The 140,877-nt window shown below is 50.1% G+C and overlaps 4 protein-coding genes and 1 long non-coding RNA gene across 5 annotated transcripts; 1 reads left to right on the top strand and 4 right to left on the bottom strand.

The window, feature by feature from the left end:
• Positions 1 to 42,824: 42,824 nt before the first annotated feature.
• Positions 42,825 to 44,321, bottom strand: LOC131407365 (uncharacterized). The gene is made up of 3 exons (XR_009220483.1): positions 44,176 to 44,321; positions 43,914 to 44,092; positions 42,825 to 43,210 (listed from the first exon to the last, which is right to left on the bottom strand). It is a non-coding gene; the product is annotated as an uncharacterized LOC131407365 (long non-coding RNA).
• A 13,111-nt stretch (positions 44,322 to 57,432) lies between these two features.
• Positions 57,433 to 61,784, top strand: IL17B (interleukin 17B). Its single transcript, XM_058543776.1, has 3 exons — positions 57,433 to 57,453; positions 59,524 to 59,813; positions 61,553 to 61,784. Exons 1-3 carry the CDS (start codon positions 57,433 to 57,435, stop codon positions 61,782 to 61,784), a joined length of 543 nt encoding a protein of 180 aa, XP_058399759.1.
• A 4,525-nt stretch (positions 61,785 to 66,309) lies between these two features.
• PCYOX1L (prenylcysteine oxidase 1 like) lies at positions 66,310 to 77,827 on the bottom strand. The gene is made up of 6 exons (XM_058543688.1): positions 77,709 to 77,827; positions 73,904 to 74,110; positions 72,250 to 72,424; positions 70,280 to 70,491; positions 67,722 to 67,862; positions 66,310 to 67,268 (listed from the first exon to the last, which is right to left on the bottom strand). Exons 1-6 carry the CDS (start codon positions 77,794 to 77,796, stop codon positions 66,607 to 66,609), a joined length of 1,485 nt encoding a protein of 494 aa, XP_058399671.1. The 5' UTR covers positions 77,797 to 77,827; the 3' UTR covers positions 66,310 to 66,606.
• A 2,432-nt stretch (positions 77,828 to 80,259) lies between these two features.
• Positions 80,260 to 90,159, bottom strand: GRPEL2 (GrpE like 2, mitochondrial). The gene is made up of 4 exons (XM_058543763.1): positions 89,610 to 90,159; positions 87,148 to 87,301; positions 86,164 to 86,245; positions 80,260 to 83,487 (listed from the first exon to the last, which is right to left on the bottom strand). Exons 1-4 carry the CDS (start codon positions 89,684 to 89,686, stop codon positions 83,123 to 83,125), a joined length of 678 nt encoding a protein of 225 aa, XP_058399746.1. The 5' UTR covers positions 89,687 to 90,159; the 3' UTR covers positions 80,260 to 83,122.
• Positions 90,160 to 91,701: 1,542 nt separating this feature from the next.
• AFAP1L1 (actin filament associated protein 1 like 1) lies at positions 91,702 to 129,280 on the bottom strand. Its single transcript, XM_058549810.1, has 18 exons — positions 129,127 to 129,280; positions 127,662 to 127,745; positions 126,793 to 126,890; positions 125,542 to 125,650; positions 121,282 to 121,407; positions 120,642 to 120,853; positions 118,523 to 118,702; positions 116,495 to 116,587; positions 113,379 to 113,472; positions 112,983 to 113,138; positions 111,754 to 111,965; positions 109,970 to 110,115; positions 109,241 to 109,313; positions 106,978 to 107,089; positions 100,091 to 100,255; positions 97,910 to 98,088; positions 95,746 to 95,874; positions 91,702 to 93,718 (listed from the first exon to the last, which is right to left on the bottom strand). Exons 1-18 carry the CDS (start codon positions 129,278 to 129,280, stop codon positions 93,695 to 93,697), a joined length of 2,346 nt encoding a protein of 781 aa, XP_058405793.1. The 3' UTR covers positions 91,702 to 93,694.
• Between the last annotated feature and the right edge of the window lie 11,597 nt (positions 129,281 to 140,877).

The following is a 140,877-nucleotide window of genomic DNA, read 5'->3' as shown; positions in this document are numbered from 1 at the left end:
CCACAAGTCCTGGGCTCTGGTCTCGGCTTAGTCACGATCTTGCTGTGGCACCTGGTGCAAGCAAGTCCCTGCCCTTCTGGGCCTCGGTTTCCCGATCTGTAGAGTAGGGAGCAGGGCCGAGTACTCACTACAGGCCATTCCTGCCTTGTCAGGGGTCCCCAGTGCCCTCCCGCTCCCCATCCTGGCCAATGGAGGGGTCCAGTGCTGATCCCTGGAGAGGCCCTGCCTGGCTGGGAGCTGGCCCAGCTGTCTCCGGACTCGGCACGGCCCAGCCCAGGACTAGGGGGGAGAGACTGTGTCCTGCTCACCTCTGTTCACTGGGGCAGGAGGCAGCCTGGCAAAGGGTACCAGGCACACACTGCTCTGCCCCCGGGTGAGTCGTGTGCCCCCTCTGGGCCCTTCGCTCAGTAGTGCAACAGGACTCTTGGCCCCGGGAGTAGGCGGGCCAGCTGGAGCGGGGGTGCGGGAGGGGGTGGAGAGTGGGGGATGCCTGCAGAGCCGAGGAATGTGTTTACTTCCCCTTGTGCTGGAAGGAAACTGAGCAAGGCCCCAGCTGGATTTCTTCCCAACCAGGCCAGCAGGTCTCTCCACCTCCTCCCCAGACTGGCCACACTGTTCTAGGAAGCCCCTCCCACCAGCCACATTTCGGGGTGTTCTCCCTCGCTTTATCCCTCCGCAGGTATAAACGGGAGCCAATCGGGGCCGTCCACTGATGTCAGACTCTCTGCCTGGAACCAGGACCTTGCTCTCCCCCTAGCTCTGTGTTTATTCACTGTGGGGCCCTGACAAGTCACTTGCCCTCTCCAGCCTCAGTTTCCCCTTTCTATTACGCAGGGATGGGATGAGGTGAGCTCCAAGGGACCCTTCAGTCCCAGGAGTGAGGGCCTGAAACCTCCCGGGAAGGCAGGGTGATCTGATGGCTCTGAGCACAGGCTGTCACTCACTCACCAGGGTTTCAGCACCTGAATGTGCCAGGCTCTGGGTTCTAGGTGCCGCGGAGCCAGTGGCCAACAAGACAGAGGCAATCCCAGCCTCTGTGAGGGAGACGACGGCGTGGAACAAACGCCTCTTCATAAACTGTGGTGTGTGCTGAGGAGGAGAAGATTCATTATGAATGAAGCATCAGAGAGGGAAGAGATGGGGGACCAGGGAAGGCCTCGCCCAGGAGGTGACATTTAAGCTGAGATGTGGAGGAGCAGATGGTGTCACTGTCATTAAGAAAGGAGCAGAAGAGCATTCCAGGTTGTGGGGCGAGTCTGTCTGAAGGAGAGAGGAGGAAAGGCTAGGTAGACGGCGTGGGGATCAAGGAGCTGATTCCACCTTGATCGGCCCTTAACCTCCCCCAGGCTCACTGGCATCATCTGTAAATTAGCGATAATATCTAACTTGCAGGATACTCATGAAGATTTAATTACATAGTGCTGCCTGCTGATTTCAGGGCCTTGCCAAGAATAAGCACTCAATAAATGGCAGCAAAGTATCTAGTTATGCACTGTGCGTACATGATTTATATCTCTTGGTCTGGTTATATTTTATAATCCACTCCTCTTGTAAATCTTTATTTTTCTGGTCCTATTTTTAATTTACATTTTCCTGTTACATTTTATGTATTCCTTCAAATTTCTGTAAAGGGGACATTATTATTATTACTATTACTATTGCTATAGTAATAAAATGAAATTGTGGGAGAATGCTTTCAAGTGCAAATGTGAGGAATTCTTATCACCTGTTCCCAGGGGCTCAGGGTGCATTGATATATAACATATGGCGTCACAGAATCAAAAGCTCCTTGCACAGCTGACGCCTCACGCATGTGCGGGGAGCTGTGGACACTGGGCGTCTTTCCCACGGGACTTTGGGAAATGACATGGGGGAAGCCCTGAAAGCAGGCAGGCCTGTAAGGAGAGGGAACCAGCGAAGAGAAGTCCTGGGAGCCTGTGAGCAGCGTCAGCAGGACTCTAGTCAGCCCTCCTGAGGGAGAGAACTCTGCTGTACGCAGACTGAACGAATGAAGATGAGGAAGAATTTTCTAACACGTTCCCAACAATTCTATTCCAAAGATGAAATGACGATAAGAGACAGTAGTTGTGTGAGCTGTACAATTACCTAAGCGATGTTTTGGAGAGGATTCTGTGTGTTTGGGGGGTGGTAGTGAAAGATATGAGAAAGTTGCAAGAGATGATGTCCTCAATTAGGATTTGATTTGACTATAGGAAACAGAAGTCCAAAACACTGGCTTATAAAACAACATGGATGCTTATTTCTCCCTCCCAAAAAAGTATAAAGGTGGGTGGTCCAGGGCTGGTGTGCTGGCTCTGCTCTACCTAATCCTTCTGGTTCACATCCACCTTTCCTACGGTGTGGCCCTCATCCTCATGGTACAAAATGGTAGCCATCATATCTACATTTCAGGAAGGAAGATGAAAGAAGGGACAGAATCAGAATGGTGAAGGGACAAAGATGGAAAGGGCAAAGGAAGATTCTCGGAAGCTGCCAGGTGACGTTTATGGTCACATACCATTGGCCAGAACTAAGTCACATGGCTGTGCCTAGTGGCAAAGGAGGATGGGAAATGTAGTCTTTATTCTGGGTAGCCATGGTTCCAGTTAATAAGTCCATCTTTGTGGAAGGGGAGAATGGATGGTGAGGAACAACCAGCTTAATATTTCTGATCTCTTTTAGCACCAAAAGTCCATGAGTTTGTGATTCTCGACCCTCTATCACTATAGGCAAGGTCTGAACCCTGCTCTTGACCCAAAGTGGGTATCTGAGTGGAATAGGACCTCCTGAGACTGCAAGGGGAGGCAGGGAAGGCTCAAAGAGATGCCTGATATTAGAGAGAGGACAGCCTCTTTGTTCTTCATGCTGACTGAGCGCCATCCTGATGTTTAGAAGCAGCCTACAAAATTGCCTTTCCTTGGGGCAATGAAATATTCCATCCTTGGCTTTCAAAGGTGGGCAATTTATGAAATGCACACTTGAAGAATGTTTCCATAGCTATGCAAAAATGGAGGTGAAACTGTTGTCCACTATGTCAGGAAATGCCCTCGATTTACTTGCTTGTGCGAAAAGGATCCATTCTGGAATTCAGAATCAGGAAAATACTTATCTCCAGCTGAGCTCTTATGATTTCCTTTCTCTGTTTACACATCAGATAATGCAGTGGCCCTCTGCTGTGTTTGCCCTCTTAGCATTATGACTCCTCCTCCTCCTTTTGGTGATATCACCTTCTTTTCTTTTGGGAACCTCCGCCCCCCACCCCCGGCTTTCAGTCCACCTGGTTCTGTTGCGGCTAATTCTACCCTTTCTTCTCCTCCAGGGAGTGGGCACAATACCCAGGCCTGGCTAACCGGTGTCATGGTGATTGGTTCCTGGACTGGATCATGGTCCAGTCTGGGCCATGAAATGACACCCTGGAACTTTTCCTGAAATACCTGAGGAATGGGAGGAGACACATCCTTTCTATTGGGGGTGCTAAGCTGATAAGACGCAAATCTGAAGTTGCTGGTGGCCATCTTTGCACCTTGTAGAAAGAGCTCACTTGAGAATGAGGCCAACACAGAAGACAGCAGAGCAGAGAACAGAAAGTATGACACATGCCTAATGACATTACTTGAACCTTTGGATCTAGCCATGCCTGAAACCACTCCATCTCTGAATTTCCCAGTATATCTCTGCCCTGAATTTCCCAGTATATGAGTCAATTCGTTCTCTTTTTTGCTTAAGCCAGTTTGCACAGGGTTCCCATCACTTGCAAATGAAATAGTCCCCAACAATACGCTAACCAAAGTGCAATTCTTCCTAGAAGTAGAGATAAGAATTTTGTGATTCAGAATGCTAAATTATCCCAGGTGCCCGGTATACCTGCTGCTCAGCTTCTTTCACAGGAAACATGTTGGGAGCTCAATGAACGTGCCCGCTGTGGCAGAGCACCAGCAGAAGTGGTTTGCACTGATTCCCCTCACCCCTGTGCATGTGTGCCACTCTTCCCACTGGGGGTGAAGTCCGTTTTCCTCCCCCTAAATCATGACGCTGGGCTTGTTCTATGACTTGCTTTGACCAATAGATTGTGGCTTCAGTGATGCTGTGCTAGTTCCAGGCTTAGTCTTGAGAGGCCTGGCGGCTTTTGCTTTTGCTCTTAGAGCCCTGAGCTGCCATGTAAACAAGTCTGGCCACCCTGCTGGAGAAACCAAGCGAGAGAGGAGGCCTGGGCAGTGCCCAGATGTTCCAGTCACCACAGCAGAGCGCTAAACCTGTGAGGGAAGACATCTTGGACATTCTAGTCCCAGCCAAGCTTCCCACTGAACGCAGCTGCCTGAGTGGTCCCAGCGAACACCATGTGGTGGAAAAGAACAACTCTGGTGAGCCCAGCCAACCACAAAATCATAAGAAATAATAAACTTCTGTTTTAAGCCACTAAGTTTTGGGTTGGTTTGTTACGCAGCAAGAGCTGACTGAAACTAGCAACTTTGGAATATCAGGATGTGTCCCTCGTGTCTTATTTGAATGAGGACCTCACTGAGAAATGGTGGTGGGAAGTGTTGGGACTGAGGGTCAGATGAGCGGAGCATCAGGGCTGAGACTCTTGAACAATGAGGAGAGGAAGTCCCCTTCAGCGCCGGGAGGGTCCTGGGTGGCTGGGAACTCCCCTTGAGGAAGAGAGAGGCCAAAGCCGAGGTTTCAGCTCAGGAGCCTGACTGACGGTGGATGGGAAATACTGTTTGGAAGGTAGTGGTTCAAATGTCCTTCAGCCCAGCCACCTTCAGGGAGTGAGGGGCGGGGGGAGGCAGAGCCTGGCTGCCCGAATACCCCAGGCAGACATGGACGTGCTGGCAGGGAGTGAGCCCTTCCACAGCTCCCCTCAGGACATGTAGGGAGGAGGGAGGGGCCCCTAAGGGCCAGAGTGTAGTGGGATGGCCGGGAAGCAGCAGGGTGGGCCAGGGGCTCTGCAATCACAGACCACGGGGTCCTCCCAGGGCTAGAAGGCCCCGGGTCCGAGAAACAAGGCTTATGCTTTTCATGCTTCTACCCTCCTGTTTTCCTTTTTCATTATCCTGTTTTATTGGGGATTTAACCTTCTAAATCATCTCAAATCCCTTCTGGAAGTGAGCGGGAGGCAGTAGGTCACAGATGCCTGCGAGCTGGGATTCTCTCTGGAACAGCAGGAGGAGGGAGCAGAGCTGACAGACCCCCTCTGGCTCCACCCGCTCCTCTCTGGGGAGGCCCCCACGTGCGCGAATGTGTGAGTGCCTGAGTGCATGAGGATAGCGAAGTGTGAGGGTGTGACTGAATATATGGAAGAGTTGTGTATATGAGTACTTGTGAGAGTTGTGTGCAAAGATATAAATGTGTGAGTTATGTGTATGCAAGTGTGAGTGTGCGAGTTGTGTGAAAATAGGTCTGCATTCATGTGTATGGGTGTGTTAGTGTGAAAGTGTGTATGAGTGTGATCATGAAATGTGTATATGAATGTGTTAGTGTGTGAGAGTGTGTATCTGAGTGTGAGTCGGGTGTGATTCGTGTAAAAATGTGTTTGTGTCTGACAGTGTACACGTGAGAATGAGAACACGAATGTGTGTCTGAGTGTGTGCGTGAGTCTCTTCCCACAGCGCCAGCATGATCTTTAGAAAACACACAGGGATTGCGTCATGACCTAGTCAAAGACCCTGCAGGGTGCCCACTGGGACAAGGCCACGCCTATGACACGGTGACCTCACCCGGATGATCCCGGGCTGCCCTCCCCGGCGTTCCTCTACCCTTAGTGCCCCGCCCGCGCTGGTCACAGATGGTCATTCCTGCCTCGCCCCTGCACTGCCCCAAGGCTGCCCTGGGGCGGCTCCTCCCCGGACTGGAGAGTGTGGGGGTGTCGCCGCCCGGGGCCCGGGGCCGAGAGAATGCTGACGTCCTAGAGGCGCTGTGAAAGTCTTTCCTGACAGCAGTGAGGCTGAAAATCCCCAGGCCTCCCCCTTCGGGAACTGCCAAGGTCACGGGCGCCTCCCTCTCGGATTCTGCTCTCTGCCGCCCTCTTCTGGGGGGCTGCCGCCGGCGGACGCAGACGGAGCCCGCTGCTTCCCCCCAGCTTTCCTGCGACACGGAGCCGCAGGGTTGCAGGCAGGACACTCCCAAGGCTTAGGATCGAGTTCACTGTCTCCTTGATGCTTATTGACTGTCTCCTTGATGCTTATTGCAGGTCTGACACTCAGTAGATGCCCCACGAAGGGAAAATGAATGCATGGATTGGTTCGGTAGTCAAAGGGGAAACTGAGGCCCAGAGAGAGGAACTCAGTGAGCTGGTTGCACATGCAGGACTCATACGGAGCTCACCAAGTGCCCAGGGCTTGCGTTGCCATGACTTCATCCAGAGTGAGTCCTGGCCTTTTCCTGCTCAGCGTGAGCCAGACTTTCTCATTTGACTGGGCTGCCCCAGGAGAAATAGGCTGTCCCCAAACTGGGGCAACTGGGCCAGCTGGGGAGGCAGCCAGTGAGGGGCCGGAACCCAGCCTGCATCTGCGGGGCGCCCAGGCTGGTCCTGGTGGTTTGTGATGAGCTGGCCCACGCCTGGGCGGAAGACGACGCAGAAACAGACACGCCTGGGAGCCGGAGGGTGTGTATGGGGTTCCCAGATGCCTCCTCTCCACCCACTGCCTAGCCAAGGTGTCGTTATCCTCCCGGACAGATGAAGACACCGAGGTTCAGAGGGGCTGGAGTTGCCCAAGGCCACGGCTCATGTCCCAGCCTCTCCCCCTCGACCCTGGAGCTCACCCAGGAGCCCTGCGCGCCCTCTCCAGCTACCCGGAAGCTGCTCCCGTGCCCCTGGGGGAGACAGGGCCACCTGATTCCCACCCCAGGGCTCTCAAACAGTGATAGCTTGCCCCCCTCTCTTCTGGTTACTCAGTGTGGAAAGAGGGAAAACACAGAAAAGCACAAAGAAAGCAGAATCACCTGAGACACCATCCCAGTGATCAGCCCCGCCCCCCACCCAGACCTGTTAACTCGGCCTTTGCTAGAGTCTCATGGATTCCTCCCCTGCTCTCTCCGGGACTGAAGCCCCTCCCTGACCTCTCTGAGTGGCCTCACCCAGTCCACCTACAACCTTCACTCCAGCCAAGATTGTCCCCACCCCAGGGGAAGGCCTCCTGCCTACTCTCCCATGCTGCCCCTTCCCCCACTGTGCCTGCCTCAATGACGCTCAGGAGCCCCCAGAGCCTCAGGTACCAAGATTCCATTTCTAAGTGAGATGACTGGGTCAGCCACTCCCTTCCTCTAAGACCTTCCATGGCTCCCTTAGTCTGGCATTCGAGGCCCCACACCGTCCTGCCCAAAGCCATCCCGGCCGTTATTCCTCGACACTGTAGGCCTACAGGAATAGCTGGCTTCCTCCTGGGCCAGCCTCCCCTGATAGCTTGAGAGCTAAATGAGAGCAGAAGCTGCATCCAGTGTATCTCTATATCCCCAGTGCTTAGCCCAGGCCTGGCACGGAGTGGGCTCTCAGTAAATGTTCACCAAAAGGAACCGAACTGGTTTGAGCAAACCAGTTTACTCCTGTTCATAACAATAAGAAGCATTTAGTCAGCATAATGTCCAGGCATTGTGCTGACTGCACTATAATGCCCATTTTCCAGATGAGGGAACTGAGGCCCAGAGCTACTAAGCTGTTTGATCAAAGTCATGTGCAGGATTCTGCCCCAGCCCATGCCCTCCCCTCTGCCCTAGACTGTAGGGTTTGCCTGCTCCTGCTTTGCAAGCATGCTGGTGGTCTGCCCCCTTTCCTGTCTCTTTTCCCCACCCTCCTCCGTCTGGTCCCAAGGGCCGTTGCATTCTGCTCTCCCTCCAGGCTCAGCCCCAGGGCCTGGGCAGTGCAGGGCGAGGCTCAGGCAAGGCTCCATGCCTGGCTGTGGCCGAGCATGCTGGGAAGGCTGCAGGGCCGCGTTCTTCAGAGAACAGGAAGACAGCTGCTCTTTTACATGGCTAAACAAGATTCAACAGGTCGATTTTAGGTATGGAAACTCAGGTTCCTGACATGAGCTTGAACTGATGCAGCATTAGAGAGGCCTGATCTGGGAATGTGGGCCCGGGCACAATCACAGACTGGCTGTGTGACCTTGGGCAAGGAACTTAGCTTCGCTGAGCCTCAGCTTCCGCATCTGTACAATGGGCACGACAATATCCACTTCCCAGTGTCGCTGGGAGGATGAAGCGTGAGCTGGCCTGGGAAGGCATTCGGCAAACTACCAAGTCGCTAACGGAGGGCGAGGGGATGTGGTTGCCCTGTGGGATCGGATCAGCGGTGGCCTAGTTCAGAGGCTGGGAGGAGGGAGGGGCACGACAGATGCTGCCGAGGCCGGCACTGGTTTTTCTGGTTAGGTTGTGTGTAAGGGGGCAGAGGGGGAGAAGTGGAAACGGTGGATCGTGAAGGTACGCGGGGACTGTCGGGAGCTGCTGGGGATCCCAGAAAACATGCTGAGTCATCCTCCTCCTCTGTCCTTCTTTTTTTTTTCCCTGAATCTTTATTACTTTTTTCTGCTTACAAAAGCAGTGTATGCTCACTGTATAAAGTTCAAACCACACCAAACTATGTAGTGTAGAAGGTAGACAGTTTCCCACGTTCATGCTCCCGGATGTAACTGCTGGTACATTTTGGTGTACGTTCTTTCAGATTTTTCTTTTGATGAATAGATGCGTATTTTTTATTAAAGAAGTATGTTTCTTGAAGACAATTCAAAGCAAAGCAGAACTATATAAGGTGTACTCCCTCCCACACCCCTCTCAGAACCAACCACTATTAACAGCTTTGTAGGTTTCTCCTTGAACTTTTAATATGCATTTATATCCACATATGGGTGTCAATGAGGAGGGGACAGTAATGATTATAGACACAGAAGCCAAGATTGCCAGGGTACAAGTCCCCGTCCCAGTGATTACTAGCTGGGTGACTGTGGGCAAGTTACTTAACCTCTCTGAGCCTCATTTTCTTCCTCTGTAAGATGGGAATAATGATAGTACCTATTTCGAAGTGTGATAGAGAGAATTAAACGAAATCAAGTATGCAGCACTCAGCTTAATGCCTCAGTGAGAATTACTTACCATTATATATACACATAAAGAGAATTTTCTCCCCCAGAAAAATGGGATCATACTATGCATACTGTCCTGTTTGCTTTGGAGGCAGAATTATGTGGAAAGATTAGTCATAGGGATCCTGAAATTTACATTGGAGATGAGAAATCTTGCATTTAGATTCAAAGAATTGGTTGCATAAGTGTAGGATGGGAGAAACCTACACTTCCCAAGCTGAGTCACAGCCACCTCTGATGCAGCTGCAGCCCAGGCTTGCATCAATGGACGCTGAGCTTCCAAAACGAGGGATGGCGTTTCTGTAGCCTGGGCCTGTCGCCCACCTGAGGCTTCCATTCCCGTAAAGGCTTTTACAGGCTTCACCACGGGTACACCCAACTACCTCCATGGTACTTTCTACCCTGAAATGTCTAAAACTTCTCCCTCCCATGTCTCACTTCCCCGCTCCCCTGGGCCCCTCGTCCTCCAATCTTCCCAGCCTCAGTGAAGGCACCGAAATCTGCCCATTTGCTCAGGCCGGACCCCGGTGGGGGGGGCGGGGGGGATGCAGCTTTCTGACTTTCCCTCCCCTCCTACATCAGATCCCTCTGGAGTCCTATGGGCCTTTGCTCCCGCACATTCCCACCTCCCCCCACCTCCCTCCTCTCCTGCTGCCTCCATCCTGCCGCCCTACCGTCCATTTGCTGCCCCAGAGCTAGAACCAAGTTTCAAAGTTTACTTTGATTTTTTTGAATAGGTACTGTGATAGGTTGAATGGTGGCACCCCAAAAGATATATCCACATCCTAATTCCCAGAACCTGTGAATCTGACCTTATTTGGAAAAAAGGTCTTTGCAGATGTGATTAAGAATCTTGAGATGGAAGAGATCCTGTATTTTCCAGGTGGGCCCTAGTTCAATGGTAAGTGTCCTTATAAGAGACACACAGGGAGATTTGGCACACAAAGGAGGAGGGGGCAACACCAGGCAGAGACTGGAATGATGCAGCCACTAGCCAAGGATCTCTCGGAGCCACCAGGAGACGGAAGAGGCATGGAGCAGAAGCTCCCCTAGCGCCTTCAGAGGGAGCGTGGCCCTGCCAACTCCTTGATTTCGGATTTCTGGTCTCCGGAACTGTGGGAGAATAAATTTTTGTCGTTTTAGGCCACCTAGTTTGTGCTAATTTGTTATGGCAGCCACAAGAAACTAATACAGGTAATACACACATGTGGCTCAAATGTCAAAACAATATAAAATGTAAATATCTGTGTCACTCACTGCTCTTAGATGCAGTGGCCCACAGGGCACCACTCAGCCTGGCGCCTGTGCCCCCCAACCCTGTCTCACGCCCCGCCCCCCCTCCACTCCAGGCTGCAGTTCCCCTGGTCTCCTTGCATGAAGATCCCACGCTCCTTCTGCCTCAGGGTCTTGACACCCATCCTTGCTCCTGCCTGACCCCAAGACCCTTAGTCTCCACCGTCTTCCTGTCGTGAGATCTCTACTCAAATGTCACCTCCCCCGAGACGCCCTCCCTGATCTCCCAATTTAAAATAGCACTCCTAATCCTGCCGCTTATTACACAACTCTATTTCATTTTCATTCTTGAGTTTGTCACAATATGAAATCGTCTTGACGATGTGTAGGTTTCTGTAGCAGGGTCAATCCTGGTGGATGAAGTCTCCCTTCTTCCCAGCCCGAGGTGGCTGGGGGAGCTTCTGGGAGCTGGAGGACCAGATTGGACACTTCTCTGTCCCAGCTTATATGGGAGATGGTTGACCTGCGTGTGGGGCTGACGCTGAGTTATCCTGGGTTTGCTTCCCCACGTGGCTACTCACCAGTTATGGGGCCCCAGACACATGTCTAATGCTCTGAACCTGTTCTCCATCTATACCATAAGGACCATGATGAAACTCACGAATGAGGTAATATGTATAAAATAAATTCACAGTGTCAGGCACAGAGTAAGGGCTCAATAAATTATAGGTACTGTTATTATTATTATAATTTTAATAAGTATTGCTTAACCTCTCTGGGCCTCTGTAAAAGTGTGATGATAATATGTATCTCATAGCAAGGATGAAACGAGGTCATGGGATAGAAAGTGCATTTTGAGACGCAAAATCCTATGCAAATATGTGACAATGGTCATTCATAACATAAATAATGATGGAAAGTCCTTCTAAGCCAGGAAACCTGTCCTTCCAGGGTAGGCCACAAGAGGGCACTGTTCTCCCCTGCCGGTGTCATGCTCCCTGGGCCATCCCTCCTGGAGGGACCTGGTCCAGGCTCCCTGTCTGTAAAAGAAGGTGTAGACCCTCACTGCCAGAAGAGCCTGGGACTGGTCCTTGGGATCTGTCACTGGACTTGTCACCGGGGGTGCCAATTCCTTCTCCCCACAGGACGGAGGCCCATGGCGTGGCATTTAGGGATGTGTTTGAATCCTGCAAGGGGAGTGCAGAATCTCATATTTACGTGTGTGATGGACCTGTGAGGTCTCTGGCTGTCTTGTTCACTGCTGCAGCCCCGGCACCAGGCCCATGTGGGCACCCAGTGAGGCTGGTGGAGTTGCACTGAGGCGAATAACGAGGGCCCTCCCTTTGTTGGATATTTGCCACTATTCCTGTCTACCCACAACCCCCGGGGATCTCAAACCACAGCATGGAACCCACCTGTGGGAGTCAGGAAGCCCCATCTTAGCTGGCGATAATTCCTCAGGGGCGTGGAATGGGAGTTCTAGAAGGAACGGCAGCAAGGACAAGGCCTGTGAGCTTCAAGAAGGCCCCAGTGTCTGGCTGGGTCCTGTTTCAAAGCTGCACGAGAACGGGGTGGTCACAGGGCGGGTGGAGTGCAGTGGACAGCGGCTTCTACTCCCTCCCCGTGGCTCCCCTCGGGGGCAGGACCATGGGCTCCTTGCAGTGAAGGGCAGGCCCGCAGGCCTTCCTCTCAGCTGGTTCTGGGGTGCAGAAAAGAGATGTGGGGAGGCCCTGTGCATCTGGGAATGGTCGTGTAAGAGGTTGTTTGTCAGGTTGTAGGGTTTTTTTTCCTCAAAACGTAGCAGAGCTTGGAGGATCATGCCAAAGGTGGGCCAATTGTGTTCAAAATGTCCCCATGTGTTGGCCCTGATGCCTATGGGACAGCTGAAGTCCAGAGCTCACTCTGAACCCTGACACCTGTGTGAGGGGTGATTTCAGCTTGTCTTTCCTGTTTGACCTGGTCCATCACACCTTTGGGACTGAAGGGGAGAGGCTGCCTCGTGGCCAGGCTCCTTGGCCTGTGCCTTGGTCCCACCCCAGTGGGCCTTACCGCATGGGACTCTTTCCGTCCCCTAACCCTCACAGCGGGGTGTTCCCAGACATGGCATGGCATCTTCCTGGGGCTTCTGACTGCCCTGATGTGGGTGCTGATTGCTATCTGTGCTGGCCTCTGGAAATGTCTGGCAACGTGAAGGCATGTGGGAGTCACCTCAGGTGGGCTGTTCTATGGGCTGAATTGTGTCCTCCCAAATTCATGTTGAAGTCCTAACCCCCAGCACCTCAGAAGGTGACTGTATTTGGAGACAGGGCCTTTAAAGAGGTAATTAAGGTTAAATGAGGTCATTAGGGTGGGCCTTGATCCAATATGACTGGTGTCCTTATAAGAAAGGGAGATTAAGATGCAGACATGCAGAGTGAAGACACAAGAAGACAGCCATCTACGAGACGGAGTGACCCCAGAAGAAACCAACCCTGCCGACACCTTGATCTTAGACGTCTAGCTGCCAGAAATATGAGAAAATAGATTTCTATTGTTTTATCTGTCTAGTCCGTGGTACTTTGTTATGACAGCCCTAGCAAACTAATATAGGTTCTTTCTTTGCCTTCTCCTCCCTCTCCTCCCGCATTCCCAGGAAGAAACAGGACACAAATCAAGGGTCTAGCATTTTATTATAGTCACAGAGCAAAGAAGGGACCACTTTGGGTCTTACCAAAGGCTCATTTTACCTCCCACCCCTCGAGGAGAAGCCACAGGGAGACAGCCCCACCTGCCAGGTCAGGCTGGGCCTAATGGGAGGGAGGGGGCAAGGGCAGGTTAAAAGCGTAAACCCAGACTTAATTTGATCCCAGCTTCACGACTTATTCGCTGTGTGGCCTTAGGCAAGTCTCTTAACCTCTCTGAGCCTTGGCTTCATTGTCTGTGAAATGGAGTAAATGATAGAACCTGTCTCGCTGGGTTGTTGTTAGGATTGAATAAGACAATGCCTGTGAAAGTGTTTAGCACTGTGCCTGGCAAATTGTAAATTCTCAATGAGTAGAAGCTACTATTATTATTATTAGGAGCAAATCAGATTTCTCCATGGTCAGGCCAGCTCCAGCCCCTGTGTATGAGGGGAGGGGATCTCATGATTCATAAATGTCTTCCATGTGGCCTGTTGGGAAGACAGCCAGGTGTGGGAGCCATCTGGTCCCTGGGATTATGGAGATCAGACCCCCGAAGTGAGGATTCTGGGGCACCCACTGTCTCTACCAACTCCATGAAAAGCACCTGGAAGAGTTTGTGAAAAGTTCAAGTTTTGCACCTGGACCACTTCAGGTCTTCAGCATTCAGTCAGTTAGCATTCCCACCTCTATTCAGAAGGAGTCTTTCTGTTTTATTTTGTAGCTTTTGCTATTAGCTAAGGAATTGCCATAGACCACTGAACATGGATGGGATCAATCCTGGCTCTGCCTTTTGCTATCTGGGTGACCTTGGCCTGGTCAGTCCACCCACCAACCACACTCGCCTTCTGGGAGCTTTGAGGAAGAAGCCAGGCTCCTGCGGCTGCGTGTGCGCGCGTGTGTGTTGTGTGTGTGTGTGTGCGCATGTGTGTTGTGTGTTCGTTCGAGGGAGACGTCACCACAAGAGGGCGCTCTCAGCTTTTTTGTCTTTACCTCGATGAAAAAATTTTTGTTTTTCTGTGGCTGTATTCCAAATCGAACTAAGACTTGGAGTTTTTAGTTTACCTAACTGATTTAATAAGCTGTTAAAATAAATTCGTGTGTGTTTATTAATTTATCAGTAATGTGGATACGGCCTTGTGGCCCCCACCATCCGGCACGCTGGGAAGACGGGTGAGGGTGGCTGGAGACGGGGAGAAACACGTGCTTTGCGGCGTCCTGGTTCAGCCGCTGCTCAGCTGAGCGCCTGGACAGATTTCCCCAGAGTCCGGCAGTGGTGAAGTTCCCACATCCAGCCTCACAGGGATGTTACGAAATGGACAAAATGGAAAGAAAAGCACCTTAAAGCTCAAGAACACGTCTGCAAGCCCTCTTACCTCCAGCGCACGGCCTTCTGCTTGACCCTGAACCGGCGCTTGAGCCAAGGCCCCCCGGGGCCAACTCTGCGGTGGGAAGGAGGCGAATCCAGCTGTTAGACCACGACCTCAAGAACAGTATTTCCAGGAATCCCCGTCTTAGCATCTAAGGGATTCCTGGGAAAACTGGACCGTGAGGACGAGGTGAGAGGGCGGCCTGCAGCCCCAGGCCCTGCTGCGTCCCGAAGGACCAGCTGGGGTTTCTTCTGCACCGGCCCCGTCTGCAGAAGCCGGCGTGGGCGCCACGTGTGGCAGGATGTGGCTGAGCGCTCGGGAGGAGCAGTAACGGGAACTTCGAGTGCCCTGGAAAGTACCTTCCCTGTAGTCAGGGGCCACGTTGTCGACTAGAAGCCATCTGGCATCCCAAACCCCCTCCCTCCCCGTGACTGCCACGGGTCGTGTGTATTCCTGAGCCTCCTGCCAGAGGGAGGCAGATCCGGTTCCCAGTCTCTGGCAGCTCCCTCGCTGGTGACCTCCGGCGAATCATTTAACCTCTGCTTTCCTCAGCTCTAAAATGGGACGGTATAGGACCTACTGGATAAGGTGAGATAAATACAATTGTGGGGGGCCGCTAGAAGGAAGGGAGTCCATGGGATTAATGGAGAGTGTCTGGGTCTGTCTTTGCTAAAAGTGACCTGACATGTAGGGACAAGACCAGAGCGGGATTTATGTTCTCCTCCTGCTCCCCACTCCCAGGTTCCAAAATCATGTGCAGTGGGTGAGAACAGGAATCTGAAAGCAGAGGGATTAGGCTACAGCCCCAACTCAGCACAATTAATGAGTGTCATTGGGTGAGTGGCTTAATGGAGCCTCGGTTTTCTCATCTGTCAAATGGGTCAATAACATTGCCCACCTCCCAAGCTTGTTGGGAGGTTAAATTAAGTTGTGCTTGGCTCCACGATTCTCCTCTGCTGGTCCCTGCTTGTCTGACGCCTCTGAGAGAGGTCAGACATTTGTGATGCCTGGACTGGGTTAGGCAATAGCCCAGAGCCAAAGCTAGGAGCTCAAAGTGTGAAGAGTCTGACTCAAAGCCCAGGACTTTGTCTTTAGGGATGAAAGGGTTTTAGAAACTGTCCAGGGTCGGTCCCATGGCTTAGCGGTTAAGTGCACGCGCTCCGCTACTGGAGGCCCGGGTTCGGATCCTGGGTACGCACCAATGCACCGCTTCTCCGGCCATGCTGAGGCCGCGTCCCACATACAGCAACTAGAAGAATGTGCAAATATGACATACAACTATCTACTGGGGCTTTGGGGGGAAAAAAAGGAGGAGGATTGGCAATAGATGTTAGCTCAGAGCAGGTCTTCCTCACCAAAAAGAGGAGGATTAGCATGGATGTTAGCTCAGGGCTGATCTTCCTCACACACACACAAAAAAAACTGTCCAATCCACAAGTAATGAGTGGGTTTTAGCTCTGAATCATTAATAGTAGCTATGCAGGACTCAGTGTTGAGAAGGATTCTGAAGCTGCATCTGAACACTTCCAGGATGGACGTCTTGACTGGTTAGCAGTGTCTGTCAAGGGCTCAGAAAGAGAAAGCAGAGGCGGGGTGCTGTCTAATGGCTGCCACTGGAGGGTCCAACACCTCGTTTTACAGATGGACAAACCTGGGGTACACAGAAGAGTCAGGGCTTGCCCAGAATCACAGAGCAGATAGTGACACAGGCTGCACTTGAGTTCAGGAGCTTCCTCTGCGCAAGCAGCCGACAGTATGGAGACTGGAAACACTCCCGTCCTTCCTGGTGCCCCCAGCACCACCACCACTTACCGTGTCCAGGCTGACGGCCGCAGAACAACTTCTCCCTTCCTGAGCTACAGTGCTTCATCTCAGACTCCCAACTGACCAGAGATGCAGCACTGCACCTCAGGCTGGGAGACAGGCGCCGCTGCTCTGTGCGGGGCTGACGGCAGGGTCCGTCCTAGGAGGAGAAGGGGCATTAGGGGGGCTCGGCCCCACCCTCCAGCTCTAGCCCGAGAGACTCTGTAACACCCCCGCTGTGTTCCTGTCCTCAGCCTGGCATTGGAGCTCTCTGGGACTAAGCCTCAACTTTCCTTTTCTTTTTTTTTAAAAACAGCTTTATTGAGATATAATCTCCCTATTTAAAGTGTACAATGAAATGGTTTTTAATACATTCACACAGTTGTGCAACCATCACCACAATCAATTTTAGAACATTTCATCACTCCAAAAAGAAACCTCTCACCCTTAGCCCCTCTGAGGCCCCCATCACCCCCAGCCCTGGGGAGACCACTTTCTGTCTCCATGGAGCTGCCTATTCTAGACATTTCAGTAAGTGGAATCACCCGCTACATTGACCCCACACCCCACCCTTATGCTCGATGCATCCTAGCCAAACAGCACATTCGTGGTACTTGACGTTTTATATCATCAGATGTTTGCCTGGCCTCCTACTGGTCTCCCGGCTTCCTCTCCTCCCACTTGCCACCCATCCTCCCCAGCCATTCTCCCAGAGTGATTTTAAAAAATGCAAATATGGTCATATCTCTCCCCTGCTTAAAATCTTGAAAGGGCTCCCACTGCCTTCCAGCTAAATTCTGAAACTCTCTCCAAAGGCTACGCCCCTGCCCCATCTGGCCCCAGCCGGCCTCTTCCTCTTGGGCCACTGCCCCATCCTTCCACTCCTCCAGGGAACCCTGTGCCTACTACCTCGGGGCCTCCCAGGGGCCATGCTGCTCCTCCCCGCCCATCTCCTCTTTGAGTGTTTAGTCTCTACTCAAATGGCCACTTCTTCTGAGAAGCCCTCACCGACTTCCTCGGACATCAGGACGCCCTGGTCCATGTCGTCATGCATCCTGTGCCTTATTTCTAATCCTTTACCGCACTTGTGATGTCGTTTTTGTTTATGACCACCTCCACTCATGGACTGCATGGCCCACAGTGAGGGAAGGGACCCTGTCGACTGTACTCCCCCCCGAAAGCAGGGCTAGGCAGTGTGGATGCCCAATGAGCATTGGTTGAATGGCTGGATGGTACTTCTCAATCATTCTCTCCAGTGGCAGAGCTTTTTTTGCATCTGGGTCTGACTGGGCTAGGTCTCCAGTTCCCTGAGGACAGCGCCCACATTTGTTAATTTAGGGCAGTCCCTTGCTGAGGGCTTTGTATGTGATGATGGGCCCAGGAATGCCATTTGGTGGATGATTGAATGGCCATGTAGATAATTCATTTTCCTCTCTAGACCTGGCTTGGGTGGGGACCTCAGAGTGAGCAGGCAGAGCCACCCACCCCAACTTCTCCTGCCCTGCCAAGATCTCAGGGCGCCCCCAGAGGACCTCCTGCTGTGCTGGCTGCCCACTGTGGTGGCCTTGATGCTGGATGACGTATCCTTTCAAGGATGTCTGAAGGGCAAAGGCAGGTGGGCAGCCTTTCCTCAGGGCTGGGAGAGAGCAGAAGAAACACATACCTCCTTAAAAAAATAGTGTCTTCTGTGCCTCTAGCAGAAATCTGAAATCAGGCCCAGATCCGAAGTGTTTTCCTCTGGTCTGCCACTTATGGCAGGTCAGTCTGGATGCCCTGCTGAGGGGTACTGCCCCTTCCCGAGGTATTTCCAGCCAAAGGACTGCCTTCCTCTAATATGGAATTCTCTTATAGGAACTCTTTCCAAATTGCCTTTGGCTGGGAAGTGAGTCCAACCTAGGGACCCACCTTGGGGGCCTGGACAGCCCACAGCCTGTCTCCTCCACTCTCAGATGGCTCCTACCAGCCCTGCGAGAGAGAACGCGTGGTCTGACCAACGTGGAGCTTTCAGTGAGGAGCAGGGACAGCTGTCCTGAAAGAGTGATCGTTTGCTGCCAGGAACGAAGCCCCCTGCATCCTTGGTGCCTGTTTCGGAAGGTGCCTGTGCCCTTCACCTAGTCACTCTTGTCTTCCCAGATACAGTGCAGGGAGTGACGTGGCCTCAGCACTCGCTAACTTTGGAAGACAGAGTGACTGAAGTTATTCCCTGTCCGTTTGCTTTCAGTCCTTCTGTTCACCAGTGGGGAGAAAGCCTCGGTTAGGTACTATCCTGTCTCTGACACGTCTCTGCTCCTGTTTGTCTCCTTATTTATATTTAGGTATTAACAATGACTCATCTTAAATTTAAAAATATTATAATTGTTTGCAGATATGGCAAAAATAAAAACGGGGGCATCTGAGTGACTGCAGTTTGGGAAACTGTACCCTATCACGTTTAATCTTCAGAGCAGCTGGTGAGGCTAGCAGGGGGAAGTTATCACCTCCACAGGGAGGACCAGGAAGGGGAGGAGGTGGCGCCAGGGTCAGGTGGGCTTGAACCAGGGGAGTTGAGGGCTATTTCCAGCACATCCCATTGGGCTCAGAATATTTGCCACAAAGTTCGCAGCTCTCCTGGGTGTAGGAACAGGAAGTAGACGAGAGGCGGGCCCACGCTCCTGCGGGAGAAACTCTGACACAGGGACCGGGTCGAGACTTGGCCTTTGACCGCGGGAACGTGTTTGCCTCCATCTCCTCTGTGGCTACAGCCTGCCTAGTTCTGTTCCTTTGTATCTAGAAAAATCATGGTGATGCTGACGGTAGTAAGAATGGCCATTTATTGGATGTTTTAACTGTGCTCATCCCCAAGGCTCAGCGGGAAGGGAATTTTCCGAGGGCGTGGAGCTGGGAGCTGCGCTGGGATTCCTAACTCAGAACAGCCGATCCAGGACCCTAATTTTTTTTTTTTTTTTTTGGAGGAAGATCAGCCCTGAGCTACCATCCGTTGCCGATCATCCTCTTTTTGCTGAGGAAGATTGGCCCTGGGCTAACATCCATACCCATCTTCCTCTACTTTATATGGGACTCCGCCACAGCGTGGCTTGATGAGCGGTGTGTCATTCTGTGTCCGGGATCCGAACCTGTGTACCCCGGGCTGCCGAAGCGGAGCGCATGAACTTAACCGCTACACCACCAGGCCGGCCCCGCCAGGACCCTCATTTTTAACATCTATGCTGGATGTCTCATCCCCTGACCAATTTACTGAGCCTTTGGGTTTGGGACAGGGTCTAACCATTTCACCTGTCCCTTCAGCAAACCTAGTGGGTCTTCTGTATGCCAGGGGGAGAAAGGACCAGACTTCGCCCTGGGGGAACAGGTCAGGCTGAGGTGGAGGGAATATGCCCCTGGCAAGGTGAATAGGGGGCAGACCTAAGTGGCACAAGAGAGTGCGCCAGAAAGGGCTGTCAGTCAAGGGCTTATAGGACAAAGAGGTTCCTGCCCTGGGGGTAGCTGGGAGAGCTTCCTGGTGGAGGAGGTGGGCGGCTGGGCTGGGAGGAGGGGCAGAGGAGCAGGAAGAGTGTCCTTCTTTCGGCTCTCTGGCCCCGGGAACTCTTCCCTGAGTTTTGTGTACTCGCCGGACAGGCAGACAGTGCTGGCCCCGACCCCTGGTCTCCTCCAAATGAGGGCCTCTCTGGAAAGGGGACGGATAGCCCTCCTATTCCACTTACCCACGAGAGGCTCCTTCTCTCTCTGGGTCCCAGTCAGGAGACAGGGGCCACCTAGGTTCTATCACCAACTGGCGTGGACCCTCCTCACATGCGCCCTCCTCCCTGTGGCTCCGTTTCCCCTTCTGCGAAAGGAGGCAGCTGCACAGGTGGCCTCCGCCTCACCTGGCAGAACCTTACCTGGTGCTGGCTGTCCGCGGTCTGGGGGCTGCTCCCAGAGGAGTGGCTGCTTTCCCCTCCCTGCTCCCCACTGTCTTCAGGAAATGTCGCTGATCGAGGAACCTCTGTGTTCTGTCGGGAAGCTCTGGGGAGGCTGGGAAGGAGAAAATAAACACTGGCTGTCTGGGTTTTCTCGCCAGGCCTGAGCGAGGAGGCCTCCCGCTCCTTCCCTTATATGGCCAGGCTGCTCTGGGCTGGGAGCGAGCCGCTGCGCTCCCCCACCCTCCACCGCCACTGAGGGCTGGGGGCCACCACTGGTCACCTGGGACTCTGGTGCTGCAGAGGCGGGCAGGGCTGAAGGTGGAGGGTGGGACCCAGGACACGTCCCTGAAGTCGCCTATACAGCCTGGCCGCCTGTTGTGGCCTCTGGGCTGCTTGGGGTAGAGCGAGTGGGGAGGATTTATACTGAGATAAGGGGCGGGGGAGGAGGGTGTCCACCTGGTCCTGACTTAACCCTCAAGTCACGTTGTGACCCTGCCCGGGCCCTTCTCTTCTCCTGGCCTCTGTTTCTCCCTGTGTCATGAGGGTATGGAAAATACTAATTAACCCTCACAGTCAGCCCCATGAGGTGGGAGCTTTTGTACCCCCATTTCACAGAAGGAAAAACAGGGTTGGAGAGGCTAACTGGACCACAGCTATCCACTAAAAAGGGAGCAAGGCGGGATTTGAACCTGGGGCTGTCTGACTTCAGGGTCTGTGTTCTGAATGGGCTGATTGCCAAGGCTCCTCTTGGTGATAATGTTCAACCACTCACATGTGCCATATGGAAAAGGGAAGACCAGGGAGGCCCCAGTGCCCAAGGACCCAGCCCAAGGGAGACCGTTCCATAAAGCAGTGGGGGCAGAGGCTGTAAGTCATTCATCTAGGTGTCTCCATCACCCCCCACGGGGCTTGGTGCAGACTCAGGGCTCAGGAAAGGAGAGTTGTGGAGTCACAGAATAAATGAACCTCAGTAGTCACATCTGTATCATGGGCCCACTCTCCTAACTCTGTGGCACATTCTGAGGATTAGATAAACAATGGATGAGAAAGTACTGAGATATCTCCTTACTATGGATTGTCTTTCTGTTCACAATTTCCTTTTTCCCTCTACAGTGCCTGCCTGTGTCTCGTCCCCAGGCCCTCGTCTCCTGAGCTGACCAGTCCCTGCTCAGCCCAGCTGTGGGCCTGAGAGTTGAAGGTGGATCTGCTCGGGGCCAGGGCTCTGGGCTCTGGCAGCAGTGACCGTGGGAGAGGCTGCAGGAGGGGAGGGCGGGAGGAGGTGGGGGTGGGTTTCTGGGAACAGCTCAGAAGTGAGCCTCGCACAAGCACGAACATCCTGTGTGCTCTTGAGCTAGTGCGGGAACCTCCGTCAGCCCATCCATCATCGTGGCATCCTCTCAGACCCCAGCCCTTTTCCTGGGGCCTGGGGGCGGGTCGAGGGGGCCCAGGACTGTCTGTCAGCGTGGCCGAGAGACTGCAGCTGGCAGCTCCGCAGGTCTGCTCAATGTCGGAGGAGGACAGTCGGAGCGGAGGAAGCGCCTGCAGCCCTCCTAATCCAATTTGTTTAGACCCCATCTCCGAGGCTCATTGGCTAGCGAGTGAGGGCCGGGTGTGTGCGCTGTGCTGGGGTGCACGTTTGCACACACGTGTGGGGCATGCAAAGGTGAACAGGTGTGCTGCGTTATGTAAGCCAGGCCTGGGCCTCATCACACGTCCCCAGAGTGTCAGCTCCTTGCCTGAGCCCTGCCTCCTCTGGTCACCCCCAAATCTTCCTCCACGTTTTCCGTCGTGATGAGATCTGGTGCCAGGACGCCCCTCTGCAAACGACGGTCCAGGCAACTCGGAGTGAGTTCCTTCACCTCCCTGGGCCTCAGTTTCTCCACCTGTCCTATGGAGCCCGTACCTCACCCTGCCTGCTCCACATGCAGGGAACTGAACCCTGCACGTGTGGGAAGAACGTGACAGAAGGTGAAAACAACTGTTAGGGTTACTTGAGCTTCACTGAGTGCCAAGCACTGTGCACTGGGCACCCGCCTGCCCTCACAGAGCCTCTTGAAGCCCCATGAGCCAGTTCTGTCACCATCAGGCTCGCACAACCCCGGGTCTGCCTGTTCCTAGAGCCCGACCCTGCTTGCTCCTTTCCAGGGAAGATGACCACCATTCTCCACATTCCCTGTCTTTTACTCTCCGGGAAGGCAGGCTTGGCGTCGCTAGTTTGTAGGCAGCATGGGGTGGGGTGGAGTCTTGGCTCCTGCTTGGTTTTCCTTTCTTTGGTTCCCTTTCTTTTCACATACAACCCAGACCCAACAGCCCTGAATTGCCTGCACCCCGTCAATCGGCAGGGGCCTTCCTTCAACTCTTCCCATTCTGAAGCCTGGTTGCCTGATCATTCTGAAGGTCGGGATGGGGAGTTTATTCCAAGGGGCCAGGGTTACTGCAGGCGCCGCCAGCAGGGTGGGTGCTGGATGAGTGGACGTGGAGGCACTCACAGTTCTGCTTCCAGGGCCCCTGCTGCCTGCCTTCCTCTGGTCCTCAGGAGGCCCCTTTCTGGGGTGTTTGCTCCTCCAATGTCAGGGTTGTAGGGGTGGTTCCCACCAGCCAGTGCTGTAGCCTGAAAGGAACAAAGATACCACCTGTTAGGGAGATCTGTGGTGCCCCCTGGCCAGAGCCCTGGCCTTTGTGGGTCCAGACCGGGCTGCCAGGCTCCGAGGGATTGAGGATGGACCTGAGCTGCTGCTGGGTCCTCGGAAGCCTCAGGCTGAACCTGCTGAGATTTTCCAGGCCTCAGAGAGCCTGGACCTCAGGCCCTAGGCAGCCATTATCCCTGCTCTGCCTGCCTGGCTTTCAAAGGGGGTCTTCTGAGCAGCTCCAAGCTCCAGGAGCAGAAGGGGCTTCCCTCCCTTCCCAGCATACCCAGGCCCGATCAGCAAAAGAACGGGTCTGGAGGGAAATTTCCCAGAGGCCCCTCTAACCAATGGCCCCCACCTCTGGCCTCACACATGGGAAAGGAGCCATTTAGGGGTAGATCAAAACCTGAGGTTAACACAGTGGCCAAGATGGAAGGGACAGCCTGGAGTCACTTGTGACCGCTTCCAGCTACACAAGACTTTCAGCCTGCAAAATGCCCTTTCCCATAACTCAAGGAACACTCACACCCACCGCCCAGGGTAGGAATAACTTCCCTGCCTCCGGAGGTTCAAAGCAGCTCTGAGACGTGCCCAGGGTTATCAGCAGGCGAGTACCAGAGGCAAGCTCGGACCCAGGGCTGCTCACACTCCATCCAGTTGTCTCCTGGGCTTGGGCAGTGGCCGCTGGATGACCACAAAACAAAGCTCACATCGTCATGGTCATCGCAAAAGCCCCTGTGCCCTCTCCTGTCCTTGATCATTTCCAAGAAACGCGAGGGACTGGGAACAGGCCCATCTGCAAGCCAGATGGCACCGCGGTGCGAGAGGGCTGAGGTTGGCACTCCACGCAAGCACACGCACCCACACCCACACCTGGGTCTTTCTGGAGGGCTTCTCCCACACCTGTGCATACGCCACAGCCTGTGTTCTCCTCGGGCTCCGGGGCCCTAGAGTTTCCACCACATGTTTGGAAAGAATAGAGAAGACACAGGCCCTGCGGCCAGGCCACCTGCATTTGAACCTCACCCCCAGCCCTTTCTAGCTCTGTCATCTGGAGCTGGTGGCTTCACCTCTCTGAACCTTGGCTTCCGACCTCAAAGCTTGTTCGTGAAGGTCAAATGAGGCAGACGTCAAGGGCAAGCACGGTTGCTGGCACGTAGTAAGCCCACAATAAATGGCTGCAATTTCCATTATGAGCACAGGGCTGGGCGCACAGTGAGGCCCAGGCATGGGAGGAAGAGCAGCAGGAAGGATGAGGGCAAAGGTCCAGAGAGGCATCCCGAGAGGATGCGGAAGCTGGGGTGGGAGCCACCACGTGGGGCCCCTTTCCACGTCCCCGTTGCGCAGCTTCTCCGGGCCTCTGTTCCCAGAGCGCCCTCCACCCCCTTGACACCCCGGCTGAGTTCACCAGCCTCACACGCTCCCCACTTCCTCCCTGGGGAAGGTCGCTGCCGGGGACTTTTGAGCAAGCCTTGGGAACGCAGTTTGAGGCTGAAACAGAGTGATGCAGGGGAAAGGGAAGGGAGGGAGAGAAAAGGGGCCCAGACTTGCCTGGTCCAGAAGCCCAAGCCCTGCCTTGAGTAGCTTGGACTCTGGGAGGGTGGGAGGTGGAGACCGGATCCCCATGGCTCCCCATCACCCTGACCTTCCAATGAGAACAAAAACTGGGAAAACAGTGACAATGATAATAGCTATCACCTCTCCATGGGACATGCTGTAATCCTAACAATAGCTAATGTAAGGCTGTTATAGCTGACGCATCGGGGCTTTCGATGTGCTCCATACTTGCTAAGTGCTTTATTTTACGTAGATTTTCTCATCTGATCCTCACAATCACGTATGACTTGGGTACCATTCGAACCCCCATTTTACAGATGAGGAAACTGAGGCTTCCCATGGTTACAGCCCTCCCTCAGGGTCACACAGCTAGTAAGTGTCAGGATCAGGACGGGCTCCAGGCAACCTGACACGCATTTGGGTCTTCCCAAACCCTGGAAGACCAGACTATTCACGGCACCATTTTTACAGAGTGACAACCCGAGTCTGTATCTCATGGTGTTTTGTCAAGCGTGTGTTAGTCTGTACGGAAAGGGGGCTGTGAACAGAGAAAGCGTTTTCAGTGTAAGGAGGCCACACGGGACCTGGCTAGGGCCGCATGACTCCAGAAGCAAGGGGACTTCTTAGTTGGGTGGTTGTTATGTCTCTTTCCCACAGGATTTCTCCCTTGCATGCTGTCTGTCTGCTTAAAAAAATACCACAATCAAGGAATTAGTTCTCCCTTCTGTCCTGCCCACTTTGCAAAGGACTGGGACCTCCAAGGTCCCAGTTTGCTGGGACTGATGATGCTTTCTGAGTAATACAAATGTTGGTTTCTTCTGGAATGTGTTGGATGGGAAGAGCAGCGGGTTAGGCCCTAGGTCTCCTGTGGACATGCTGTGTGATTGTAGACAAGTGCCTTCCCCTCTCTGGGCCTCATCAGGATGTGGTAGGGAGAGGACTGGACTCCATGGTGTTCAGAGACCTCCTGGGGTCAGATAAGGGGGGATGGTTCGACCTCACCCCACCCCGCTGGCGTGAGGGTCAGTGTAAAGAAAGTGAATGGTCTGCGTTGCTCTCCATGGGGAGAGAGAGATGGGGCATCAAGGGTGGAGGCTGGGGCTCTCCCAGCTGCCTCTCACGCCCTGTGCCCCCATCCTACCCCTCCTGCTCAGCCCAAAGCAGGCCCCAGGGACCAGGACCAGGTGGATTTTCTGCAGCAGGACTTGGAGCCTCAGAGCGTTAGTGCTGGAGGCACCCCAATTGCATGCCCATTGTTCAGATGAGGAAACTGAGGCATGGAGAGGAGAAGCAACAAGCTCACAGTGATGCAGTCCATCAGAGGCCCAGCTGGGACTGAGCCCTTCTACTCAGTGAGGGATCTCAATCAGGCAGATCTTAACAAAGGGGCCCCAGGGGGAAGGCGGGAGTGAGGAGGGCCTTTAAGTTCCTTTGGCTTTGAAGACGGAATAATCACGACTTCCTTTTCTAAATATCTTTTGGCCCTTCCTCGAACCAGATGGCGGATGTTTGGAATTTATGTTGTAAATAGTATTTAAGAAGGAGTGGGGGTGAGGATGTGTTACTTTCTCCAAGCACCAAAAACAAGCTCTGAGGGAGGGAAGTGGGGGAGGGGAGCTGACCATGAGAAGATTTGGGGGAAAGAGAGAGGTGAGGGGGAAGGAAGAGAGATGAGAGGAGAGGGAGAGACAAAAGGAAGAGAGATTGATGGCGTGAGAGTGAGAGCAAGACAGAGAGAGGGAAGGAAGAAAGGGCCATGGGCAAAGACAGAGGAAGAGAGAGAGGGTGGGCGAGGGAGATGGGGAGGGGGCTCCTGGGTGCAGGCTCAGGCAAGCTCCATCTTGAGTTCAGGAGCAAACCCTTGAGTTTTCTAAAAATAGCTCAGCCTTTCCCCCAGCGGGGCTGGCAGCAGGGACCGAGAGAGGCACGCTTGCCCTTTTATGGTAAGAAAAATCCAGATCCTCCGAGGGGGAGCTGGGCCAGAGCCTGTAGTTCTGGATGAAGCCCAGCCCTAGGGTCTGGGGGGACAGGGCTGGATGGGGGTTGTGACTTGGTGGGATTTCCTGGCTTGGGTAGCCCCACTGTCTGTGAAGAAAGGGCTGAGGTGGCCTCACTGGAAAGCCCTGGATTCCTGATAGAGCCCCAGGGGTGGGGTGGAAGGGCTCCTAGAGACATCTGGTCTACCCCATCTCCCTGTTTTATAGAAGAAGAAACTGAGTCTCAGAGAGGGGGAGAGATTGTAGGCTCCCTATGTGGGGGTTTGAGGTGTCAAGGTTAATCGGTGTCCAGATCCACATGAGGATGGCATACGTGCCCATTATTCTGGAGGGCAGTGTGGTCAGTTGAGAGAGCACTGGTCTGGGCGTCAGGAGACCCAAGGCCCACTCCCAGTTTGCAATTGCTATGTGACCTTGAGCAATCTGCTGAACCTCTCTAGTCTCAGATTCCCTCACCGGGGGGATCTTAAGGGCCATCCCAGCTTTTTGCCTCTCTGGGATTTCCAAGGCTGGAAAGCAAAGCTTGGGCGTTGAGGATGCTGCTCCCAGGCAGAGGGGAATCTGCGGGCTGCTGTTTTCTTCCCGTGCCTGGCCTTCTTCCTGTGCTGAGGCAAAAGCCAAGACGGACCAAGACAGAGAGAGAGGAGGCCCCACAGGAGACTGAGGCAGATTGTGGATGGAATCTCTGCCTGTCCAAGCTAGTTGTGTCCTGCCCCTCACTGGACACACAGAGGCCAGAGACGACCTGATGCTCAAGGTCATCTGGTGAGTTAGGACACAGCCAAGGGACTTCCTCCCCAGGCTTGGGCTCTTTCCCCTGTAGGAGGACTCCCATCTGCAGCAGCCAACAGTATTGGGGACTATCTCTGGCCAGAAGAAAGGCCTTCCTGGGCAGAGCAACCAGAACTCAAGATAGGTCGTTATCTTCTTTTTTTTTTTTACTGAGGAAGATTCGCCCTGAGCTAACATCTGTTGCAAATCTTCCTCTATTTTGTATGTGGTTGCCACCACAGCATGGCCACTGACTAGTGGTGCAGGTCCGCACCCAGGAACCAATCCTGGGTCTCTGAAGCAGAGTGCACTGAACTTAACCACTAGGCCATGGGGGCTGGCCCTAGGCCGTTATCTTCTGACTACCTCTTGGAGACAGTTATATGCTGGCAAGGCACCCGTGTCTCCTCTGTCCCCGACCCTTGGCTGCAAGGACCATACCATGGTCTTCATCTCTGGCTAGAAGACAGGGAAGAGGCAAAGAAGGACGCACAGGGCTGGGTGGCCATTCTGGCAATGTGATCTTGGGCAAGTCTCTCCCTGTCATTGACCCAGGTTCTATAACATTAGGAGATGGCCTTGATGCTCTTGAAGTTCCCTTTCAGCTCTAAGAGGACTATGACTCTGTGAGTTTAGGATTCAACACCAGGAATGTTTGCTAAGCATCTACCAGGATCACCAGGGTGAATGAGATGGATCTAGTAGAACTCTGTAGCTTTGCAGTCAGTGTGGGTGGGACCCAGTACCCAAGGATCCTGGAAGCCCCAATCCTGAGATCCTCTGTGTGTTCTGGTACCTGGGCTGACTCTCTGACCCCGGAGCTCAGGTAGCTCCGACCTTGAGCGTCCAGGAATGCCTATTGGCCTGGTCAACGTTCGTGCCCGCCGTCCAGGACCCTGCCCAGGCCTGGCTGTCCCTTGACTTTGCCCTTCCCTCCACCCTCTCCCACGCACTGTCCACCTCCCCAGGCCCTGTCTTGTTCCCCTCCCCATCTGCCCCGCACCCTCATCTCTCCCCACTTGGTCTTTCTGTGACTCAGCCCCAGGAGGAGACTTGCTTTCCAGCCTCCTGTGACACCCCTGCCACCATGGGGGGAATGGAGGGACTGGAAAGAAAGGGAGACAAAAGTAAAGCGTCTTGGTCTGAATTGGAAGCTTCCCTGTGACCCTCCTGGAATTTCCATGCAGACTCTGGGGCGTGTGAACAGGGCTCCCAGGGACACTGGCCCCTCTGCCTCATTCCTGCTGGGCGGAAGGCCATCGACTGAATGTTCCCCGGGGACCCAGTCTCACACCCGGGCTCCAGGTCTCTCTGGTCAAGCCCAGTGCTCCCTGGGAAGGGAAGGCAGCAGTGGGTGAAAGGAAGTGGGAGGGAGGAGGGTCCCTAGAGGCCCCTGGGTGAAGTCAGGGCAGAACTGATGTCATGCCTAGCTGGGAATCTCACATCCAGGCAGCGGGGGGGCTCAGCCCCGTAAGATTGTCCCAACGCAACCAGGGCTGTGAGGTGAAGTCCCAGGCTGGTGGTGGGAAAGGCCATGATTCCCAACCTCCTCTAATGTTTGACGTCTCTCCCCAGTGTCCCTGCTAAGCTTGCATACCTCTGGTGATGGGGAGCTCACTGCTTCTCCATCACCTCATCTCTCTTTGGACAGACTGTTGGAGACTCCTTTCTAGTATCCCACTGACATCTGCCTCTCTGGGGCTGCACACCCTGCCCCTTGGGGCTACAAAGAGCAAGTTCCTGTTCCTCAGAAAGCTCTTCAGAGGTTTGAAGATGGTGACTGCAGCCCTCGGGCTTCCCATCCCTCCTAACCCCACCCGAGGTCTCCTGTCCCATTGCTTGCCATCTCAGAGTCGCCAATGCCCAAATTCCCAAGTCTCTCCCCTGCAGTGGGGCTCTTGGCCTGATGGCATTTTGGGGAAAGGGACAAACAGGCTAAAGAAAGGGACCCTCTCCCAGAGATGGATCCCAAGCGGGACTTCTCCCACCTTCTGGGGCTCTGGTTTCTGGCCATCAAAGCCACTCCACGAGCAGGTCTTCCCCCCTCTGCCAGCCTCAAACCTCACCCAGCTTCTAGACCTACCCTCGGTTCCAGCCAAATGGGCTTGTTTGCTGTTCTCCTGAAAATGTCTTTCCAGTCCTGCCTCCACAGCTTTGTACAGAGAGCTCTCCACCTGGACTGCCTTCTCCTTCTTCTCCATCTGTCCACAGCGTGCCCCCTGCTACTCTGACCACCCTGACCCCAGACTTTACCTCCCTGAGAGTCTGGGCCTCCACCGTCATCCATAGGATAACCTGAGCTGTCCCCCTTCCATCCCAAATCGCGGGACGTCACAGCCTGAAGGTCCCGGAGGGACGGAGAAACTTACCCAAGTGTGTTGGCTGTAGAGCCAGGGCCTGAGTCAGCCTGTTTCTTTCCCTTTCTCCCCGTCTTGTTCAGCTTATCTCAGCAGATAGCTTCAGACTCAGTAGGGTTGTCGGGTCATGTTCTTGAGGTCTGGCAGCCTCTGGGCACACTGACCAGTGGTCTCTGAGCCCAGCGGCCCAGCCAGAGATGATGTCATGGCCACTATGGATACCACCCCGAGGCGGCGGCCTCCCTCTGGACACTTCACGCCCATCTCTATTTCCCTGAAGGAAGAGGAGGAGGGTATAGGGTGAAAGCTAGTGGCAACTGAGCAGTGTCCCTATTAAGCTTGCAGATTCCAGTGTGTTTTCCAGTTTTGGGCTTTTCCATCTCCCTCAGAGCACGGCTTGGGTTGGAGGAGGGTCTCTGAGAAGGGGACCTAGGCTTGTGGCTGGTATGGGCTCTTGGGGAGAAGCAGGTGTCGGGGAGGCGGGGGGGCTCTGTTTATCCCCTTACCATAACAATGCCTAATCTAGAAGGAGGCATCCGGCTTCAGATGGTCCCCTCCCCAAATGCCAAGAGTTGGTCCTATTAGGCAGAGCAGAACCAGAACTAGCTCTTGCTCACACACTCGTTGGGGTGGTGCTGGAGCATCAGCGCATGGGTTCTGGAGTCAGCTGGACCTGGGTTTGAGCCCCAGTTTGGCCTCTTACAAGCTGTGTGACTTTAGGCAAATGACTAAACCTCTCTGATTTCCCAGAGGGATAGTGGTACTTACTTCAGAGAGTGCTGGGTAAAGGGCTGGCATTTGGGAAGACTTGATATGTGGCAATTGTTATTATTGAAGGAACAAGGGCAGCTTAGGCCCCTAGGTGGAAAGAAGAGTTGGAGCCCAGTATGGCACCTCCTTCCCTCTGAAGAAGGTGCCTTTAGTAATCACATCTCAGCAGTTATTTATTTATTTACTTTTTTGTGAGGAGATCAGCCCTGAGCTAACATCTGCCAATCCTCCTTTTTTTTTTTTTTTGCTGAGGAAGACTGGCCCTGGGAGAACATCCGTGCCCATCTTCCTCCACTTTATGTGGGACGCCGCCACAGCATGGCTTGCCAAGCAGTGCGTTGGTGTGCGCCCGGGATCGGAACCGGCAAACCCCGGGCCGCCGCAGCAGAGTGTGTGCACTTAACCGCTTGTGCCACCAGGCTGGCCCCTCAGCAGTTATTTTTTATTGAGTACTTACTATGTGCCAGTCACTGTTCTGAGGGCTTCGTGAATTTTAACTCATTTAATCCAGACAACTCTATAACCTGATGAGACAGGTGTTCTTATCATGCCTGAGGTCAGATAGTTGCTATGAGGCAGAGCTGGGATTCAAACCCAGGCAGCATGACTTCCATCTGGCACCTTTTTTTTTTTTTTTCTGTTCCTTGCCTCCTCCTCCTCCTCCTTGCCCTCCTCATCTGGCATCTTTGACCTCCAGCCTACAGCCTCTTAGCCCCTTTCTAGCAGCACTCTGACCCCCACCTGGTCCCCTCATCACCTAGGCACAGGGATTCACCCCACATCTGAAAGCCCCCTGACTCCAGAATCTGCCTCCATTTCCTCAACCAAACAGACAGGGGCCTCCATTGGTAGTGTCCACGGCCCATGAGAGTGGGTGACTCGTGCTGTGCGTTAAGGCATGTTTTGAATTGGAGAAAAGGTTTCTGGTGGTGAAGCAGTGCCGTCAACAAGTCTCTTTTGCAAGAGAGGAGGGGGCGGCCTCCATGGGCTCGCGCAATGTGTGGGGAAGCCCCTTGGGGCCTGTCTAGATAGGCCGTTAGGAGGTAGCAACCGCCATGGGCTCTTTCCCCCAAATTCCTGCAGATTGCCCCGCAGGCAACCTCTGATTGGACCGTGGCCACTGCATCCTGCTGGGCTGGGGGAGGGCCACGTGGGTAGTGCCCACTCCCGCCCCAGGGCCTTCAGGGTCCTCTGCAACTTGGTGCATATAGGGCCCATTTCTAGATACCCATGTGGACAGGAGCATGGTTGCATTTTTGTTTCTTCCTTAGATTTTTTATTATACAAATTCCATAGATACAAAATAAAGTGTGTAACATGTATACTTCAAGAAATCTGATAATTTCAAGTGTTGTCAAGGGGGAATGCTCATACATTGCTGGTGTGAGTGTAACTTGGTTCGGCCACTTTGGAAAATAACCTGGTGCTCTCCTGTAAAGTCGACAGGCAGGCAATCCCTCTCTATGAACCCTGGAGAAACTCTGGCTCATGTGCACCACAAAAATGGCCATAACAAGAGTGAGAAAAAGCCTTGATCATGGTTCTTTACATGACCCCATGGCCCTGTGCCACGGGCACTGTTTAGTTGGAAAATTTCAGTTGAGACAGGGCCCGGGCATAGCCCAGAGGCGAGGACCCCAGAGACCATCTCCTCCAACCCCTCGAGACTCACATGGGGAATCAGATGAGGGTCAGTGGTGGCCCTGGGCCTGGAACTTTCTATTCCTCAGGGCTATGTGTGTCAGCTCTTCCCTAGAACTGGCCAGGCTGGGAAGGGGTGACTTTGCCCAGAGAGCTGCAGTGTGGCTCCTGGGGACCAGTGACAAGCAAACTCCTTCCCGTCCTGGGGTAGTGGCTGAGCTAAAGGGAAAGCAGTGGCCTTGGACCTGGAAGACTTGGGTTCAAGCTCTGGCTTGGCCACCCTCCTAGTCTCAGTCTCCTCCACCAAGTGGGAGTCCTTGTCACTGGTCTTGGAGGTGCTGTGGTGGGCAGGCTAAGAGCATGCGTTTTGGAGTTGCAAACTGGGTTCAAATCCCCTCTGCCGCTTTCCAGTTGTGTGACTTTGGGGAAGTTCCAATGGTTTCCTACCCTATAAATTGGGGATGATGGAATGATGCTGCTTCCTGCCTCACGGTAATCCTGGGAGGACTAAATGATAACGCAACAAATTCAACCCAGGACCTGGCTCCTGGGGAAATCCCCCATACACATTCATGGGGTACACTGGAGGGTCCCCATTCTGGGGTGGGGTGGCCGGGGTGCAGGGTAGGAGGTGGGAGACCCCTAGGGAGAGAGCAGCTGGGGCAGCTGGCACATGGACAGTGAGTGACCTTAGCAAGCTATTAACCTCTCTGTGTCTCAGTTTCCTCGACTGTACAATGGGGATAATCGTTGCACCCACCTCACAGGGTTTTTGTGAGGACTAAATGAATTAATTCTTGGAAAGGCCTTAGGTAGTGCCTGGACCATCATAATCCTAATATAATTCTCCTACCTACCTTACGGAGCCCCAGGCTGGACTGAGAGGCTGATTCTGCTCCAGCTCTGCCGTCAGCTCTCTGTGTGATCTAGAGCAGTGCTCTTTTGTGGGTTCAGTTGCCTCAGCTGTGTTTGCGAGGGTCCCGGGCTGCATGACAGCACAGCATTCTCAAAACTCTGTGTGCGTGGGAATTCCCCGGGGGCTTGTAATGCAGATTCCTGGGCCCCACCCAGGGTGGTCAGTAGGTGTCAGTAGATGAGTGGGCAGTGGTTCAGACCCCACACTTTGTGGCACATTGCCGGCACAATGCCCTATAAATGCAGGAAAGGAGACCTCACCTAGCTCTTTAGGCATCTCAAGCGGATCCCTCCTCTGTGCCCTTAACCTCCGACCTCTACACTCTCCCCTCCCTGTTCTCTCTTCAGCAACTCTGGGTGCTCCCTGGCTGGGTCTCCTTCCCACTTCTCTCTAAACGTGGTTAAACTCATCTTGCCCCACAAGAGGAGTAGGGTCTGACCGTAATGTAACACCAGCCCCATTTGTCCTGCTCTCGTGTGCAGACGTCCCTCCTCATGACAACCGAGTGAGGTCAGGACCAAGACCATACCCATTTTGTAGAAGAGAAGCTACGGCTCAGACATGGCAAGGGACTTGCCCAAGGTCACGTGTCTAGTAAGTAAACAAGCCAGAATTGGACCCAGGCAGCTGGATTTCAGAGTCTCCTTTGGGACCATGATGGCCTCGGGTCTTGTGTGACCAGAAGTGGGGAGGTAAGGGTGCTGGGCAGTCTAGTGCTGGAGGACTGTGTCCATTCTGGGCCCCAGATGTGGCCAGAGTATGTTCAGAAGGTCAGTGTTGCCTGCAGGTCTTCCAGCCCTGATCCCAGGCTTCTGCCTCCATCCAGCCCTGCTCCCGCGCCTCCTATCACAAGTCTCCTGCCTTCCTCTGCATTCTCTGGCCCTGCTGCTTCAGCTCCCTGAAACCCTCTGCTGTCTTTCCTGTCCCCATCCCACTCGGAGGTCCTGCACCTCCTGATCCAGAGATCAGCCTCTTCCCCACCAGGGGCCGCCTCGGGGGCCAGGCTCAGCCTGAGGCGTCAGGGCTGTGAGCTGGCCCTCTCCCTGGCCAAGCCTGCAGTCAGAGACTCTTTGGCTTCTTTCCATCACTTGAGGCGCAACCTCCAAAAGCTCCCAAGGGCTTCGCACATCTGTTTGGACTCTCAGTCCTTGGTCAAAGGGCAGACTCAGTCAGGGACACCTGGGGGAACTTCCCGACACTGGCTGCCCTTTAGGCTCAGATGGGGCTCAGGAGCCACATCCTGCATGGAGACCATGTCATCCAATGGCCTCATGGTACAGACGGGACTGCAGCCCAGAGAGGGTAGGGTGCCTACCCAAGGCCGTAGGGCCAGGCAGCAAGAGGCAAGGCCCGCGCCCCCATCCTCCAGCAAGTGTGCCCTTCCCACTGCTGCGTCCTGGCCTTCCTGCCTCTCTGCCTGTCTGCCCGAGCCCGAGCTGACATCTCTTCTCCTCTAGCTTTGCTTCTTGAAACCATTATTCGAAAACAGTTTTCCTTGCCAGCAGCTCCAGGCTCTTGGAGCTGTGAAATCAAACGTCATAGAACAAGGAAGGAGCACTGTCTACAAAGAAGCCGGGGAGATGGGCCCAGACTCAGGCATGGCGGTGAAGCTCCAGCCAGCAGGATCTTAATACTGTCCACTCCTCTTCCCCCTCCCCCCACTTAACCACAGCCACAAGGAGTCCTAGAAGCCAACAGGACCACATCCGGTTAAAGCAGAATAGGTGCTTAGAGATCGTCCAGTCCAGCCCCTGTCCAGATGGGGAAACCGAGGCCCAGAGAGGTGGAAGGCACAGAGCATGTTAGGAAGAGAGCAAGGACCAGACCCCTGGATGCAACATTCCCCCGGGAGGATGCCACAGAGGCCCCCCCACTCGCAGACCCCACGTCTGCCGCAGTTCTTACCTCTCATGGAGTCTGGTCCACGTATGGCTTCTTGCGGCCGGATACGGGGGCCAGCCCATTTGGGGACTGGTTGGGGGTGTCACTGCTTCTCAACTAGACCGGTCCTCTGGCACCCTTCACTGCCACAGGGGCATTTTTAAACGGCTGGCACCAGTCCCCCCTCCCCTTAGCCCCTTGCCCGCCGCTCCCTGGCCGCAGAGGCCCCTCTGCCTTTTACCTTATATGAGCTGAAGAGGCCAGCCCGGTGTTGGGGCGAGGCGGGTGCCGAGTCCTCCCGGGGCCCCCATTGGCCCGGGCGCCCGCCACGTGACCGCCTCGCCTTGACCTGCCCCCGGTGCCGAATGTTGCTTTTACCCCCTAAGGAAGGAGTGGTTGACAATTTTCATATTTCTTCTAAATTTGGAGATTTCAGACAATGCTGGGAGGCTTGGCTCCAGCTGCCAGAGGCCCATGTGGAAGTCATTAAGCCTGATCAGGGGGGCTGGGGGAGAGAGGGAAGCAGGGAGAGGAGGAGGAGGAGGAGGAAGGAGGTGGGGGCCGGAGTTCTGAGGGTTGCCAGTTGTCAGCCTGGGAACAGGAGCAAACTCCCTGGGAGCAAGCTGTGTGTGAGAATTTCCTTCCTCTTCCCCGGGCCCTGTCCCAGGACTGGAGTGGCAGTTCTGAGATTTTCTGGGAACCCCCAATGGGGAAGATGCCAGTCCTAGCTCCTGGGTGCAGGGGATGATTGGAACGGCAGGGGACAAGGGACCACGGGAAAGTAAATCCTGTAAAGCTGGGACCCTGGGAGGCCAACCCCATCATTGTGCAAAGGAGGCCCCGGGGCCCCAGGGGTAAGGGCCTGCCCCAGTCACGTGGGAGGCTGTGGCAGGGCAGGAGGCTGGATCCTGGGACGCCCGCTGGGGCTCCCCTTCCCCTGCAGTCCCAGTACTGAGACATTCCCATCTCTTGCTATGCTCCCCCTTTCTCTTTATGCTCTGCCTGCATTGGCCTCTTGTAGATCCCTTAGCGTTTCTCATGCCTCAGGGCCTTTGTACTTGCAGTTCTCTCTGCCTCAGAGCTTCCCATAGCTGCTCCTTCTGCTTCTTGTCTCAGCTCAAAAGTCGCCTGTGGGAGAGGCCATGCCTGGCCACCGCATTATTCTCTACCTGGAGGACAAGCTCCCCAGCTCGTTGCCCTCCAGGACCTGCCAAGCACTGGGCTTATTTTACACCTTTACTGGGTTAGTGGCTTGTTGTTTGGCTCCTCCAGGAGAGCGGACTCCCCTGGCCCGGGTCTGTGTCCCCAGGCGTCCCACAGTGCCAGTGAAGACTGGCCAGAAAGACGTGTCTGCTGAGGGGCAGCCTCCAGCATGGGAGCGGTCACTCTGAGGCCTGCAGAGGGCTCCTCCCAGTGGCCAGCCAAGCCCTGCGCCGAGGGCTGCCACCGCAGCCCTGCCCTTTGATGCTCAGAGCTTCCCTTCTGCGTCCAGCCTGGCTGGACCCCATCTACCTCTGTTCACGTTCTCCTTCACGGTCCCCCAGGCCCCTGGCCCGCGCAGGACTGCTGCACCCTCCCTTTCCTCCCTCGGGGCCGGGATTCGCTCCAGCACGTGCCTCATGCCGTCCTGTGTGCTGTGTGGGGCCGGCTGGGTGGCCCCGAGGGGTGTGGGGTACTGAACTCGACACTGTCCCTGACCTTAAGAGGCTCCCAGTCTAACAGGAGAAGCTTCACCCAGCTTGTTCCTTTTGAGGAAAGAATTCTCTTGATGTCGGGAGGCCTGTGCATGGTTCCTGCCTTTGCCACTTCCTAGCTGTGGGGTCTGGGCAAGTGCTCTACCACATCTCTGAGCCTCAATTGCCTCCTCTGTGGAATGGGGACAGTGAGGCCTGCCCTGCAGTGTTGCCTTGAGGGTGAGGTGGGATGGCAGCTACAATCTGGGGGTCAGATTTAGCAGGGGCTCTGGGGTCAGAGCGGGCTCAGCTCCACCTCCACTATTTCCCATGGAGGGGGAGGCTTGGGGAAATTACTTGACATCTGTAGAGTGAGTGAGAAACAGCACCCAGCCCCCAGGATTGCTGCGAGGACGAAGGGAGATGAGGCTTATGAAGGGTTACCCGGTGCTGGCTTCAGAGTAAGTGCTGAACAAATGTTAGATATTGTTAAGGGTTATGACACCAGACCTGACACACTGCAGACTCCCCATTCATGTCATCCTCTTCCTTCCTGAACCAGGAAGATGGATTCCATTCACAATCCCACCCCTGGGCTCTAAGATGGGGAGCAGGGAAGCCTCGTGACCCCCACTCCTCACCCCTGCTCAGTGTTCCAGCTTAACACTCTGCAGCACCACCGAAAGGCCCCAGGCAAAGGTCAAGCCAGCCCAACAGGACCATCAAAATTATGGAAAATCTACCCTGGAGATTGCGAAACCTAAGTTTTGCTTCTGTTAGTTCTGCTACTGTATAAGCATGAGAGATTTTTCATCAAGACAGAAAAGAAAAACAGAGAAAAACTACCAGTGCAAGTTGTGGAGAGACCCAGCTTTTCAATATCTGAGAAAGAGCTCTGCCCGGCCCAGCACTCGTGTCAGCCACATCTCTGAGCCAACAGGCTCGGTGTCAGAAAGTCCATTACTAGAGGTCAAGACAAGGAGCTAAAGTGACCTGCAGACAGGTCCTAGGACATCCTAGGAGAGGAGGTGTCCTGGCAGCAAAATATCTCAAAAGGCTAACTAAATTGTAGCCATTTGTGACTCAGTCTCCATAAATCTGTCTCAAACATTTTCAAAGCCATTTCTGTTTCCTCCCGTACCCTCTCTTGGGACTTATGAGTGCTTTGTGCTTATTAACCACTGTGTGAAGTGGCTTTTCTTTCCAGACTGTGGTGAAGCAGCCTTGAAATCCCTCCACTCCCAGAAGAAACAGGTCAATGTGACTCTGGCTAGTATGTGTGAGTAAGGCATCTCGGGAGGCGGAGGGAGGATTCTTGTTAGGGGCTGGGTCTGAGAGTGTGTTTGACGAGTTCTGTGTCCTCAGAGGGTGTGTGCAGTCAGGGGCAAGGGGAACCCCAACCAGGAGGGTGAGGGGCCGGGAGAACAGGGGACCCATGGGGCCTGGGATAGCTGCCTCACTTCTACTGGTGATCAAGGAAGAGGTTGAGTTGGTACAATTGGGACCTTTAGAAAGATGGAGTTTAGATCTGCATAAGAAGGACTTTGTAAGTCAGTGGAGCTACTCAAGGATGAAATGGGCTAATGGGCTGTCATGGTAAAGTGATGAGCACTCCGTCACCAGAGGAAGGCAAGCAGAGGCTGGATGACAACTTGGCAAGTCCCTTCTAGCCCCGAGATCCTATGAACTTCATTTCATGCTTCATGTTCTCACCCCCCACGTGCCCCTAAACCCTAGCCCTGACTTTATACTGATTTGACCCAAAAGGCACAGCTCAGAGGTGATCAGTTGGGAGAAAATTAAATATTGGAAAGGGCCACAGCCCCTGAGTTAGAAATCAAGCTCCATATGTTTTCTTTGATGAGCATAAGTTTTTTGTTTCATTGATCGAGTCTGATTCTGGAAGGTAAGTAATAGACAATTAGTGAAGAAATTCTTATAATTGTAACCAAATCAATTTCTGAAAAACATCATTCCATAGAAAGCTGTCCACAACGTATTACTGAGGTTAAAAATCACAGTACAGAAGAAGATATATAGCATAATCCACTTTTTTTTTCAGAAAAGCAGGGAGGCAAGAAAGGAGCTGCTGTCAACGTTGATGGTTTTTTTTTTGCAGGGAAAGACTTGCCCTTAGCTAACATCTGTTGCCAATCTTCCTCTTTTTTCCCTCCCCAAAGCCCTGGTGCATGGTTGTACATCCTAGTTGTAAGTCCTTCTATGTGCCACTGCCACGACATGGCAAGTGACAGACGGGTGGTGTGGTTCTGCGACCAGGAAACAGACCTGGGCTGCCGAAGCAATGAGAGGGACGAACTTTAACCACTAGACCATCAGCACCGGCTCTGGCATAATCCTATTTAAGCAAAATGATGTGTCTGCAAAAACTACAATGAGATACCACTTCACACCCATTAGGATGGCAATAATGATAATAATAACAAAAAAACCCTAGATACTTAGATACTTGTATACCAATGTTCATGGTAGCATTATTCACAATAGCCAAAATGTAAAAACAACCCAAGGTTCATCAATGGATGAATGGATAAAGAAAATGTGGTATATCCATACAATGGAATATTATTTGGCCATAAAAAAGAATGAAATTCTGATACATGCTACAACATAGATGAACCTTGAAAACATTATGCTAAGTGAAAGAAGTCAGACACAGAAGGACAAATACTGTATGATTCCATTTATAAGGTGTCTAGACTAGACAAATGCATAGAGCCAGAAAGTCAAATGGTGGTTGCCAGGAGCTGGGGGAAAGGGAATGGGGAGTTATTATTTAATTGGTACAGAATTTTTGTTTGGGGAGATGAAAAAGTTCTGGAAACGGATAGTGGTGATGGTTGCACAACACCGTGTATGTACTTAATGCCACTTAGCTGCATACTTAAAAATGGTTAAAATGGCCACTTTTATGTTACGTATATTTTACCATAATAAAAAAAAAGGATGTGTCTGTGTGTGGGGGTGAGTGTGGATGTACGAGGTGCCCTGCTGGAGGGTAAGTCTGTGTTCTGTCTGTCCCTTAGTCTGCTGCACAGACAGCCCAGGCCAGGTGAGTGTGGAGGGCCTGGAGGGAGTGTCTCTGGGAAAGGCAGGGAGCACGAGTTTCCCATTGTCCCAGGACGAGGATGTAATAAACCCTTATGCTGATCACCAGGGAAGAATGGTTGTGGAAGAGGAACGATGGTGTAGCACAGTCTTCGCAAAGCTCCGTGACCCTCTGGCACGCGAATGCTGATAGGCAGTGGGACAGGCTTGCACTGAAGGGCCTTGGGTGGTTGGCTTGCAGCCCTTCCCTGGTCGAGGGAGAATATTAGCCTCCACTCCTGTGGCAGCTTTGGGAGCTGTGGACTTGACCCACAACTCGGGATATGACTCACCAAGACCAGCTTCTGCTCGGACATTCGTGTCCTTCCCCCAAGTCAGAGCATTGATACAGCACCAGCTGGGACTGGACACTGCCCCCACCCAAGACGCCTGGATGCTGGAGAGGGAGGTGGTGAGAACCTTGGAGAGAGCTGCAGCCTGGCGTGTCCGACCTCCTGCTGATGCCAGCACGTGGGCCTCCAACATCTGAACTCTCAGGGCCAACTGGGCCCACTAATCGCACCCTGAACTGTGCAAAGGAACACCCCAGTAACACACGTGCGTGTGATTACACACGTGTGTGAAAATGCGCTGTTAGATGTTTGAAAGAATGGGGGAATGTGGGTGATTTTTGCTTATTTCATTAAAGGTTTCTGTATTTGATTTTTTCCTGATTTACATTGAGCATTTATTGTTTTTCACTATCAGCAAAAAAAGGCAATTATCATTTTAAAAAAGGCTTACAACAGGGGACGGCCTAGCGGCCTAGTGGTTAAGTTCACATGCTCCCCTTCAGTGGCCCGGGGTTTGCAGGTTTGGATTCCCGGCAGGGACCTAAGTACTGCTCATCAAGCCACACTGTGGCAGGCGTCCCACATATAAAATAGAGGGAGATGGGCAGGGATGTTAGCCCAGGGCCAATCTTCCTCAAGAAAAAGAAGAGGATTGGCAATGGATGTTAGCTCAGGGCTAGTCTTCCTCACCAAAAAAAAAAAAGGCTTACGACAAGTCTTGACAATTTACTTGGTGTTAGAACTTATGAATGCCAAGTATGCAAAATAGACAATTTGACATGGTGTTAAATGTCCAGTGAGGTGGGATTGGTCAAGGTTCAGTTGTAGGAAAGCATTCGTGCTGTTTTAAGCAGAAAGGGATTTACTATGGGGAATTAGGTGCTTAGACAATTGTTAGGAATGCAGAAGAAGGCCTAGGCAGGGCTCTGGAAATGACTCGGTTGACAACACCACAGAGCTGAACCTCCAGAAGTGCTGCTTTCAGAGGTGCTGGAATCCGAAAAGGCAGTTCCACTGCTGAGGTTGAGAACACACTGCCGTAGCTGAGAGCAGGGGTCAGAAACTACTCTCACCTCTGCCGCAAATGCCCCTCAACACATGCAAAGCCAGCAGCAGCTCTAAATTAGTCTCTTAGGGCTGCCGTAACAGGGTAACCTCAGACTGCGTGGCTTAAACAACAGCAGTGTGTTGTCTCCAGTTCTGGAGGCTAGAAGTCCAAGATGAAGGTGTTGGCAGGGTTGTTTCTTCTGAGGACTCTGAAGGAGGCTCTGTTTTCGGCCTCTCTCCCAGCTTCTGGGGCTGTGCTGGCATCTTTGGTGTTCCCTGGCTTGTAGATGCATCAGCCTGATGTCTGTCTTCATGTTCACATGGCGTTGCCCCTGTGTATCTGTGTCCAGATTTCTCCTTTCTATAAGGACACCAGTCCTGTTGGATTAGGGTCCACCCTACTCCAGTATGACCTCATCTTAACTAATTACATCTGCAAAGACTGTATTTCCAAATAAGGTCAAATTCTGAGATATTGGGGGTTAGAACTTCAACATATGAATTTTGAGGGGATATAGCTCAGCCCGTAACATGAGTAATGGAACATTGCTGTGGAAAAACCCATATGGTGGAGCTTGCCGTCAGCTACAATAAAGAAGCGGGGATATGAGCTTCATCCAGAAGCCCAGGAGGTCTGGGAAATACAGTTTTAGCTTATTAGCCTCTGCAGGAATGAAGGCACTCGAGGAACAGGCTGAAATGGATGCCCTGCTAATTCACCTAAACCCCCACCTAGGTCTAACACCCTCTACCACCACCCCAGCCCTGGTCATTTTGCAGCTGGCAAAAATTCATACCACAGAGCACATGACGTTGGGATACTAGAAACAGCACCGTCCTCAGAAACCAGGAGATGGGAGTTGGAGCCCTGGCCCTCTCATTAACTCATAGGGTGACAGCCACAGCCCATCAAAACCCCCCAACAGCAAGTCCCGCCATCCACAATTCACTCAACACACACTGTGGTGCTCACCATCCTTACCACATTCTAGAACCTTGTGCCACACGCTGGAACTAAACTTCATAAATTTGTTCCACGCGGCTGTCCCATCCAAATTTGTTTCTTTATTCTTTCTTGCTATCCTGGGATTTTGGAAAGGATGATTATGTTATCCCAACCATGACCAATTTCCTGCCACCACCCTTTTCCCTCTTTGTGTCCCGAGTATCGTGTGCATATGCAATGCCAACCCAACACACTCCTTTGATGGTAGGAAAATGATTTGGCAGGGAACTGAACCAGGAGGCCGAGCTCTCCACCAAGCTGTGCCACTGACTTGTGGGGTGACTGAGATCCCTGATTCTCCACCTGTCAGCAGGGTCGTTACGATCTGCCCACCTGGCAGAACTTGAGCAGGGCCCTGGAGAACTTTAGGGGAGAGATAGTGTAGCGTGGGTCTGCTCTCCTCCATCACCAGCCTCAAGGGCGGGGGCTATGTCTGCTGCTCTCTTTTCTCAAACAAATACGTGTGAGGGTCTATTATATACAAAGCGCTATAGAAAGGCAAATCATACCATTTCTAATACAATTAAGGGTGTTTTCGTACAACACTCTTTTTTGGAAAGGAATGGGAACTCAACTCTTTTTTTTTTTAATTTTATTTATTTATTTTTTCCCCCAAAGCCCCAGTAGATAGTTGTATGTCACAGCTGCACATCCTTCCAGTTGCTGCAGGTGGGACGCGGCCCCAGCATGGCCAGAGAAGCGGCGCGTCGGTGCACGACCAGGATCAGAACCCAGGCCGCCAGCAGCGGAGCATGAGCACCTAACGGCTAAGCCACGGGGTGGTCCCGGAACTCAACTCTTAATGGCTTCAAAACAAAAGGGCATTTGTTGGCTTATGTGACTGAAAAGTCCGTAGGTGGATTCAGCTTTAGGCATGGCTGGATCCAGGGACTCAAACAACATTCCCAGAATCTTTCTCTCTCTGAGGACAGATCCTGGGGAATGGAAGGAAGGAAGGCAGAGAAAGAGAGAGAGGGAAGAGGGAAGGTGGGAGGGAGAAAGATGTGCTCTGCAAATGTGCTCAGAAATAATTACACTATAAGAAAGACAGTGCTAAGTGATATAAGCGAGGTCTCAGTGACACACAAGAGGATTTCAGAGGAGGGAGAAATTAACGCAATCATTCCTTTATTTATTCAGGTCTTGAACATTAAACTCCTGTTCTTGGCTTCACACCAAGCTAGGCCTCGGGCTCCAGAGAAGAAGGCCAAGTCTCTCCTCAGAGAGCTCCCAGCAGCTATTGGAGAAGGCAGGAATTTGCACAGTGCTGCAGGGATGTGCTAGGCATGCTGAGAGGTCATTTCCACCGGGAGGTCTGGGAAGCTTCTTGGAAGCAGTGCACTCAGACTGGAAGAGTGAAAATGGCAGGGAAGGGCATTTGAACAAAGGAAACAGCATGAGCAAAAGCTCAGGGGCTAGATTCAGAATTGCTCAGAGGCTGATGTACTGGGTGACACTGGGTACACGAGTTTCCTAAGCTGAGCCTCAGTTTTTCCGTTTGTACAGTAACAGCGTTGGACAACTTGCTCCTGAGGAAGGAAAGGGAAAAATAATCACACACACTGGATGTGGCTGCCCATGCCACAGAGGGATGAGACCTGACTCACTTCCAGATGACTTCGTTGACTCATAAAGGTGAGGCCACCTGGGCCCAGCCCAGAGGAGAGGGAAAGCGAGAATGAAATGATCTGCATCACCCAGTAACAGGTATTTATTTTTTCACTTAAAAGTAGTATTTCTTGTTTGAATAGATAATATCTGCACATTGTTACCATCAAAAAGGTACCCACGGTGTCCCGTGAAGAGTAAGTTCCTTCCCAACCACACCCCCTGAGCCCATCAGTTCCCCTCCCAGAGGAAATCTCTGTTACCAGTGTTTTTGTGCATATTTCCAGAAATAGTCTATGTAAACGCAAGCAAGTTCATCTACACATATACACATATACGGCCCCCAAATGGTTGTTGTTTTTTACACACAGGAGCTGTGTAAACAGGAACACATACTGTTCACACTGCTCTGTACCTTGCTTCATTTACTTAATAACATGTCTCAGATAGTGCAGGCTGTCATTTTGTAGGGGGCTGCCTCATTCTTTAATGGGTGTACAGAGTCCCGCTGGATGGATGTGCCATCATTCAGGCCACCAGTCCCGTACAAACGTGTGGACGAGCAGTTAGTGTGTTTCTCATCCTTTGCTATTATAAATAATGCCGCAAAGCCCATCCTGGTACCTGTGTCATTTCCACGTAGGTGTGTCTCTGCCGGACAAAGGCCCAGAAGAGCAGTCGTTGGATCAAAGGTCTCATGCGTTTGTGGTTCTGATACATGTCGCTGCAGTCCCCGTCCCCCAGCAGAGGCTGTAACCAGTGTGTACTCCCACCAGCGATGGAGGAGAGGCCCTTTCGTCAGCCTGAGGGAGAGAGTAGGAGGATGAGAACTTGGGGAGGAGTGTGGAGCAGCATAGTGCAGGAAGCCCTTTGGAAGGGGTGGTACCTGGAGCCCGAGGAGAGACAAGGCCAGTCAGAAATCCCTGGGGTGATGACTGGGACTTAGGGACCCGCAAAGCTGATGGTGATGTCCTGCGTACATTGGCGGGTGCCCTTCCTCCACCAACAGTTCAGTGAAAGGCCTGCTAGCCCTACAGCCATGTGTTCCCAGGAATGGCACCTGGGAGATGGAGGAGGGGGCCCACCGGGGCTGGGGCTGGGGTGGGTGTGGCGGCTGCAGGGACAGGAGCTCTGCTTAGGAGCCTGAGCCGCGGAGCAGCGGGCTGTGCCGAGCCAGGACTAATTCAGGAGAAACTTCAACTCCCCTAAGACTCAAGAGATAGAGAAGAACTCCCTGCACTTGCCCGAATGTGTGGGGAGGGAGCTGAAGCCCTTTTCTCCTGATAGTCAAGGAAAGAGCTGTTGGACATGGAGAAGGCAGCCGCCTGAGTGCCATGCCCAATGGCTGAGGTCCTCAGCCCATTTAAGACTGGGTGGTTCCGCCCTGCTCTTCCCAGGCCTGACAGGCCAGGACTGTCTGAGTCTCCATCCTTGTTTCCTGTTCTGAAACAGGGCCTGAGTGAGCAACTCCACCCTGGTTTTTAGGGAGGTGAGAGAGGAGGTGACTTCTAGGGTGTTTGGTGGTGGTGGGGGGGGGTCTTCCTTGTCACCAGTCCATCACCAGCCCTTCTCCTGACTTGGGCAGCAGAGATCCTGGACCCTGCACCCCGGGGTCTGAAACCACCCTGGGACCACCCAAACAACATTCCTTCCTAGGCACCGCTCTTTACTGGACAACCCTCATCTGCGTGGCTGCCAGGGCCATACTGCCCCTCCCCTCCAGCCTAGGTGGGACTTTTCACCCCACTTTGCACATGAGGAAACCTGGGGGCTAAAGAGCAGCTTCCAGGAGAGTGCACCTGGTCGTCTCCCAGCATTGCCCATGGGGCTTCCTGCTTCCAGCAGGCAATGTGGAGAGAAAGCAAAGCCGGAGCGCTGGCACAGCAACGGGACTGCAGAGGGGACGGGCTGACCCAGGGGCCATCGGGAGACTCCTAAATAGAGTGGAGGGCTCCTGAGCTGTCCTCCGTTCTTTCCATGCTGTGACCTCGTCTCACCCACAGCAAGTCCCGCAGTGCTGGGCAGCGAGGGTAAACGTTTGGTAAACGTTACTGATGCTTACTCCGCACAAAAGCTCCGAGTGAGGGGCTGGGAGTGGGACAGATACATGTCATTAATCTGTGTCACACCACAGTGGATGGGACCAGGCATGGCTTTGGAGCCAGCTGGATCTGGGTTTGAATCCTGACTCTACCACTATTACCTATTATTCATGTGTCTAAACCCCCAGGCTGCTCAGAAAGTGAAAGTCAGGAAGAATGAGAGGTTCTTTCCCTCCCCAATTCAGGAGAGCAAGCAGGACGCAAAATCCTGGAGGCTGGGGGTCCCCTCTTCACTGAGTTAAGGGGCACTGAGTTCTAAATCCTGGTCTGGGGGGTCTGCAAACCTTTTAGATCATAAACTTCTAGGAGTAAACAACAGTTTATTTAAATAAATAAATTTTAAGTAAGTTATTTAAAAAAGTAAATCTTTATAATTCTGTAAAGTACTATTACACTAATATATTATATTCCTTTAACACAAATAAAAATAAAAAAGATGGAAGTAAAAACAGAAATCCTTAATACTTTTTCTAAAGCTTGAATGATACCCCACTTTGGAAACCACTGACCTAGCTCAAGAAGGCGCAGAGCCGGGTTGTCTAAGGGACTTACAAGGCTGTGTGTGTGTGTGTGTGTGTGTGTGTGTGTGTGTGCCTGTGTGTGTGTGCACGAGCCCTGTGCTAACTCAGGGATGGAGATATGTGGAGATGTGGGAGACTTGGTACATGGTGAGGGTTTGGGGGTTTCCTTGAGTGGTGGGGGCCTGGGCTGAGCCTGCAATGGAGCCTGAGTGAGGAGGGGGCTGTGGCTGTATGGTAGACGGCTGCACTTTGGTGTCCTGGTTTGGGAGCAGCTTGGCAAGATCCCTGCACCCCAGCTTGGGTTGCACGAGATGGAGAGACTTTCACCTTCATAATGATCTCATTCCCCACCCTGAACCCCACCCCTTGCCTCCTTAGATAATGACCTTAGCTACAGGACTTAGTTATATATCATATTATAGTTATATACCATTTCAGGGACTTCTCTTTTTACTTCTATCTTTTCTAATTTCTATTTTTGATTTGTGTCTATTTATTGTGTTAAATTAGTGTAATAGTACTTTACAGAATTTATAAAGATTTATTTCAAAAAATAACTTACTTAAAATAAAATTTATTTATTTATATAAACTTGGAGATGAAGCCAGCCTCTAGCCCATTTTTCCCGGGAGAGGCGGGGAGCACTAATACTACTGCTGATGGTTCGATTTGACATAAACACAAGAGAAATGGAGCCCCTGTTTCACCCGCTTGCCACAGAGCAAATTCATATCCACTGTCCATGAATGAAAGGGCAGTGGTAACAGAGGGGAGGTACTAGAGATAATTTCCAACTGGGAGCAACCTGGTTGGTGGGATTAGGGAAAATTACTTTAATATCCGCCTCCAGGCCTCGGCTGAAGTTGACTTTGCTCGTCCATCTCTCCCCTTGGCTGCCGAGGCCCCCTCCCTGCCTCCCTGCCCCCACCCCGCCCATGCCCCCCGTCTGACACTCCTCAGCCAGCCCTGAGGACTGCAGGCTGACTCCAGGCCTTCGTAAGCCACCCAGGACTGTTAAACAAATCCTATAATTAGAAGCCAGGTTTCCTAAACGAAGTGAAAAATGTAACGTTATCCGCTGTTTGTTCACTGGATGATCAACGCATGTCCCATGACCCGGAGGAGCTTTGACTTTGGATTTCCAAGAAGCCTTAATAAGGTAATGTTTATAAGTCCTTAACTTTACAACTCCGTTGGAGTACAACTCTGTGGAACGAGGACAAGCCATAATTCCAAAGAGATTCCACCTCCCCCCCCCGCCCCGCCACCCATCCCAACGGTGAAAAATGTTGTCCCCTTATGTGGTGTGTGGAAAGCCCCAAGACTGGCATTGGAGGAAATGGGTTCTGGCCCCACCTTTGACACCAAATTGCTGTGTGACATTGTATCAGTCTCTTTCCCTCTCTGGACTGGTGTTTCCCCATCTGTAAAAGAGAAAACATGTAAAATTTGCTTGTTCTAAAAGCCCTTTTCAACTCTGACATTCTACAGTTTGGTTTCTGTGTCTCTCTACTGTCGGGTTTTATCTCAAGCAAGGACTCTTCTCCGGATTTGACTTCCCCTTTCTGGACTCCTCAAAAGGACTTGGTAATTAAGCCATGGGTAAATCTACTTTGGGGCTGGCAAGACAGATAGATATACATTTTTCTGCCTCGGTTTTAAACCCCTAAGGGCCTCCCTCATGAGATAAAATGCATAAAAAAGAATGTGAAAATGACTTGTGAAAAAAAAACAACCCCTTAACTCTTCGAAGGAATTCAAACTGGTCAACATGAGGAAGAGTGGGAAGCACCGCCATTCTGTCTGGAGACGGCAGCCACTATTAAGTGAACAAAATATTATGATAGCATCATCATAGCTGACATTTACTGAGGTCTTTCTATGACCCAGACTCTGTGCTGAGGGCTTACATCCATCCTCTCAGTTAACCTCACACCACATCTGTGATGTAGGTGCTTTCTCATTATCCTCATCTTACACATAAGAAACTGACACTTAAAGGGACAAAAGAATTTGCCCAAAGGAAATAAGTAGTTGGAGGAGAGATGCCAGAACTCATTCTTTTTTTTTTTTTAATTAATTAATTAATTTATTTTTCCCCCAAAGCACCAGTAGATAGTTGTATGTCATAGCTGCACATCCTTCTAGTTGCTGTATGTGGGACGTGGCCTCAGCATGGCTGGAGAAGCGGTGCGTCAGTGCGCACCCAGGATCCGAACCCGGGCCGCCAGCAGCGGAGCGCGCACACTCAACCGCTAAGCCTTGGGGCTGGTCCCCAGAACCCGTTCTTGACCTCTGTAAATCTGCTGCCTACAAACCTCTGATCCTGTCGTGGTGCTTGTGGAAGCAGGTGTCGTGATGAAGCTCCCATCATTCTGTGTCCCTGAGTGATTATACTGAGCAGAGCACCCCCTGGTGGCCTACGCGTAACTTGTAATGTAGGCGAGAAAGACACCTTTGCAGGACTCAGCCTGCAAGATCTGGGGTTGTTTGTTACTGCAGCACAGCTTGGCCCATCCTGACTGATCCTGTTTGTCACAGGGCCGGGGGAGCAGCTTTGTTCTGTATATTCTCAAAGAGCAAATTTGTTATCAGCAGAGGGAAGGAGCAGAGAGGTAGACATTTAAGACAAGTAGAGACCAATAAGAAACTTGGGAGCATTTGGTAGGAGCATCATTGAGAAGCCAGCAAAATGACCTGTGAGGTTCCATTGGGCCTGCGATTCTAAGAAATGGTCTGAAAAACAAGAAAATTTTAAGTGATTCTGGAATGACAGGGTCAGAGCCAGCTCTGTGGTTGAGCTAATGGGATAGAATGCAAAGGAATCCCAATATGGAAGGCAAAAAATTTATGGACATAGCTATGCGATCGCCAGACTGAAGAGCCAAACAACCCCAGTTTTTTCCAAGAGCACAACCCTGGGGGAGAGGGAGCTCGGGGTCAGCCCGACCCTTGAATTCCCTCCAGAGGTGACTCAGAAAACATGGCCCCCTGGCACTGAGCCCTCTTGCCAGACACATTTCCCTCCAGTGCAGGTTTGTCTGTAGAGCAGAGCCAGGCCATGTCAGAAATAATTTGGAGGGCCTTTGGTGCTCTGTGTACACTGCCTAATGACAGGGGTGCCCACCTCTAACCATGGCCTGGTTTCAATGTTCATTAACACTCCCTGAGCTGTGGCAAAGGTTAGGGTGGGCTGGTGGCCAAAAGTGGCCTCAGGGGCCCAGGCTTTCATACTAAGCTCTGCCCCTTTTTTCTCACTATATGAGCATGGGCAGGTTATTTCTCTTCCTTGGAGCTCAATTTCTTCTTCTATCAAAATCTTTGTATTCACATGGGGTTGATACAAGGAGTAAATAAAGTCATGGATGTAAAAGTGCTTTGTAAACTGTAGAGTGCAATCCACGTGCAAGGGGTATCACTCTTACTACCAGGCAATTGTTGACAGCATCTGTCCAGGTCCTAGGGCTGGACCACCTCTGTCTCCCAGGGCCAGAAACCTCGAAGCTATCTTCTGACAGTAGAACAATTATCAAGGCTTCTTTCCTGGGAACCAGACTTTGGAAATGATCAGATTCCACACTAGCCATTTCTTCCTCTTTCCTCACAGATACAATATTTATGAGAACTGAGCTTCCAATGGAAATTTGGCAAGATTTCACATTCTGGAGACATCGTACCTTCCTCCACATGCCCCGAGGGCTGAGGTCATGGGCTTCCCAGGAGATGCGGCAGTTCCCACGGATACAGGAGGTGCAGGAGACTGAGATGAGAGAGGCCCAGCAAGAGTCCCTAAGCCGTAGGCTGGTCCTAAATGTCGGTATTGTTATATCCACCCTCCTCTGTAAGAAGATAAGCTCAGGAACTGTTTTAGTTGTTCAGTACAGTGCCTGGCACATACGAGGTGCTCACTATATATTTGTTAAATGAAGTGAATGAACCCTCCTCGAGAACTCTCAAGGCATTGCCCATACCTTGAAGGTCACATTCATAGAAACTTACAGAGCATCTCAGGCAAGATATTTAAACCACCACCTGGGGCAGCTTCTCAGTACTGTCTCCCAACAGATTCAGGCCACAGAGACAGGCTTCTACAGGGAGGCCAGGGTTGGGATTCACTGCAGCCCTAAGAGCCTGTAAGTTGTTTTTTTTTTTTTTGTGAGGAAGATTAGCCCTGAGCTAACATCAGTTGCCAATCCTCCACTTTTTCCTGAGGAAGATTGGCACTGAGCTAACAGCTGTGCCCATCTCCCTCTATTTTATATGTGGGTCACCTGCCACAGCATGGCTTGATAAGCAGTGCGTAAGTCGGTGCCTGGGATCCGAACCTGCGAACCCTAGGCTGCTGAAGCAGAGCACGCGAACTTAACCACTATGGCATCGGGCCGGCCCCACTAAAAGCCTGTAAGTTTTTGAGGCTGTTTGCTGCGGGGAAGCAGGATGGGGACAGAGGCCTTGGCTATAGCCATCAGGGCTCGTTGCTGAAGCATGGTGTGAAGGTCTCCTAGCTGCTGCCTGTCACCTGATTGGTGGGTGCTAAGTAGCTCTTAGGGTTTCTCTGCTCCCTCACCAAGTCCTGCCCTGGTCTGAGCTGGGCCCAGGCTCCCGAGCAGGTGCTAAGAAGGTGTGTGAATAAGATGTGTTTGCTGCCTACAAGAAGCTTTCACCTAATGACTCTTCAAAACAGTGACAAAACAAAACACACACACACAAGCCTCCTTCCCCAAATTTGCACTCACACAGATGTACACCAAAACGAGCACAGCAGGAGCAGCACTACCTGAGCCAATAACAAAAGCCAATATGGAAGGCAGACTTTGATAAATACCATCCGTTTTTAGCTTTGTTCAGGGGAGCAGGCCTTTGAACCCAAGCTGCAAAGGAAGTCTCCTCTCCCGCCCCCCACTCCTTCCCTCCCTGGCTCTGCTCCCATAAACAGTCAGGAGATACCCACCCCTTTCTTCTCCCAGCCCCCACAGCCCAGGCTTCTTCCTCCACCAGGGTCCGGGCTCTGGGGGTCTGAAGAGAACATTTCTCATGCTGTACCCTTTTCCTGCGTCTGCTGGAGGATGGAGCCTCCCATCCAAAATAGATGCAGACCCACCCAGCAAGAGGAGGGGCTGACAGCTTTGGAGGAAAAGTCAGAACTCTGGATCTTGTAAGTCCAGACGTCCTGTAAACTCTGACCAGAATATAAACATCCCCTGGGACCGAGGGGAGGATATGCCGATGGGCAGGGGGCCCGGCGCCTCCGTCTGCTCTGGGGACAGCTGTTTATTCCATATCCCTCATGGGCCCCCTTGGGATCCTTCCTGTCCCAGGTCTGGGCAAGTCGAGGCAGGCAGGTTGGCCTCACAGGGGGGACCTGAGGCCTTGGACATAAGACTGGGACCACTCAGGGCTGGAAGGGAACTTATAAGGCTCAACAAGCCCAACATATCGTCTTCTTGACTCTCCCTGACAGCATCCCAGCTGGTCTTCCGGCTTCTGCTGAAACACCATGGCTGATGGGGAGCTCACACTTTCCTGGGGCAATCCATTCTATTACTGGGATTCTGGCAATTGGAACGTTCTAGAAGAGAGCTGACTAGAATTGTTCTCTGCCACCTGCTTGAGCAGAGCTGAGAACAATGTGTACAACAAAATAATAGCAGAGCCATTCATTGAGAACCATGCTGTGCCAGGCACTTTACGTGCACTATCTTGTTGAATCCCCCCTCCTTTTGAGGAGGACATGTAGGCTCAGAGAGGTTAGGTCACTTGCCCAAGGTGACCCACTTCTTGCATGGAGGGAATGGGGTTCAGGTCACTCTGGTTCAAAGTCCGTGCTTTAAATATTAGTTTATACTTGTTCTTTACAATCAAAAAGCAAAAATAGCACCTACACCCACAAAAACACTGTACAACAAACACAGGCACACACAAAACCAACCAAATTACAATAAAAACAGCCCAAACTTGCCAAATATTAAGAACCAGTTGTATGCCAGGCAAATCATAATTTTTATGATAAACCAATTTTGACAACCCTGTAGGAAAACTGAGGCGCGTTCAGGTTGGGAAAAGAGGACACGGCTACATAGGAAGGGGCACAGCAAGTGGCCAACCGCCATTTCTGAGGTCTGCAGTCTCCCACCACACCACATTGCATCATAAGGGGGGACTTCAGTGTAATGAAAGAGAAAATTTTTGGGGGCCCGGCCCCGTGGCTTAGCGGTTAAGTGTGCGTGTTCTGCTACTGGCGGCCTGGGTTCGGATCCCAGGCGCACACCAACGCACTGCTTGTCCGGCCATACTGAGGTGGCGTCCCGCATACAGCAACTAGAAGGATGTGCGACTATGACATACAACTATCTACTGGGGCTTTGGGGAGAAAAAGGGAAAAAAAAGGAGAAGGATTGGCAATAGATGTTAGCTCAGGGCCGGTCTTCCTCAGCAAAAAGAGGAGGATTGACATGGATGTTAGCTCAGGGCTGATCTTCCTCACAAAAAAAAAAAAGAAAGAGAAAACTTTTATAATTATTACTTTAACAACTAGAGCTTTAAAAAGCGGGATATGCATCTTCAGAGAGAAATGATCTCCCTATACTGGAGGTGTCCAGCAAAGATGCTTTAGAAGTGGTTCCCACACTGGTAGGGGCTACACAAGATATCTACCAGCTCTGAGGTTCTCTGGGTAGCGAGCGCTAACAAGAGACTAGGTACAGTGGGGAGTCAATCTGCAACCCAGAAACACAAACTTGGTGTTTTCAAGGCTGGATGCTGGGCGGAAGGGAGGCCTCAGCACCCCCGTCCCAGAGCATAAGTCCACCTCTTGGGGTCCTCTGCCAACTCACATTTCTTTGACTGTCCCTCGTGGGGGAGGAGGCATTGGTGCCTGGCCTGGGCAGAGGGTCATGTGGACGTGGCGGCCCCTCTGCCCATCCCAGGGGCCGCCGATTCACCCAGGCCTTTCCCTTTTTTGAGAACTGGGAGTTTGCTGGCTGGGTCTGTTCCCACCAACAGTGTTCCCGTCCAGGGAGCTTAAAATAGTGCCTCTTGGCCGGGGCTCTGCAGTGAGCAGTGAGGCAGGCATTTGTGCAAATATGGGCCTGGGAGAAGGACTCCGACCCGGGAGGCTGGGGGCGGGGTGGGCAGCACAGCAGGAGAGCCAAGACCTCCTGTGGAGGATGTGCCCTCCTGGCCACAGCCCCTCTCCATCTTGCAGCAGAGGCGCCTGCTCGTCTCTTCCTGCCTCCCTCGACCTCACTGGGTCCACTTGGGCAAGCCTTTAGACTGAATCCCATAGGCCCTCCTGGTCCAGCCGAGTCTTCGGGGTGGGCCCACTGGGGATGGGGGGCCTCTGCGTTCTTTTGCTGGTTCTATCCTTGTCCCCACCTCACAATGCCCCTCCTACCTAGAAACACTCCAGAAGCATCCTTGAAGGCCCAACTCAAAACTTGTTTTAACAATAACAGCCACAATGGCAGCTACCATTCACTGAGCGCTTACTTTCGTCAGGCACTCTGTTAAGCACTTTAAAATGCATCATCTCATTTGATCTTCATAACTATCCATTGAGAGCCAAGTTATTATTATCTCCACTGTGCAGAAGAAACTCAGGCTCAGAGAAGTCAAGTAACTTTCCCAAGGTCACACAGCTGCGAACAGATAGAGGCAGGATTACAACTCAGGTCTGTCAACCGTTGGAGTCTGAACTCTTACCCCCTGGGCTACATCTCCTCCCTCAGGTCCCCACTGCTCTGGCCTCCCATTCTCCATCCCAACTTTATCACCTTGTATTGCAGCTGGTTTGATTCCATGCAGCAAATATTTAGTGAATGCCTACTATGTGCCAGGAACATTGCTGGGTGCCCTGCCCACACCTCGAGCTCTCAGATCCCCTGAGGACTCTAGTCTGGGCCTGGACTCAGTGACCTGCCAAACACGCAGAGTCCAGTTTGTTTGAGGATGTCAGGGCGAGGCTGGGGCAGGCATAGACCCTCCTCGATGAGCAGCTGACCAGCTGGACACTCCCCCTCCTCTCCTGGCTGCAATGCTCTTCTCCTTCCTCCACTGCAGGGAACAGCATGTGCAGGAATCAGACAAACTTGCTTTGAATCCTTTGTGACTTTGAGCTCCCGGAGCCTCAGTTTCCCCATCTGTAGATTTGAGATAAAATTAGGACCTCGCGATAGGGTGGCTGGGAGAATTTAATGAAACAATGCACATGGAGGACTTAGCACAGTGCCTGGCAGTCAGTGAGTTAATATTAAGCAGCACCTATTATTATTACTAATTGTTATTTTCTGAAAATTACCGTGTCCAGGTGCCAAATGCCCAGGGCCCAGCACACAGCAGGTGGTCCCTGAAGCGAAGCACTCACACATCAGAGGGAGGCCCCCGCCTCATCCCTATCCCGACTCCTGGCTGCTGTGCCATTCCTGCTGGGATGTGGAAGGTGTCCTGGTCAGAGTCGCTCAGGCAGCTGGGGGCAGACACAGGACCCACATCCTCTCACCGGCCCCCTCATTTTCAGCCCCAGGGCTCATTCCAGGGTAAAGAGGATGCTGGCGTGGAAGTCCCGTCAGAGTTTGCAGCCCTCCTCAGGGACGTCAGGCTTTCCGGTGGTGCCACCTGCCGGTGAGCACAGCACTGCTCCTGCATGGGCCTCAGCCCAGGGCTCTGGTGGTTCTGAGCACAACCACCCCTGCACTGCACTCTCCAGCCCATCTGCTCCTTCCCTCATTCACGTATACTGACCACTTCTGTGGGAAAAGACCTGAGGACCCCAACGTCGTGTGGGGCAGAAGGGCCTGCCCAAGTTCCTGTGCCTCCCTCTCAGGCCCAGCTTGGACCTACGGGTTGGGTCCCACGGTGGTCTGCCAGGGTTCACACTCAGGACATCCCTGAGGGCAGATGACCCTTCAGTGGTTTCTAGAAACCGAGGCTGGAGGAAGGGGCTTTCCTCCTGGCCTGAGGTGGCCCAGGAACGGGAAACCCAAAGATGGTCACTGGGCCTATCCCTGACTCCTCACAGCACCTGCCTGGGTACCCCAAATCTCCCTCTCCCCATTGTGAAGGGCCTGGGACCTCCCACAAGGACCAGCCTGGCTCCTGGGCCCCCTCCAGACCAGCAAAGAGGCCCAGCCTGGTCCAGAGCTGTGCGTATAAAATTTGGGGGAAGAGTAGTAAGAATTAGAAGACTGAGCTGTGCTCTCAGCTCTGGCAAAAACATGCTGCGTGAGCTCGGTAAGGCCTGTCCCTCCCTGGGCATGGGTCTCCTTGTAAAATGGGGGTAGGGTGGGGGAATGAGCTAAATGATGGCTGAGGACCCCTGCAGCTCCCAGACTGGGTCCTTGTTAAAGTGCAGATTCCGGGGCCTCCTACATCAGAACTCTGGGACCAGGACCCACGAGTCTATATCAACGAGCACTGAAGCTGGAAGCTGGCACATCCTGTCTTTGGAAGATGAAAGCAAGGGGTGTGTATTGCCAGCAGGTAAGGACAGTGTGGTGGTTTCAGGGGTCCTGAGAAGCAGAGAACCCCCTGCACTCCAGTCCCTGTCTTTTAATTTCCCCATCTTTCTGTGGGTGCAGGGAGGGGTCACCCCAGCTGCATGTCTGTTGGACCCCGCTGCCGACAGCAGCAGAGGGGTAACAAGGACCTTCACGGGATACAACCTGGCTGCCCCTGGCTTTCGCCTCCTGTTTGCTGCTTCCCTTGTTCAAAGGATAGTGGTGGTGGGGCTGGGACAGCCTGGGGTGGGAGTGGGGGCCCTTGTTGCCTGAGGAGGTATTTTCAGAGTCCCCCTCCCTCAGGAGTTTCCAACGATAGAATAGAGCCTTGTCTAGTATTTGACCAAATATGGTGGTATCTCTCGATGAGCTGGAGCCTCAGCCAGCTTCTCAGTTATGCTGTGGAAACCTGCCCCGGACAGATTAATCTCGTGACATTCAGGAGCGCCTCGCACCCCGCGTTCTTCCCCTGGGCCGATTCCTGTAAATGGCCAAGAGTGGCCCTCAGCAAGATGGTGCAGTCCTGGCTGTCTGTTCACAGTGTCCCTCCACTGTCCTGTTCACACTCCCTTCCACCCCCTCCTCCACCTCCCTGGGTGGACTCGCTCACTCACGTTTGGCTGGATTGTCACTCAAGGTGAGAGACCTCGACCAGCGAGGTGGTCAGTCCAGCAGGTGATTCCAGGACCCGCAGACCCTGGGATTGTCTGGACTCACGAGACTGTGGCCTGAGCCCGTGAAGTCCAGCTCTCTCTCAGCCAGGAGGGTGGGCCCGAGTGGTTGGAAGGGAGAATTGGCTGAGCAGTGAGAACCGTGCTAGCCCCAATGCTAATTAGGTCAGCTAATGTTTATAATAACAGTTATAAAATTATTTTATTATAATAAGTTTCCTAATAAACAGCGAAGTGTTTATTGAGCACTTACCGCCTGCTGGGCACTGAGCTACCTGTTTAACATGGGTTATTTCCTTTACTCCTTATAACAGCCCCGAGAGGTGGATGCTATGATTATCCCCATTCTAGAGATGTGGGGACTGAGACTCAGAAAGACTTCAGGGAGAAATGGGCCACAGCACTGTCGATTCCTGGGCACGACTCCTATTTTACAGCGAAGGAAACTGAGGCTGAGAGAGAATCAAAGGCAGAAGCAGCCCCACAGGCGCAGGCCCTGGAGGGGAGCCCGTCTATACATGAGGGAGCATGCTGCATCAGGAAGGCCAGGACGAGTGGCCGTGAAGCCTGCAGGGATCCGAGACTTGGCCCGCATGAGACCACACATTCAGAAGCATGCTCACAGCAGGCCGGAATTGTGCAGAAAATATCCCAAGCAAAACAGCCTGGGGTGGCGGACAGAGCCCGGCACAGACACCAGGCACAAACCCCAGCTCTGTCATCTCTAACTCCCTGTGTAATCCTGGACAAGGTCCTTCCTCGCTCCCGCCTCAGTTTCCCCGCCTGTGAACTCAGGTGGGGGGACTCTGGTCACTGAGGGCCATTGAGCTCACCTGAGGCTGGCTGAGACTGAGTGCCTGAGGCTGTCTCCCTGGGAGATGGGGCCTGCGTCCAGCTCCTGGCTAGCACACTCTGAGAACATTTGCTCTCCTGACCAACGGACAGCCCGTCCCTCCTCTGCCCTCGCCCCCTTGCCATCCCCAAAGCAAACGAAGCTGATTGTCTCAGCTGGCTCTGTGGGTGCTGGCCGGGCGGCCGGCCCAGGCCACAGGCGGAGGTGCCACCCGCCAGAGCCCCACCAGACACACAGGGCATTGTCCCTCAGTCAACAGCCCCTGGGCACCTCGGCTCGGCTCCTGGCCTGCCCCCACGCCCTTCACCGCCTGCCACTGCGCCAGGCCCAGCCCGCTGGGGGCTCAAGGCTCCCAGCCGATGATGAGCCCACCCACCCACCCCCTAGCAGCCCCTGACGAGCTATAATTGCTTCGCTCCATCCTGTTGCTGCCATTCTCTTGTTGGAGGCATCTGGGGTTCCAGGCAGGCGGCAGCTGCAGGCCGACCGCCCGGCTCGCGGGATGGACTGGCCGCACAACCTGGTACGTGGCGCTTCCCCACCCCACCCCCACCCCTTTTTAAAGCCCGAGTGTTTCGTTGCTTCTTTCCTATTGATTAATGGCAGCTTCTGTTTGGTTTGGAATCTGCAGAGGTGAGTTCTCTCTCTGTCCTCTCCCCCAGGACCAGGGAGAAACAGACTGGTCTCAGAGCCTGCAGCCACGACCAGTAGCTCAGGCTCCTGAACTGGGCTCGGCCCGTCCACACTAAGCCCTTTCAGGCCAAAAGCATCCCTGGGAGATGTCCTGGCAAACTCAGTTATTGGGGGTTTTCCAACGAGTCCCTGGGTCCTGGGATCCAGGCTGTGTGACCTTGAGCAAGTCCTTCTATTTCTCTGTTTCCCATCTATAAGGTGGGGGAGGGGGACTTGATTCTCTGCTGGGTTTCTGAGTGGAGAGCCAGTGTTTAGGAATGCCACATGAGAAGCTCAGATGAGAGAGCCTATTGTGAGGGAGACATTTTTCTGCATCAGAATCTAGGATCCAAAAGGAAGAATTTACTGACTTGAATCCCTGTCGTGGATTTTGCGCCAGGAAATGGCTCTGCCAAGAGGGGCTATGCTGAAACTTGTTTCCAAGAGTCAAGACCTACCGGTGGCCTGGATAGACCAGGCATGGCCATGGGGGCTACAGGGTGAGGGATCCAGGGCAGGTAGGAGCCTGGACAGATTCAGCGAGACAGAACTCCCCCTGAAGATTCCTCCCTTCTGGCCAGTCCTGGCCCCCATCCAAGTCCTGGCCCTTCTCTCCCTGGCTTCCTGAGGATCCTGGGTTCTGCTGGGCCCCCGGGTCCTCTCCTGTGTGAGCCAGAGGCTTTCCTGACGCTCCTGGTTCTGCGGGGAGAGGGTGGAGACGAGTGAGTGAGGAGGGGATGGGAGGGTCGGGGTGTGGAGGAAGGGAGCACCGGTGTCACAGAGATGGAGTCCAACAGGGATCCTGGCCTGAGACCTGCCCATCTCCCCAACTTCATCTCAGGCCCCGCCCCCCCCACTCTATTTCAGCCTCACTGTTTCCTTTTGGCAAAGCTCTTCACCAACTCAAACCTCCCTCACACTATTCCCCCTAGTAAGGTTTTATAGACTCCTTCTGCCCACGTCTGCTTTCCTCTTATCCTTCAAACCTCTCCTGACATGTTCCCTCCCCAGAATGACTTTGTGGGACCACTCCACTGCCACCAGGCTAAGTGGGGGCTCCTCTGCAACCACACACTCCACGGTCCCACCATCGCACTTGTTAGCAAGAGTTATGTGCTTGTTTCCTTGTTCCCCGTCTGCTCTCCCTCCCAGACTGTAAGCTCTAGAAGGGCAGGGATGGTGAGAGCCATTCATTCACTCAAATGTGAGGGATAACACTGTGTGTGGAAACTGACACAATGCCCGCCCCTCATGGAGTCTGTGCTTAGTGGGGGATGGACATATACAAGAATCGCACACACAAACGGTAAGACTGCAATCTCGCAAGAGGCGTGTGGTATTGAGAGCCCAAGAAGGTCCATGGAGGCATCCCTGAGGAAGTGACACTGGAGCTGAGACAGGGGTGAGCGGCATTTAGAACACGAGGAGGAGAGGTAGGACTCTGCAGGTAGCAGCTTGTGCAAAGTCCCTGTGGCAGAGCGTGGACTGAGAGAAGGCTGGAGGCTGAAGCACAGTGTGAGAGGAAGCCAGGAGTGACTTGAGGAGGGAGAGCTCAGGCCTGGGAAGGTGACATCATCAGATTTGCAAAGCTGGTGGGGAAGAAGGGGTGGGGGAATCTGGAGAGACCAGGTGAGGAGGCCGTTGAGCTGTCCAGGGAAGTGAGGATGGCAGTGCAGAGAGAGAGAAGTGGATGGATGGGGAGATTTTTAAGAGGTACAATAGACAGGACTTAGTGAGAAGTGTGGTGCATACAAGTGTTGATACACACGTGTGATGGGCTAGTGGGACCAGGCCAGGGCATGGCAGGTGAGGGCGGCCCCGACAGAGGCCTCTTCTCTTCCCTCTCCCCTCCCTGGGCCCTGAGGCTAGGTCCAGAGAGAGACAGGCTCTCCCACCTTTGACCTGTGGCCTTCCTCCCCAGCTGTTCCTTCTCATCATCTACATCTTCCTGGGACTGGGCCAGCCCAGAAGCCCCAAAGGCAAGAGGAAGGGGCAAGGGCGGCCTGGGACCCTGGCCTCTGGGCCTCACCAGCTGCCGCTGGACCTGGTGTCTCGGGCGAAGCCATACGCCCGCATGGAGGAGTACGAGAGGAACCTTGGGGAGATGGTGGCCCAGCTGAGGAACAGCTCCGAGCCGGCCAAGAGGAAGTGTGAGGTCAACTTGCAGCTGTGGCTGTCCAACAAGAGGAGCCTGTCACCCTGGGGCTACAGGTAGGCCGGGCAGGGCAGCACTGGGCAAGCTGCATACTGGAGGTGGCAGGGAGGATGCTTGTCCACTGTCCTCATCATTGTAACAGTTAAGACATTGGATTCAGAGGCCTGAGTGCCTGGGTTTGAATCCTGGCTCTGCCTCTTACTGGCTGTGTGGCTTTGGGCAAGTTGCTTAGCCTCTCTGAGCCTCAGATTACTCAAGTGAAAATGGAAGTGACAGTAGTACCAACTTCATTGGCTTGCTGTTAAATGGGATACCCATGCAGAGTACTGCCGTTATTGTTCTCCAAGTCCGCACTGAAGCGCTTGCAAGGCCTTCCCAAAATGTCACTTCCTCCAGCTCAGGGTGCCTTGTACACATCTCTCAGTTACAGCACTTCCAGGCAGTATTGAGTTGGCTGCGTCCACATTCTCTCTCTCAGGCTAGACTGGGACCTTCCCAATGCTGCATCAGCATCATCTAAGGATCCTCATGCCCCGCCCAATCAACATCTCTACGGGTGAGGCCCACAAAGTGGTACTTTATACATCTCCACATACTGAGGATGCACAGCCAGGTTGGGGAATCAAGACCTGCGGCCCCTCGATGACAGGAGTGGTGTCTTACCTGGGTTGTAGCTCACTTCCCAGCACAGCACCTGGCATGCAGGAGGGGCCACATGTATACGTGTTGAATGAATCATGAAGAAATGGACTGATGGTCCTCACTCACAAACCTAGACCAAAGATTTTTTAGCCACACAACTTATGTCCTGAGACTCTAGAACAGCACATTCAATAGAACTTTCTATGACAATGTAAAGTCCAATATGATAGCTTCTAGCCTCATGCCACTACCAAGTGCTCGAAATGTGGCTAGTGTGACTGAGGAGCTAATTCTGATTAATTTAAATTTAAAAGCCACATGTGGTTAGTGGCTACCATATCTGGAATGTGACAGTTAGAGAAGTATCCCTAAAGATCCTCTCTTCTCACTTTACCGTGCCCTTGACTTTCTTGAGGCTCTTATAAAAACGCGGGTTCTGATTCAGGAGGCCTGGGGTAGGGACGAGAGTCTGCATTTCTGACAAGTTCCCAGGCAATGCTGACACTGCAGCTCTGCAAGTCAAGTTCACCTCCCACGTTTAGCAGAGGAGGAAACTGAGGCACAGAGAAGGACAGGTCACAAGGCGAGTGTCTGTACTCTCAGCTCTAGGAGGGACCTCGTCTGTGCTGTCCATCAGTGAACACCGAGGACAGACTCACTCACATGGTGGGTATGTGGGAAAGGAAAATATCTGTTGAATGGATAGAAACTAAGTCAGGATAGAACCCAGACCTGACTCCTCTTCCAGTGGGGATTAGGCATCAATGTGCTCACATATTATTTCTGGTGGATTAAATTTCCCAAGAATATAAACAAGGGTGGAGGGGTGAGGAGATAGACAGAGCCTTGGGCTTTGTAATCACACAGCACAATCTAGAATGCTGGGATGGACATCTTGCTGGATGAAAGAAGGAGACTGGGTGACTGACACGTGACCTTGAACCAGGATAACCTTGGCTGGTGACTTGCTTTCCAACATCTTCCATTTGCTCACCCAGAACTCGGAGCTGGTTACTGCCCTTCCTCTAGCATAGCACGGTCTTGCTGTGGGAATGAAAACCCCCATTAGGAAAGGCAGAGGTGTGGGGAGTGGGCCCCGATTTACTCCTTCCCCACCACCTTCCGTCCTGTGCTCTCTCCCGCCTTCCCGCAGCATCAACCATGACCCCAGCCGCATCCCCGCGGACCTCCCGGAGGCGCGGTGCCTGTGTCTGGGCTGCGTGAACCCCTTCACCATGCAGGAGGACCGCAGCATGGTGAGCGTGCCTGTGTTCAGCCAGGTGCCTGTGCGCCGCCGCCTCTGCCCGCTGCCGCCGCGCGCCGGACCCTGCCGCCAGCGCGCAGTCATGGAGACCATCGCCGTGGGCTGCACCTGCATCTTCTGAACGGCCCAGGCCCAGAGCCGGTGGGCAGCCGGAGAACGCCCGCCCTGTGCCCCCATGCCAAGCAAGGGCAATGAGAAGTAAATGCTGTCTTTTGTAAAGCAAGACCTTGGGTTTGCTCCTTGTGGCCTGGAAGCCAACACCAAGTGGGGATAGGAGGTTGCCGGAGGTGGATTTCAGATCAACATAAAGGAGGATTTTCCATCACTCAGAGTTCTCCAACACTGAGATAGGATATTTTAAAAATACTGCGTTCACTTCTACCATTTAGGACAGTCGTATACTCCCTTTAATTGGGGTTTATAAGCCTATATTTCAGCCATGGTATTGGAGGTTGGTTGGTATAAACCTATGTAGGAGTGAACAAGAGCTACGTCTCCCCAGTTAAAGACCATTGCAAACAAGCCCTTTGGAAGCAGAGAGCTGCCTGTCTCTGGAAGGGTCCAGCTAAGGCTGAGCCTCTAAGAACGCTGTGGAGCAGATTCCTACTCTGGGTGGAGAAGATGATGCTTAAGGTCTCTTTCAACTCTGAGATTCTCCGCAGGTCAGACTTAGACCCAGAGAAGAGCCTCCAGGTTGCCACAGAGTAGGGGGGTTTTTAACCTGGGCCAGCGAGACCCTGAAATTTTCATATGCATGTGTCTTTTTCTGGGCTGGGGATCCCTGGCTTTGAACAAGCACTGAAGAGTTGAGAACATCGGCATGGATCATTTTTTCACCCAACCTTATCCACAGGGGACCTGGTAGACAGTTTGCTGATATCAGTGGTTCTCAAACGTTAGCCAGCACCAGAATCCCCTGGAGGGCTTGTTAAAACGCAGATTCCTGGGCCCCACCTGCAAAGGTTCTGATTCAGTGGGTTCAAGGTGGGGGCTTTGCATTTCAAATGCAGTGGTTCCTGGGTGATGCTGATGAGAACCACTTTGAGAACCACTGGCTTATATCAAGACATTTTGCTGATCAAAAAAGTAGTCCCAAAGTCCCTGCGGGCTCCTGCTCCCTGGATGCTAACTTCCCCCACCCTCATTAGCCCCTTGCAATTCAATCCTCCCCCTGCCCTCCTAGCCCCTGCAGCAAATCCTAAATCAGCTGTTCTAGGGTCTAAAAATACCTTGCCTCCCCCAAGACAGCTGAGGGGCTCAGGCTGTTTTCTGAGAGTAAGAATAGCTGGCACTTTAGAGTTAATTTCAATAAGAAGGCCAACGGCCAGTATAGGAATACTTTACTTGGCTGCTCTAACTCCAGTGCTTAAAGCAGCTTTAGCTCTGAATGTTTTAAGGATCTAATTCATGAAAGGGCAATGGTTAGGTATGTGCCTCTCTGGGATAGTAAGTAACTTACCTTTTTTGGTATTGTTCTAGAGCGGATACTGATTAAAATTACCCCAGGAAGCTTCGGCCTGGTTCCAGACACATGGAAAATAGACTTCATGTGCCAGCCCAAGCTGATGCCTTCAGCAGCCGCTTCTCCTCCCTGGGGAGTGGCTTGTCTCTGAGGCGCCCACAGTCTGCTTTCCTGGTCAAAAGACTTCAGCCACACAGGAGGGACCCACGGCCTCCAAGGCCTTTTTGTGGGGTGAGCGCACGGGAAGAATTGAGCTGCAGGAGACCCCTGGGGCCTGGGGCGTACAGATTGGGCGGGGAAACTCCTCATTTGAGTGGGACGGGCTGTCCTACTCCTACCAGAGCATCACACACAGAGATCCTCACAAAAGCTGGTTAGTTTCATATGGACGATGCCTTTTCCTCTTTCTGGGCTTCCGTTTTCTCATTTGTGAAATGAGCAGATGGGATTTAGGGATCCTCAGGGTCTTTTCCAGTTTTACCATTCTGTGGCTTAGAAGCTTGGCCTCATGAGCCTGGGCTGGCAGCTGGCCCTTCCTGGTCCCCTGGTTTAAAGGCAGCAGCAGGGAGCTTAGGATCTTTGGAGAGCTGGGTCTATGCTGCGCCCCGGAACCTCCTTTGGTCTGAGTGTAAATGTGTTTCATGTTTTCTGCTGTCTGGTGAGAAACCTCCACTCCATGAGGATAGGGGCCTCATCTGCCTCCTTCAGCGCTGCATCTCCAGCTCCTAGCACAGGGCCCAGTGCAGAACAGGGGTGCAGGGCTTGGTGCATGAATGAACGCATGCGTGCATGCACAGAGGCCTCTAGGGGGAGCCCGAGATCCGCCCCTAGTTCCTTCTGATGCTCCCTCAAAGACGGGTCAGGATCAAGGCATTCCTCCCTGCCCCACCATTCCTCACTCACCTTCCACAGTGAGTGGAAGGACTCTACCTTCCACAGTGCCACCCCTGCTCCCCAAAGTGCAGAAATTTTGCTTGGGTCATGTGCTTTAGGGGTGGAGTCCCTGTGAGGAGTTTTTTAAAGTTTAAAAAACTACACTTGCACCCAGGACTACTAAGGATAAGTGTGGCCTCATTCATGTTTTGTTTGGCAGATTATAAGGCTCTGTCTTTGCAAATGCTCCCTCTTCTCCCAGAGGGCTCTGAGCCCTGGGGGCTTCTGTCCTGGCCTGAGAGGGCTAGGATGGACCCTGGGCAAAGGCTTCCTGCTGGTTCCCATGCTTCCTTCTGCTGCCTTCAGGAATCTCTGGCCGTTCCTTGCAGGCAGGGAGGTGGCGAGATCCAGCTCTCAGGTTTGGGCTTGAAGCAGGGAGCGTGGGCATTTTGGCCTGCTTTGATTCTGAGCTGTGCAGGCCTGCCTACCCAGATGAAGGATGTTTCTGAAGAACCAGCCAGCTCCACTGCAGTCAGGCTGGGGCATGGAGCAAATGCCAGCCGAGGACTGGGGACCAAGGGTAACTGCCCTGGTTTGCCTCCTCTGTGCACACATCCTTAGGGATGCAAGGAAGCGTTGGTTACCAGAGACAAGTTTAGTATTGGCCTTGGTCCTCTGACCTTGAGCATCAGTTACACCATGACAGCCCATGGCATCTTCATTTCAAATACAGACCATGGAAATATGTCATTACACACTGATTTCACTGGACTTGAGAGGAGGGGGATGGCACAGCCATCGTGCCTCTCTCCAGCCCTCTCTTTCCACCCCTCTGACCTTGTAGTTTGGATGAGACCACCTCTGCTCCAGAGGTGGGACCTGACTGTTCTAAGCCAATCAGCTTAATCTCATCTCTGTGTCCTGATTACTGGCCCAGTAGCTGAGTCCTAAGCCAATCAGCATGTGGCATTCTCTTGGCCATAGGAATTGGTTCAGCAGGGGCCCAACTGGTCCAGAGCCCAGGCTTTGGTTCAGGGGTCATAGGAGAAGACCCTCTTGCCTGGGAGCTGTTGGTGGTCATCTTTGACGGTGAGAAAAGTAATAGCACTGGCGTTGCATGGTGCTCGGCCCTGCCCTGTACCTGGGCTTTTATGAGAACCAATAAAACCCTTTCATTGCTTAAGCCAGTTTGAGTTCGGTTTTCTACGACTTCAAATAAAAGCATTCTTACAGACATGTCAGTTTCACAATTCCTATAATAACCAACAAGTGCATGCAACTTGCACTTTAAAGACACCATCTCTTTACCACCACCATCACCTCAGCATAGTAAAAACAACTTCAGAGCCAATTTGGGCCTCTGCCTACTTGAAGGGTATTTTGCCCCATGCTGAATTCAATTAATTTTAAGGAGAAGCTCCAGATTTAAGCTGTGTTCTATGAACTCTCCAGGAGACCTTGGGCAAGTCATGTCCTCACTTCGGGCTTTTATCTCCCTCTCTACAATAAGAGGGAAGTTAGCTGGATGACCTCTGGGGCTGTTCCTGTTAGGAAAGCCACATTATCTGTGTCGTTTGGCAGCGTTGTGTCCTTCTGGCATCTGGACTCACTCCCCACCCGCCCCCGCCGCCCCACCCCCACCCCACTGCCACCCCAGAGCCAAATTTAGCAGTTCTGGGAGGAACCTGAGCATCTGCATCAGTTTAACCTCTGAAAAACTACATCCCAATACCTTCTTTCCCTCCTTTACTCTGCTGGGGTGAATGTTTGGGGGGAATGACTGCCCTCCACCATCTGGGAACTTGTCTTTTTGCAAGACAGATCCATCGTATTACCGCTCAACCCTTGCATTATGAACAGAATGGTTAATTTCTCCAGGTGTCAAGGAAAAGCTTTCCTCTTCCTATGGCCTGGTATGTTTCCCTTTCCCCACTGGTTGCCAGGAAGCTCAGAGCTATACTGATAGCTCCGCTGGTATAACCATCTCCTCCTGGGATCCTACCATAGTCATCTCCTCCAACATGCAGCATTGTTGAGAGGCTCGGATGGTGTCTACTAAGTCGTAACTAGGTACACCTCACATCTAGCAAGCCCACAGTAAACATGAGCTATTATCATGTCTTAGGTTTTCTGATCTTCCCTTCTACTTTATTTGTAACCAACTGGTTACACGTTTCATTGTAGATGCTGCTTCAGGTACATTTTGGGAGTAGGCAGTGAAAATCAACACAGAAACTGGACCCAGAGTTCTCTGCCTTATATTCCCTCCCACAGTTATCCCTGTCTCCTAGTTAGAAAACCAAGTCAGAAGCAGCTTGAGAGGATGGATTTTTATTTTTTCTTAAAAAAAATAAATAAAATGAATACACTGGCTTGAATTTTCTTCCCTTCTCTTACTCTCCCCCTTAGAAAGAAGCAACCACTGTGAGAATTCTTAAGCTAGAGGCAGAGAGCAGGACACCCGGACCCTCAGTGGAGGGAGAAGACGCTTGACACACGAGGGGTCAGAAAGAGGCTGGGCGGGTGAGTGTGGCCTGTACGACCTCGGCCGCTGTGGGTGGTCCATCTTCAGCGGGAGATGGACCTTCCCGGGCTCGCCCCGGAGCCCTCACAGTTCAGTCTTCACCTTGTGCATCAAATCCTTTTGGTCAATCTTGTCTAGGTCCTGGTACCAGCGGTTGTAGGCCAGCAGGGCCACGTTCTTGGCAGCTACAGCCGTCACCTCCACAGAGCTGGCCGCGCGCTCCAGCGCACTGAGGTGGAAGAGCTGGTCATGGAGCGCGAACCGCGGGAGGGGGGCGCGGGAGCCGTAGAGGGGGTGGGCCTGCCACTCGGCTGTCTGGACTGAGTAATAGGAGCGGAAGAGGGTCTTCAGCTGGGACCGAAAGAGGGGCTTGGGGGACTGGACTCGCCAAACAGCTGCCTCCTGAGGCTGCTTCCGCCGGAAGTTGGCCGAGATGTTGACGGGACAGATGTTGTCCAGAGCACAGAAGAAGCTGGGGAAATCCGTGGTAAGGATGCTGGTGAAGGGGAAAAGCTTAGGGTCGGGGAAACCGAAGTAGGAGGAGTTGAGGTAGCCATGGACCAAAGAGACAACAGTGGGCTGGAAAGGGCCCTGGACGACATCAATGGGCGGGTCGAAGCCTTCAAAGGTGATGGTGCTGCTGCTGTTGTCCAGGTGCAGGGGGGTGGCGATGACCACTATGTCGTAGAAGTCAGAGCCGTTGCCCACCTCATTCTTATACTCTACCTGGTACAAGGCTCTCCCTTCTGGAAGGAGAGAGAAGAAAGCGCAAAAGTCAACTTATTTCTTGGCTCCTACTCCCTGATCTCCTCCCATCTGGAGGGTATGAGACCTTGGGTGCAGCTGGGCTGCCCAGAGGCTGGGTCCCTGTCTTTCTGTGCTGGTGTGGCTGCAGGTCGAGCAGTGGACTGGGAGTCAGGAGACCTGAGCTCTTGCTCTGGCTCTGCCACTGACTGTGGCTCGAAGTCCTCAGTAGTCAAATGAACGGGGCTAGATTAATGCCAGTCTTGGCTTTCTGGCTCTGACATTTGAATTGGGACAAGAGTGCCCTCTGGTGTCACTCGGCAGTGCTGGGGCTTCCCATTGGTTTTTTGGAACCACTCCCCAGCAGATCACAGACTGAGGTTTAGGGACAGAAGAAGTGGAAGTGTTTACTCTCTAGGAATGGAGTGGCCACACCCCCTGCTCCGTCCACTCACCTACAGTGTGCAGGGTCACAGAGGTCACCGTGGCGTGGATCACATTGGCCTTGGTGAGCTTCAGCAGACCAGAGCAGACCAGCTTGTTGCCTCCCTCCACAGACCACAGGCTGCCTTGGGCCCCGGCTAGTGCCATGGCTCCTGGGCAAAGAGGGAGGGTGGCTGGTGGGTCCTCAGAACCACTGGGCAGTGGGGCTTGAGAGTCCAGCACCATCCCGCCTGGGCCTGCCTCCCTCCCAGGCCAAGACGCCTCCCAAACGCAGGCATGAGGAGACAACACACACAGAAATAAATACAACAAAATTCACAATGCTATGAAGTGAAAATATTACACCCAGTGTAAGAGCCAGCTACAAAAGACCACAGATTGTATGGTTCATTTATACAGACGGTCTAGAATGGGCAAATCCATAGAAACACAGAGCAGATTTGTGGTCGCCCAGGCCTGGAGGGCTGGAAGGTGTTGGGGAGGTGATGGTTAAAGGTATGGGGCTTCTTTGGGGGCAATAAAAATGTTCTGAAGTTGACTGTACTGATGGATGCATGACTCTGTGACTATATACCAAACCACTGAATTGTACACTTTAAATGGGTGAATTGTGTGGTATGTGAACTATATCTTGAAGGATACACACAAGATACCGGAAGAGTGAACAGGGAAGCCCCACTGAGGGGACACTAGGCAGGACCTGAAGGCTGAAAAGGAGCTGGCTGTGCCAAGAGCAGAGGACAGTATCCTGGGCACATGGGAGGTGCTTGTTAAATATAAACCTTTTCATTCATTTATTCAACAAAAATGGGCTGAGTGCCTACAATGGTTGGCACTGTTCTAAGCATTTGGGCTACATCATAAACAAAGGAGACAGAGGTTCTTGCCCTTGGGAAGCCTACATTCTAGTGGGAGGAGATAAAATAAGTAAATTAAACAGTCTCGACTGGGAGTCAGGAGACCCGAGGCTTTGCTCTGGCTCTGCCACTGACTGTGGCTGGAAGTAAACAAAGGAGACAGAAAGGTCAGGAGGCAGAAGATGATACCTGCGGGGTGGGGGACTGGACTGCTGGGCGCAGGCGGAGGGCTGGGATGTAATTTAAACCTGGGTGTATGGTAGCTTCAATGGAAAGGTAACATCGGCACAAAGACGTGGTGGGGAGGGAAAGTTTACTGTGACCATGTCTCAGGGAAGAACGTTCCAGGCAGAGGGAGGGCCACAAAAAAGCCCCGAGGTGGGAGCACACCTGGAAAGCTGGAGACGCGGCAAGGAGGCCAGAGTGTTTGGACTGGGGTGAGTGGGGAGGCAGTGGGCCAGGACCATGTGGTGCCTTGCAGGCCACTCAGAGGACTTTGGGTTTTATCTGAAGGAAAGTGGGAGCCCTTACAGAGTTTTACACACAGGCGTGACATGATCTGTCTTTTGTCGTAAAAGGATCATCCAGCTCATGTGCTGAGGATAGCCTGTAGGGGGCAGGACGGGGTGTGCGGGGGGACCTGGCAGGAGACGTGCAGTAATCCAGGTGAGGGATGCTGATGGCTTAGACCAGGGAGGAAGCAGTCAGGTTCTGGAGATATACAGAAGATAAAGCAGATGGGATTTCCTGACATATGACATGAAGGATATGAGAGAAAGAAATGAGTCAAGGTTTTGGCTGGGGCAACTGAAAGGAATTATTACCAACTGAGCTGGGAAGACTCTGGGAGGGGCAGGCTCAAGGGGAAAGGTCAGGAGCTCAGGTGTGGACATGCTGAGTTTGAGACACCCATTAGCCCTCCCAGTGGAGACACAGGGGCGGCAGCTGACACAGGAGCCTGCAGTTCTGGAGAGAGGTCTGGGCTCGAGGTCATGTCTGGGCTCAGGTGGGTGGAATTTAAAGCCTTGAGACTGGTTGAGCTCACCAAGGGAGCATGAGTAGCTGAGAGGAGAAGGCGACAAAGGACAGAGCCTGGACCTTCCATGTTAGGAGACGGGGAGAAGAGAAGGAGCCAGCCAAGCAGGCTGGGAGGCCGGGCCAGTGAGCGCCGTGCAGTTCCTTGTCTTTGAATGGCCCTCCCCACCTGGCAAAATCCTACCGCATCTTTCAAGGCCCAGAACAGTCTCCATGCCTTGGTGGAGACATGCCCTGACGACTCTCCCAGGCAGATTTAGTCGTGACCTCTCTGGTGGCCTGTAGGGTAGCCCTTTTGTGGCTGAGGGGTGGTGGGTTGTGCCATGCACCCACCTGCCCAATAATGAGCTGGGAAGCTTAGGTGCTCTAAAAGATGAATACACAAGGGGCCCAGAGGCCTCAACGGGGCAGTTCTTGAAACCAATCCAATCAGGAGTGGTAGAAACACTCTGGACCTGAGATCTGAGCCTTGCTTTCACTGTCTGTGAAGTGGGGTGAATACCATCTCCTGCCAGCTCGGAGGACCGATGCCAGAATCAAATAGGGCTGAGGCCTCACAGAGCAAAGGAAACCGTAATGAGCCGGGTAAATGTGAGGTTATTATGGGAAACCCAGCCTATTCTGGGCACCGTGGACCGGGGAAGGGCAGGCGGGCAGGCTGAGGGCCGGAGGCTCACCAGCAAAGGCGGGCATCGCTGCCGACTGGCCGTAGCTGGCCCGCAGGACGGCAGAGACAACGTCGTCAATAAAGCGCTGCGTGACGCCCACCTGGAGCAGGGACTCAGCCACGGAGCGCTGGGTCATGTTGATGAAGGCAGATTCCCCCAGCGAGTAGAGCAGCTCCTCCACGCCCGAGAAGGCATAACCGTGGGCCTGGAACTTATAGATCCTGGGAGACACGTGCAGCTGGAGCCCTTGTGCAGAAAGGCCTTTTGGCTGACCCTCTGCTACTGGGTCCCTGCACCTGAGGGACCCAGGCCCCCTCTCCATGCAGAGGGGTGGGAGAGGAGGCTGGTTATGCTCCTCTTGGCCTGTTCACTAGCCATGGTGGGCCTGTCCCACCAGAGGGGCAGCACCGAGGGAAGGGCAAATACCCCAGAATCCCTCTAGACCTGGCTTCACATCACGGCTCTGCTGAATGACAAGTGCGTCATTTCTCTGAGCCACTCCCTGCCTGATGACATAGTCCTCTTCTCACTCAGTTGGGACTGCCAGGCAGTGGGCCACGGCCCACCCCTGCTGACACATCCCCTTCTCCAGCAGCTTCGGCTCCGCCCTGGCTTCTAGGACCACTCTGGATCCGATAGCAGCTGCCTCATGCCAAAGTTGTCACCCTCTCTGCCAGCTCTGCCTGTCCTCTCCTCCGGCTCTATCCAACAGGGCTCCCACCCTCTCCCTGAGCTCACGTCTTGTCCCTCCCTCCACAACTCCTCTAATCTCAGGGACGAGCATTTGCCTGGAACCACCTGCTGATGGATTTCCGGATGGGCTGGCCTTTGAAATGTGGCCTCTGTTTGGGCTGCTGTGTAAACATGTTGAGTTTGGTTATTAATGGGACACCCAGATGGAGGTGTCCAGAAAGCAGTTAGAAATGTGAGTCTGAACTTAAGGAGAAAGTGGGGCTGACAGGTAGAAGTCGTCTTTCACAAAAGCGAGAACTCAGCATTGTAGGTTTGGATAAAATTGACAAGGGAGAAAAATCTAAGACAGGAGATAACCTGTGGGGGATCCTGGAGACCATAAGAAAGAAGCCCCATAAAAAGCATAGTTACAGAAGTGGGTAGAGTGGAGAAGTGCCAGAAACCAGGAAGGAGGCCTGGAGGCCACGCTCGAGTGTCTGACACTGAAGCCTCTGCGTCTGGGCCAGGAAGCAGGGAGAACCTGCAGGAGGTCCTTTGGGGGAGAGCTGGGGTGCCAGCCTGGCGAGTGAGTGGATTGTGAGAAGTGGACAGGGTGACAACAAACCATTTGTCCTTGTTATCTGGAGGTGATAGGGAGGGGGCCGGACCCAAGGAGGAGAGAAGTGGTGAAGAAAGGTGTTTGTTCTAGATGGGAAAACGGGGGACAGCAGAGTGTGTAAACGAGTGGCCCACAGGTGGCAGATGGCCTACAGATGTGTTTCACTTGTCTTATAAGATGAATCGGCTGCATACATTGAGAAACTGGGAGATTTCACATATAACTCTGGATTTCTAGATTCTTCTGAAAACCTGGAAGATCTAGCCACAGGAGGCTGGCATTCCCACATGGCCACACATGGCTCTAGCAGAGCTGGCTGCCCACTTCAGATGATGCCCCTGAAGAGCAGCACCCCACTCTCTACCCTTCTCTTCCGCCCCCTGCTACACTTGCTCATACCCCAGGTTGGTCCTTGTGGGCGACTGAGTTTGCGAGTCGTGCTTTTATTTATCAGTTTAGCAGAGGGAAAGAGAAAGCTAGTGTGATGATACCAGAGACCACCTCTGCACCACGTAAGTACATTCCTCATGCTGGGGACTTGCTCGGAACCCCGACTGAACTGTGCCGGCTTCTCTCACCCACCAAGTACCTTTTCCTTTTTGACAATTTACAGTCCGGCTGGTTCCTTCCACATCTCTTTTCCTCTCTCCCTCTGGAACGCCCACCCAGCAGCTCCGCCCAGCCCTACCTCATGAACTTCTCCATGACCTCCTCCACCCACATCTGCAGTCGCAGGAAGCTGATGCCGTAGTGCCACCAGAGGCGGAAGAGGTTCAGCAGGTACCAGTCAGTCTCCTCCAGCACAAAATGCTCCCCGCTGAAGATGGCGCTCCTGCCTACCACCTCTCGCCGGTGCCTCAGCCCTGAGGAGACAAGGATGAGCCCCTCAGGTCCCCTTCAGAGGGCCCCCCAGGAGACCTAGTGGTGCCTAAAGCTTAAATTCAGGGCCTTCCTGAAGCATGCAAGTACACTGGCTCCATTAAAGAGAATATGAACACTATGGTTTGTTCATCTGTGCTGTAAATAAATGTACTGGGGAAATATTTGGCCTAGCTAGTCAATAAAGAAATGAAAATTAAAATAATGTACCATTTTACATTTTTTTCAACAAGGATCTACTCAGCCACAAGTGAGGGGAATTCAGATGTCATGCCGGAATGTCCAGGGGCTGATAGCGCAGGGCTTGCTCTGGGATGGGAGCCCTGGGCACCAAGACCACGTGCAAAGAATCATAGCTCCTTGCAACAGTCCACCCTCTACACCTGACAGAGCACTGGGCCCTGTGCATCTCACTGCGTCCTCCCACAGCCTGGGCAAAGGCAGCTGGGGGTGATGGCACCCCCAGCTAATGATGTGGAAAGTGAGGCTTAGAGGTCATAAGACCTGCCCCAGATCACAGGTTTTTGCTTCTTTCCCTCCTATTCCTGTCCCTGAGACACTAAGCTCCCCTACCCAGAGGCAACTAGTTAAGTACATTCCTTCAGAATCCTTCCAGAGATATTTTGTGCAAACACTCATAAATGTGTATATATATATGAGTTATTCCTCCCCAGACCCCACACACTGTAGACTGCTCTGCACCTCGCCGACAGACTGTGTCTTGGAGGCTGTTCTACACCTGGGCAGAAAGGACTCCCTCATTCTGGCTGCTGAACAGTCTGCTGTGTACTTAAACAATAATTCACAGAATCTCACATCCCAGTGGGGGGGCAGGCAGGATATTTCCGACCTTTTGCTGTTACAAACAATGCTGTAAGGAATAACCTTGTGCGTATGCCACTTTGCACATCTGTAAGTACACCTGCAGGATCACTTCTGAGAAGTGGGATTTCTGAGTCAAACAGTATACGTGTTTGTGGCTTTGACAGATGCTGTGAGGTTGAATCCCAGCTCTCTCACTTATTAGCTGCTTGGCCTTAGCCAGGGTGTATACACTTTCTGAGCCTCAGTTTCCGCAGGAGGAGATATAACACCCATCTTGCAGGCTGGCAGGGAGATTAGAAGTAAGGCCTACATACCACCTAGAAGGATGCCAGGTACCTGGCAATTATGCAGCATGTGGAAGCCGTTATGATTATGATTATTCAGAGGCAGCAAATTGAAAGGGAAAGAAACTGGCCTGGGAGTCAAACCTGAGTTCTAATCCCAGCTCTGCAACTAACTCACTGTGTAACTTCAGGCAAGTTCCTTCCCCTCTCTGGTCTCAGCTGCTCCATCTGTAAAATGAGGAGATTGGGGTACACGACCTTCCGGCCTTGACTGTAGGGGCAATCTGGGAAGGGCCTGATGGCTGTCACCAGCCCCGTGTGCTGGATGCTGAAGCCCCCAGATGGTGCACTCACCCAGCTGCTTGACGAAGTCCTGCATGTGTAGGCTCAGGGAGTGGAAGGAGGCGGCCCCGCTCTCGTAGTGCTGCTTGTTGACCGAGATGGTGGCCAGGCGGCCGCCCACGGTCCCCTTCTCATACACATCGATCTGCACCCGGGGGCCGAAGTGCTGCTGGAGGAAATGGGCCACGGCCGAGCCCCCGATTCCGGCCCCAACCACCGCTGTCAGCAGGCCCCGGAGGCAGGGAGAGACAGAGCATGGGCATGAGACGGCAGGTCACACCTTCTCGGCCTCCTGGGCTGCTGGTTCCCAGGCACTTGCATTTCATAGGCTTATGACATCCCCAAAAGGAAATGTGCACACTAGTTTTTAGCAAAGCTGTTAATAAAGAGCAAAGGACAACCTGAAAACTGCCACCTCCTGTAACCCTGATTTTATAAAGACAAAGACACGTTAGCAGCAAAAGAGCAGGGATGAATCTCAAAATTCAGAATGGTCATTTAAACAGATTAAATTTCGTTGTACACAAACTCACTACATTGTCCCTATTTTTATTTCACTATGAATTGGTGAAAACCTGGTCACTGACAGGTACTGTTAGGTTAGATCAGGGTTTGTAAACCACTCCTTAATCCCGGGGTCCGCAGACTACAGCCCACGGGCCACAGCCACACCCTTTCTTTAGCTTATTGTCTATGGCTGCTTTCACACTCGGCAGAGCTGAGTAGCTGCAGAGACCGTACAGCCTGCAAAACCTAAAATATTTACTCTCTGGCCGTTTACTGAAGAAGTCAGCCAACCCTTGGTCTCGTCCAACCTACCACCTGACACTTAAATCATTTCTACACCTGTGCTTGCCAAGACTGGAACGCACCCTGTGACGGGTTGATCATTACCGTATGGGGCACTCCATTCCAGTTTGGACTCCTGTTAGGAAGTTTCAGCTTATTGGGGTCTTTTTGGGTCTTATCAGCCACTGTCTTTACTACGCCTCCCACATTCCTATTATTTGCAATCTTGGTTCATATGCCATCAACATTCTTATCCAAGCCACTGATAAAAACGTTTCAATGGACAAGGCTCCGAGGTGCTACCAGGAACCACTGACTAGACAGACACTAATCATTAAATAGCACTGTGAGAGGGCAGTAAAGCAACTATGAAGCTACTGAACTGGACTGCCACGCGACCCACAGCGTTTACCCACCATGTATCTGAGTCACAGCTTTCCTCTCATCTGACAGCCTAATAATCCTATCCAAAAAGAAAATGAGATAAATCTGGTGTGATTTGTCCTTACTAGACCCTAAGACCAGCAGCTCTTGTCAACAAGGCAAAAATACAAGGTTCTTTATGATCTGGCCTCCATTTACTTACCCCACTCCCTGCCTCACCCTCGCAATACTCCACCTTCTCGTCTGTCTTGACTTCTTCTGCTGTGGAGCACATGCGTTTGCTCTCTCACACCTGTGCCTCTGCCTGTGCTGTTCCCTTTGTCAGGAATGCTCCTTCACCCTTTGCCCTGCTCACTTCCATGGCCCTCATACGTCACTTTCAGCTGGCTTGCCTGACCCCCACTAGGATGAGTCAGGCGTCCCTCCTGCATATTCCTGCAGCACACCCTCCCTACCCCTGGCCTAGGCAACTATACTCAAATGTCCATTTAAGGACTGAGAGCAGGTCACTATGCCCCCAGATCCTAGCAGGCAGTAGAGTTCGTTAAGTATTTGTCACATCTTGAAAGAACCACTTCCTCCTTCTCAGTGTTTACAAAGCTACTTCCAAGAACACCCTCAACCTTTTTAAACCAGCGTGCTCCCCTCCCCTCCATTTGCGACAGAGCCCCAAATGACCCATTTTTCCAGAGAAACTGATATCACAAGGCCTGGAAGCTGTCCAAGGGCTATAGGAAAGCAGAAGACCTCACCTCACTGAGAACCAACTCACTCAACACCCACAAACTGACACCCACTTTGGTCTCTGGTAAGATGTGCGAGGGCACAAGATGAATCACACAGGGCTTCTGTTATCTGAGCCCAGGCAGAGAGTGGGCAGACGGACTCATGCACAATTAGCTGTGACAACGTGTGACCAAGTGCAACAACAGGGTTCCAAGGAATCCAGAGGAGGAAGCAATGAAATCTGCTTGGAGACACAGGCTTCACAGGGGAAGCAATGTTTGATCAGGACCTTGGAGGACAATCGGCCTTGCCAAAGAGCAGAAACACATTCTCCGCAGAGAGAACAGCATGAGCAGGGCACTGTGTGGAACTATGGGGGAATTTAAAGGGTCCAATGCCACCCCGAGGTGTTCAGATCTGATCCTGCAGCAATCTGAGGGCTAAGCTTTCCTAATGGGAAGCTCCTCATTCTTGTTGTGGGTAGAGTCCAAACCACCAAGGGCGGACAGAGGCTCTTGTCAGAGGGCTGGGGACAATCAGGAAAGCTACAGGGCAGCTTGGCGTTGCCAAGTGTTCTGCCCTGGGTGACCCCTGGGGCGAGGTGGGTAGGGCCCGCTGGAATGAGGAAAAATGGAATTTCTGCATTGCCAGAAACAGTAGTGCTGGGAGGAGGCACTGCCATGCTCCAGTGGTCAGTGTGAAGTGTCCTGCTCTGTTGCCCATTCCCAAGAGATACGGGAGTGCTCCGTACCTCCAGACACTGCCTGCCAACTCTTCCCAATCATTCAAAGCCTGGCTCAAAATCCACCTTCTCTGTGAGGTCTTCTCTGGCCACTCTAGCCCTCAGGATTCTCTTTCCTCTGAAAACCCTCAACTCTGTCCCAAAGTGATTTCTGGCGTGCTTCTCTGCCTATGGGAATTTATATGCTAGGGACTTGAAAATCTTTGAGTCACGTTGAGTTAAAATGAATTATTAAGTGGGGCAAACTGTAAACAAATATGGAACACTAGTCAACGATATGCACGATGAAGTATTTAGCGAAGTGTCCTGATGTCTGCAATTTATTTTGAAATGCATTAAAATGTAAGACGGATTAATGGATGTGTGATAGGTATGTGATAAAGCGAGTAGCAGTTTGTTAATGGCAGAATCTAGGTGGCGGGTATACAGATGATCACTGTATATCAAGTTCTTTCAACTTCGCTGTACATTTGAAAATTTTCAAAATAAAACATTGGAATAAAAAACAAATAAAATGGCTGCTGTTAAAAGTTCCCCACTCTGTCATTCAGCAAATGTATCTTCAGCAGACTGACAATGGGTTCTATCTCTGCTAGGACTGTCTCCTACTCTACCTGAGGTTTGGCTTAGATGTTACTTCTAGGAAGCCCTCCAGAGCCACACAAGACTGTGGTGAAGTGCCCTTGCTCTATATCAAGGTATCTTCTCTGCCTTAGCACTAACTTCCCTGTATGTGCAGTCTCTCTTCCAGACAGGAACCACGGAGCACTGTGCCTGCTACACAGACGGCCCTCAATAAACCTTTGTGAATGACACTACCCAGACCCTGTCCTCTCTGTCATCGGGGCACCTGGCAAAGAGCCAGGTCCATGGAAGATGCTCAAAGCCCCTGGACCTTCCAGCGAGATCAGTGGCCAGTCCGACCCCAAGCCACTTTTCCGCCCCGGGGTAGCCCTCAACACATGCCCATGCCACCCTCCTCATCAGCACCTTGCCTACTGCGGTCCCCTTCCTCACCCAGTCGCAGTCCCTCGCCTCTTCTCCACCCAGCTCCTCTCCCGAGGACCCCTCCCTGGTCCAGCTGTCCTCCCCATCCCCCACCCAGCTGCTCCGGGCTGAGAACCCTGTTCCCGCGCAGCCCTCCCAGCTCAGCACGTCACCCCGACCTCCCCGCACCGATTTTGCTGGGCCGGGCGTCTCCGCCTGTAGAGGCGGCGGCGAGGAGCGCCGCCAGCAGGGCCGGGAGCCGGGCAGCGCGGGCCATGACGGGCAGCGACGAGGTCAGCACGCCGGGGGCTCCGGCGCTGGCGCGTTGGCGCGGGGCTCACAGCTCCGCCCCAGCGACCCCTGGCCCTTCCGCTTTCCAGCCTCGCTGGTCACAGCCTCTCATTGGACGAACAGCCATCCCTCTCCAGCACGACGCCTTCATTAGCTGCATCGCTCTCGAGGCAGGCTCTGTCATTGGCAGCTTCCCTGTCCCGCCTCCTGGATGCGGGTTCCTCATTGGCTGGCTCGTCCTGCTCCGGCGCAGGTGTGCGCGCTTCGGAAGCGCAGCATCAGGACCAGGGCCCAGCTGTGGAGAGAGTGACAGAAAGGAACTGCAGCTTTGCCGACCTCGGCTCAAGTCCGATCTCGGCGAGTTACTAGCTCTGTAATGTGACTTGTCTGTGCCTCATTCAGTTTCCCTGCTCTACCTTTCTAGGTGGTTGTGACAATCACGTGAGATAAGGGATGTGAAACCGCTTAACAGTGTCTGTAAGTGCTGGAAATTGCTGACCAACCAGGCAGCCAGGGTGGCTAGACGCTACATATGTATATGCGGAAACGGGGCCAGATGCTTTGGAGACTGCTGTTACTTACTTATGTGTATTTGCAGTGTTTCCATACAGTTTATATCTCTGCCTTTTACTTAAAAAATAAAAGGGAAGGGTTTCATCCGCTCTCTTCTCAGAGGGAAAGAAAGGTAGGAAGGAATAAGCTCCTATTTTCACCCTCTAAGAAAACAAGAATAGCTCAGTGTGGCTAGTTTATCACACTGTGAGGGACAGATTTCCTCTAGCAGAAAATAAGTTGGGGACGAGTTTCAGGATAAAGAAGGAACCCACATTTATTCAGATTCTGGCTAAGAAACTGAAGAGATTCAGAGTATAGTAAAAGGGCATATAGCTGGGATTCTAAATCAGCCTTGTGGGTCTTAAAAGGGCCAAACTAGATTACTAGTGAAGTGGTAGATAAACAAACATGCATTTCTGTCTTTTTTAAATCTTTGTGGCAATGTTTGTGTATGAATGCAAAACTTTAAAGTTCATTTCCAGGGACTCAAGATATTCCCATAAAATATGTTTTTTATTAAAACAAGCAATCATTGATCACTTTGTGCCAAGTTCTCATATGTGCTGACAATCTGATTTTTGTAGGTTTTTTGGTAGGGTAAATTGTACCGACTTTAAAAATTCAACTTCTTGACTCTGCTTTTCGAGTCCTTGGTAACTCTAGAATCTAGAGCTGTTTTCTTCTGTTCTTCCGATCCTACAACACATTGACAATGTGTGAGCACATCAAAGTTGTAGGACAAATTCAAAAGAACTGTAAGAGGAAAAGCAAGGAGGCCTAATTCTGGTGGCTGAGGTGCACAACTAATGAAACTGGGAGTGAAGTTGGGTGACTATATCAGTTATCTATTACCGCATAATAAACCACCCCAAAACTTACTGGCTAAAAGTAACATTTATTTTGTTCCTAAATCTGCACTTCGGGCAGAGCTGTGAGGTCAGCTCATCTCTGTTCCATGTAGCGTCAGGTGGGGCTGCAAGACCCACTTTCAAGATGGCTCACTGAGACGGCTGGCAAGATGGTGCTGGCTACCAGCTGAAGGCTCAGCCAGGACCCTCAGCTGCACTCCACAGGCTGCTTCAGCTTGCTCTTGGTTTGATGGCTGGGTTCCAAGAGTGAGCATCCAGACAGGAAGGTTTGGGTCCAGAAACTGGCAGTGTCACTTCCACTGTATTCTCTTGGTCAATCACCAAGTCCAGATTCAAGGAGATTTGGAGCCATGTTATAAAACCTTCACAGTGAACTTGAGAACGAGCACAAAGTCTGAGTGGATAGGAAATAAGAATATACTTACTAGCACTGGGAATATGGGAAACAATGGATTATGGAGCCAAGGTGTACAGACAAGATTGGAGCAATGATGAAAATGCAAGGCCAAACTGCAGGAAAGGCCGGCTTGAGAGAGGGCCACTCAGCCAGGAGGCTGGGTACCGGGACGCCAGCTGAGAAGCAGAGGTAACGACAAGGCCAGGCAGAGACTGGGAAGCACATGTGGAAGCTGAAGGTCAGAACAAGGCCACATGCCAGTAATCTGGTTGAGAGGATGGTCAGAAGTCCTGCAGTGCAAGCGAAGTGGTTAAAGCAGATAAGACAATTAGAACCACAAAGCAAGCATAAGAAAAGAAGGCGATGCCAGAAGAAGGCAGAAACAGGAGTCCAGATCTAAGAAATACACAAAAATCAGAAAGAAGCAAGGAGGTAGAAAAACAGACAAGACTTCACCACCAAGGCAGGGTGTGGAATGCTGACACGGCATCCACCTGGCTGGGCTGCTGCGAGATCTCAAGGTGCTTCCACTGAAGTGTCAACAAGGTGGGTCAGCAATCAGTGAAGTGACTCTAACGTGTCAATATACAATATGAACCAGGTAGCCAAAGACACACACAGACCACCGTTATTTCAATTCGGGTTTTATTAAAGTTGTTTCTGAATATTATGTTTCACCCTTAGTTTCCCCTATTTGATTTTGCTTTAGTATTTATGAACCTTTCTTCACTTATCAAATCCTCTGCCATGAGAGAGCACCAAATAACTTATATCAGTATCAAATGGACTGATTCCCTTATGGCAATGAGGAAATCCACTAAAGAATCCAAGTACTAAAACACTAAGATCCCCTCAAGTGAGCGAAAGCTTCCTTAAATATCATCCGCAAGCCAACAGTGTATTTTCACTTCACCATCAAGATGGAAATAATTATGAGCACTGACACAATTTTCTTGCTTCTTAAGTCTAAAAATGTGGATTTCTTATGTTATAGTTAAAAGCAACACACAAAAACCCAGAAGCTGTAAGGAAAACAAGTCACCGTGATGGAGTATCTTACCAATTTTTTATAGTCAAGCATCACTTAACCAGTGTTCCCCTTTCCCTAGACTTTAGGCAGCTATAAAAACACAGGAAAGACAATGTGTATAATAAAAAGCAATAAATATTTGAGGTCCTACTGTAGTAGGCAATTTACACATTTTATTTAATCTTCACAATATTGTGAGAGAATTATAACCATTTTACAAACAAGAAAGCAGGCTCAGAAGGGTGAAATGCCTGGGGCCCACGGTCACACAGGTGACCGAGCTGGCATTTTACCATCTGCAAGTCTAGGCCTACACCAAGCCCATGCTCCATTGTGCTACTCTGGCTCCCGAAGGCCCTTCAACATTTTGAGATTCGTACTGTTATACCTCCATCTTCTAAATTTACACTTTTAAGTCTGCAAAACTACTGAATAATAAAAAAATTTTAAATTATTCTCAATCTACCTGCTAAAATAGGAGGTTGCAAGGAATATCAGAAAACTCTTCAAGGAGTCAGAACAATCCATACCTAAAATTATGGTTATTCTAATTCATTGGTAATGACAGCTAGTAATCCAAGAACATGTGGGTAATTATAATTGGCTCATTTTCTTGTCATCATCTCAAAGGAATGAAGGCAAAAAAGGACAAATTCCTACTGTGAAATCTTGACTGCTCATTAAATTTACAGTATGCACTTAGTGGAATGCTAACAGAGGTTCTAGTTTTAAAATCTTACCACCAGTCTTATGCTTGCATTTTAAAAGCACATACTTATTTTTTTAAGTGTCTAAATCTGGTGGAGATGGTAGGGCCCATTGGGGATCAGCTTTATTGATACATGTCTGTGTAGCGTCCTAGAATAATCTATAATGTCTAAGAGGATAACTTTTATCACTCCATGGAATTGGGTCATAGAATTTTAGTAGAAATGGATTTATTTTATGGGTAACTAAATAATTAAACCTAAACCTATGCAACCTGGACATCTAACAACATGTAAATACATGTCTCCTGGGGACATATTTGCATGTTCATTATCGAACTGTTGAATCTTAAATGACTAAAGTTAATATCTAGTTTTTCCTTATTTAAGTTTTCACTGAAATTTAGTTCACTAGTTTCAGATTTTTTTTGAGTTCAGTCCTAAAAAGACTATGTCTTCATACTTCAGAAGCTGAAAGGGCAAGATTAGATCATCATTAAGGCCTCTTCTAACATCGAAATATCCATAACTAACCTCCTTTCTAAAGTCTGATGTATCATTCATTCACTAACTCATTTATTGAACAAATCTTTTACAGAATACCAGCCAAAAGGAAGACTGAAAGAATAAAAAATACACACACAGGCTCATTAACTTTAGGAGGTCAATACATAAAAGGGGAGTTAGATATTTACACATGTGACATAAGACAGATACAAAAACTAGGAAATAAAGCTTGTTAATGTAAGAGAGGTAGTGATTTGTATCAATTACAAAAAATTTAGCCTAACTAAACAAAATGAGAAATCAGGGGAACCTGACATTTTTGTCCTGACCACCTCCCCACATAATCTAATAAAGGATCATAAGGCAAATTTGATAAAGTGGCAGAAGATTTAAGGGCTGGGGGAAAGAGAAGGTGTAGGTAAATTACCTGTATCGACCAATTTGGGTCATTAGCTGTTGATGCTGCCTCAGGTTCCCTGAAATGATTATATACCTAGGGAACTGAAAATAATTTGAAGATAACTCAGCAAAGAAAGCACAGTTTCTTGGCCATGCTTGCCTGAAAGAGACCTGGGTATCTCAAATTTCTTGACGCTCCCTGCCTTCCAAGTCTTGCTTGGGCCTTTAGCCCTGTAAATGGGAACTGGAAAGAGACAATGAGTGTGAAAATGAAGTCTACCTGGCAGGAACTACAAGGACAAAAGACGGCTAAAAGGAAAATAAAATAAAAGAGGGAAGTCTTGAAAATCTATGTATATAAAAATCAACCCAAATTATCTCAATTCAAACAACTATAAAGCTTTATCATCTAAGTACCCAAATGCTGAACCAATCCCTACCATCTCCTTTTCCCATAACACACAAGATCCTACACAATTTCTGTTATAGGGACGATTAGAGAGGAATATTTAGTTGAAAATACATAAACATATACTCACTTCCACCTTTTAAAAAGATTTTGGATTGAAAGTCATCAGAGTACCAATTCAAAAGTAATTTTCCTAAACATATTTTGATAAAGGCCATGGGAACACTTGTCACATTGTTCAAATGCCCAATGGCAAGACTTCTGATGAGACCAAACAGGTCACATTAAATCAATAGAGTATCTTAGAAATAAAGCCAATATGACTAAATCCAAAACAGATCACATGAAGTACCTCATGTACAATACAAACCTAGTTTAATAAATTAAGGAAACACAGGTGACTGCACTCTGGGAGAACATTCAGTTCCTCATGGCCAATTCACAGTCTTCTCTGAGACTCCACTGCCACTTCCACTTGGGCAAGTCTGATGGTGCGGCCATGAAGCTTATAGCCATCTTGCCTTACTAATGCCACGGTGCCAGGCTGCACCCCAACACCAGCTGGCACATGACAGATGAGTTCATGCTCATGAGGGTCGTATTTGTCACCAATGGGTGTCATCTTCTCCAGGCCATGTTTGGCAAACACACTTTTCAGCTTTGCTTCTAAAAGTGACAACCCTCGAAAGATCTTCTCCAGAGTGAGCTTCTGGTCCCCAGGCTCCGTTTCTTCAGAAATGCACTCTGTAGTCTTCTCCAAAATGTCTGCCACTTCTACCAGGTCCTTACAGAAACTCTGAATTCCTATGGAGAAACCAGATACTTTTATTGTTCGTGAGGAAATCACTCTGCCCTTGGAGGTGGAGTTTGGGGAAGGCCCAGATAGATGGCTAGGGTACTAGGTACCCCAGGAAGTGGGAAGACTGCCACACAGGACTCAGGGGTCATCATCGATTACCACCCCAACCCACTGACAAGACAGTGCTTCTCTTGGAAGGAATGTGACTAGGAAGCCTACTAGGAAATGAGGAAGATGGTTAGACCCCGAGAGCTAGGTAAAGACTATATACAAGAGGCTCAGAAACTTGCCCTTTAAAAACTTTCATATGCTTTTGTTTTTCTTCTTGCTATTCATTTTTAGCACTGAGTTATGTATGTTTTGAAAACTCTTACCTGTCTCAGTTGTGCTGACAAATGCATTCTCAATAGGGACAAGCTATTAGTATTTCATGTGGGGGCAAAAATAAAAAAATAGTTGACAAGACCACGCCAAGGGGAAGTCAAGAGTGATTTATTCTTGAGGACTAGCCAAATAGGAGCAGGCAAGTAAGACACATCTGGGCTGACTTGTACACTGCCATGATACAAAGAGCCCTGGCTTCTATGCAGTAGTGTGAGTTTGGGGAAACAGAAGCCTAGGTTCTCTCGTCCATATAGTGAGGGGTTCAGTCTGATTCTATTCTAATTATTGTGTTATTTCAGTAGGTGGTTCATGTCTGCATCATTTCTTAGGGGAAAAAGAAAAAGATCTTTGTGACCTGTTTCAGAGAAGGTGGGTTACTGGGACAAAACTACCCCTGGAAAGAGGACTGTCATCATGCTATATCCCTTAAAAGCACTCTATTTTTTTTATACTTCCATCCTCACTGAGCAATAGTCAATCTCCTAAGTATTCGTGGCCACAAGGAGGAAACGACCTAAGCAAATGACTTCTGTGGCATGTTTTGCCAGACACATTTTGCTCTGTAAATGAATAAATTAGATTATCTATTAAATTCTTTTGAGGTTAGTTAATGTGTATTTGTGAATAGGGACCTTATTAATTCTTGAGGAAACTGATATGAGGCAGTTCCTAACTCAAAGGTTGACTTCTGGTAAGCCTGCTCCCCTCAAGCAGGCAGGAAGTCTTCCCCAGTTATCACAATTGGTCTATTTGCTACAGAAATTCCCTGTAGCTCAGAGGTCAGCAAACTTGTTCTGTAAGAGCCATATAGTAAATATTTTAGGTTTTGTGGGACAAAAGGCAACATCAAGGATGTGATGTAGGTGATTATATAATAAAAGAGAATATAAATTTCCACCAATTTTTTATGATGAAATTCAGACCTGTATTTATGGACTAAGAGGTGGCAGGCTTGGCTTACAGGCTGTAGTTTGTCAGGCCATAATAATTGGAAATAAGAGACTAAAACTTGGATGAAATATCCGGAATACAATTTGGGAGTCAGTATTTAGCTGATACTCAAAGCCCTGAAATATGATGTCCACAGTACTGAATGAAAAACACAAGCCTACGCCAAAGCACTGGGGTGAGACAGGACAGGAACGCAGTGCATCTGTGCACAAATACACAAAACCCAGAGAACAGAAAGTAGTGTGATATAGGGGAAAGAATGGATTGGGGGTCAGGAGACAATGGACTCATGTCTACGTCTGTCACCAATTACCTTTTTTTGGCTCACCTGTAAAAGGAGATTGGCCTAGATAAAACCCAAGGGCCCCCAAGCACGTTCGTAGTCAAAGTATAATGCTCCATATTAAATTGTGAGTACAGCAAGCAATCACAGATTTGCCCTTTACCCTGAGTTCCTGTTGACTCAACTAACACTGTCATCAACACATTTGGAACAAGACGGGGTGTGTTTAGGGAAAAATTTCTGAAAGACTCTGAAATAGACCAAAAAGATTATTCAGACATCAATGAAAAAATAGATGTGATCTAGTACAGCCTTCAGGGTTATCTGCCTCCACGTGGTCCAAAGCCTTTGTCTTGGAGTTATTTTCATAACTTGGCAAGTTGTAGAATACTGAAGAAATGCAAATGATTCTTGTCCATAGCAATGAAAATTGGCTGGTGGAGATACAGTTGATTACTGCACTATGGATATAGACCAGTTTTGCTTCTATGAAGCAGATTCCAGCATTCTTGATTGCCTACATGTCTGCTCTTTGGATTCTCCTCTGAACACCTTACTGATTCACTTGTTCATTAATGAGTTAAACAGAATTATCTGTATAAGGACTAGAATATTAAATGTACATACTTGAAAAATAAAATAACAAACGTCTGGTCAAAATAAAGGCAAATATTATTTTAGCAAATGGTTCACTTGACAACATTTCCTATAAGCAGCACAGATAGCCTATGGGAATAATGGAAGGGTAGGGTAGGAATCAGTTAAGGACTCAGATGTGTTTTTACTTTGTTCAGTTTGCAGAACTGCTAGGAAGTGGCCTTAAACTAAAAGGTATTTTTTTTTTTTTTTTGCTGAGGAAGATTCGCCCTGAGCTAACGTCTGCTGCCAATCTTCCTTTATTTTGTATGTGGATTGCTGCCACAGCGACACACCACTAACAAGTGGTGTAGGTCCGTGTCCGGGAACCGAACCCAGGCCACTGAAGTGGAGCACACCGAACTTAACCACTAGGCCACCAGGTCGACCCCTAAAAGGTATTTTTTATTGTGAATAAATCTCTTACCAAATATCTTGGCATCTTCTACACATCTCTGGGTTCGTCGTCTTATGTTTTCACCATCAGCTACAGCTCTTTGGTATCTCACCTGAACATCAAAAGCAAAGTTAAAATGATGAGAAAACAAATGCTTATTGGTAGAAAATGTTTTTGTTTACTTGAAGGATTTTACCCTTATGACAGGTTTTTATAAAAAAAATTAGGAGTTGTAGGAATCTTAGATTAGCTCTCCAAATCCTGACAAAGCAGGAACCTACTCTTTATAGCAGCCCTGATAGGCTTTCATTTAGCCTGCTAGTTTGAACACTTTAACAACAGTTTTCAAGGTCATTATATTGAGAAAAAGCTTTCTTTTTCACGTTCAGCCAACACTGCCACCCTCCAACTTTCGTTCACTGAACTGAATTCTAGGACAACCAAGAGCAAGTTTTACTCTTACCTCCTTTGAAGCTACCAAAATATCAGATATCTAAGTACTGTGACACAACAGGAACTGAAAAGAGATGACCATCCCTAGGCAGTGATGGCTAGGGAAATGTGTCATCTATTTGAAGGCAGTTATTTTAGTCTTTTTCTCTTTTATTCTTATAATTCCTGGTTCCTTTAACTGCTCCCATAAGACATGCTTTCCAACCTCCTTATCATTCTGGGTGGTCTTGCTTTGGAATTACTTGATCTTCCTCTCTCAAAGTATGTCCCTCAACCCAGTACTGGGCACAGTATGCCAGACGTAGTCTGATCAGCAGAGTGCAATGATAAATGACCTCACTCATTCAACAAATATTTACTGAGTGTCTACTACATGCCAGGCACTGTACCTCCTTTGAAGCTACCAAAATATTAGATATATAAGTACTGTGACACAACAGGAACTGAAAAGAGATGACTATCCCTGCGCAGCGATGTTTTTGAACTACTACAGATTATTTTGCCTTGGATATTTAAACTAAAGAGAGGATGTGAAGGACAGATAATATAAAATCTACTCACTGTCAAATCTTGGACTTCCTTCTCCAATTTAACAGCTTTTAGCCTTAAGGCTCTTTCTGCAAGAGAGGGCCCGAGCTCATCAGGAGGGTCCTCAGAACTGCAGTCCTCACCAGCAGTTCTCTGGGTGGCAGTGCTGAAGGGATGCAGCCATCCCCTAAAGTGGGAGGGAGGTGGCGCACAGTGAAGAAATGCCATCATAAACAGCCAAAGTTACAACACAGTTCAGAGACTGGGAAGTTTCCAGATTGAACTTCAGACAAAGTGCTTTCAGTCAGAGTAACAATATGAACACTTATGAAACGCTTACTAAGTGCCAGACACTGTTGTCAAGGTTTTACTTAAATCATCTTTTCATCTCACTGTTATCATCCCTATTTTACAGATGAGAAAACTGAGGCTCAGAGAGGCTTAAGACTGGCTCAAGATCACACAGTTAGTATTCTATTGAGCCAGCATACTGATCACCAGGCAGTACAAATACCCAGAAGTGGGGACACAAAAGTCAGCAAGAGAAAACCAAGTTTGATACCTAGAACCAGTGGGGCAATATCAGCAGAGGGAATTCAAAACACAAAGCCACACAGTTCTGGTTCAACCCTTCACTTTACAGGTGGGGAAAATTAAACCTAGTAAACAGACTTTATTGAACTGAAGTTAGGCCTAGAATTCTACACCTTCATGACTGCAAGCTATAAGTAAGGCTTTTAGGGAAGAGAACCTGTGCTATGAAAAATTCTGAGATAACTCACCTATATGTAAAATCAAGTCAATTAAATACTTGTAAACACACTGTATCTTATGGACTGTGAACTATAACAGGTGAATAAAATAGATCTTTGTATTCAACTATGTTTGTAATGTAGAATTTTGTACAGCTAAAATGTTTGACATTTGGTTCAGTTCACATAGGAAGAAATGTGGAGTAGGGGCAAGTTTGTAGATCTTGGATTGTAGCCGTGCTGAGCCCTCCCCTTCAAGGAGGTTTCCATTACACCTCTTGGATCCTCATGATTTAAGTAAAATCATCAAGAAAATCAATCCGTGAGTACAAAAGCTCTTATAAATTGGCATATATTGAAGAGTGGTCATTGAGGTGACATCTGAGCAAAGGTTTAAAGGGGGTAAAGCAGTTTGCTTTAAGAAAGGGAAGAGGAAACAAGTATAAAGGTGTGGGCAAGACAACTTTTATCTCCCAGACTTTCCAGGCCAGTCCTGAATTCAATGATTATGATCTGGTGTCTAAGTTTTTGGTTCAGAAAATATGGTCACCATGGATCTGGGGCAAACCACACAAGATGAAACACATCCTTCCTCTTAAACCCATAGCAAACTGCATTTATCCAGTTGGAAGTAGGTCAAAATATTCTCAGGGCCAGTGTGAAAGGAAAATGGCTAGAGCCCAGGCCGTGAAAGAGGGGAAATGTGGCCTTTCCCTTCAATTCCTACTGCTTCAGAACTGGAGTGGGGGGAAATTTTATCAGAGGGAACCATTTCCTGGTCACTTCTCTACATCACAAACCGCCAGAAAGACTTAAAAAAATTGACCGTGGTTAAAAAAAAAAAAGGCCTGAAACCCTGAATTCAACCTCTCACCCAGGTGTTAGGGCGGCGTGCTGGGTCAGGTGTGTTAAAATAAACAGGTGACAAATAGTTATGTAAAATTCCCGGATTCCCCCGTGGCTTAATTTACATTTCAGAAGTCCAACCTTACCCACCCCCCTGCTCAGCCATTTTATTCTTTCCGATGCAGACATCGTCTAGGCGGAATCGTCCCTGAGAATAATTAACATTGCTCACGAATTAAAAGCGCCAATTCTGGAGCGCTGACTGGTTTCCAGTCTGGGTTCCATTTCCCGAGGATTTAAGTTTGGCGAAGTTACTTAACTTTTCCAAACCTCAGTGTCTCCAATAGAACGGGGGTAATAAAAAGAACTACTCATCGTTCTGCAATCGGCACGATAAGTGAGCAATAAAAGCCGCCGCAGCCGACTGATAAAAAGCAGCAACTGGAACGTCCCTCTCCCGACGGCAGGTGCAAGGGCCGCTCGGAGAGAGGAGGTTGGACGCCCTCCCTTGCCCGACAGGTTAAGTGAAGCCCGGATAACGGGGAAGGGACTGACCCAAGGTCACACAGACGTCAGGGGAGAGAATCCCAATTCACCTGCCAGCGCCACACCTGGGGAGAAGGTGCCAGAAGAGGTACATCCCCAATTCAATCGATGCTGGGGGCTGAACAGACTTCCCCCTCCGAGGACGCGCCCTCGGGTCTTCCCGCATTCCTCGGCCCGGCGAGGGGCGCGGCGGTGGGCGTCAGTGTGCCCCTCTGGAAAACGGGGCCGCGAGCGCCCGGTCGTCGCCGCCGAGAGGCTCGGCGCGTCCTCTCGCCCTGCAGCCCACACTCCTCGCCGGCCCGCTCGTCCCCACTGCCCCCACGTCCCTGACCCCCGGGCTGCCTCGCTTACCTGCCCTCGGACGCGGCGCTCGAGGCCAGGAGGCGCTGCACCCCTCGCCGGCCCGCCCACAAGGCCCGCGCGGCCATGTTCCCGACCGCGGCTGACGGAGGCAGCGCACGCGCACTTGCCCCAACCGCCGAGACACGCTCACTTAAAAAACCAGGCTTCGCGGGCGTTTCCCTCTCCCGGCTGCCGGACGCGAAAGCTGCACTTCCGGCTGTCCGTGTGCGCCGCGCTCCTCCACGGAACGCAACACTTCCGGTCCTCGGTGTGTTCGGGTCCCTGTCGCAGGGACGAAGGGGCCGTGCCACCCGCGGAATCCGCGGCGAACAAAGGGCATCACAGCTGTGCCCTCGTGGAGCTTACGTGAAGTTATTAATAAACAAATGCAAATACGATGTAAAGTCAAAATATGGCCGGTGTTTAAAAGTGAGGAGCATGGTGCTGCAGAAGTCTAGAATACAATATGGCCGAGCATGGGGAGTTTTCCCCAAGGAAGTAATATTTGAACTGAAGGCTGAAGAATGAGTAGATGAAAAGAGGAAAGTGGTTCAGGCAGAGGGAAACAGCATCTGCAAAGAGCCAGTGACGGGGGAAAGTTTTGCGAGGAAGGGACTGAAATACAGGAGGGACGGGTGGGGCAATACGACACGAATGGGTAGGCGGGGCCAGGTCACGTGAGAGGTTTAAAAAAAAATCGGAGCCTGAGTCCCACTCCCCTGTCACTCGTCCCTGCTTTTTCCTCCCCTCACTAGACTGTAAGCTCCTTTAGGGCAGAGGGTTTTTTGGTCTGTTCATTTCCAATGAACAGTGCCCTAATGTAGTAATTCAAATTTTTTTGTGGAGTGAACTTAAGTCTTATTCTGATCGCAATGGATACATGTTAACAAAGCCTTTACATATTTAAGGGGGTCACTTTGCTATGCTTCAGGAAGGTGTCTGTCTTGTTCACAGCTGTGATTTCTAAAATCTAGTACAGTAGGTACTCAATAAATATTTGTTGAATGAATTAATAAGTTGGATGATGTTAGTGGAGATGGGAAGAAGTGGAAGAATTTTAGAGAGATTTAGTATGGAAAGTTGACAGGATGTGAGCATGGGCTAATGATTGGGGTTGAGGGCACTTGGAGTTGCCAGACTAGTTACTAGTTCTAAGGTAAAAAAAAAAATTTTTTTTTAAGGGATAGGAAGTGTGCCTTCATCATTCTGAATCTTCACCGTAACGTGGCTTACTTGTACTGTAGCTATGGGTCAGATTTTCTCTCTGCTTGTCTGTGAGTTCCTTGGGGACAGAGCTGGAGTCTTTTGCATCTTTACATCCTATTCAAGGCCCAGCTCAAATGTGTTGTAACCAATACCTTGTGTTTCCTTTTGGCCTTAGGAGAAGAGCAATATGGTTTAGGGAGGGATTATGATCCCCCTTTACATATGAGAAAATTGAGGCTCAAAGAGGTTGGTGAACCTGCTCAAGGTCCCCCACTGAGGATCTAGTGACACTAGAAATCTGACAGTCCAAACACTTGGGAGTGTAGGGAAGGATGGAGCTTCAAGTCCACTCGGACCTATGAGCCTATACTTTGAAAAAACAACCAAACAAGGCATTTTAACAAGTAAAAACTGGCATCCATGCTTTAGCCATTTTGTTTACATTTCTCTCAGCTGTCCCTCTTACACCAAATGTGCTGCATACATGAGTCCATTCATTCACCTATTTGTTGAGTGCTAGTGTGCTTCTGAATGCTGCAGTGCAAGGTGGGGGAGAGACCTGGATAAAATAGAGCCTTGGGAACTAAGAGGAAGGGCTCTAGGCTCAGACTTCTTGTATTCAAGTACTGGCTCCACCACCACTTCCTAACTGTGGCCTTCCATTTCCTGAACTGTGAAAACTGGGATAACAGAACCTGGCTCACAGGGTATTAGTAAAGACTAAAGGGATAGTGCCTAGAAAAGTGATTAGTTAGCACCAGGACCAGCTACATAATTTAAAGGGTAAAAGGAAAATGTGGAGTCTCCTGTTCTAAATTTATTAAGAGGGCAACAGCACAGCATTAAACCAACCCAGGGCCCTACTAAGTGCGGGGCCCTGTGTGACTGCACAGGTTGCATGCCTGTGAAGCTGGCCCTGGCTAACACAGTGCCTGATGCACGGTGAGTGCTCAATAAATGATAATTATTGATTTCCTAAGGTCCGAGCTCTCAAAGAGTCCAAGATCTATTGGAGGGAAAAGACAGTTAATCTTAAAATAACTGCATGAGAGAGAATGTGACACACGCTGAGGACATTGTTGGGGGCCATTCCAGGATCCATATTTTAAAAAACAACATTGACAATCCAGACTATGTCAGCTCCTTTGTCATTGAAGACACTCAAGTGGAATCTGGATGAAAATGGTCAGTTATGGATTGGTTGCCTTTTAGCTTTTGGTGGTTACCAAGAAAAAGTCATTTCTTCATCAGTAGAAAGAACACAGGATTTTGAGTCAGACATTTCCTATCTAGTTAATAAGAAGAACCACTTGACTGGGCATTTCCTATTTCTTGGACACTGTGCAAGATGCTTCCCATATATTATCATCTCATTGAATTACCCTAACAGTCTTGGGAGGAAAGTATAATTGTTAACCCAGTCTTCATAGGTAAGGAAAACAAGAATCAGAGAGGTCAAGTGACTTTCCCGAAGTCACAGCTGGTAAGTGGCAGAGGCAGGGCTCAACCCAGCCCTGTCTGGATCCCGGTTCATAAACCCTAAGCCTTATGCTTTGCCACTGACCAGCTGAGTGCTTTTGGTCAGATTACTTTCCTTGCTGTGGTCTCCAGCTACCTCAGAGGGTGGCAAAGTTTGGATGAGGCTCAAGTATGTAAAGCCTTCTTCGGTAGGGTAAGGTATGTGAAGCCTCTATTGAAGTGCCCAGAGGTTATTCTGGGATTTCTCTTCTCTCCCCTTGAGCTAACCTCTGAGCAATTCCAGTTGAATGGTTTTTTCTTTATTGGAGGGAAATGTGGTAACGACCTATAAAGTGCCTACAGTGATGAGAAAGTACTGAGTGGCACAGCAAGGAGACTGCCTAGGACTTGAGGTCCTTGCTCCCCTATAACAGTGTCAAGTGTTTATAAAAGGCTTAGCACCCACATGGCAGAAGTGAGCCACCATCCTCTTGGTTCTCCCTGATAGTTTTACTTGACAACAGATACGGAAGGGCAGACTGGTGGGCCTCGGAGTGCAAGATAAAGATAAAGACATAAAGAGTGTCACCTGGATTTCTAACCATAGCTCCTGGAGCCTGAATGTCATATAAAATAGATAAAGGACTTGACTGACAGCAAATAACCTCACCCTACAAAGCCTACAACATTCTGTGAACATTAGACATCCATGCTGTCACTGAGTATCACTGTGAGGTTAAATTATGTCAGCTGCTGAACCTCTCTTTGCCTGCTGCATACTCAGATCTCTGATTTGAAAACAATTCAAATCTGGGGTTCCGGTAGCTGCATCTGCTGAGTTCTAAAGCGAATAAGGAATGATTGTAGAATTTGCTTGTTTCTATAGCTTTTGTTCACCTTTATGCGGCCAGGGATAATTCTATTGATTTTTCAGCCTATTTGTCTTGCCCAGAGGTGGTCAGTAATGCCCAACATGAATCCAGTTGGCGCAGATGTGATCGAATGACCAAGTTTCTTCTCTTCGCCCTGCACCACGATGCTTCAGCACTGCCTTCCTCTGCCCTAAGGACTGGGAATGGGATGCTGAGAATGGGATGGAATGGCTTATTCACATGTGCTTTCATTTCTTCCTCAGAAGGGAAGGCCAAGACATTTAACAAAACCTTTACAACAGTGCAGATTTCTATCTCCCTCCACCCCCATTTTCCACCCTCTGTAAAGTTATAAGGACGCCCTCCATTTCCCTCTTCCCTTCTACCTCTTCCCTCCCCAATTCCCCTATAATCATGCAGACAGTAAAGGCTGGTCTTTTGGGTGCCCCGGAGAGTAGAGACTACTTCCAGTCTTCTGGTATCTCCTTGTGAAAAAAGCATTTCTGCCTTAGATGGACAATCTGGTATTTCCTTTGGAATGAAATCCTCATCCTCTTTCTAGGTCTTCTTCATTTCCCATTCCTGAAGTACAGAAAGACAAGACAAATCAGTTTGCTGAATATTCTAGTGTGACTTGTAGGATAAAAACGTTCCACTGTACCTAATTACATAAAGATCGCCACCGGCCAGATTAGAGAGCCATGGGTCCTAGTCCCACTCTCTCTCTCTGTAGCCTTGGGCAAGTCATTTCTGCACAATGGGCCTCATCTCTAAGGGGGCTCAAATATCACAAAGTTTGTCTTTCTCAGACAAGAAACCTGAGGCTCAGAAGGGGGGAGGGAAGCGGGGACTGCACCTGGCCCCAGTGCTATTCCACAGGACCTTGGGGTGGGGTAGGACGCTGATGAGAGAGAAGCCAAAGCAGTTTGGTAAGGAAGGGTGAGGGCAGGCAGCCCATGGGGCTCCATTTCTTCTCCCACGGCTGTCTAGGAGTTCATCTGAGAAGGATACTGAAGTCATGGCCAACAGTGAATGGCTTTTTACCCACAAATGATGCATGGGGTTTCCAGCCAGCCCTGGAGGTGATGGTGTGAACCAGGGTAGAACGTGATGGTTAGAAAATTCTTGGTGGGAGGACTCTCCAATCCCAATCTGCTCCTCTCCCAAGCTTCGCCATCTAAACTGCAGTTGCTCAAGGCGATGACCTAGGAGTCATCCTTGATTCCTCTTCCTCATCCTCCACATCCTCATCAGCAAATCCTCTGACTCTACCTCCAAAGCCAGCCACTTTATATCACCTCCACTATACCCTTCTCATCTCTCATCTAGATTACTGCTTCTAACTGGTCTCTCTCGTCCCTTCATCAGTGCTCAACAGAGTAGTCAGAATGGTCTTTTAAAAATGTAATTCATATCCAAAAATGCCTTGCTCAAAACTTGCCAGTGACTTTCCATTATGTCAAAACAAAATCCAAAGCTCTTCCAATGGCCTATGAGGATCAAGGAGAAGCAAACTATGGCCCGTGGGCCAAATCTGGCCCACTGCATGTTTTTGTACAACCTGTCAGCTAAGAATGGTTTTCACAATTTAAAAAAAATCAAAAGAATAATAATTTTTCATGACACATGAAAATTATATGAAATTCAAATTTCAGTGTCCATAAATTAAGTTTTATTGGGACACACCCATGTTCATCATTCTTTTACATGTTGCCTATGGCTGCTTTCCTGCTGCAATGGCAGAGTTAAGTGGTTACGAAAGAGACTGTGTGGTCCACAAAGCTTCAAATATTTACTATCTGGCCCTTTACAGAAAGTTTGCTGACATCTGGTCTAGATGATCTGGCCTCTGGTTATTTCTCTAATCTCACGTCCTAATGCTCAGGTATTTGTTTTTAGGTCCACACTTTCTTATCTGCAATTCTGAAATTTAGAAAGTTCTGAAACTAAAATTTTTCTCAAATGTATTGGCACAAACTCATTTGGTGGCAAAATCTGACCTGAGCTGATGTGAGGCTGTTTATAACCTCTTTATTCCACATGGTGTGAATATTCATGAGTCTTGCTATAGAATTATTAACGTTTGCTTACAGAGTACCTCCTGAGAACTTGTTGGAGTTTTTCATCATATATAATATGTATCATATTACCTTTCTAAAATCCAAAAAGTTCTGAAACACAGCTGGCCCCAAGAGTTTCAGAAACAGGACTGTGGACCAGTATCACAGTGAGCCCTGGCCTTGGAATTGGAAGAGGTGGGTTTGCATCCCAGCCCTCCCAATGCTGCCCTGTATACCAGTGTGCAAGTCCCTTCAACCACCATCTTCAGTCTCCTCACCTATGAAACAGGGCCTTTCCTGTCTCAAAACACACTGTAGACTCAGAAATCAGATAACCGAGCTCGTTAGAACTATGTGTTAAGAAAGAGAAAATAACTTCTGAATGAGATTTAAGGATTTTCTCTAAGCAAAGTTCATGAATTTTACTGCATGTATGTATTGGCAATTGTCTGCCTTTTCTCACTCGCTGGTGTTTTGGTTCTTGGTGAGGTTTCAGAAAAAGGAGGCTGCCAGTTCTCTGAACTGTGCTTAGCTGAGTGATTGCTGTACCTTGGCTTTCTGCAGTACCCTTCCTTGGTTGAAGGTTACGATGGGTGGGCTCCTCTTCCTCAGCTCAGAAACACAGTTGACAGGGAGAGGTTGCTCTGGGGCGTTGTTCTGGGGTTTATTTGCAGTTTCCTATTGATAATAAGAAATAGTTACATAGGTGAGGTCTAGTGCTGGCTACCTACAGCAAGCCTGCCCTCCAAAGATGCAAGTAGAAGGCACTCTGCTGACGTGCCAGCATCACACAGGGTGAGGGAGGAAGATACTTGAGGGCCTTGGACTAACGGTAAGGATGGCTAAAAGTACGAAACTCCCACTATGCACCAGGCATTGCGTGGGTTAGCTTATTTAGCCTTTCCAGGTCTATGAAGTAGGTACTAATATTAGTCATCCTATTTTACAGAGAAGGAACATGAGAAGGTCAAGTCACTGCTCAAGGTCACACGGCTGGTGAGTAGGAGAGCTGGCATTCAGACCCCACAGCCCTCTCTCTTAACCTCTCTCCTGTATTCCTTCTCATTTTCTACACTGCCTTCACCCCTTAAATTTTCCAGGTAATTGCTTAGTACCTTACTGGATGTAGTTCCTTAAGCATGACATTTTAATAGCTAAGCCTGCAGGGAATTTAGAGAAGACTTCTCTTTATCTCCCAAGGCCATCAAAAGGATCAGAAGTGGGGGGAAAAGTCCCTGGAATGTGCACATCAGGGCATGCAGGTGGGAGGAAGCCGCTGGAATGAGTGAACCCCTCCTAACTCTTCCACCAGCCCTCTGTGACCCGGGGAAGTTGTTTTGTCCCTGGCCCTTAAGCTCTCTGCCTGTATATCAGCTTGGAAAAGCCCCACGGAGAGGAAGTGTAGGGGCGGAAGAAACAGCCCTGGCTTCAGAGTCACGGGGTGTGGTCTGACCAGGCAGTGTAACCTTGGACAACAACAGTAAGAATACACTTCCCAATGACAACTCACACTTATCAGACCAGTTATTGCATCTCTCTGAGTTTCAATTTCCTTGTCTGAAAGCAGGTAAAACATTTATTCATTCAACAAGCATTTATTACACTCCTACTATTTTTCAGACTAGGTAAAGAGAGGCTAAAGAGATAATGATAAAAGAGACATGTCCAATTCTTAATAAAAATACAATCTAGTGGAGGAGACAGACATTAGACAAGTAAGGACACAAATATATACATACTGTGGTTAATGCCATGAGGAAGAATAACAGATGGGACCACTGGTAATTTACATCAGTGGTTTCCAACTGGAGGCAATTTTGCCCTCTCAGGGGACATCTGGCTATTTCTGGAGACACTTTTGGTTGTCATAACTAGGGGTGGGGTGCTACTGGCATCTAGTGGGTAGAGGCTAGGGATACTGCTAAACATCCTACAATGCACACAGAAGTCTCCTATGAAAAAGAATTATCGGCCCTGGATGTCAATAGTGCTGAAGTTGAGACACTCTGATACAGACTGAGGTCAGCAGAGTTCTTCCTGAGGAAGTCCCATTCAAGGTGAGAGTACCTACCTTGCAGGGTTGCTGGGAGCATCGGAGATAATGGATGCAAAGGCCTGAGGATAGGGCCTCGTACACTGGGGACCCTAGGAGAGGGCATGTGCCGTGGGGGCTAAAGCAGGGCCCTGGAGTCAGACTTCCTGGGTTTGGAATCCTGTCTTCCACTTAGCTGAGTGGCCTTGAGCAAGTTATTCAGCATCTCTGAACCTCAGTTCCCTTGTCTGTCAAGTGGGGTGAATGCACATAGTACTACCTCATAGGACTGCTGTGAAGACTGTGTGGGATGATACAGGTGAAGATGCTGTACTGGCCTTCACAAGGTTGAAGTAACCGACCAAGACAAGGTTGTTATTCTTATTCAGTGTATGGTAGTTATTATTATCATCAGTAACCCCAAGGCTACTTCTGAGATCACATTCAGGATAAAACGTGACATGGTGCAGCTGCAGTGGAGAGAACACAGGCCAAAGAACTTGCTCTGAGAGCCCCCTTCCCAGCTGTGCCCCCTCTGTACGGCATCTCTCCTCTCCTCTGGGACTCAGCTTTCTCATCCGTAAACAAGCATAACTCCTGCCCCCAAAGAACGATCATGAAGAGCTAGAGCATGTGAGGGGTAAGGAGCAGCTGTCCCTGTGCAGAAGGAGGTGGACTCACCCCACTCTTCTTCTTGCTGCTCACGGAGAGCCCCAGGGCCGGGCCCCCTGCCAGGGACTGCTGCAAGCGTTCCTTCACAGCCACCAGCCGCAGCTCCAGGTCGATCCGGCGCTCCTCCTTCCCCCGACACTGAGCTTCCAGGGCGGCCACCGCCTCCTCCAGAACCTTTACCTTTGCTCCTGTGTCCAAAGACATCCATGAGAAACAGCTGAGCCTGGCCTGAAGCATCAGGGAGCCGGGCAGGGCCTCAGGGCCTACTCTGGCCCTGCGGGGGGCCTTTCCAGCCCTCGGTCCTCGTTAAGAGATGGACTTTGGGTCTGAGGTTCCAGCTCCATGCTGAGTTGTGTGGTTTTTACCTGCCCAGCACCCATTTCCCCATCTTCTGGTTATAGAACCCTGATTTCCCACTGGGAAACCACCTTTCCCTTCTCAGTCCCTGTAGTTTGAATGGGGCTGACCTCACTCCTAGTTCAAGGGGTTGGCACATAACTTAGATCTGGCCCATAATCATATCTCATTTTCTGGTCACGGTAATTGATTTAGGGATCAAAGCTGATCCACTCAGAGTGAATCCTGAGGTGTTTGTGGGGGCCACTGGGAAGAGAAGCTCTCTCTGCTGGGGTGGCTGAGAGGACTGGGTGAGGGCTGGAGCTGTGCAGCCATTATGCCACCATGAGGGGCAGAGAATGAAACCAACGTAGAGGAAGGCAGAAGCAAGAATTAGAGAAATATGCTTCCTGATGACATCATTTAAGTCCCTGGACCTCACTATACCTGATCATTCAATTTTCCAATTACATTGTTCTCCTTTTCATTTCTAAGCCAGTTTGACTTTGGTTTCTGTTACTTATAACCAAGAGTCATAACACAGGGCTTTCCATTGACCAGTAGGAACCAGGGGTTCCTACTAGGATTTTGCTGCTCATTCAGTTAAGCCAACAAACCTATATTAGAACCTTCTTTGTGCCAAGAGCTGTGTTGGGTCTTACCAGGTTTAAAAATTAGTTTCATTGTTTGCCCTAAGGGAGTCTGCACTGGAGGGTTTTCTAGTACTGGTGAATTCTTTTCATTCATTCATTCATTCAGTAAATACTTACTGAGTGCCTGCTATGTACCAGGCACTGTTCTGTGCCCTTGGGATATATCAGTGAATGAAACAGGCAAAGATCCTTGCCTTTATGGAGCTTGTATTTGTGTGTGTGTGTGTGTGTGTGAGAGAGAGAGAATAAATATAATAAATAATCTAATATGTTACAAAGTGATGTGCTATAGGGAAAAACTGAGCAGGACAAGGAGGATAGTCAACCTGTTCCAAACCCTGGTTCTGACTCTTAGAAAGTTCTTCTTTATATTGAAACCAAACTGCCTTTCTGGGCCTCCCTTCCATTGATTCTGGTTCTTGGCCACACAGAACAAGTCTTATCCTTTAAGCGAGAAGTTCTCAATCTGAGGCTCATGGATTCCTAGGCAATCTATGGCTCAGGGGGCACACGAGCTCCTGAAATTGTTTGCAACATTGTGAATTGTGGGTTTTTTTCCCCTTAAGAAAGGGTCCATAGGTTCCATCAGATTCTCATGGGGTTATGTGGCCTTGGCCATATTCTATATGAGGACAGTTCCCTCCAGCATGTGCAGAAACCTCAGGCTGAAAGTGTGCCAAACTGCAGCTATAGAGAGAATTCAAAGGGAACACAGCAGAGAATAGGGTGCAGAGGAGCCCAGAGCAGGCAGGGCTTGTGGAGGTCACGGCCCTGGCTTTCAGAAAAGGATCCTGGCGAAGTGTCCCTGCCCACTATTTCTAGCACCTGGACCAATATCTCACACGGTCAGGTGCTCAGCACATATCTGAACGAATGAGCTAATGTGAGGCTCAAAATGATACCTCTTATTTCCTTGATTTTAAGGCACACTCTATTTTTCACGTTTTAACATTTCTAAAATCAGATCGCATCTTTCCACATTAACTGTACACCTTTTTGTCATGCTTTTTCATCCCCTTACCCCAAAAGCAGTTATTAAATTGATGGCACTTCCACTAGTCAGGAGAGACGGTGATGATAGGGTGACGATGAGGAGGAGGAGGAAGGGGAGTTCCTGAGTAAGGAACTGGGTGACCTGTGCCAGGGGAGGTGTCACGGCTGAGTCCCCCATGAGCGCTCAGGACCACACCCACGTAGGTACCTGGGCTGCTCCGAATGGCTTCCTTCAGCTCCCTCTTCTCCTGCCTCAGTGCCATCAGCTCGGTCCGGATCGTCTCTTTCTCTTTCTCCAGCTTCTCTTTTTCTACCAGGTACCTCCGGGCATCCTCCTCAGCTCTGTTCTTACCGTACTTGTATTGATTGGCACCTGCAGAGATGTGAGGCAGGAAAGGTCCTCTGGTAAGGGTACCTGGGTGGTGTTAGCTTCTCTCTCAGCCTCAACTCCTCCATCTATTAAATGGGAATACTTAGAGCTATACCCCTAGATATATTTCATGTGACTCTTCTAAGGAAACAAGGAGCAAAAGGGAGACAGAGCACAGGGACGAGGAGCAAGGGCTTTGGAACCAGACGGACCGAGGTTTGCGTTCTCTTTTGCCCAAAGTGAATGGTGGTGTTTTGTGCCTTCCCTTTAGGCCTTGGTTTCCTCACTTGTAAATGTGGATATTGATCATATTTACCTTTTAGCATTGTAGTAAGGTTTAAATGAGATAATTCATGAAAAGTACTTAGTATAGTACCCGGCAAATAGTACGTGCTTAGTAAATATTAGATAATAATAATAATATGAAACAAATTTTGTGATGTATAACACACTTTGGTTTTAAAAGGGCCTGTTTTGGGCTGGCCCGGTGGCGCAAGCGGTTAAGTGCGCGCGCTCCGCTGCGGCTGCCCGGGGTTTGCCGGTTTGGATCCTGGGTGCGCACCGACGCACTGCTTGGCAAGCCATGCTGTGGAGGCGTCCCATATAAAGTAGAGGAAGATGGGCATGGATGTTAGCCCAGGGCCAGTCTTCCTCAGCAAAAAAGAAGAGGATTGGCAGATGTTAGCACAGGGCTGATCTTCCTCACAAAAAAAAAAAAGGGCCTGTTTGAAAGTCAACTCTCAGGTATATAGAAGACAAGGAGACAGCCACTTAGAAATCAGATCCAGAGAGAATTGAGACTTTGGGCTAAAGTCAGGCATTGCCCATTTTATTACTGGGAAAATGGACCTTGTAGTCTACTGTAGGCTCTACACTATGGTGGACAATAACAACAAATAACTATGGCAACAACGTATTGAACATTTACTATATGCTAGGCCATTTATATGCACTTCCATTTAATCCTCACAAAAACTTACTATCATTAGCTCTATTTTATTGTTGAAGAAACTGAGGCAGAGAGGTTAGGTCTCACGGCCAGTGATGGCAGAGCCCAGGTTTGAACCCATGTCTGTCTAACTCCAGGATCCACGCCATGCAACACTGCTCTAGCTGGGCAAGGCCACAGTCCAACCTCTCAGTGAGGTTTCATTTCTTTGTGACCGACAGCCACATACAGTCCTTTTTAAGTTGGTGGGTTGTGGAGTGATCCCTGTGATTTACTAGTAATTGGGGGTCTTGTCTCTGCAGCTCTTGCAGGGATTGTGGTGGTCACGCAGTGACCCATGCAAAAATCAGTTCCTGCCACCACTACCCTGCAATTCCAGCCTGATCATAAACAAATCATGGAGGGCAGAAAAGGCGACCCATACCTCGCCCAGCTTCCCAGATACACAATGGCTTCCTAGGGGAATTGGCTCCTAGAATTTTGGACTTTATAGACTGGTAATATAAAAAAAAAATGAGTAGACCAATAAAGGGCTGTCAACATTCTGTTGTATCTGATAAGGACCTTAAAAACCCCAATTTTTTCCAATATTTTATAAAATAAACAATATTTTAACATCCCCAGAGTTGGAAGGATACAAATGCAGAAATAAATAGTCACTTACATTGAATAGATTTAGCTTTATAAAAACCTTCATGCACTGTGCTTATTTTTCTCATTTCATTGCAGATGAATGAAAACTTCCTTACAGACTGAACCAGCAAATGGACTCACCTTTGGGAGCTGCTACCCTGATTTGCCTTGATGTGTCAGCACCACGGAGAGCAGCTTATCTCACATCCCATCCTGTAATACTTGAGTCACTCAAATGTGGTGAAGAAACAAACTAGATTGTTTCTTTTTATAATTTTATTTATTTTTTATTTATTTTTTTATAATTTTAAAAATTTTTTCCCCCAAAGCCCCAGTAGATAGTTGTATGTCATAGTTGCACATTCTTCCAGTTGCTGTATGTGGGACGCGGCCTCAGCATGGCCAGAGAAGCGGTGCGTCGGTGCACGCCCGGGATCTGAACCTGGGCCACCAGCAGCGGAGCGTGTGCACTTAACCGCTAAGCCACGGGGCCGGCCCCTAGATTGTTTCTAATGGGTAAGTTGTAAGGAGCTATCATTCTGTGGGCCTCATAGGGTTAGTGATAAAATATTTGCTTCAGGTCTGCTGAAGCACCTTCCAGAAAAATCTGGGCTTCCATAGTGAGAAAAAAAAGGATTGTATCCAAGTTACTAATATAACCAATGCACTAGTGTTGTAGTATGTATCAGTACTTCATTCCTTTTTATTGCTGAATAATATTCCAGGTGATTTTAGGGGGAAAGCCTCTATTGATTCTATGAGAAGTCAGCTGTTAATCTTACTGGTGGATCTCTTGTAAGTGATGAGTCAGTTTTCTCTTCTGCTTTAAAGACTTTCTCCTAGTGTGTGGTGATGGGTTGTAATTAGTATTTTGGTGGTGAACATGATGTAGTCCATGCAGAAATAGAAGTACAATGATGTACACCTGAAATTTTTACAATGTTATAAACCAATGTTACTGCAATAAACAAAAAATAAAAAAAAAAAAGACTTTCTCCTTGTCTTTGGCTTAGCATTTTGATCATGATGCATCTTTTGTGGATCTCTTTGCATTTATCCTACTTGAACTTCACTGAGCTTTCTGGATGTATAAATTAACATTTTTCAATAAATTTGGCAAGTTTTCCGCCCTTATTCCTTTTAATATTTTTTTGCTCCTTTCTCTCTCTCTTTTCCTTCTGGTACTCCTTTTATGTATATGTGGCTGCACTTAACGGTGTCCCACATTTCTCTGAGGCTCTGTTCATTTTTCTTCATTCTTTTTTCTCTCTGTTCTTTGGAATGCATAATCCCTCTTGATCTATCTTGAAGTTCACTTATTCTTTCTTCTGCCAGTTCAAATGTACCATTGAGCCCCTCTAGTGAGTTTTTCATTTCACTTATTGTACTTTTTAGCTCCATGATTTCCATTTGGTTCTTCTTTTTATAATCTCTGTCTCTTTATTGATCTCTACCTGATAAGACATACTCATCTTACTTTCCTTTACTTCTTTGAGCATGGTTTTCTTTGGTTCTTTGAACATATATATAATGGATGCTTCGAAGTCTTTGTTAAATTCTATATGCAGGCCCTCTCACAGGCAGTTTCTGTTGCCTGCTTTTTTCCCTCTGTATGGGTCACACTTTCATGTTTCTTTGCATGTTTCATAATTTTTTGTTGAAAATTGGACATTTTAGATAATGTATTTAGCATCTCTGGATACTGACCTTCCCCCTCCGTCTGGTTGTTTATTTGTTTAGTGACTTAGCTGGCTCTATTAGTGAAGTCTGTTTTCCCCTGCAGTGTGTAGCCTCTGATGTTGCTCCTCAGAGGGTGCACCCTTGGAGGACGGTGATCTTAGCAGGGCTCTCTCTGACTCTCTCACTGATTCTCTGTTAGTCTCGCGCCCAGCTGTTAGGCTCCACCAACTGTCAGCTGATTGCTCTATTGTTTTGGACAATGCCCTAGGGCAAAAATCGCTCCACAGTCTGATCCAATTAAATTCAGCCCCTTTGCAGGGTAGTTTTTAAGGCCAATCTTTTGAGGTCAGTCTTTGTTCTGACCCCAGGAGGGCTCTTCTTTGCTGTCTCTTTCCCTGATTCTCTCTGATGAACTAGCTGGCCTACACTTTAGTTTATTGCTCCCATGGAGCTACCAGCTTCCTTACTTGTTTACCACCAAATCTCCCTTGTTTTTGAGAGCATGCTTTTGCTTGAACTTCCCCACACTCTGCTCCAACTAAAGTCAGTTCTTTTGAGGGAGAGCTTTGGAGTTCTCTGTTCTTATGGCCTACCTCTCACCCTGGGCAAAATCTCTGAGTCACTGTTCTGGATCTAGGGGTGGGAACAGTGGCCTGCTTCTCTCAGAGTGACATCTCTGCTTTATGAGCAGGGTGTTGGGTGGGGGCGGTAACCTCTAGTCTTTTTGGTTCACCTCTCCCAGTGTGGAACCTCTGCCCTATGAGTGAGCTGGGGTGAGGGCAACTAGGGCCCCCGTATTCTTGGCCTGCTCCACCTGGGTAGAGCCTCTCCCCTATGAGTGGGGTCTGGATAGAGGAAGGGAGCTCCCTACCTCTTGGCTGCACTCACCTGGAGTTTATAGACCCTGAGACATGGAGCCAGGGGTAATGAGAAATGCTGGCGCCCTGCCCTTAGTGGGGAGATACTGTAGCCCTTGACTGGTAGCTGGGGGAGAAAGAGCCCCATTTTCTTGTCCACACCTACCTAGAGTGGAGATTCTGTTACACAGAGTTGGGAAAAGCATAAAGGAATGGGTTGTGGCTCAGACGCCACAAACTCTCACTGTTCTTGCTGAGACTTAGTAAATTTTCTAGAATAAATCTTTCTTCATTTGCTATATGCCCTGAGGACAATTCCAGAAACTTTAGATGATTACTTGTTTTAATAATTTTCACCAGTTATGGTTGTTCTGCAGGGAGTGGGTCTGTGGAGCTTCTCACACCACCATCTTTCTCAGCAATCCACTGGGCCACCATGATTTTTGCTTTCTGGCATTTACGTCCTTTTGTAGTCTCCTCCCACACTAGATGAGGCTGACCTGTGCAGCCATTAGGACACACTGGAAATGACAGAGTGTGACTTCCAAAGCTAGGTCACAGAAACATTGCAGCTTCTGCCCTGTTATTCCCTCCTGGGTCACTTGCTCTTGGGGAACCAGCTGTCTCATCATGAGGGCAAGCAGCCCAATGGAGAGGTCCCCATGGCAGGAAACTGAGGCCTCCTTCCAACAACCAGCACAAACTCGCCAGGCACGCGAGTGAGCCATCTTAGGAGCAGATCCTCCAGCACGTCAGGCCTTCAGATGACTTCAGATGACTGGCTGACACCTTGATGGCAACCCAATCAGAGACCCGAAGCCAGAACTACCTACCTAAGTCACTTGGGGATTCCTGACCCACCGAAACTGGGTGACATAATACACGTTCATTTTTTGAGCTGTTAAATTCTGGGTAATTTGTTATATAGCAATAGGAAATTAATACATGATCTTGGGTAAGACCCTTTTCTTTCATGTTTTTCAGTTTCTTCATCTGAAAAACATTGTTGGACTAGATCCATGATTTCCCACTGCCCTGCAAGGAGCCCTATGATTCCACAGATGGCCCACAGGCTACTGCACGGTGCAAAGGGGAGGCCACATGGGCTTCGCGACTCCAACCAGAGCAGCTCCACTTTTATGTCTCTTATAAACTGGGCTTCAATATAAGATCGGATTTCAGAAAAGGGTCTGTCTTTTGTTATCTTTGTTAGTTTTTTTTTTTGACATTTTATGATTTCTTTAATTGTACATGCTTATTGCAGCTTAGTTCTCCATTTTAAAATGGGCATTCCCTAAGGCCCTGTAGTTCCAGTGCCCATGAGAGTGGATGGAGTGTAAGGAATGCTTCATAACGACCCGCTAATTGTTCAGCAGGGAAACTCAGACCTGGAGAGGGAAGGGACTTCTCCAAAGTTACACAGTAATTCAGTGATTAAGTGAGGAATGGGATACAGGCCTCCTGACACCCAGAAGAGATTATCTATACTAGTGAAATGGAGCTATAATAAAGAAAAGTATTTTAAAAAATAGATCTGCACGGGCCGGCCCGGTGGCGCAAGCGGTTAAGTGTGTGCGCTCCGCTGCGGTGGCCCAGGGTTCGCCGGTTAGGATCCCGGGCACGCACCAACGCACCGCTTGGCAAGCCATGCTGTGGCGGCGTCCCATATAAAGTGGAGGAAGATGGGCATGGATGTTAGCCCAGGACCAGTCTTCCTCAGCAAAAAGAGGAGGATTGGCAGATGTTAGCTAAGGGCCGATCCTCCTCACACACACACACACAAAAATAGATCTTCAAAAAGCAAAGAATAGAACTTGACTTTATTCAGGTACATGGGGAAGAAAGTTAAAGCAATGAATAAAAGACTCTTGGAACATGCTGTCCTACAGGAAGCTGGCTTGCTCATCAAGATAAATCACACGTGAGCAGAAATGAATGTTGGAAATCGAACAGAACTTATCATAGAGTTGTCTGGCATACTTGGTCATTATTGTGCAGTGTGTCAATCGGGTAATTCCCCGAGCCCCTCTGGGGTGCTAGGCAGAGCTCGGGCTGGGACACACGGGTGAGCCATGCCTTGCAGGGCAGCTGCCTCAAGGGTATGTGGAGGGGTTCAGTTCTCCACTTATGATGCCAGATCAGAAATTATAAATTGTTAGTCTCTGGAATAGACACAGCTTGAGGCTGAAATATATATATGTCTCCTGACTAGGTGTTAAATTTTTTAAAATAGCTGCTAATATTAAAAAATATGTGGATTTGACATGAAGTCTAGATTTCTGGCCCCTTTTGAAGAACCGGCAAATCTGGGCTGGCACCGCTGCGTGGGGGCCATCGGCTGGAGCTCAGTAGTGGCCGCCCCTACAGGTGGGGCCTGAGCACACCAGTTTCCTATGTTCCTCCTCCCTGTCATTTCCCCTCTGAGGCCACATGCTAGCTGCCCTTTCTCACAGAGCCTGTGCTGTGATTTTTCTCATGGTAGAGTATTTTCTCACACCTTATTTCACTCATTTATTTACCCACCTCATCCCTGCAGGAATCTGATTTCGAGACCCACCGCCCCATGGACTGTTTCCGTCCCTTCCTCCCTCCCACACAGAACTCACTGGAGGCGTGGCGCTTCACCTTGACCTGAGGGTCCACCCGATGGGACTTCTCACTGCACGAGGAGGCGTGGCGCTTCACGTGGGCCGCAGCGGGACGCTCAGGCTCCTGGTCCTGGGCAGGAGATGGAGGAAGAAGGTGGAGAGCAGGTAGGCTCACTCATCAATGCAAGGGTGTATTCTGGTCTTTGATTGGTAGCTGAGTGCTGTGGGATCCCTGCGATCTTGGCCTTCCAAATTTAGACTTGTGTGGCACTCAACGGTTTATAAACCACTTTCCCTAGCAGTATATCATTTGATCCTCATACCTTCCTTTCGGAAGCACCAGAAGGCAACCCTAACCTGGAATATAAGCTGAGAGGAGATTTAGGAATTCTCAAAAGACTGCGGGTGACTATATTTAATTTACCACAGATATTTTTGTTCTCACATCATTTGGAAGTATCCTTCAAATTTTCTGAATTCCTAATATAGAGTCTTCAGTCAAAAAAAAACTCATGGATGAGATCAGCCAATGGTAGACGTGACATAACATAATAGACTGACTATACCTTTGTGCATGAAGAGTATTAAGAACACTCAAAATCCTGTTAAAGTTCAGGAAACCATGAGTGGAATATGATACTAATGTAATGTAATAATGATATTGGTAACAACAGCATTATTTACTCCTCTGTGTAAGACTTTCCCATGTTCAGGTACTGTGCTAAGTTCTTTCCATAAAGTATTTCATTTAGTTCTTGCAATAGTCCTATCAGGTAGGTTTTATCATATCCATGTGGAGCCAGGAAATGAGCACCAGAGAAGTGAAGCCCAGGGTCATTCAGATGAAGTCCTGAGTCCAAAGTTCACGTCCTTAAGCACTAAGCTGTCTTGCTACTAAGCTCTGCAACTGAGAAAAATCTCAGGCTGCATCCACTGGTTCATCTGAGTCTGAAGAAAGACCATGTAAACAGAAGAAGGATGGCTGGAGAAGTTTCTAGAAAAGGGAGTCCTAGCGGTGAGAACTCAGAGTGTCATCCAGCACTGTCCAAGGCAGGGGTCCTGGCCTGCAGACACATCTACTTTCCTTGGCAGCTTGATTCCCTCTCTCTCTCCCTTAGCTGTGAGGCCTGACTCACCTACCAGTGTCTGATCAGAATGTGGTTCTCTGGGGGCCGGCCCGGTAGCGCAAGCAGTTAAGTGCGCCCGCTCCGCTGTGGTGGGCCGGGGTTCGCAGGTTCGGATCCTGGGCACGCACCAACGCACTGCTTGTCAGGCCATGCTGTGGCAGGTGTCTCATATAAAGTGGAGGAAGATGGGCATGGATATTAGCCCAGGGCCAGTCTTCCTCAGCAAAAAGAGGAGGGTTGGCAGATGTTAGCTCAGGGCCGATCTTCCTCAAAAAAAAAAAAAAAAGAATGTGGTTCTCTGGCTCTCCTGTGGGAGGAGAAGACAGAGGCTATGCTGCCAGGAGCAGTCTGGGTCGTGTGATGGCTACAGAGGCCTCATTGTAAATTAACAAGCTGGCGGGCCCGCCTCGTGCCTTAGCGGTTAAGTGCGCGTGCTCTGCTATTGGCGGCCCGGGTTCAGATCCTAGGTGCGAACCGACGCACCGCTTCTCCAGCCACGCTGAGGCCATGTCCCACATACAGCAACTAGAAGGATGTGCAACTATGACATACAACTATCTACTGGGGCTTTGGGGGGAAAAAAAAGGAGGAGGATTGGCAATAGATGTTAGCTCAGAGCCGGTCTTCCTCAGCAAGAAGAGGAGGATTAGCACGGATGTTAGCTCAAGGCTGATCTTCCTCACAAAAACAAAACAAAACAAAACAAAACAAAAAACAAGCTGGCATCTCCTTGGTTTAGTGAGCAAGACAGGGAGACTTTGTCCTGGGAGCTGAAGCCTAGACTGTGGATGCCATCAGGTGAAGGCCTCTGGGGGCGGCAACCCATTTGGCATCCCCCCCAGACACCAGTGGATCAGCAGCATCAGTTCACAGAGCAGTAAACAGGGGTGGAGAGCCCAGTACCTTGCTCAAACTGGAGTAGTGCTTTGAGCTCACAGAGCCCTTTGTTTTTCCTGATCTGAGGATCTTTCCACTGCACCACCCAGCCTCCTGTGCCAGGGAGTCCTGGTCCTGTCCCATGGTCTGTGATAAGAAGGGCACCTCCCCCCCCTCTTCTAGCTGCTGGTTATACGAAGGCAAAGGAAAAAGGATCAGTGAAGGAGAGCTAAGAAGTGGCCTTTGTCACATGCCTGGGCAGTCCCAAGGGACCATACCTGCATCTTTTCATAAGGAACATCATCATAGACACGGGGCTCAGGCCATTGATCCTGGCAGGATCTTGCATATCTAGAAAATACAAGGCACAATGACGATGACAATGATGATGACACTCGGCAGCTTACAGTGCTGTCCTGTCCACTCTCTCATTTGATTCTGGCAGTGGTCAGAAGGTTGGTAATAGCAGCCATGCCAGGCAGCACTGGGCCATTGCTGTGCTAAGGGCTTCACAGGCAGGGGCCCCGGTGATTCTCACAACAGCTCGGCAAGTGGGGAATCCATCACTCGTCCTCTAAGTAAGAAAACAGAAGATCCAAGCTGGCAAGCACCAGCCCAAGCTGTTGGTCATGACAGAGCTGTGACTTGACCTGGCTCTCTCAATGCCGAATTCCATGTACCAGCCCCATGCTCACCTGGATGCTCAAAGATGTGAGAACCTAAGATTCTGTGGCAAGAGAGCAGAGCCCAGGCCACTAGGCAAAAGGGTTTCTCCACTTTTGCTCATTCCATCCACAGCTTCCCTGGACCGTGGGCTACCTCCTTTAGTCAGCCCACTCCCGCCTGCTGGAAGAGGAAGGCACCCACTCTGACTTTCCAAGGAAGCAGTCTTCCTCAGCCCTTCCTCCCTCCCTCCCAGTGTCCAGGGCTGGACCGGGAGCCTCTGAGAGGGAGCAGAGATAGGAAAGGCTGTGGGCAGCTGTGGGCTGTGGGGTGCTGACCCTTACAGGAAGGAGTTGCGCCCCGCGCTGACGATGCTGGTCAAGGTCTCCACGTCCACGTAGTCATAGTGCAGCGCCTCGGGAGTCACTTTGGAGCCCATCTCCACCAGCAGCAGCCCCAGCCAGCGGCCCATGTCCTCTGAGCAGTTTGCCTAAAGGAGAGGAGGCACCAGCCATGTTCACAGGCACAAGACTGTCAGGGTCTCTGGCTACCCGCTCCCTTCAGCCAAACCCATATGCGTATAGTACCTGTTATGCACCCAATACTGAGGGATTCAAGAAGAACACATATCAAAATCCAAGTGGCTTTTGCCTTCCCTCTATTCAGGTTTCTGCTCTAATGCCACCTCCTTAGAGAAGCCCTCTCTGACTACCTCTCTAAGACATACACCCTCCCTCATTATCCTCAGAGTCTTTCCCACCATTCAGATGTGAAAACAACATTTAGATGTTCCCTGAATTTTTAAAAAAATATTTTACTTTTTATTAGAGGAGGCTATTTCTCACATAACCCAAGCAATTTTTTTCTTGTGTTATAATTGCCAATTACTTGTAGTATTATATACAGGAAAATCTCCAAGAAGTTGCTGGTCAACTAAACACATACTTATGGTTAGTTCTCATTTAAAGAGCATTATTATAAAATCAACTTAGCACAAAAATGCTAAACTTGAATAAAGGAAGCACACTTTTTACCAGAAAGCTCTGTGAATAATTTAAGAGAAATAGATCCATTTCAAACTATCAAAAATAAAAGTGAGTTACAGGGGCAATCTTTCTTGAAATTTAAGAACTGAGAGAGGCAGTGGGTACTGGGCAAAGAAAACAAGACCAAGAGGCTGAGTTTTAGTTCTAGGATAAGACCGGGAGCCCACTGACCCTCTGTGGAGCCTTGGACAAAGCACTTGGCTGCCTGGGCCTCAGTTTCCTTATCTGTAATGTGAGGGGGTAGTTATTTAAGTTTTCCTCCAGCGCTAATATTTTAAATTCTAAACAGCTGAAGGATTGACATGTAGAAGAGAGATTAAACGTATTCTGCATAACCTCAGAGAGGAGGGCTAGGGCCACTGGGTAAGGACCACAATGAATGGATGAAATAAAATCATGTTTTCATTCAGCCATTTGTTCAACAAATATTAACTGAGCCGTTCATTGTGCCTGACATCAGACTGGGTTCTGGAAAAACAGAAGTATGCAGAACAGGCATGGCTACTGCCTTCATGGAGCTTAAAGATTTCAACTCAGTATGGAGAAAATCTTTCTAAAAATTTAGGTTCAGTGGGAGGGGCAGGCTACCCTGAAGGGCAGTAGTTTGTTTATCTGAGGTGGACGGCCACTGCTGGGAAGGTTTTAGAGGGGGTTCCAGAGTCAGATCCAGGTTAGATCAGACTAGATGCCTTTCAGGCTTGGGATTTAAAGATATGAGAGAATAAACCAACCTTGGGTATAGGGTTGCCAGATTTAGCAAATAAAAATGGTAGAATGCTCTGTTTAATTCAAATTTTAGATAAACTACAAATAATTTTTTAGTATAGGTATGTCCCAAATATTGCACGGGATATATTTATATTAAAAACATTATTTGTTATTTATCTGAAATCCAAATTTAAGTGGGTGTCCTATATTTTATCTGGCAACCCTACTTGATCTCTGGCAGCAGCTGGCTTCCTTTGCCTTCGTCCTCAGTCCCCGTAATGTCAGTAGCAAGGTCCCAAGACAAAAGCTAACGCCCACACCAGAGCTCCTCTCAGTTCCCACCACCAAGCACCACCTGGACTCTCTCCTCTCACCTCCAAGATGGTGACCTCTTGCCGGTTGCGCAGAATCCTGAAGGCAAATGGGTGTCTGGGCCCAAAGCCCGGGGCCACCTCACAGCCACGGAGGGCGATGGCGTTCACGTGGGTCCGCAGGTCTGTGCGGTCCTTGTGGAAATACAGAGTGTTGCCATTCAGGCGGCACCAGCGTTCCTTCCAGCCCTGGTTCACCAGCACGTTCAGATAGCCTGGGAGACGGAGACCAGCAGCGTGACCTCCGACAGCCCAGCCCTGGGGCACCCCACGGTGGGGGATGCAAGTCGAGGTGCATGGGTCTACACTCCGGGCACAGAGCACCTGGACAACCCTTGTACTCTAGCTGGAAAGAAGGCGTTCTGGGTCCCGGATCAGCTCACTCTCTCCCAGTCTGTGACCTCAGACATCCTCCTGTCTCTCTGTTTCAGTTTCCTATCTGAGATACAGGGACTGCTAATCACATTTGTATATCACTGCACAGCCTTTGGACCATACCAAGCTTGACGAAAAGGGCAGGCACTACTACAGAGAATGAATAAAAGACAACCCTCCCTCTTGCCTTGCCTCTCCCTAAAATATCAAAACTCGTCCTTACTGAAAGACAGAAAATAATGGATGATGCTGACACCTGGTGGCAGCATGTAGGAACAAAAACATCTAGCCAAGAAAGAATTATAAAACGAGCAAGGTACAGGCTCCAAATCTAAAATATCTAAAATATATGATTTCCTATTGGGTTCCAGTACATGGAACACTGCGTTTGGATGACCAGAATAATATGGTTTCCCTTCCAAACCACTTTTAACTCACTTTGAATGCATTTATAATGAAACATACTTAAATATTTTTATCTAAGAAATTTCTTTATAAGACTGGGTTGTAACTTACACACCTGGCATGTTATATGCTGGGAAATAAGATACTCTCCTCTTATTATGGTGGAGGAAACTGAGGCCCAGAGAAGGGCAGTGACTGTGCTAAGATCACAGGGAGCACAGAAATATGAGAGTCAGTTGGCTTTTCCTTCTGCTAAGCGTCAGGGCGTCACGGGAGAGAAGTGATGGAAGGGCATGGGTTGTTGATGGGATAGGATTAACCATCTGGTTGGAGGATTCTTTCCTCTGCCTTGGGGTTGAGGTGGGTGAGGCCTGGGAGGGTCTCCTGGCTTAGCCCCAGGGCTCCCTGTCAATAGGGTCTGAATTCTCCTTCTCCTCATGCCTGGTACTCACCACAGCATGGAACCTCCTCGGTGGAGGGCATCTGCACGTCATCAGCCAGCACCTTCTTCTTGGAGAAGCCGATGATGCGGGTGATCTTGCGGCCTGCAGCCCTGCTCATTGAGCCCTTCAGCTCTGCCAGGCTGCTCTTCTTCCCTTTGCCTGTTGCTGGGGAGAGGGGTCAGGGGAGGGGAGGGAGACCCAAGCCCAGATCCACCCACCCCAAGCCTTCCCAGTGGCCCTTTCAGCCTGCACACAGGGCCTGGCCCACACGGCTCCAGGTGTGGACTGGCCAGGTCACCCTACCCAGGTCTCCAGTGTGGTCAGGACCTGCTCTGCACTGTGTGCCTGTGGCAAGGCTCCTCCCAGCTCTAGCACTCTCAGGCCTAAGCCCCCAGAGGTTCCTACCATGTTCACAGGCCTCCCGGTGGCCGAGGGTGGAACAGTTGTCACCCATGCCCAGGCTGTCGGAGTCTGAGGTCTGCTTCTCTTGGGACAGTCTCTGGGGAGGGACACAGATGGCCCCGCATCAGAGAGCACACTCAGAAGCCTTCCTTTGTTGGTTCCATCTCCCCCTGACCCCTGCACATGAGGATTAGCTAATAAATATTTGTCAGTAACTATCATGTGCCTGATACTACACCAGGTATGGGGAGGACAGCGATGACTTAGGATGGTTGTGTCTTCGAGTTACAGTCTACTTGGAGAGCGAGGCAATTAATTACAACACATTGAGATAAACGTCCTAGGAGCTGGACCACATTTGGCAGGTGATAGGGCACGGGGAAGGTATTTAAGTGGGATACTAATGTAATGTAACCCATTTAGGATGCCTCCACTGGCGTCCAGTGGTTCACCAGTGACCTGGCCAGACAAGAGGGAGCAAGACTGGAAGCAAAAGAGCCACTTGAGAGTGTCATGTGAGCCAGAGGAGACTCAGTAAGCGGGTGAGCCAAGGTGACAGTGAGGATGGAGAAAGAGAGAGGAGTTGGTATTTTCAAAATAGTCATGAAAGGACTTGGTGACCAATAAATGTGAGCGGTGAGAAGACAGGAGTCCACTACAGTCCTATTTGGATGAGAAGATGGTAAAGACACACACACATACCATGGTAACAACTTCACTGCCAGCCAAAATTATTTTTACTCATCGTGCCAACTCTGGAGCAATCATTCATTCATCCGTCCATTCATTCATTCATACAAGGTCAATTAAGTACCTACTACTATGGGAGGTGGCGCGGAGCAGTCAGATGGACCTTGGAAGAAATTATGTCTCTAGTACCACCTATTAGCTGTGGGAATGTGGGAAAATCCTTTCATCTCCCCAGGGCTCAGTTTTCTCACCTGAATTACACTCTTTTCGGTGGACTGCTGTGAGGCCCCACAGAGCCCAAGTGAAATTGCGAGGCCCACAGACTATCATTTCTAATACCTGTGTGGTGTGCTGCCATCTCACTTTAAGAAGCTAAAGTGTGCCAGCCAGACTCAAGAAAGGATTAAAATGACACTCACCCACTTAAAAAGGTGGAATTACAGAGCTCTGAGGCCCTTAAACCTTTCCTGCCGGGGACCCCTCAGGCCAGGCTCAGAGATGCTTTGCTATAAGCTTAGTAGTGGGGGGCAGGGAGGACAGGAGAGGCTGGGTGCTCCCCTCAATTTCCAAAGGCTGGGAAACTGGCAACTGTCAGACATGGGATAGAACTGTCAAAAGTATAAAGAATCACCCCTGTAAACTGTGAAACACAACTTATGGTTCTATTTGTTCTGCAACGGGTAAGTTTTTCATTGAGATAGAAAGCAAATACAAAGAAACACTGTGAGCACTTTGGAATTGACTTGATGATGGCACTTCAGTCACATGATTCCATGGAGAGACAGACCCACCAATACCACATCCCCACTCCCACTCCCCTCCAAAAATGCCACCCTAAACATTTTAGCTACCCTCCCCCTCTACACTCAACCAGAGGAAAGCTCACGTCTAAGAGCTTGCCTCTTATTTCTCTACAGCCCCTTCCAACTGCACAACGGCACGCACCTGCAGGCGTGTACACACACACATACTCACACTCACATTCACACTCTTTCTCTCACACACATACTCATTCTCCAATGCTGCTTTCCTTCAGGCCCAATAGCAAAGGCTGAGTGAGTGAGGACAGGGTTGGGCTTCTCCTCCAGCATCCTCCTGGGCACGAGAGCCCCCCATGTCTCCTCTCCTAGTGACTGTCTGCTGACCCCACACCTGTGCTTCTGCTGCTCCCTTCCCTTGCAGCTCCTGTCCCTTGGCCCACCTCTGCCCCAGTGAAATCTTGCCCATTCTTTAAGGCTCAACATAGGTGCCATCTTCCCTAATCCCCCCCACCTCTCTGGCTAGCCTGAGCTCCCGTGGCCCTCACACAGCTTTCCAGGACCACTCTAATAGGGCTGACATGCTCCCCCTTCTCTCCAAGCCCAGCCACACTGGCCTCTTTCCATTCCATGCTTCCTTCTGCTCTAGGGCCTGCGCCCCCTGCTTGGAATGCCTGTCCCCTCCCTTTCCTCGCTAGTGTTTCACCCTCATCTGAAATGTACTCCCTGACCCTGAGACAAGAGCAGGCCCCCAGGCATACGCTCCCAGGGTACCTGGTACTTTTCCCTCCCAGCACTTACACAGCTTGGCATTTCTAAATCTGTGTGATGATTCGATTCACGTTGACTCCGACTCCCCGCTGGGAGGGCAGGGGGCAGGTCTGTTTCTGTTAGAGTTGCACCCCGTGCCGAGCACAGCGCTTGGTGCACGGCACATGCTCCTAACAACCCGTGGATGGAGCTCAGGATGTCCTCCTTGAGAGGTGGGGTGGCAGAGTCATCAAGCGCCAGGCTGCCTGGGTGTAAACCCCAGCTCCGTTTCTTATTAACTATGTGACTTGGGGTAAACCTCTCTGTGCCTCAGCTCCTTATCTGGAAAATGTAATCTGTCAAAGAACAGTTGTGGAAATTAACTTAAGTAATAAATGTAAAGCATATAGAACAATGCTGGCCACACAGTCATATTCTGTAAATGCCAGCCTTTATTAGATCATGCAAGATCCACGTGTGTGGGTCTTAAACCTCCCCCTAGGGTTTGGGGCTGAGTCCCTCTATCCCCCGCAGCACCCGGCCAAGCACAGGCACTAGCACGTGTTTGCTGATGGCCTGACCAACTACTAAATGATGGCTCCACTGGTCCCAGTGTGGCACACTCCCCTGAGCGACAAATTCCAACTGACTTTTCCGTTCAAATGTGACCTCCTCCTGTCCTGGCAGGGTTAGTCACTCCCTCCTCTGGCTTGTATTGTACCCTGGACATGGGCATTCATTCATTCATGCATTCATTAAGTCAGCAGACATTGAACACCTACTATTGCACCAGCTCTGTGTTGGGCAATCTCAGGTGTATGACACCACCGCTGGTGCCTGGCTTCACCACCAGCCTGCGAGTCCTCCTGGGCAGAGCCCATGCTGCCTGGCCCAGAGGAAACCTTGTGGAGACAGATGTACCTTGTCTAGGTCCAGCTTGCACGGGAGGACTGGGGATCTGGGCACGTCTGCCCCCTCGGTTCCCCCGATGGGCTTGTTCACCTCTCGGATGACCTGTGGAGAGGACAAACAGCTGTCCCAGTGGGCAGGGACACTGTGGAGGCAAAAGGAAGAATGGGGTCTGTGCGGTCAGGGCCATCGAGCAGAGGGCTTGGGATCACTGGGCAGAAGAGATGGGTTGACGTGGCCTCCTGCCACACGTGTAGGCCACGTCAGGGTTTGAACAGGCTTTCTCTTGTCTGTCCCTTGAATTGAAAAGATACAGGGCCAGGAAACAAGAGGCTTGGCTTCTAGCCCTAGCTCCATTGCTAAGTAGTCATGTGGCCTTCGGAAAGCCACTTCCCTGCTCTGGGCCTTGGTTTCCCTGTCTGTAACATGGGTTATAACCTCCCTGGGTTGTCTGAGGACCAGTGAGATCACGGGTGTAAAGGCCCAGGTGAACTAGGACTTGCTTCTGTGACTATGTTGGAGAGCCAGGGCTATCCCCTCCATTTCAAAGATGAGGAAACTGAGACTCCAAGGCATTCACCCAAGCTCACACAGCATAAGCATCCAGATCACGAAATAACAACGGCCACCACTTGTTGCTCACCGATCTGTGGCTTTATGCAGATTATCCCATTGCATCCCCACAGCAGCCTTGTGGGGCAGGGACCGCTGTGATTACCAAGTTACAGATTAGGATGAGGGGGCTCCGAGAGGCGAAGCCACGGTTGCCTCCCCTTAACCTCTGGGCTAATGGCCTCCCAGGATCGGGGTGTCAAGGCAGGCCTCCTAACTCCGGGTCAAGGGCACCTTCTGACCCACCGGCCCCTTGAGGGCAGAGGCTCCCCCAGCAGGCAGGTTCTCTCCCTTCCTTCCCCTCCTGAGACAAAGGCAATAATGAGAAACACGAAACATTCCAGTGGGAGAGCTGGTTATCACAGGAAGGAAGGGAGGATGGGGAGGGAGGGAGGGGTTTGGTTTCTTTGTTCCAGCAGGAAGATCAGAGGAGAGAGAGAAAGGTGTCAGAGTGAAATGGAGGCAGGGTGCAGGGCCAAGGGCCTGCTGTAAGGGACTGGGGGCAGGGCTTCACCATCATCACACAGTAATCCCTGATCGTTACTGAGCACTGACTGCCTGGCAGGCACCGTGACAACTGCTCTCTAGAATCCTTACGAGAACCATTGTATAGAGGAGGCAACCGAGGCACAGAGAGGCAAAGTCATTCGCAGAAGATCACACTGCCAGTAAGTGGCACTTAGGCCTGGGATTGAACTCAAGTCTGTGTGTCACCAAACTCCTCCCTCGTCATCACAATGCCACCTTGCCTATGGCGTTTGGAGTAGGTTTCCTTGTTGGCTTCTAACCCTAGCCTCAACCACTTGGTTGTGTGACCTTTGGCAAATCACATAAGTTCTCTGTGCCTCAGTTTCCTCATCTGTAAAATGGGAACAATAATAGTCCCACTGCCAAAAGTAAATGAGCTCATGTTTGTATAGCTCTTAGCACAATGCATGGCACGAAGTGAGTGCTCAGTACACAATCACTCTCATTGTTCTGTGCAGCTGCAAGACGCAGAAGCTGGATCATAGGTGGACGTTACAAGGATGCACATTTCGCCTAAGATAAAGAAGAATTTTTCCTTTTTTAAAAGAAAAAAAAAGATTAGCTTATCTAATGATAAAATCAGCTTCCTTTGTAGATGTTAACCTCCCCATTCCAGGAGATGGACAAGTGCAGGCTGGACAAGCCCACAGTGGGGATGTTAGAAAGGAAAATAAAACACTTAAGAGGAACAAAGGCTTCCAGCCTGAGGTCTGTCTCCTGGAAACGTCCAAGGCCTATTTCCACACATAAGCCCTAGCCATGCATAGGGCAATTACCCCCTCTCCCTGAGCAAGGCCTGTTGTTCCAGGGAAGGAGCCCACCCCACTGAGGGCTGGGCCTGGGGAGGAGAGGAAGGAAGGGAGAGAGGGCGGGTGGGAGGAAGGCTCAGGCCCCCTGTACCTTCAGCCACTCCTCGGCCTGCTCCCGGCTCTGCAGTGCCAGCACCAAGACCTCAGTGGCCCCCTGCGAGAAGCGCAGCTCGTGCCTCTTGTGCCGGCTGTCCTTGGGCACGTAGATGACGCCGCAGACATCCAGCGCCAGCCTCAGATGTGGCTGCCGGTCCTTGGAGCTTTTGTAACACTGAACAGGGAGAGAAGGGGTCAGGTCTTCCTGGAGTGGAGGGTGGGGGAGGAGATACCCTCAGGCAAAGGCTCGGGGGAGCTCCGCCTACCCCACAGAGATCTCCCCTACCCAGCCCATCCGTGGGCACTGCAGGAAGACAGAGGCTTTAGCTATTCACCCCAGAGAAGAGAATCCTGGGAGATGGGCGTCTTTGGACAATCTTCAGATCTTAAGGGCTACCGATGGGCCCCTGGGGGCACAACTACCTATTTAGGAAGAGGCAGATTTTAGCACAATACCAGGAAGACCATTCTAGTCTAAAGAAGCAGAGAAGAAACAGACTGGCTTGGGAGGAAGCCAGCTCTTTGCTACTAAAGGGCGACATGGCAGGAATGTGGGAGAGCGAATTCTAGCTGAGATGGAGGGTGGGCTTGGGAAGTCTAAAGTTTATCAGTAATGATTCTCACTTCTCAATTCTTATTATGAAGCCAGCATTACCTTGATACCAAAATCTGACAATGGCATTACAAAAAAGGAAAATTATAGGCTAATTTCTCTCATAACATAGTTGCAAAAGCCCTAAACAAAATATTAGCAAATAGAATCCAGACACATATAAAAAGCATACTGCATTAAGATCAAGTAGGGTTTATTCTAGGAATGTAAGAGCAGGTTAGCATTGAAAAACCAGCCATATAATTCATAACATTAACAGAAAAAAGGAGAAAAACCGCATATCTCAATAGAAGTAGAAAAAGTATTCAGTAAAACTCTGCACCCATTTGTAACATAAACTCTTAGCAAACAAGGAATAGAGGAGAACTTCCTTAATGTGATAATAAAGGGCATCTACAAACAACCCACAGCAAACATCAGCCTTGATGGTGAATTACTAAAACTTTCCTTCAAGATCTGGACTTTACATTGTGCTGGAGGTCCTGACCAGTGCAATAAGTCAAGGAAAAAGTAGAAAGCATAAGGAGTGGAAAGAAGTCAGTCCTAACCTTGGACTTGTTCTGGCCTGGGATGAGCTTTTCACTGACCCAGGGTAAGAAAGGGCCATGTTTCAACTGGATATATGTTGGGCAAGGCAGGTCAGCAGATTTTTGGGTAAAGAGCTATTTTTTATTTTTTAAATAATTTTATTTATTTATTTTTCCCCCCAAAGCCCCAGTAGATAGTTGTATGTCATAGCTGCACATCCCTCTAGCTGCTGTATGTGGGATGCGGCCTCAGCATGGCGGGAGAAGCAGTGCGTCGGTGCGCGCCTGGGATCCGAACCCGGGCTGCTAGCAGCGGAGCGTGCGCACTTAACCGCTAAGCCACGGGGCCGACCCGGTAAAGAGCTATTTTTTTTTCTGAAATTATGTCCACCTTCCTACTTTGTAATTAAAGGTACATTTTCTTTTATGAAATGATAGCGATGAGAGATGGTGAATTTTAAAAAAAGGGAGAAAGCAAGTTATGTAATAACAAGTGCTACGTGGGTTCAGTTTTAGCAAAGACAGGTACATGGAAATGAGTGTGGAAATATGTATATTAAACCTTAACAGTGGTTAGCTCTGGGTCAATGGGATTATAGGTGGTTTTTAAGAATCATTTTTCATTTTGTTTTACTCTGGTTTTATAAATAAACACATTTACTTGCATAATGAAGAACAATAAACATTGTTTAAAAGTGATAAAAAATTCGTTCTTGGCAAAACAAAAACTTGGTAAAGTCTATATCGGGTCTTCTAGATTTTTTTTGTTTTGTTTTGATTTTTAAAATTCTGTTCGAGTGGGAGAGCCCTGATCTCAGAAGCACCAGGCTTTGAGCCTCTGTGCATGAAGCAAGCCCAGAGGAACTGAGGCAGACACACCTGCATGCACACAGGTACACACACACACACACACACACACACACACACGTGCAAGTCCATGTGAGGCCTAGAGGCACACGCCCACGGCCACTCACCAGGAGCTGGTCTTCCTTGATGACGGTCAGCTGCTTGGCCCACTGCCCGAAGCGCTTTTTCCGCAGCAGGAAGGCACATATCCTGCAGTCCCTCACCAGGTGCATGGAGGCCTCCTCCGAGGGCCACTGGTGCGTGGGCTGCGGCCCCTTCCCTTCCTCTTCCTCCTCGTCATAGGACTCGTAGGAGCTGCTCATTGCGTCAGAGTCATTGTCTGCAGGTGCGGTGGCAAAGGACCCGCCACTGTGCCGCCGCCCGGGAGGTACATTCTTACCCCTCTGCAGGCGTCCCTGCTCTGGGGTCCCCAGATCATGAAGGGGTGGGCATGAGGAGTGAGCATGGTAATGGCTACCCTCCCACATGGTCACTGTTTCACAGAGTTACCACTGGCTGTGTGCTCTCGGTGACTTCACTTCTCAGAGGTTCAGTGTTCTTATTAGTAAAATGGCCATAATAAATAACAGTATCTACCTCATGGGGCCACTGCGAGGATCACTGAATACAGAGTGTTTAGCCCAGTTTCTGGCACTCAGTGAGTGCTCAGTAAACATCAGAGGAGGTGGTGAGCACATATATGCCAAGGGTCAGGTCAAGGCCTGCTCTTCAAGGACAGAACCTTCTGAACACCCTCCTGGTACTTACAGGAGTTCTTCAGCTCCCCATTCATCCTGGTCGTGGGGTAGCTGCTGTCTGCGTCCTCGTAGTAGCCATCCACGATGGAGTGGGCTGGGCTGCAGCCGTCTGTGGGATTGCCAGTAAGAGCCGCACCTTGGAGAAATGCAGGCAGACTCCAGAGGCTAGGGCTGGGGAGGATCCTGGACACCGTGCCCCTCCTCAGGGAAGGGAGGGTGGAGCTCCCTGCAGCTCCCCAGCCAGGGCGTGGGGCCTCCTCTCTGCACCTCATCTGCTCTAGCTTCCCACATGCCCTCTGTGCTCTGGGCCTGCATCCATGCTATCCCCTGTGCTCTCTTACCTTCTGCTAGAGAACGCCTACTCATCCTTCAAGACCCATCCTTCAAGATCTTTCCTCTGACCTTCCTAGGCAGAGAATGGTCAGCTCCTCCTCAGTGATCCCAGAGCACTGATGTGTGTGTGCGTGTGTGTGTATCTTAGTCACAGCTCTGGTCCCTGTACTGCAGGGGCCCCAGCTGCTTGGGCTCAGACCCCCTCCCTGCTCTGCCGCTGCCTGATCTTCGGCCACCTCAGCCCTTCCACTCACTTCCTAATATATGTGCTCCCTCTTCTTGTCAAAGTGATCTCCTTGTAAACCTCTGCAACCATAGAGGAACTGGACTAGAGAGATAATAATAACGCACACAATAGTGACTACGGCAGCTGCCCACGCTGAATTTTCACAACACATTCCCATCCAGGGCAGCAGCACAGGACAGGGGTTGGGAGTATCTCAAATTGTACTCTGCATCAGAATTATTGGGGGTCTTTTTAGAATGCAGAGCCCTAGGCTGTATCCCCAGAGACTCTGATTCACTAGTGTGGGCTGAGGTTTAAAAAAAATTTTTTTTAATTATTTAATAGGACATTTAAAAAACATGTGTAAAAATAGAAATATGTTGAACTCCAAGGAATTGGATTTTTTAAAAATAATTCAGGTTATTTTGATGCAGATGGTCTCCCGAGCACACCCTGAAGTTCAGTGGGTTAAAGGCATGTGCTTTGGGGTTGATCAGATTTGAGTTCAAACCTATCTTCACATTTACTGAGTGACCTCAGAAAGAAAACACAGTTTCTCTGCATTTCAGATTCCTCCCCTTAAAGTGACATGAACAGTTCCCACCTTGGATTAGTGCTATAATGCATATAAATTCGGCACAGTGCCTGGCACACATAATGTACTAGACAAACACCAGCCATCACTATTATTATCATCTCCTGCCATTCCCACAATGCAGGGAGGTAGGTATTAGCCCCATTTTACAGATGAGGAAACTGAGGCCACGCGGTTTGCTAGTGACAGAGCCTGGGTGAGACTGAGGTTGCCAGCTCAGGGAATAGAAGCACATGCCTCCTCCAGGAAGCCTTCCTTCACCCAGTGTAACTCGCTCTCATACACGCTGCTCTTCAGAGCACTGCTCAGGGCTCCCAGCCCCTGATGTCCATCTGTTTCCTGAGGACGGCAGCACTCAAATTTCCAGCAACCGGGACACCCAGTTCTATCTCCCAAGTTAGGCTCAGAGCCTGCCTTTTCCAGCAGGTACTCTGAGGCCTCAGATCATGGTGACATCTCCTGTGGGGTGGACTGGGGGAGTCAGGACCAGAGGTGAGGGCTGGGGGAGGAGGAAGTGCGATGGGGAAGGGGGAGGGGGTACCCGCAGCAAAGTGCTGGGACACCTGGCAGGGCTGGACACTGTGTTCGAGAGGAAGGATACTCCCTGACGGGCTTGGCGCTCTCCCCCTAGACAAGGTCCCTGGCCTTCCGGAGGCACTCCCTTCCCTCCTGCCCCAGGATCCCCGCTGCTCCTGGGAGGTAGCTTCTCGGCCCCAGCCCCATCCAAGAGAGGAAGGAGCTCTCTGGGAGGTGGAGGAGCCTCATTCAGCTGAGGGACTTGACCTGGGGTTCAGGGCCCTGCAGCACTTTGTCTTCTCTTTCCTCCCCTGTCCTCGAATGGTTAAAACAGAGTGACCCACTGCACATATGAACAGCTGCTTGCAGCGACACAGACCCCTAGACAATCAAGGCTGAAGAGTACTGAACCACCAATCACGTGGTCCAATACCCCATCTCACTTAGTTTTAGCTAGTTTATTAATCAAAAATAATATGCTACAGTAGCCCAAAGGTGGAAACAACCCAGATGTCCATGAACTGATGAATGGATACACAAAATGTGGTATATCCATACAATGGAATATTATTTGGTCATAAAAACGAATGAAGTACTGATACATGCAATGACATGGATGAACCTCGAAAACATTATGCTAAGTGAAAGAAGCCAGACACAAAAAGCTACATATCGTATGATTCTATTCATACGAAATATCCAGAGTGGGCAAATCCATGGAGAGAGAAAGCAGACTGGTGGTTGGCAGGGGCTCAGGGGAGAGAACAGGGAGTGACTGCCTAATGGGTATGGGGTTTCCTTCTGGAGCGATGAAAACATTTAGGAACTAGCTAGTGGTGACAGCTGCACAACACTGTGAATGTACTAAATGCCACTGGTGGTGCACTATAAAATGGTTGAAATGGTCAATTTTACGTTATGTGTATTTTACTACAATAAAAAAAATATATGCCCACGGTGAAAAGCGCAGTCAGTACAAAAGAGTATGAATGGGAAAATATGTTCCCTTCACTGACACTTCTGTTCATTTCCCACAGGAAAATACTGTTAATAGTTTCTTGCATATCCTAGGAAAAATTGTTAAAATGAATGCATGTGTGTGTACCCCATTAAAAAACAAATGAAATTATGTTATATGCAGTATTCTGTGTCTGAGTTCTTTGCAATGAATATATCTTGGACTTCATTTCTGATCAGCACAGACAGACCTATTTTATTTATTGTTTTGGTGGCTGGAGAATATTCCACTGTGCTACTGAATGACAGAAGGGCGTCACACAAACATTATCCTATACAAGTGCAACCACACGTGCTGGGTCATCCAAAAACTGTAATACAGTTTCTTGTATGTAATGGTAAGTCCCTGTGCTCAAGCCAGTGACTTATCTGATCCTCAAAGAAACAGCCATCTTTTGCAACACTGGAGGAAACCGATTGAGAGACTAGTCAAAATCAAAGACTTCTCTTTGTGGGCAATTTAAGAGATTTTTAAAAGGTAATTTGTACCATTGCCCTCTAAATTATTTTATTGTGCTCACCTATGAGTAAAAATATATACATATAATATACTATTTATGTACAAATTACATATGTACATATAAGCTAATTATAAGTATTATGCTACCATTAGATTATAAATACTAAAACTTTAAAATATTCACGTGGAAATTTTATTTTTTTATTTTTTATTTTATTGTATTTTTTTTTGTGAGGAAGATCAGCCCTGAGCTAACATCCATGCTAATCCTCCTCTTTTTGCTGGGGAAGACCGGCTCTGAGCTAACACCTATTGCCAATCCTCCTCCTTTTTTTTTTCCCCCAAAGCCCCAGTAGATAGTTGTATGTCATAGCTGCACATCCTTCTAGTTGCTGTATGTGGGACGCGGCCTCAGCACGGCTGGAGAAGCGGTGCATTGGTGCGTGCCCGGGATCCGAACCTGGGCTGCCAGTAGTGGAGCATGCGCACTTAACCGCTAAGCCACGGGGCCAGCCCTCACATGGAAATTTTAAAAAGATGTATTGAACTAAATATAAATGAAGTTTCTAATACTTCTGCCTACATCATTTCATGAATCCTCTGGGGCGGCCACATTCTACTCTGAAGACCTCTGACTTCCACCACGGGCTTTCTTATCTTATGCATTGACTTTGTAACCTAATCCACCTGTAAGATGTGATTCTGCTGAAACACAACTATTCCACCAGTCCACTGAAGAGGAGCTCTCAGGTGAGCGCCAGCTTCAGTGCTATGAACCGTGTTGTGGGGTCATCTGTGTACCTCCATCCTAGCACATTTATATGTGTGCATCTAGCCCCTCTTTCTTATTTTAAGGGTAGGGGAACAGAGGCCGAGAGAGGGGAAGGGGGTTGTCCAAGGCCACACAGAACTGGGACTAGAACCCAAGCCCCTGACCACTGGGGCCATGCCCACTGGCCCGCCTAGGCTGTCACGAGGGAGGTCAGGTACTCAGGCAGCTCCTCAGGAAGTGGGCATGGCTGGGCAGTGCCCAGCTTGGAGCTCTAGCCCCAGCAGGACACACAGGCACTTCAGGAGAGGAGCCTCCTGCCCTTGTCCCTACCCCCGGGGGACCAGAACTTACTGTGGGAGCTGATGTACTCGGGGGACTTGCCCGGCCCTAGGGGAAGGGCCTCCTCATAGTAATCCTCTGGTGGAGGCCTATTGGGGAGCGGTGGAGGCAGGTCGGCTGCCTAAAGGAGGAGAAGGGAGGTGTGTGAGACCAAGAAGGCCAGCAGAGCAGAGGGGAGCAGGCAGAGTGATGGGAAGGAGGCTGGGGGAGAGGGAGGCAGGAGCTCCTAGAGGCAGGATGCAGTCTCTGAACGTGAAGCCGTAACTTCTAATAGAGTGGCAGAAGGGCCAGGTTGGGAAACCTTGTGAGAGTGTCTTTTGGTCCTGTATTCATTACCCAAATTATGTAAGCATCAGGGCTCCTCTGTAATGTCTGAAACTTTTGTGGACTGCCACATAGACGTAGTTATACTTGAGACTGAGCACATGCAGAATTATCAAAAGTTACTGTGAGTTCTGCAATACTTTGCAACCCCACCTACACGCATGTGAGGAACAGCAGGATAGGTAAATGTGAGAGAAGTTATTTAGGGAGGCAGGATTGCCTCGTGGCTAAGAGCTTAGGCTCTGGGGCCAGGGAACCCCAGCTTTACAGCTAAGCTCTGTCACTTACTAGTTGTGGGACATCGACATGTCACTTACTCTCTCTGAGCCTCAATTTCCTTACCTGTAAAATGGGGATAACAATTATGCCAGCCTCATTCAGTTGCTGTGAGCATGTAAAGGACATAATAAGTGGTCAACAATTGGTACCAATGATGGTGATGATGACAGTGAATTATGTGGTCAATAGACAATGCCTGAGGTGATTATGTGCCCCTTGCCTTAATTCCATGGCCCCAAGGCTGGGAACCCTAGCTATGACCCAAACCGTTTTGTAGGTGAAAAACTCAGGCTCAGAGAGGGGAAGTGATTTGCCTACACAGCAGTAGGGAGGAGGGCAGAGGCCACCCAACTTCTGATCCAGAGCTTTCCCCATCACTCTGCCTGTGTCACTGCAATCAGAGGTTGGGGTGGGGATATCCTTTGGGACTGAAGGGACAGGTCAGTTCACCACGTTATCCCTGCTCAGCAGAGGCACAGTGAGCACGTCATGAGTCTCTGAAACGTTCTCACGGCACTGTTTCTGCCCTTAACCACCACACGGAAGGGAAAACAGGGTCCCGTACAGCCAGGAGGGTCCCCAGCGTCAGGGGGAGAGCCTTCCTTTCCCCTCCAGATGGACAGAGGGCCTGAGGGTGTGGGAAGCCAGGCCATGACTCACATGTCTCAGAGATGGGCTCTTGGCTGGCTCAGGGCTGGCTCCTTTGCCGGGGTCCCCATCGTCCTCTGGCATGTCCCGAAGGTCACTCAGGTCACAGTCTATGGAGGATCAGGCCATTGGGTAAAGAAAGCCGAGGATGAGCGGAAGAGGGCTGGATTTGGGGTGGGAAGGCCTCCACCACCTCCTCCATTAGTAACCGTGAGCAAGTGACTTTACCCTGAGATTCAGTCTTCTCATCTGTAAACTGGCCGCAATAATCCCTGGCTTGTCTATCTCCCGGCGTTACCGAGAGGCTCAAGTGAGATAATTTTTGGTAAGTGCTTTGGAAATTTCAAGGGTTATGTCATGAAAGCACGGTGTCTTCCCACAGTGTCTGTCAGCTCCTAAAACTCTCTCACCTGACCCACAGCTTTCTCCCTGTGTTGAACAGTGCTGTCTTCCCTCGAGACCGAGCAGGCACTGCACACACCCTGCACACAGCCCAGCTCGGCTGCTCCCACGCCCGTGGTGCCACTGCTAGTCCATCACAGCTCCATCTTCTAGACTGCTAGACCAAGCCGCCAGACTGCTCGACCCAGAGTCCCAGGCGGCCACTACCGATGATGCAAGTAGCAGGCGAGATGATGCGCTACGGGCCACACTTCTTTGGTCTGCGCGTTCATCTCTCCCTTTTCTCACACCTTGGGGATGATTTCCCATAACCGTACAGATTTCCACTAGACTTTCAGACCTGGCAGGGCCCAGAGAGGCCAAGGGACTTGCCCAAGGCGACTCAATGCTATAACATTGGAGCCAGGCCCAGAGGCAGGTATTTCCGCGGCCAATCTGGGGACCCTTCCACGGACTGAGGTCAGCAGAGGCTCGCTTACCAAATTCTTCAAAGAGGGACTCCACGAAGCTGGGCCCGGAGTGGAGGTCAGCTGTGTTCACGTACAGGTAGGAGACTTCTTTTGCTGTGAGGAAAGAAGAGAACACGCCAGCAGTGAGGAGGGAGGGGACCGGTGGCTGCTGACTCTGAGGAGGGGTCTCCCCTGCCCCACTCAGACTTTTATCCCACAAAGGACACAGCATTCAGTGTGCAAAGCTGTGCACATCCTCAATTATTTCCCTGGTTTTCAAACATTGTTTTCATTTTTACATTGTTACTGAGGATCTCCTTCACCAAGTGAAAGGATGCCCAGAGCCCAGCATAGAAAACAGGTTATAGGGGGTGCTCTGGGGATGGCCAGGGTACAGGGGTTTCGGTGAACACAGTCCCAAACTGCTGCCCCTTTCATCCTCCCACAGTCCTGTGAGGGCAGCCGATGATATGGACCTCTTTTGTCACTGACAGGTGAGGCTCAGAGAGTCTCCCAGTGGTGACTTCCCACCATATCACTCAGACCCTCAAACACTGCGGGACACAAGTAGAGCTTATTAAGGTTTACTGAGTCCTCGGATTTGCATATATCATCTCGTGGGCTGACTTGGGGTGTAGAGAAAAGGCTGGAGCAGATGAGGGGCCTTGCTGCTCAGTAGACAGGGAGTCAGAGAGGCTGTGGGGAGTAGAGGGAGGGACAGTAGTAAAGATGTGGGGCCTGAGTACAACTCACAAAGATGAGGGTGTGTGTGTGTGGGTCTGTGTGTAGGAGTGTGTGATGTGTATGTGCTGTGTGTGCTGTGTGTCTATCTGGTGTATGTCAGACTGTGTGTGAGTGTTCATTGTGTGGGCGTGTGTACTATGTGTATGTTAGTGTGTTGTGTGTGAAAGCATGTGGGTGTGAGAGATGTGTTGTGTGTCATGTATGCTGTGTATGTGAGTTCATGCTGTATGTGAGAGCACGTTGTATGTCATGTGTGATGTGTGTTATATATGTGAGAGCATACTGTTAGTGAGAGCGTGTTTGTGTGTGGTGTGTGTCATGTAGTGTATATTTGTTATGGACATGCTATGCATGTGAGGCGCATGCGAGGACGTGTGTGTGGGAATCTGGTATGTGGCATGTATATGAGCGTGTGCTGTGTGTGAGAGCATGTTGTGTGTCATGTGTGGTATGTGTTTGTTATGTATGTGAGGTGTATGTGAGAACATGTGTGTGTGAGTGTGTTGTATGTGGGAGTGTGCTATGTGGTGTGTACATGAGTGTGTGTGAGTTTGTAGCGGGTGGGGGATGGATGAGTCCAAAGAGCACAGCGAGGGTTGTGGTGGAGAAGGGCTGAAGTGGATGAAGACATTGGGCCAGATCATGCAAAGTACTGAATGCCATGCTGCAAAGTCTGTGTTCTCCTGCTGGCAGGCCCTGGGGAGTTCCAGAAGGTTCTTGAGGATCTCTGGGCAGAGCGTTGAGGGCTGACCTGGGAGGGGCTGCAGGCTCTGCAGGATGGAGGCCACGGCCATCTTCTTCTCCAGGGTGGTGTCGCTGAGGTACTCGTGGTCCAGGAGGCTGAGCAGCCCTGTGAGCTCGGGGAGCAGCTGCTCCAGCACTGAGGAGGGAGGCAGATGGAGCATGGTCACAGCTCTGTGTCCAGGATCCTGGCCCCGCCCCCACCCAGTAGAGGCCAGGGAAGCAGGGGCCGCGGGCAGGCCTGGGTACAAAGGGAGACCTCAGAGGCCCTCCCAGAGCTGTCCCATTGCTGGCCACCCAGCGTCCCTTGGGAGAGCCCTGCTCAGTTAACCATGACATTCCTCCAGGCCTCCCCACTCTACCTCAGATCTCATATGTCCCTCATCTGAGGACTGGACCTCCCGGGCTCACCCTCGCAACCCTGAGTCCAGACAGCCCTTGCGGAGCACTCAGGCCTCCCTTTGTCCCAGCCTGACCTCTGCTTTACAGGCCTGGGGGGTCCTTCCTCACTACAGCTCGAGGCTCAATGCAGGTCCCAGGCCGGAGCCTCCAGCCGTCCAGGACACAGGAAGGAAGGAAACCCTCCTGTCCCATCAGTTCATATGCTTCAATCTCTGGAAGCTTCTGTTTCCGGTGCCTTGGTGGGAGCCAAACTAAACATTAACCCTTCCCACCCCAGGCCGAAGTCTCTGGTCACCATTCTTTCTCTCTGCGTTACACCAGCGCTTCTCAAATTTGAGCACTGCAGGAATTACCTGGTGATCTTGTCAAAATGCAGATTCTGACTCAGGAGGTCTGGGGTGGGACCTGAGACTCTGCATTTCTGACAAGCTCCCAGCTGCTGCTGCTGCTGCTTGAGACCACATGGAGTTGCAAAATCCTAGAGCACAAAGTCCTTTAAAGACCGGAGCGTGCCAAGACCATGATGTCATCCATGTCTCCGTGTCCCCAGCAGTAACTTGGGACTTGGTTTGCCTTAGAGCCGAACACCAGCCTCATTACAGTGGTAGTACTGTCCTACTTTGTAACTCGCCAACCACTTGTGCGTAACAGTAAAAGCTGACCTGTGTTGAATAATTATTGTGAGCTGTGCTAAGCCCTTTCATACTTATTGTCTCCTTTAAATCTCATATCAAGCCTTTTATTACTTCCATTCTATGGAGGATGAAACGAAGGCTTAGGGAGGTTAAATAACCCGCAGGGTCACACAGCCAGCAGAGCCTCGACTGGACTTGGTTCCCTTTTTCTACACTTCTGACCATGGCACCACAGCGCGTTGCAGTTATTTTATATGATCTTCCCAACAAGTTTTAAGATAGGTCCCATGATCACCCCTACTTTTTAGATGAGGACACTGAAGTTCAGAGAACATAAGTAACTTGCTTGAAGTCACACAAGGCAGCAGGAGAGCCGGGAGTTCAGCTCCAGTCTCCTCTCTCCCAGCTCCATGCGCTTCTCCCCACCCTGGGCCCTCCTGAGGAAACCTGAGACTCTGACTTGTGGCTACAGGGTCTCGATGTGTAAAAGGGGCTATAACACCATGCATAAGAGGACCGGCCCTGGAGCCAGACCACCTGGGTTCAAGTTCATGCTCCATCATTCCTTAGCTGTGGGACTTTTGGCAACTTACTTAACCTGTGACTCAGTTTCCTCCTCTGTAAAGGGGAGGGGGGTAATAACAGCACCTGCCTTGTGCGGTTGCTGTGAGGATTAATTATACCAGGCAGGAAAAGTGCCTTGTCCCGTACATAGTAAACGTTCACCCCCAGTCAGCTGTTACTGTCATCATAGTATTTACTGTGTGATCTGTGTGAGCGGGTCTGGGAGGGTCTGCCTCCCTCAGCAGGCTGTGAGGCTCTAGAAAATGCAGACTTACCATGAATTTCAGCTCCCTTAGCATCTAGTCTGGGGCCTGCTCAGTGTGAGTGCTCCACATGTATTCGATAAGAGAGGGAATGAACAGATGACCACACGAGGACTTTTTTAAAAAGAGAAATCTTACGTGTAGATAGTGGCACTTGTTGGGAAAATGTGACGTTGCAGTCTCTCTGTGGCATTCTATCACCACCTCAAATTTGCTGGAAATGAGCTAAAGGCTGATACTGACAGGTGCCACCTCACGAGCTGTCTCTGCCTTGGGGCACTGGGCTTTCCATGCACTGTCTCATCTAGTCCCCACAGCACATCTGTGAGCAGGTCCTATGGGGATACCTAGGCTCCAGAAGATGAGCTGAGGGAAGCTATGGGACCATCTCACAGCTTGAAAGAGGAGAAGCCAGGCTGATTCCAAGTTTGCGTGATTCCTAGAGCCACTGAGTCACACAACTCCAGGAGGCACCACTCACCTCAGAGCCCAAGTGAAAGGTGCCTGCAGGCTCTGCTGCCTCCAGGGCCTGAGCCCTGGCAACACCACGTGAGTGAGGTTCTGGATGGGGAGGTTCCCTCTTTGAAGCAGGAAATCATTTAAATGATTTTAACCAAATTTTAGCTATGGTGAAGGAAATATTTTCAAATGGAATCACAAACTTCTCTGGCACCAACAGACGCACCAAAAGTCAGTTAACTCAATTCCAAAATATTTACTGAGCACTAATGATGTGCCACTCGGGGGAACTAGAAAATGAATAAGATACTGTTCCCGTGGGCATTCTCTCTCTCTCTCTCTCTCTCTCTCTCTCTAATATACACACACAGACACATAATTACTTGCCAGGAAGGCCATGGTAAAAGCTACAGGAAGGCATGGCAGAGTACCACGAGAGCTTTCTTGTGGCCTGCAGCCGTGGTTCATATTAGAAAATCCATGACACTGCTCTGCCATCACGCGGGAACGTCAAGGCTACGGGGTGCAGCGGCTGTTCATCCCTCTACCAGCAGTTCTGAAACTTTAGACTCAAGACTCCTTTACACTTGTAAAAATTATTGAGGACCCCAAAGAGCTTTTGTTTTATGTGGGTTCTGTCAATCAACATTGACTGTAGTAACAATTAAGACTAATAAAATTTTAACACACAAGAATACACAGGCACGCATCCCATTAGCTTTTAGCGCTACCACATCACGGCATGTCACATAACCTCTGGAAAACTCCACTGTACGAGAGCAAAAAACGCCTATAAGGTCTTAGGACTATCTAAAACTTAGTTTTGACCCTGTGAACCCCCTGAAAGCATCTTGGGGACTCCCCCAGGCACTCCTCATCCCAACCACACCTTTCTGAGAACTGGTGTCCTTCAATGAATGACCTCCGATTGCTCAACCTAAGTCCCTCTCTCTGTCCCTCTCTCCCCACCTTCTCTCCTCTCTCTCCCTCCCTTCCTTTCTCTCCTTCTTTTTTACTGTGAAGTTCCAATGATTTTTTCTTGCTGCTATCAGCAAGCGCCTATGTGTGGCAGCATTCTCGCTTCTAAAAGCTCTCCCGCTTCTAATTTAAGGTTTGTTACAATTGTGTCTAAAGTAAGAACAATTAGGTTCCGAATGAGTTCTCTGCATTTAAAGACATGAGCTATAGTACCCAAGCTTTGTACACCTTTTGTGTTTATTCTTGGTCCTTGATGGGATTCCTAACACGAGACCGTGACTTTTCATTGAACCGAGATATGATCACAAAAGTCCAAACAGAGCAAAGGAGGGAACTGAGTGGATCTGGGAGAAGCAGATGGGGAGTGAGGAGCTGCCCAGTCCTGGTGGCGCTTGGTTTCTGCAGCCTGGGAGGAACGGGCAGGCAGCAGGTGGCGGAGGGAGAGTCACATAGTTTCTAAAGTGCAGTTGGCAGAGGGAGCCTGAGCCAAGGGGGACGCTCAGCCTGCAGGCAGTGAGCGGGCAAGAACGCTTCCCTAGAGCTGAGCAGTTACCGTGTGCAGAGCAGTTAGCACGCAGCATCTCATTTAATCCTCATAAACCGCACAAGAGGTACCTTGTGTTGCTATCTGAGCCCTATGGGGGGGAAGGGCTCAGAGAAGTGAGGCCACCCAGATAGTAAGCGGTAAGGCCAGGCCTTGAGCCCAGGTCTGTCTGACTTCAAAGCTTGCACTCCGTTCCTGAGCAGCAGAGGCCAGTCCGGGGCAGGGAGGAGGCAGGCAGGGGGCGGGCAGCCCCTCAAGGCCTCCTGCTAAGGGCTCTGGACTATGACTTCATTGGGGCTCCTGACCTGGGGGTCCTCTCACTGGGTGACCGGGAAATCCTTATTGTGGGGCTGAAATTCCTGCTCAGTGGGCCTCTCTTCACTGGACCCATTGAACTTCAGAGCCCTAACTATGAAGATCTCATAGAGGAAAAACAAGTGACTCAAAGCATACACCTCACTCAACAGGGATATCTCATCCCAGAGAGAATCTTATCCATCACGGATACGACAGAGCTTTCAGCCAGCGCTCAGCTCTTCAAGGGCTGTACGGAACTCCCCCAAAGCCAGCTTCCAGGTGCGGCGGATACCGAAGTCCCTCTGGTGTTAGAGATGAAGCAGCTTCATCTCTAACACCAGAGAATTCAAACCACAGGGATTTAAACCACCAGAGAATTTAATTTGGAGAGAAATCACATGCATATAATGCATATGACAAATGGTTCCGCCAGGGCTCATATGTACTCCCAGGACAGCAGCCTCAAATTTTAGCAATAAGACTTTCCCAGGGGTTTGTTGGAAATGCAGATTCCTAGACCTCCCATCTAGAGAGCCTGATTCAGTAGGTCCTGTACTGGGACCCAGGAATCTGTATTTTTAACAAGTACTCCAGGTGATTCCAAGGTTCAAGCTTTGAAAACACCAGAAAACACACCACAGGGTATGTCTGTGAATATAAGGAACGTGGGAAGACTTCCCTCATTCCTTAAAAAATTATCGTTAGACATCACCTTCTGAAACAACTAAGAGCCAAGGTGGGAATAAGAGCTCTTTCGGAAGATCATAACTAGCTGGAGCATGGCGTCTTGCTTAGTAGGGCAGTGATTAGGCCTTTGGGGTCAGACTGTGCGAACTGGAATTCTCGTGCTGCAAATTCTGAGCTGTACAAAGATGGGCACGTTAGAGAATTCTGAGCCCTGGTTTTCTCATCTGTGAAATGAGAATAATAGGATCCCAGCCTCCTAGGCTGGGAGAACTAGGTAAGGTCTTGCTTAAGAAGCACTTAGTAGGGCACTATGCTGGGAAGCAGACACTCACTCAATGCGGAACATGTTGTTGTTGTTGTTGCTGCTTCCTAATACTCCCCAGAACTGTGCAGACTCCACAGTATTGATCAGATGGTATCTAGTGACAGATTTGCCATAGACGTTGTAACAAAGGCCGTGAGGATATGGACTATGTCTCAATCGTAGTAGATGCCCAACAAGCATTTATTTGATGAACATGATATTTTGATGACCTAGTCTAACTTTTTCATTTTAAAGATGGAAAAGATGGAAAGTGAGGGTCAAAGAGGTTATTTGGGAGCCAGCCCTGATGGCCTAACAGTTAAAAGTTCGTCATACTCCGTTTCAGCAGCCTGGGTTTGGTTCCTGGGCGCAGAACCACACCACTTGTCTGTCAGTAGCCATGCTGTGGTGGCGGCTCACACAGAAGAACTAGAAGGACTCACAACTAAAATACACAACTATGTACTGGGGCTTTGGGGAGAAAAAAAAAGAGAGAGGAAGATTGGCAACAGATGTTAGCTCAGAGTGAATCTTTCCCAACAAAACAAAACAAAACAAAAAACCAATGTTTCTCTCACCGTCTATTAAAAAAAAAGAGATTATTTGGCTTAGCTATGGTCACACAACCAACTGAAAATAAAAGTATCTAATGTTAAATTCACACAAAGCTTGAGGCTTAGAGGAATCACAGAAGAGTGGCTAAGGCCACAGGCTGTGCACCATCTGGGCCCCCCTCCCAGCTCAGCCCCTCTCCAGCTGTGGGCCCCTGGGGAAATTTCTTAACTTTGCTAAGCTTCCAGTTCTTTATCTGCAAACAGAGCGAGTAATAACAGTAGCTGCTTCACATGGTCATTGTGAAGATGAAATGAAATAACGCATATGGTGCTCCGTGCACTCGACAGGCGCTCTGTTCATTCATGTGACCTCCTGGCAGCTTCAGGTGTGGTGGTAGGCACAAGGGAGGGAGGTATTGGGCGGCAAGAGGATGTTGTGGGACTCTGCAAGCCCCACCATGTGGACTGTTGGCAGCTCTAGGCTTGACACGGAGCTTCAGCCCGGGATGCTTATGGCAGGAGGAGGTGGTGGAGCCCCTTCCCCTCCTGGTGCTCACATCCCAAGGACCCTTCCATGCCAGGTGAGGGGACAACATCTTCCAGTTGGAGGGGCAGTAACCCTGGAATCCTGTCCTTGCCGTCCCCAGTCAAGAGAGATCTCGCTCACGAATTCCTAACCTGCCCCCTTCTCGCCTTCACTCCTGGTCCAGGTCACCTCTGCTGTCCGAGGGCAGACTCGGGCATCAGGATAGGACTGTCTTTTATGGCTCAAGTTTATTTAGAACCATGAATACATTTCATTGATCTTGTTTGGTTTAGTTGAGCCTTAGGGAGGTACAGAGAATTCCAATGAGGAAAAAAACACAGGAAGAAACGGTCTAATCATTGTTTATAAGTCTTTAATCTTTCATTGAGTGGGACAGACAGGCACAGAAACCCAAGATGGGCGATAATTGTTCTCTGGGATGCAAAAAAGTTTGCCAAATAAATTTAGAAAGCTGTTTAAAAATATATCTAAGATTAGACCACTAAGTGCTTATTGTTCCTGGTGAATACCCAACTGAGAGTAAGATCAATTTTCTCTCTGCTCCTCCACAATCCCCACCTAATTGAAATCAAAATGAGATGGTACAGAGCAGAAATTAAGCCAGAGGCAAAAAGCTCTGTTACCTGCTCCGAGGATGGCACCCCTGATGCAGCCTGGTGAAACCTATAAGCAAAAGGCGTTTCTCACGGCCAACATGGGCTCCAGTGCAGGGAAGGTCGGATTTATGTAGAGATGTCAAAGGTATGGAGCCTAATTTCCATGACAAAAGAGAAGTGACTAATTCAACTTCGACAAACCACAGGAATAATAACCCCTGTTTTGGCTCCTCCCAGGTGGGCCCAGTGGGCACACTGACTTGTGATCTCATTCACAGACTCTGGAATTTACAAAAATGCAGGGAAACAGCTTGCAAGTTACAATTTCATTAAATGCAAAGCAGTAGGCGGAAACACAATTTCTCCTTTCCCTACCTCACCATTGTCTCTTTAGGACAAAGATAACTCATCCTTCTTTGTTTTCAAAGTGAAAAAAAAAACTCACCCAGCATGATTTAAGAAGAGAAAATAGGAAGAGTTGTTAGAATGTGGTTTTATGAAGGGCCTACAATTTTTCTTTTGGTTACTCAGATTTCCTTTCTCATTTCCAAACAGCAAAATAACCCAATTTCCATGTCACAAAGGCTCCTGTCCGAAAGAACCAGTGCATTACTTTAAAAAATTTTGATCATGATTTTAGAGATGCCTTTTAGTAAACTGGTTTTCAACAAGCTAGCGCATTAATGAGATATGACCCATTCAAGTGGTGGGGAGGCAAATCACCCTGGAAAGGAAAGCAGGACACTTAGCAGGTATGGCCTCAATGTTTACGTGGGAGGAGGGAGTGGAAGAGGCCCTGTGGCCTTCCAACACTGCAGGCCCTTCCAGAGAGACCTCCCTCCAGGCTGTCTTCATGGTCTTTTCCTCAGCCTCTTACCCCAGGGCCTTTGCATATGCTGTTCCCGCTGCCTGTCAGAACTCCCTTCTCCTGAAAGCAGTAATGTCCCCACTTCAGCTCTCAACTCAGTCATGATTACCTCAGGGAAGCTTGCCCTGTCCTCTCGACCACATCCATTCCCCCTATTTGATGCTGTCATAGCATCACTCTCCTTGTGGTACTTCTCATGGTGAAATGTTATATTTACAGTGGTCCCCCCTTATCCATGGTTTTGCTTTCCCTGGTTTCAGTTACCCATGGTCAATCTCGGTCCTAAAATATTAAATGGAAAATTCCATAAATAAATAATTCATAAGTTTTAAATTGTGCGTTTTCTATATAGCGTGATGAAATCTCGTGCCATCCCGCTCTGTCCCCCTGGAATGTGAAGCATCCCTCTGTCCAGTGTATCCACGCTGTATCCAGCTGTATACATAGCTACAGGCCCATTAGCCCGTTAGTTAGCAATAAACATAGTACACACAGGGTTCGGTACTATCCGTGGTTTCAGGCATCCCCTGGGGGTCTTGGAACACATCCCCCGAGGATAAGAAGGGGACTGCTGTACTTACGTATTTCATTGATTAACGTCAGTTGCCCTCCTTTAGCCTGAACGCCATGAGGGGAGGAATAGTACCAGCTTTTGTTTACTTACAGCGTAAGTAAGGGCTTCAGTATTTATGAAATGAATGAATTCTTGAATAAATTTTTCTTAAGAGTTGATTTTAAACCATGTCTGTCCTCATAGTGGCTCAGCATAGTAAAAACATGCTTGAAAAAAAGAAAAAAACAGGTAACAAGAAGCCCCGGGGAACAAAAGGAAGCAGATGCCCAATTTCTCCCTGGGCTGAGCGACCCAAACCCTATTTGGTTGAACTTGTATCCCTCTTGTGCATGTGGCTGCCAACTGATGCACACTTTGTAGTTGGCGGATTTTAATCTCAACATATAAATTGGGAAATAATGACAACTAACATATATTGAGCAACCCAAACCACTTGAGTTCAAGTCCTGTTTCCCCATTTCCTAGCTGTGCACCTTTGGGACCCTCACATATCCACCCAATGCCTCGTGGACATCATCTGTGATCTTTGAGCAGATCTACCTCCTCTATTAGGAATGGTCCTAATACATGAGAATGTGCCTAGAACTGTGTCTGGTACGTAGTAAGTACTCAATAAAGGTTAGCTGTTTATGTTACTCTTCCAATACTATTATATATGTAAGTCATATCCTGCTTCAAGAGACTTACAAGTATTATTTACATAATTCTTATGACAAGGTGGGTTAGCCCCATTTTACAGGTGTGGGAACATAGCATTGCAGAACGGGAAGAATACTGAGGAGCGACTCAGTGATGCCTACCCCAGTGTTCCTTCAGGACGCTGCTTCTGCCTGTGTCTGGCTCTGGGTTAACTCCGCAGAGAGGCCACCAGCTACACAGGTGAGGCCGGTAGCACTGCCTCTTCATTTCGTGGGTGCAGAAATCTCTCCTTCCCCTGCCCACCTTCTCTTCTAGTTGCTGCAAATCTACACATCTGGGGCCATGGGGACATCTCACTTCCTTCCTCTGAATTTACAAGCCCTTCTCTCTGAGTACAAGTGAAGGCCAAACAGTGGGGCAGACCGTCGGAGGGGACCGCACTGGCTGGACTCGCATTGTTGAGCACTAAAACAAACATTTCCTGTTGTCCCAGAGCGTGCAGGGAAGACCGTGGTTCACGCTGGCTGGAAAAGAATGAAAAAGGAGCAGCAAAGAAACCCCAGCTGCAAAGCCAATGCCTCCTCGCTGACTGCTTTCCAGAAGTTAAATATAGCCCCCGTGAGGGAGTGCAGGGCTGGCAAGGTCACCTTGGAAGGCTTTTGCATGTGTTTATTACAGCTCTCACAGGAAATTGAATATCCTTTATGCTGAAGAGAATAGCACAAGTTTGACTCCATGGGACAGAGACACAGGATCCTGAGGAAGGGAGGTGGTGAAGGAGAGTGGGAAGATTTGGGATTTGGTATCAGAGGATCTGGTTTGGGTTCTAACTCCGTCCACTCACTAGTGTGGAATCTGGGGTAGGTCATTGACCCCTCTGAGTGTCATTTTCCTCTTCTGTCAGGAGGGGTTTACAATCCCCACTTGTAGGTTTGTGCGAGGGGGAAATGTGGAAGGGCTGGGAAAGGGTTTGTAAACCGTGGGGATTATTATTAGGGATGGGAGGGTAGCACAGTTCTCTGATCTACTGTTATTTCAGGAAGACAGGGAGGCAAGAGGTCATGGAGGTCAAAGGTCAGTGGGGAAGGTCATTTCTGGGTGACTCACTTCCCAGGAGTCAGGCTAGGGTGACAGGCTCAAGGAAGCCCTGAATCTTAATAGCCTTTCTAGCAGCAGCTCTGCCCAGGTCCTGTCATCTGCCAGCAGAGCCCTCGTTCCAGGCACCTTGTTTCTCAGCCCTGGGCCGCCAGGGAAGCCGTGGCTCCCTCATCAAGACATTTCTAGAGGGGAGGCGGTGGGGCAAGCCACCCACTTCCTAGGAAGTAACTTTTGGCTGGGGAACGGGGCTCTCCCAGAATTGTTCCTTTGTCTGCAGATTCCTCCCCATTTAGCTCACAAAGGAAATGTTTCCAGGAGGAAGTGGAAAACTGTGAGAGACACACACACACACACACACACACACACGCTTACCCCCACACGCAAGATTGCAGCTGTTTCCGTTTTCAGCAGTCTGCACCATCTCCTTCAGCAAAGGCCCGGGAAAACAGAAGCAGCCCCAGGGAGTGGTCTGGGATCCCCGATGATAAAAGCAGGTAGTATTTTTGAGTTCTTAAGTATGTTCCAGATGTTATGCTATGCACTTAGCACAGATTCCTTCATTTAATCCTCACAGTGTCCCTGTGAGGTAGGTACTGTTTTTACCCTCTGTTTTACACACGAACCAAGTGAGGCTCAGAGAGCCACAGTCGTTTGTCTAAAGGCACACAGCTGGCAGAACCAAGATTCAAACCTAGACCTGACTCTAGGGGCTACGTTTTCATTTGCTGCATTATACCTTCTGGCCTTCTTCTTCTAACAGTGGGTCCCTACCCCTAAGCTTGCTGTGGCCAGCAGTGAGCACCTCACGACCACCCCCTATGGTGTCCACTCATAGGATGGGCACCTGGTCTGAGGCCTCAAGGGGCTGCGCTTTCTGCTTCTAAGAAGTTTGAGTTTGAGGACCCATCTCACCAACAGTCTGCGGCAGACATCGAGGTGTCTGGCTAGGGGTACATGGATAACACAGATAATAATAAAAGATATCCAAGAATGACAGCGAACATTTATTGAACACTTCCTACATGCTAGGCAGGAAATGTGCCTAACACTTTTGTTTGTTTTTTTAAATGGGACCTCAAGTGGACAAAAATTGGGTTAATCCTAATCCTTGCTGCATGGCTGTGTGGCCTTGGGCAAGCTGCTTCATGTCTCTGAGTCTCAATTTCCTCAACACTAACATGAGGTCATGATAGCTGCCCTATCCACCTCTCGAGCCGGCTGCGAGACTCAAGCCCAGCACTGTCTGTGAGAAATGAGAGCACTCTGTGAACTGAAGTTCTGTAAAGTGGTAAATTGTGATTAATAGTGCATGTGCCATCTGTTCCCCCTCCCCCCAATCAAGCACCAGAACCTCTGTGGGATTCTGGAGGTGACACTGGACTGCATCCCCACTCAGAAAGGCAAAGGATTAGGTGGACAGTCAGCCCACAGAAACCTCAGTGTGATAAACGAATCAGGAAATCATCAGTAGATGCCTCAGGCTGCACTAAGGAGAACATAGTATGTATTTATCTTTCTTCTGTTCAATGGAGTTTTTAAAAAAATGATTATTTTTACTATTTCTCACCTATTTTCCATATCTGAAACCCACCCCAGTGCTCTTTGTTTGTAGTGTTTCCTCTGCATGGCTTGTTCTCCTCCAACCGCTACTCACTACTAGCTGTGTGACCTTGGGCAAGTTACTTAACTTCTCTGTGTGTCCTCATCTGCAAAATGGGGATAATAATAATACCCACACCTTATAGGGTTGTC

Source organism: Diceros bicornis, chromosome 1 (assembly GCF_020826845.1).
Source record: "Diceros bicornis minor isolate mBicDic1 chromosome 1, mDicBic1.mat.cur, whole genome shotgun sequence".
In the NCBI taxonomy this organism is placed as follows: domain Eukaryota; kingdom Metazoa; phylum Chordata; class Mammalia; order Perissodactyla; family Rhinocerotidae; genus Diceros; species Diceros bicornis.
Note: the sequence above shows the minus strand (reverse complement) of the source record. Positions and strands in the feature narration are given on the sequence as shown.

What these genes read in the sequence shown, in the direction of transcription:
- IL17B (XM_058543776.1), top strand. Translation starts at nt 57,433, where the DNA reads ATGGACTGGCCGCACAACCTG. An exon ending in TGGACTGGCCGCACAACCTG is followed by an intron (nt 57,454 to 59,523) that starts GTACGTGGCGCT and finishes CTTCCTCCCCAG; the next exon opens with CTGTTCCTTCTCATCATCTA. An exon ending in CTGTCACCCTGGGGCTACAG is followed by an intron (nt 59,814 to 61,552) that starts GTAGGCCGGGCA and finishes GCCTTCCCGCAG; the next exon opens with CATCAACCATGACCCCAGCC.
- PCYOX1L (XM_058543688.1), bottom strand. Translation starts at nt 77,796, where the DNA reads ATGGCCCGCGCTGCCCGGCTCCCGGCCCTGCTGGCGGCGCTCCTCGCC. An exon ending in CGCCCGGCCCAGCAAAATCG is followed by an intron (nt 74,111 to 77,708) that starts GTGCGGGGAGGT and finishes GCCTGCTGACAG; the next exon opens with CGGTGGTTGGGGCCGGAATC. An exon ending in TGTGACCCTGCACACTGTAG is followed by an intron (nt 67,269 to 67,721) that starts GTGAGTGGACGG and finishes CTCTCCTTCCAG; the next exon opens with AAGGGAGAGCCTTGTACCAG.
- GRPEL2 (XM_058543763.1), bottom strand. Translation starts at nt 89,686, where the DNA reads ATGGCCGCGCGGGCCTTGTGGGCGGGCCGGCGAGGGGTGCAGCGCCTC. An exon ending in AGCGCCGCGTCCGAGGGCAG is followed by an intron (nt 87,302 to 89,609) that starts GTAAGCGAGGCA and finishes CTCCCACTTTAG; the next exon opens with GGGATGGCTGCATCCCTTCA. An exon ending in AGAAGATGCCAAGATATTTG is followed by an intron (nt 83,488 to 86,163) that starts GTAAGAGATTTA and finishes GTTTCTCCATAG; the next exon opens with GAATTCAGAGTTTCTGTAAG.
- AFAP1L1 (XM_058549810.1), bottom strand. Translation starts at nt 129,280, where the DNA reads ATGCTCCATCTGCCTCCCTCCTCAGTGCTGGAGCAGCTGCTCCCCGAG. An exon ending in GAGCCTGCAGCCCCTCCCAG is followed by an intron (nt 127,746 to 129,126) that starts GTCAGCCCTCAA and finishes CTTTCCTCACAG; the next exon opens with CAAAAGAAGTCTCCTACCTG. An exon ending in TGGGGAGCTGAAGAACTCCT is followed by an intron (nt 120,854 to 121,281) that starts GTAAGTACCAGG and finishes CCGCACCTGCAG; the next exon opens with ACAATGACTCTGACGCAATG.